The sequence below is a fragment of the Myxocyprinus asiaticus genome, chromosome 28 (genome assembly GCF_019703515.2).
Source record: "Myxocyprinus asiaticus isolate MX2 ecotype Aquarium Trade chromosome 28, UBuf_Myxa_2, whole genome shotgun sequence".
Lineage (NCBI taxonomy): Eukaryota > Metazoa > Chordata > Actinopteri > Cypriniformes > Catostomidae > Myxocyprinus > Myxocyprinus asiaticus.
In genome coordinates this window covers 37087752-37231930 of record NC_059371.1, presented here as the reverse complement: position 1 = coordinate 37231930, position 144179 = coordinate 37087752, and the positions used below count along the sequence as shown (strand labels likewise).

The window sequence follows — 144179 nt, the reverse complement described above, 5'->3', positions numbered from 1 at the left end:
ATTTGGCGGCAGTATTGCCTCCACTCGTCTCACACTTGATGCTTGTGTTCCTTCTTCAGAGGGGCCTTTCCTATTTGTAGCAGGTGGCTAGCCACAGTGTTTGTACAAACTGCAGGTCAGGCTTGGGTTTGCGGCTTCTGAGCAGCACCCAGTCAGAAAAGAAGGCACCAACACTTCCAGCTGAAATGATTGAAGTTGAGCTAAGCTGTGGTTTCTTCCCAGCGACTCCGTCTGGCAGCATCCAATGATTCTGTGAGATTGTCAGAAATGTCCAGGTTTCCAGATTCTTCATACTCCTACAGAAGAGCCTTATATTCTTCATCCAAGCATGGTGTGTAGACTGTTCAACAGCCTCGAGGTATTGCCACATTTGCTGCGCTGAAGATTGTTCCTTGAAAATGTTGGAATGCAGCATGAGGGAATGGTGACAATACTTACTCCAGAGTACTTCAGTACTACAATCTGCTTTTCGGAAGTTCCATTGTTTCTTGGGTGACCCGTGAATAATTGTAATCTGCAGCCCGACATGGATAAGTTGTGGTTTGTGCTGGCTGTGAGAGAAATATTCTAAGACAGACTGGCATGCTGGATGAGGGTGGTCACCTAGTGTGGTAACCCAGCAGAGGTCAGGGGAGTAGTCCTTCAAGAATCTGGCTGAGTGAAAGGTTCTGCATTCCTTGGCATCATGTAGCCTTGATAGGTCATTGTATATTGCCTAGTCTGACAATCTTTCCCTATAGTCATATTGTGTTGGATATGTGGGAGCATGTTCTCATCTCACTGTACACTTGGAGGCTTGTAGACACTGGCGATCTTGAAGGCTCCGACCTTGATGACTTCACAAAAAGCCAAAAGCTAAATAAGGAGTTTGGAAAGGTATCAGTGATGTCAGATCAAACACAATGTATGTTGTATGACCAAATTTGGCATGGGGTGTTGATGAGACTATAACATAACCTCCAAAGGTATACCAACTGGTTCTCTTTTCGTGTCTCTTGCAGCCAAATTACGGCAACTTTATGTGGATGGGCCAGGGTCGTCGATAAGGGGAACTTCTGAAGCTTTGTCATTTATTAAAAATAAGCAGTGAAACAGTTTTGTTTTAAATTATTATTCATATTTTCAAATCTTTTGTCCACCAAATCAAAGTCAGGTGGTGTAACCAACATGCAGGTAGTCGTTTTGTTGTCATGTGACAAAAAACATAAAACAAAGACTTTCCAAATTTTTATAAAAGGTATTTTATGATATTATTGATATTTATGACTTAAAAAATCACGATGTTGATATATATATACATATATATTATGAATTTGTTTGAAATGATCGATTACATGTATTCAAGGTGCAAGGAAAATATTTCAATACCTTTATGGTTACACCACATATTTTAATATATAATATACTGTATATATATACACACACCACATTTTTTGTCATTAAATATTTGTAATGGGTTAAAATGGGAAAGGAGGAGGTGGGAACCGGCTGAACAGTCAAAGTAATATTTAATTTAAACAAAAAGACACAAACACAAATGCACACATGGCAGCTGCACGTGGCTCTCTCTCTCCCGAACTGCCGCACCCGGCTGCCTTTATCCCTGTCCACGGTTGATTAGCCCGATTGGGGGCCGGGCGTGCGTAGTCACCGCCCTCCTCCTCGTCACAATATTATATATATAAATTTGCAGAAAATTCTATAAATGTCTTTCAAAAATGTATGAAACCAACATAGAAACAAATATCAAATTCCCACGAACATGTTGCATGTCTTTTAAACTGGATTTTTAAAAGATTTCTCATTTTTATTATCTCGGACAACCTTATTTCTCCACAACCTTTGCACCGTGTGATAACCATGCACAACACAGTTAGTTAGCATTGTCAAGCAGTGGCATAGCCACGGGTGTGCCAGAGTGTGCAACTGTGACCCAAAACGTAAGCTTGCACACCTAAATGAAATGACAGTGTAACAGGTAAAGGATGGGCAAGGACGAGGCGGGAACCGGCAGAACAGTCAACATAAACTTTAATGACAGAAATGAACTTAAAACACAATCCACAATCCTCCAATGGAAGATCAAGCAGATGTGCCCATGTCTGAGGCAGTCAATGACCAACGAGGACTTGCACATAGAGTTGCTTTCACATTGTAGCACTTCAACTAGATAAGATGCATTTCAATATGGAATGTATTCATTATGGCTTATTTTTGCTTTGATAATGTTTGTTCTGTACAAAATTCAAATAGTGTGATACAAAATTAAATGAGTGACTAAACCAAGGCTGATTTAAAATGTAGTTTGTGGTGATTAAAATACTCTCACTCATGAATATCCAAATGACAAAACATTTATTTTTTACATATCATATTGTTCACCATGTTTGGTAAACAAGTCTCCTTACTGTAACTTTTTGGATCATACCTCACTCTTACAACTTCATATCCAATTCAACCTGTAGAATTCTTATTTTCATTTCATGTTCTTCCTTCAGATATTTCATTTTATGTTCACGGTCATCTTGTTTGTTCAGATGTGGAGGGTACACACTCACTGTGCGCTGGCTCTTTCAACCTGTTCAGATTCTTTTTCTCTGGAAAAAGAACACAATTAGAAGCACAAATAAACTCGTATGGTCCTTAAAATGAAAGAAGAATAAAGACTGGTAAATATATTCCACTGTCTGTGTCAAAGGAAGTAACCAATTTACTTTCTTTGGTATATGTACCATTTGTGCTCAGTTCTTTACCTGAACTGTCAAAATGGTCATCGTCTGGTATACCATCCAGAGGTTGCTGGTGCTCTATTATTCCAGACAGCAAGTCATTCAATTCATCAGTCTTGTCTTTTTTTGGTGGTCCACCACCAGTAGTAAATTGCTTTCTTCAGATCGCTGCATTCTGTCTTTTTAAAGCCAGTTTAAGGTTCTTCCACAGAGTCTATAAAGGCAGATATCATTCAATATAAGTGATGTCAGCAATGTGCAATACTGATAATAATGAAGATACATCACCTGAATTTGGTGTACTGTTCTATCAGGAAGACTTGCAGACTTGAGTGAAATTCAAGATGACATTTATTTGATGAATATAAAACAGAACATGTAATGTCTCTCTTTGGTGTAAGCCCCGTCTGGCGGTCCGAAGAAGTTGTACTCGGAACCGTCATATCCTGCCGGAGATAGGAGGCAGGGGTGAGGAGCCTACCCCTGTGCAGGACGGGACTCGACTTGTGGTGGTGGGGTGGTGGAGGTTGCCGTGTTAGCACAACTGAAACAGCAATGTGATAGAATGTGAGCAGACTTATAAAGCAATGGCTTACATGTGATTGGCTAGGAGTTACCTAGCTAATGGTGCGATGATGTACAGCTGTTAGTCTTCCCACTAGAACTACACTGCGCTTACATTTCTTGTGGTTACATTTTCATTTGCATTGAATTCACTGCAAATTGCAGCCCAACCTCTCTTTTTATTTTGCTCAGTAGCAGTAATATGGTTTTTTACTTTCAATAACTGGATGTTTGAAAAAATTTCTTTTACTAGCATTTTTTCATACTCACTAAAGATTTTTTGAACATATTCTTTTTGCCTCTGCCATAGTTTTGTCTCAAGATTCACACCAGTAATGGTGTTTTCTATTCCATTCCATGTTTTATGAGCACCATTAGACCAACAGCATGTGCTCATACTTAACCTAATCAGGCTTAACCCAGGCGTTCTCATTTAGGCTTACTTACATTACTCCAGGACTCCGAACTAAGCCAAATGTAAGCCACGTTCATGAAAGCTACTTAAATGTCCTAGTTTAACTAGTACACATTAAGGCCAACTCTTGGCTTAATCTAGGCCCTGTCTGTGAAACCGGGCCAATGTGTTTTCTCAGATTACATGTCCACTCTCACAACAGATGCCGGGCGCACTTTTTAAATTAAGAAAGTTTATGCTACTGAGTTCGGATTTATGCCTTATTATTCATTATTGCATGTGTCCATACAAGCAAAAGAGCTTGAGTTGAAGCTGCTTCCTCAAGCCCCTCCACCATGGACAGCAAGCCAAAAAGTTTAACCTTAATAGCTTAAAGATTATATGGGCAAACGAACTTGTGAATGATGAATCATTCCAAAACAATTTTTATTGACTGATTATTAAGCCTCATATTTGGATATATTAACAAGGCTGCTTACTCTATTTATTTATTTATTTTAAGTCATTTAAACAACACTGAGCTTAAAAAAATTATAGCCAAAAAGAAATTGATGCAATGATTGTTAATGGTCATTTTATCATATTTCACTTAATTGTGCTTTAGTTCTTGCATACCCAAAGTCTTTTTTGTGACTACGCCACTGGTGTCAAGTAATTTGTTTGTCAATGCTCAATGCACAAAGTGTGTCACAGCACAATAACAAAGCGTATTTGGGATTTACTGTGCAGTTAGAGAGCGAGATTTTTTCTTTTTATGGAAAACAATGCAGATTCTAAGAAAATTCTCCTTGGTGTTCCACAGAAAGAAATAACAGCAAATGTGTTTAAAACGACATGAGGATGAGTAAATAATGACAATATTTTTTTATTTTTGGGAGAACTATTCCTTTAAGCAGTGACTAATTTGACAAACCTCTCTTTTGTCAAATTAAATCGCTCATTTCCATTGCGTGTCATTGACATGCATTGACTGAATCTCTAGGTTTGTGTAACATCACAGCTGTGACTGAACAGAGAAAGCCATCTCATTCGCTCGTGTTTATGTTTGTGTAATCACTGGTTCCTTTTGGAGGCGCGAGCCTGATGGACTGATAACGAGGGTTGTTAAAACCCCATCGTCAAATGACATAGCCAATCAAAATGCAATATGAGGGCACGGAATTTACGAGGGATCTCAATATCACTGTCTCAATTTTCTTCGCCCCCTCTCAAGGGAGATATATATTTATATATGTATGTGTGAGAGTCTTCTCATTTCATAAATAAGGGCCAGTATTTGTGTGAGGTGTCTGACCCTAATGTTATGAATATTCATGAGTGCACACAATCTGTCAGCCGTTGGCCCATCAGTATGGCATCTCTATCAGTGTGTGTGTCATATCGCCTGGCATGGCTTGGAGAGGCCGGATTTGTAATTATGTTGTTAGATGCCATGAGGTTTTGGATGCTTAGGGTCAGAAAGAGTGTGGAAAATGGTCATTTAAAACTAAATTATGACTGTTTTTGGTGCAAGAAAGTCGACCTCAGAGAAAAAAAATACAATGATAAAAAGTGTATATGATGACCCCTTAAACAAAATAACAAAAAAATGTGTGCTTTTTACTCCTTTGTGTCTGTCTCTCCCTATATGTTTCCACTTGCCACTCGACCACGCGACATGGTGCACATTCACAAAAACGCAGGCTGCCCATACCTCCAGACATAGACAAATTGCCACTGTACCTGAAAAAAATTGGCCTTGGGTTAAAGAGAATACATTTGTTAGAGCATATCGAGGGTTGTCCTCTCTAACCGCTCTATTGTCCATGTCCTTTACTGTCGTCCCTTCAGTCCTGCTGACAGTCACTTCACTGCAGCCAGCACATATTTCACATCTCTTCACGAGCTCAGGAAGGATTTCTCATTTCAGAGCTCATTACCTCGCCTGACAATTAATTAATAACAGTGGTCTACGGCTGTATTCGGTCCACGGGGAATCATGGTCACACAAGCCCACTCGTCTGTGGTTTACCTGGGACAAGTGTCTTGGTTTGTGAGCGGAGATTTTGGGTTGTTGATATCTTCAGGCCTAGATTGACTGAGATTCCCAAAGGGGAGATTTCCTATTAGTGACACGAAACTGGAATGATAAAAAACAAAATCATTGTATGTGTAAGAATTATACATATTAATTGTATGACAAACTTCCATTAAACTGAACTGAGTAATCTTTGACAAAATGTACATATTATGAATGAAGTATAATGCAAAGTATTTAACTGACAACTTTTATGCTTAACACATTTATGCTGAAATGGTGTTGTATTAGACAAGGTTTTTAAGTTAAATATTAAGTGGAGGTTTTAATGAGTAACACGTACCTCCCTAACCTAAAACTTTAACCTAAACCTAACCAACAATGTCCTAAAAGCAAATGAGAGGTGAACAAAACAGACATTCTTACCATTAACCAACACCTAAACCCAGTGTTGTCGTGGTGACTGAAGAGGTGGACATACTGTGAATTTATTTTTTGGGAGGAACAGAGTGAAATTTAAGCCATTAATTACTGAAAATCTTCCCCCCTTTCTACTTTTGTGGCACTTTTGTGAAGACAAAGCACTCAAGATTCACTTTATTTTCACATTCCCAATATTCCAAATGTTTTTGGCTATTGCTTTAAAAAAAAAAAAAAAAAATAGCAATGTTGAACAACATGATCACACAGAAAATTGACATTTTGCTTTGGAAAGTTCATATACAATCAAATCGACCCCATTCGATGTCATTCCCCATCAGACATTTTTGTGTCAATTCAAGTGTGAACACATTTCCCTCTAGTGCTACTGAGTAAGCAACGCCCAGGATGCAGGTTCTGGTCCCATGGGAACTAGAAGGTAATTACATTCATATAAACAATGGTAAAAGCGATTTAGATGTTGCATGTTTACTCTAAAAAAAAAAAAAAAACATTCTCCACTGGCGGTTAGGTTTAGGGTTGGGGTTTGGGTTTGGGTTAGGGGGTAAAATTAATAAAACATGCATTCCTGGGGGCCTGGGTAGCTCAGCGAGTATTGATGCTGACTACCACCCCTGGAGTCGTGTGTTCGAATCCAGTGTGTGCTGAATAACTCCAGCCAGGTCTCCTAAGCAACCAAATTGGCCCAGTTGCTAGGGAGGGTAGAGTCACATGGGGTAACCTCCTCGTGGTCATGATTAGTGGTTCTCGCTCACAATGGGGCACGTGGTAAGTTGTGCGTGGATCACTGAGAGTAGCATGAGCCTCCACATGCACGAGCTACATGAGATGAGAAATAATAAGTTAAAAATGAACATTAACAGTCTTTGATCTAGTCATTCCCCATCCACCCACCTCAAGAAAACTTTAATCAGAAAAGGTTAAATAATATTGCAGTAGTTCCTCACTAAATTAACAGGAGAAAATGTAATCACCCACGTTGATGATAAAATGTGCGGATTGACTGTCTCAGAAGCGGAGGCAACTGAGACCTGTCCTCCACCACCCGGATTGAGGTGAGTAACCACGCCACCACGAGGACCTACTAAGTAGTGGGAATTGGGCATTCTAAATTGGGAGAAAAGGGGATACGTTTAAAAAAATAAAAAATAAAACATGCATTCCTGTTGACTATTACATCATTTACAACTTAAAATACTGCTCCCTTTTGGCACCACTCAGTAGACATGTCACTCTGAAACTGAAGCATATGTGTTCATACATTCATCAACACTTCCAACTTTGGCCACTTGGGGCAGTGGTTTGAATTTGATTAGGCACAGACCGATTTAAGCAGCAGAATTTTTGACCGAATTTACAGTATGATCAGTTTGTGTTGAAAAGCACCACAGAGCCACAGAGCTCACATTTTTCAAAGGAATCAACATACAAATGACTTAATTATAGTTGTCTTTGCATATTAAGCTAGGATAGAGGTATTACACACTTAACCTTTTGAGAGGACTCAAGTGTATTTACTCAGTTGGTTAACAGCTCTTATGTACCCTTCTAAGATGAAGTACATTCATATAAAAAATTTGGACAAATCATATTTCACACTGCCTGTGTTTGTCTAACTGTGGTGAATGGTTTTGCATAGCCTACTAAGGGTAATGGATGTTTGCTAATGTGATTAAACACTTAGCAGATAAAACGGTGGATTCTTACAAGCAGGACCGGTTTAAATCACACTTCCTGTCTCAATTGGTTGTGTGTGTGTTGTAGCAGCGTGTTTCAATGATGGACGTAGGCCACGAAACATGTATGAGTTGGAGGCGAAGTGTTGCATAAGCTGATGGGGGTGTAAATATACATCGGCGTGACACACACAGTTCATGTAGCAGCGGCCATGGATCTGTTGGCAGTGATAATTAAAATTCCCAGAATGAGTTCTGCCGCTGTGACATAGGGGTAACACCTAGAATATCCCTCGCTCTCTCTATCAGTCTCTAGAGGAGCAGATATACAGTAGGGGAGGTAAAAGAAATGTTTCATCAGGGGCCCGAAAGCTGCAACCGAGCTAAAAAAACAGCCGCTGTTTATCGGCTGAAGCTGAGATACGGGTGGCACTGTAAAGTCTTGAAATGAGCCTGAAATGAATGAATCTTGTTCGATACGCATGAAACAGATTCAGTGGTGGAAGACCTGCTTTTAGGTTGATATCGCAGCAGGGATCAACAAGAGAAATGGCCTAGGCCACTGGGTCAGTGCTGCTTTCTCACTACCAAAGTCAGAAAGGACTTCAGAAAGACAGGCAGAAATGCCATCAAAAGTTACAAAAATGCTCCAGATATTTAAAGTGTAGAGTCAAACAATGCCCCTATTTTGAGTTCCTTTTATTTGGTATGTTTTCTCACTGCAAAAAAATTATTTTTCTACAGAGTATTTTTGTCTTGTTTTGCTAAAATGTCTAAGCATCCTTTTTTTTTTTAACAGAGTGGCATAATATATTAAGTCTTATTTTCAGAGAAACATAACCAAATTTGGTGTGGTTTATGCTTAAACCAAGAAAAAACTATTTGCCAATGGGGTAAGAAAAATACATTTGTTTACCCTTTGAATCAAGTTTTATTTGATCTTATCTTACAAATAGTTTTTTCTTGAAATAAGCATAAATGTTACTAAATTTTGTTCGATTTCTCTGAAAACAAGACTAAATATCTTAGGTCATTTTGCTTCTCAAGTACATTTATATTTTAAGAATGTTTAGATATTTTACTGGAAAACAAGACAAAATACTATTATAAATAGCAAAAATATCACGAAAAAGGATTTTCGCAGTGCTATTCTAGCAGAGCATTTATTTTGTAATAATCTTTTAAATTTGATGTTGATTTTTATTTTATTTATTTTTTTATGGTAAACTGTTTAATTATTGACATTAAATTATTTGTCATAAAAGGATGACATGCTGAGTGTTTAAATATGGTTAAAAAAGGGTTTTGTTTTCCTATTAAATTGTGCTTTTGGATTTAGCCATCATTGCTGTCATATTATAGCTGTATAATTTCCAGCAATTCTTGCTTAAAAAAACCTCAAAAACAAAAAACAATTATTGTAAATTGTTGTGACTTCTTTTATTTATTTACTTAATTATTTATTATTTATTTATTTATTTATTTATTTATGTAAAGAAAACAGTTAATGAAAAATATAAATGTATATATTGTAAATAGAAATAAAATGTAAACATTGGTGGGGCATGTCCAAATCTGCACAACTGGCATTTAACTGGGTGGTTAAACCCCAGTTTAACCCCCTCCCCCCCCCCCAAAAAAAATAAAAAAAAATAAAATAAAAAAATACAATATATATATATATATATTAGCCCTGCACAGAGAGCATTTTATCCCACTATTTTCAGTTTCATTCTTTTTTCTGTAAATTGTCACGACTGAAATAGTTCCCCGTATGCGCTCACTCCTTGCTCTCTTCATCTCTTCATATTAAAATCAATGTGGGTGATTAAATTTTCTCCTGCTAATTTAGTGAGGAACTACTGCAATATTATTTAACCTTTTCTGATTAAAGTTTTCTTGAGGTGGGTGGATGGGGAATGACTGGATCAAAGACTGTTAATCTTCATTTTTACTTATTATTTCTCATCTCACGTAGCTCGACTGTTTCTTGAATTTGGCTGTCACGCTATCACACACCTGATTTCACATAAAGAGGAGAGTATTTGACATGTCTGTGATTGACAGCTTGAACAAAGAGCCTTTACGACTGTAAATAATTATCAGAAGATTTTTTTTTTGTGTGATCTTTGTCACCCTCTGGGCTATATTTCATTGCTGATAACAGTACCAGATTTTCAGATATGTTCAACTAATTCACCTTGAAAATGAGTTTCATATTAGTGTTCTTTTAAATGCATTTTTACCAAATCAAACAATTTAGATGTTTACATTTTGTGAAGAAAATGTGAGTTGTGCTTGCACACCACTACGATGCTAGGGTCTTCTGGGTGGTTGTTTATTGGTTTCTAGATATTGCCTGGTTTCCTTTTTCAAGAAAGTCTTTCATCCACGAGGTGAAAACTGCATGCTAGTCTCACAGAATGAACATTACTATAACAAAATTTGAGCAAAACTGAGTTTTACGTGCCACATTCTACGATTTGCCACAGTTTCCTGGTGAAATGAACACTGGAGGCACTACAACAACTGTGCTTTTTATTCACTTTCATACAAATCACGACTACAATGGCCGATTATGACTTTATAAACACTTATTTTTTCGTACTATTACTCACAAACTGCTGTATTGTGGTATTGAAAAGTTTTTTACTCTAATGCATCATTTAAAAAAGGATAAATTTTTATGCTTGTGTCACAGACCCACCTACATTTACATACTTATTATCATAATCTAGTGTGGTAGCTCATCTGATATTGTTGGATTTTAAAATGAAGAGACCGTGGTTCAAGCCTAGCCAAGCACGCAAGCTGACACGAGTCAAAAGTGACATGGGGTGACATGAAATGATGTGGTTGCTTCAGAAAATTTGCTTTTCATGTCACATTTGCTTTTAGGACACTGTTGGTTAGGGTTAGGTGTTGGTTTAGGTTGAGGATGTCTGTTTTGTTTACCTCTCATTTGCTTTTAGGACACTTTTGTTTAGGTTTAGGATAAAGTCTTTGGTTTGGGAGGTACGTTTTACTCATTAAAACCTCCATCTAATATTTACCTTAAAAACCTCATCTGATTACGAGACCATTTAACTCGCTTTTGGCACCCATCGCTGGACATTTACTGGAACTGCAGCAAAACCTGTAATAAAGCACATTACTTCACATTACATTCATTTTGCCGAAATGTTGCCATGATCAAGTAATTTTCATTTGATCAAGCTGGAAAATTGTGAGTTCAAACTCTTAGAAAAGTAATAACACACCTCACACTGAAGTTCAATACTTATGCTGCATTCCATTCAACTCTGAAAGTCTGATTTTCCAACTACCTACTAGGAAAAGTGCAATGGAATGCCACTTGATGACGGAATTCCAACTGGGAGACTCGTTTGGAAATTTTCAACTCTGATTTCGCTGAGATGCCGGTGTGCTGTCACACAAACATGTCGGCACCACTGATATATAAAATAGTTATATAATTATCAGTGGTCAGCACCCAGGGATATACAAAGTAAGTGATAAACATTCACTTTTATTAAGAAATATCGATAAATGAGTCAAAGTTCGTACAGTACATGATATTAAAGCTTGTTAAACAAACGCCTGCACAAGCAGGTGTATAAAACATGGTATATTATACTCTCTTTTCAAAATCTTACACCTGTAGCACAAATGCTAGCGTTGCAGCATTGTTTATCAGTTGGGTTGCTAGGAGACGTCTCTGGTTACAGTAAAACACCTGCTAAGCTAACGGGAGCATTGCAGTTTTGTTTCCTTACACGTCATCTTCCGAGCATCTGCCAATGGAAGGCCTTTATGGTCGAAGAAGGACCATCAAGAAGGAATATCCCACATCCGAGTTGAATGGAACACAGCATTCGTGTAACAGCTGCGTTATACAACGGTATAAAGCTGTATAAAGCACCTAGATCACATCTGATTTTCCACAGCTCATGTTGTCTGGAGTTCTTTGTATACTGAATGTTCTTGGTCAGATATTTTATCAATGTTCTGTCTACAGAACGATCCAAAAACACTTTAAACTGCAGGACAGCCATTGAAGAGACTATAAGTCTATCCCTCACAGCCTCATTGTCATTCCCATTAAAAATCAAAGATGGCGCTAGCGTGAATAAGGTAATTCATTGAAAATTTTCAATTCAGCACAGAGTTTAACTTCTTTGCAGAAAAACAATTTATAGATATGCAAAACGATTCTTGATATCAGGGGTGTATGAGGGGTGTATGAACCTGAAATTAATGATAAAATAATAATATTCTTGGACAGATATTTTATCAATGTTCTGTATACAGAACGATCCAAAAACACTTTAAACTGCAGGACAGCCATTGAAGAGACTATAAGTCTATCCCTCACAGCCTCATTGTCATTCCCATTAAAAATCAAAGATGGCGCTAGCGTGAATAAGGTAATTCATTGAAAATGTTCAATTCAGCACAGAGTTTAACTTCTTTGCAGAAAAACAATTTATAGATATGCAAAACGATTCTACCACAGTTCCTTTTTTCTTGAACTTGATATCAGGGGTGTATGAACCTGAAATTAATGATAAAATAATAATATTCTTGCGTAGCCAAACTTTTGACTATCAGCATAACATCTGGTCTCTGTTACTATAGATTGTACTTTACTGTTACTGTGTATAGAGAGCGGTGGAATTGCAACTCTGTACATTTCGTAAATGGGTCATTCCTACAATTCGGTGACATTCCGGCTTTGAAACTTTTGAAAAATAAAACATACTTTGACAAGTTTCTTCATGTTTCATCATTACAGGGACATATTAAAGATTGTATTAGTCATACTGGTCAAACTAAATCACAAAAAAAAAAAAATTCAGATGTCCATCCATAACACTAAATTGTTAAATGGGCAGCATCAGGGTGGACAATAAGAGGGTGGACATTCAGTGGGTACTATATGGTCTGTGATTGATATCTAGGAAACATATTTGTAAACTAATATTTCTGTTAACATAAATACTGTATATTGAAATTTTAAATTCTATGAATTTCCCATATATCTTCCCATAACAGGGTGGACATGTTATGCTTGACACCACACAATAAAGGAAAACATAAATAAAACAACAGAGTTCTAAACTTAAATAACTCAAAGTAAATTTGTAGAATGGCTGATGTACACCTCCAGTGTGTGTGATGTAATTTCCTAACATACAGTATATCTTCAATGAAAGGTCATAGTATCATGACATAACAGGGAGCGCAATGAATCAATGGACACACAAAAAAACCTCCACAATCAGTGTTAAATTTACAAATTTACCACAAATGAATACATGTTAGTGAGACTGTAACACTAAACGCTGTATGTGGGGGGAAAATAGAAATCCTATGATTTAGCATTTATTTTTGTTAAAGATGTTTGACTTTTATTTAAAATGTGTCACGTCTAGATGTGTTTTTGTTAATGTTTTGTGTTCATGTCTTTAATTTTCAAGTTGATTTCCTGTTCCTGTCATGTCATGTGATTTCCTGTTCCCTCATGTGATCTTGTCATGTGTTTCCCCTGTTCATGTGTCTTGTTTTCATTGGTTTATTGTTTGATTTCTTTGTTATTAGTCTTGTCTTTTCATTGGTTATTGTTAATTTAGTATTGATATCTTGTTTATAGTTTAGTCTTGTGATTGGTTGTCTTGTTTACTTGTTCACCATGTCCTTGTATTTAAGCCCTCATGTTTGCCATTGTCTGATGTCAGGTATTGTGTTTGTAACGTTGTTCAAGCCTAGCCTAGCCTAGCCTATACGTATTTATGTCAAGTCAAGTATAGTTAAGTCAAGTTTATGTTCATTGTTCATATTTATGTTTTGTTTAGTTCATGTTTATAATTAGGGTTATTGGATTTCACGATTGTAAATAAAACCGCACTTGGGTTCATCACTCCATTGTCTTCGTCAGTGCCAGCAGCAACATTACAGAATACCTGACCACCAACCAAGAACCCAGCGGTCTGACTCCTGTGCCTACGTCAGGGAAATTGATCCCTGGAGGAATATGTGGGGGACTTCTGCTCTCTGGCCAGTGAGGTGGACTTTAATGAGGTCACTCTCAAAGACTGCTTCTGGTTTGGATTAAGTGAGGGAATTTCCTCCCTGATGCCTGGTAGTCGCAGTTCCCTCAGCCTCGCTCGGTATATCGACCTTGTCCTACAGATCATTGGTTGTACGTTTACTGTGGGGGAGGCGGATGCCGAGCCGGAGTCTCACGTTATGGTCAACAAGCCAACGCCCATGCCTGCCACGGCCAACGAGCTAGAAGCCTTGTCTGTCCCAGAACCAGTGTTGCCAGCCTCGTCCATCCCAGAGCCAGCGTTGTCAACTTCGGCCATCCGGAGGAGGAGAAGAAGAAAAGTTTCTGTTCCCAAGTCTCCACCCATGCCCACGACCACAGTGGTCGTTCCTGAGTCTCCGCCCACGACCGCAGTGGTCGTTCCCAGGTCTCTGCCCATGCCCACGACCGCAGTGGTCGTTCCCAAGTCTCTGCCCATGCCCACGACTGCAGTGGTCGTTCCCGAGTCTCCACCCATACCCACGACAACAGAGGTCATTCCTGAGTCTCTACCCATGTTCACGACCACAGAGGTTGTTCCCGAAAAACACGTTCAGTGTGAACATCCCTGTAATGAGGAGGAGGGAATGGTCAGTCCGTGATGGAGCAAGGCCGGCACTGAATCAGCTGATCAGCGGGAGAGTGAGATAAGGGGCGGCCGGTGATGCCGGTTGGAGAGAGAGAGACGCATGCGCCCGCGTTGCATGTGTGTCTGTTTGTTTTTGTTTGTTTTAAGTTCATTTATATCATTAAAGTTTATGTTGACTGTTCAGCCAGTTCCCGCCTCCTCCTTGCCCATCCTGAACCTGTTACAGTGGTGCCGAAAGTGCGACAGCGCGTCTGGGAGCCGGTGAGCAAGTTCTTCTCTCTCTCTCTCTCTCTCTCTCTCTATCTCTCCTCTATATCCCCATGCCTCCCCTTGTCTCTCCCCCCAGGTTCACAAGAGGCGAGGTGGACCACCGGCTGACAGAATAGCCGGAAAGGCAGTGTCTCACCCCCCAGAGATGGGGGGGGTTGGAGTTAGTCAGACCGGTGGCACCCTGGCCTGAATCGGGCGGAGGAGGAGTGTGACGAGGAGGAGGGCATGGCCAGGCCGTGATGGGAGCATGGCCAGCGCTGAATCAGCGGGAAAGGGAGATAAGGGGCGGCCAGAGACGCCAGTTGGAGAGAGAGACGCACGCAGCCGCGTTGCATGTGTGTCTGTTTGTTTTTGTTTGTTTTAAGTTCACTTATATCATTAAAGTTTCCTGCCTCCTTGCCCATCCTGAACCTGTTACAGTCCCCTATTAAACTTAAAATGAAAAACACTTTAATACAACAACCAGGAAGTAAAGGGAGAGAAAAGGCTTAACATGAAAATAATGTATTTCTCCTTGGATTAGTGTCATTGTTTTGGCAGTGAATAGTGTTTATCATAAGGGAAAAGTAAGTATCATGTTAAGAGTTTTAACTACACCTGTACTACTGTACTTTTATTTTGAATTAATGCAGCAATCCAGTTTTCTCTCTCTCTCTCTCTCTCTCTACCAGAATCAGCTCTGACATATGCAATAAAATGTAATGGCATTTCATAAATAGGTGCATTTACTGGTGTTTTAAAATCCCAATGGTGGGAAACAATTAACGTGCACTCGAATGCGCTATGATTTTGACAAAATGATCATGATTCTGACAGAAAACACACACTGATTGTCAATGACCGTCTGTGTAAAGCAACAGCCGATATCTCACGCAAAAGGTGTGTGTGTGTTTCAGGTCAAATTCCCTCGATTTGTGAAACATTCTCAGCAGCAGGGGCGGACTGGCCGAGCATTTTCCCGGTGGGCTGCTGGGTAATTTGGGCTGGCCCGTTGCTGCGCAAATACCAGCCTGTCCTACAGGCAATATAGGCGGTCACCCTGGGCTCCAACATGCCTGTGCAGACCCCATTACAGAGTGAATATACAAAAGACTTCAAACTTCTATTAGTTTGATTAAGAAAGTCAAACTAATAGAATAGCTTTTATATTGAAAACTGAAATGACTTTTATTTTTTAAACTACTTACACATTAAAACATATTTCTGCATGTACACATGTACTTCTATTTGACATACAAATCACAATAATGGTGACAACTAATGGCAACATATTAAGTATAAGATGAGCTCTGAATAATCACAAAATGACAAAATAACTGCAAGTTACAACAAATACAATAACAGCAGCATATATAAAATCTGCAAACAGTAAAGCTATGAGAAGTTCATAGTCATTTGCATAATTTATTCATACCACAGGGAGCTGAAGTGTGGCTTGCTGAATAATGCTCATGCCTGATAAAAATGCAGAAAATAAGTGAAAAATATTACTTTGCGGCTATTTGAGTCTTTGAGGCTTACTTTGTTTAAAGGATAGCAGAAACAGTGCTTGTCAAAGCATAGGGCTTTTCACTTTTTCTCAAGAATAATCTGAGGAAGGAATTAAAACACTCACACAGAGTAAAAACATGAGCAATTAATCTGCAAAATATCTGTAAAGTTCTACACTTTAAGAGATATGTTTATTTAGTTTTACATATATTTGTATTTGTTTATATTTATATATGTATATATTCTGGAAAGTGTTATTTGTCTGAGCTATAAAGTGCTATTTAGTGCTTTCTCTAAAAAATCTACTTATCACATTTACGGTGGTTTTATATGTTTTAAAGTTATGACCATTTTTGCACTGTGGGGCCCGTTGTCATGACTAGCAATCAATAGAAATGTCTTTTTTTCTTTTTTTTTTTTCAAACAATTTTTTTCAATTGAGTCAGAAAATGAAATCAATGAGCCGGTGTACTGTGTTGCGGGCCGGGTTTGATGGGCCGCTCTGGGACACTTTTTAGTCCCAGACCGCCCCTGCTCAGCAGTTTGGGTGTGTGAAGCTAAAATACGGTCAAATAAAATAAATAAAAATCCAGTAATTGCATAGCAGTCCACTATTGGCTTTTCTGGGGAAAAAACAGGGGAATTGTGTGCAAAATTTGTTATCTGAATTTCTACAAGGGCTGTCGATTTTATGCATTTATTTAGTGCGATTAATTACAGAAAAAATAATGCACAAACAAATATCTCAATTCATCATGCCCCGGACCGAAATAAGCAATATTCCTACTATCTGAGTAATTCAAGCTTGAAGTACCACCTTCACGTTTTCAGCAAATTAAAGTTTGATATGTTGCCTAAATTGTGCCAGCCAATCAAATTGGAGCTTGCCAGAATTACAGTAGCTGGAAAATGGACCAGACTTTATGCTGCTCAAAACTGGCTACAATACCAGGACAGACCAAACTCAAAGGGTAGAAAACATTGAAACACTGTTTTAAGCACATCCACCATTTCCTCAAAGTCTTCAGGATTTCAGGTGGCATTCACACATCAGTCTTGGTGACCATGACAGCTGTACTGTCACATGACCACACGAGGGTTACTGCAATATTTAAGAGAACTGCACATTAAATGTTTCATTATTAGTGTAGTGAAGGAGCGAAAGGAAATCTCTGCAGACTGATACAGGGACAAAGACTCTTCGGACAGAGAGAGAAGAGCAGCGTGGGAAATGCATTACAGAAGTATTGATCACTGTGACATGACTATCAGCTGTGGCTTCCATCAGAAAGGTCACTCAGCTTGAGGCAGTCTTCCAGATTCTGAGAGAAAAACAATTAAATAATAGGAAAGTATTAAGACCCAGAGCAATATAGTCATATTTGTTTGTCCTAAAGGAATAGTTCATACAAAAATGAAAACTTTGTCACCATTTACTTAACCTCATGTTGTTTCAAACGCACATTTTTTTTCTTCTTTCTTGAAAGACAAAATGAAATGCTTTGAAGAATTTTCACACTGTTCTTTTCTTATTCAGACTTGGTTGCACACAAACATTTATCGCAGACATTTTTAAGTAAAATGTCCACTGTGTGGCGCTAAAAACGAGTAAAAAGTTCTCCCAAACAGATGAGGCTTTTAAGGTTAATGTTCTATCAAGTTTAAACTCAACAAAACCTACCTTCCTACCCCAAACCTTAAATCTAAACCGATAGTGCCATAAAAAGCAAATGTTGCAAGAAAATGCAATTGCTGAAGCAACCACGTCAGTTTGTGATGCTTCTATGACACTTTTGACTCATGTGTCTATTTGCATGCTCTTCAAGACTTGTACCTCGGTCCTTTGCATCGCAAGTGCAACGCTCTATCAGTTGTCCTACAGTGCAATGACTTCTAAGTATCACCTTACAAGTCATGTGATATAGTAAAAGTGTTTAGATGTCAAAGATAGTTTCAGTAGTTCGTATGTTAATGTAATCTTGTGTTGAAGCAGTAAATGTATTTGGCTTGCTGTCCGTATACTGGAGGGCTTGGAGCTCGAGACTCGACTCGAGTCCAGATTACCCCCCAAAAAGGCATTAAGATGAAAGATCAGTACCCTGACTATGGCAGGAAGTATTTAGGACAACGAGCCAGCAACAATTCTATTTGGTAAATTGGCTTGGCGGATACTTCTGAATTGTTCTTCCTCCCAAAATCTATATAGAGGGAGCGCTATACATAAGGTGCATTCTTGTACGATGGCTGGTCGAGTGGGGCTACACTGCGATTCAAATGGGAGACCACCACTCATCATAGAAGTGGATGGGCTCACGGCATGCGAACGGGGAAGGTGAAAACAAGAGTTGGCTCATGCTGCATTTAAAAAGGATTGCTCACACTGTGATTCAAATGGGAGACAGTTCTAAAGAGAGAAAGGTTTAGCTCACGGCATTCGAACGGGTAAGCCCAGCATGCATTCGAACGGGGAAGGTGAGAACGAGCGTTGGTCGTGCTGCGTTCGAAAGGGAGGGCTCACACTGCAATTTGAAAGGGAAACTGCTCTAAAGAGAGAGAGAACTCATGGCATTCGATCAGGTAAGCCCAGCAAGCAAATCAAACGGAGGAGGTGAGAACGAGAATTAGCTTGCGCTGCATTCGAAAGGGAGGGCTCACACTGCGATTCGAACGGGAGATTGCTCTAAAGAGAGAGGGCTCACGGCATTCGAAGGGGTAAGCCCAGCATGCATTCGAACAGGGTCCACTCTTTCTGAAACGGAAAGCCCATCAATTGCCTCAGAGGGAAGAGCCCGTTATATAAGGACGAATGACTGGAGTAAAATTTTGCCAGGATGCCGGATTGGAGGAGGACTGATATAAGGTGCTTTTGGAGCCAGAATCTTGAAACTGCTTGGTTATTATCATCGGTGAATAAAAGATCAAGAAGGGACTTAATGTGGGAATGTCTGTAAGCGAGAAATGATGCAAGAGATTGGTAAGGTTGGATGGGGGTGGGCAAGTTGAAAATGTAAATCGAATGCCCCTTTTTAAATTGATCTGTTTTGCTTTGTTTAATGTAGAGTCTGATTGTTTCGTTATCTATAATTTGCAGGTCTGAGAAGGTGGGATGGATTTTGGGATCGAATTGTGTGTTGACAGTGATTTCTGAGCAATGTAGAGGCTAGGATAAATATAGTGTTGAGTTTGCGGGCTGTCTTTAATGAATAGTAACCAAGGCAGAAGGTTGTTAGGCATTTTGTTCAAATGTCGATGGTTAGAGGCATTCTGGTGTCTGGGCGTGCGGGTTGGGATTTTTTGATTCCTTTAATGAGCAGAGAAATTTGGGGGTTATTTATTGCTGGGGCTGACTTGCCGAATATTACATTTGTGGAAAAAATGGACGCCGCTCAGATAGCCTTTGATGGTACCTGGTTGAATGCATTTGAATTGGTTTAAGAATGAAATAAAAGATGAAATGGATAATAGAGAAAAATTTGGGAACTGCAGCTTATAGGTTTGGTGAAATTGTTTGAAGCTTTTCCAGGCTGTCCAGTAGGTTTGGAGAGTTCTCGGTGAGACTGCTTGAATTATGGAGTCGAGTGATGCAGTGAGAAGTTGTTTGAGGGGATGGTCTATAGGAATCTCAGCTCCGAACATGGAGGTACCGGGATAGGAGTCGAGTCTGCCTCTGGAACTAATGCTCTGAATTTCTGAAAAGCGGGAAAGTGAGTCAGCAATTTGGTTCTTTGATCGTGGTATGTGTCTAGCAGAAATAATGAATTGGTTACAGGCTGAAATCCAAATTAGACATCTTAGAAACGGCATGATTTCAGGGGCACAAGAACGGCCCTTGTTGATGCAATGAACTATGGCTTGATTATCACAATAGACTGTGATGCTTTCTGAAGTCCCACAGAAAGGCTGTGACCACGATAGGGTATAATTCGTGCAGGGCTGAGGAAGCTGCTGATTGTGGAAGGCTGGTGAGCTCTGGGGGCCAGGTGGAGGCGAACCAGCGACCTTGGTAGAATCCCCGAAGCCAACAGATGGGGCGGCATCGGTTAAAAGTTGAATGTCTTCGGGAATAAAAGGCAGTCCTCGTAAAAAAGGTAAGTCCGTTCCATTGTTTTAGGAATGTTAACCAGAGCTGAAGGTTGGCGCGGCAGTATATGTTTAGGGTTATTGTGTTGTTTAGCACAGCGACGGATGAAGCGAGGGAGAGGAGGTGCGAGATGAAGGGGCGGCCTTGGGGAATGATGCGCATGGCAAAATTGAGATGCCCGAGGAGGGAGAGGAGCTTTCGTTTGGAGCAGCTTTTGTTAGATAGGTGGTTGGACATGCTTATGATTATCCTGTCGATTTTCGCTTTTGTCAGGGAGGCTTGAAAGACGCTGTATCGAAAATGATACCTAGGAATTCGATAGATGAGGAGGGACCTGCTGTTTTCTCATGGGAAATTGGAATTCCTAAATCCGCAAAAAGTTTCTGGATGGTACGGAGGTGGGCAGTGGAAGGGGTATCGGGGGGCGAGATAAAGAGTAAATCATCTAGTAGGCGAATTAGGTGGGGAACGGTGTGGTTATTTGACAAGATCCAGCAGATAGCTTCAGACAATAAGTCAAAAATCTTGGGGCTGCTTTTGCAGCCGAAAGTAAGGCGGATGGAAAAATAATAATTCTCTCACCAGCAAACTCTTAAAAGATGCCATAAATCAGGAAGGATAGGCATTATTTTAAACGCTGAAGTAATGTCAACTTTAGCTAGCCAGGCTCCTTTTCCGATATTTTTTATCATTTGGATCACTTGGTCGACACTATGGTAGTGGAATTAAGCTGTTAATGCTTGAGTATTGGGATTCGTGCAGGGCCGAGAGATCAATGATGATGCATTTTTTGCCTGATAATGTTTTAGTAGCTACCCCAAGAGGGCTGATGCGGAAGGTTTTGAAAGGGGGAGCTTCGAATGGGTCGATCATAAAACCTGACTTTAACTCTTTATGGATTAGGTCATCCACCACTTCGGGTTCAACCAGCACAGATTGCAAATTATTGCAAATAACGCTAGTAGAGGGCAAGCTTTCTAGCCCGAGGTTGAAGCCAGATTTTAGGCCATTTAGAAGGTAGTTTTTAAATTGGTCAACAGAATGGTTCACAAGTACTTTAGCAAGAGAAGATATATTGACAGGAGTGCTGAGAAATTTAAGATTTTTATTTTTTAAAGGTTTCGATACAGGGCATATAGGGTGGGCATGCGCACCACCACAATGGGAACAGACATGTAAGAAATGACAGCGTTGCCTAAGGCAACCAAACTCATTGAAATTGTTGCTGACTTGTCTGCAGGTTGAAATTCTTACTACCCATCCCCTGGAATCTAGATTTGGTTGATCAAGAGGGGGGTTGTTGGAGGGGCATGGGACATAGCTGGTAGAGTTTTCGGATCTTTGGGCTGACCGGGTGGGAAAGTTGGAATTTGTGAGAGGACATAGTTCAGTTTGGTGATCTGATGATCTGCATACTGTGCAGGAAATGCTATGACAGCCCAGAAAAACTTTGTTATGGAGATCTATGTCGAGGGCTCCCCAGTATGGCGACTGGTTCCACTGTGCGACTCGAACAGCGCATTTTGCAGAGAACAGTTTATGATAAGTGCCGCCGAAAGAGAGGGAGAGCTCTGCGATGATCCCCATATAATCATTTAGTCTGCGTCGTCTGTGGGGGAAAGTGGAGCAAATAAATTCTGTATAATGGCTAAATGAAATACAGGCTCATTGGTGGGGTAGAGAGAGAGGAGGGAAGACAGGTCTGTATCTGCACCTGACAAAATCTGGGTCCAGAGATTATTGGACACTTGCGGAGGCTCAGAGGCTATGGCATTTGGAGGGATGGCTAGTGGCGTAGCTGTATGGAGGGTGAAAGTAGGAGGGCGGGCTGGTTGAGGCCAACCGGGAAGGAGTGGGGGCGGAGCCGGTGCTGAAGGCGGAGGCATCCTCATGCCTGAGGTGGCTCCGAAGGTAGGATAGAGTGAGGGGGAGGTGCTGGAAAAGGTAAACGTTGGGCTGGAGTGTTTGTCGTTAGCAGAGGCAGCCTCGCATTCGATTCCGCTCTGGAAGCCCAAGGGTAAGACAGGGGGAAAGAGCTGGGGAAGGCTGGTTGAGGAGAAGGATTTAGGGCCTCTGAGGTTTGTGATATGCCGAGCGGTGGTAGCGGGAAGGCCTCTGCACCAGGGTGCCCGGTGGTTGGGTGCGTAGTAAGCGGGGGCTGGAATGGGAGAGAAAGGAGAGGTGGTGGCTTGCTAGGCGCTTGGCCTAATGCTGACACCGTGCTGGCTGAAGGCCTTTTACGGGATGAAAGTTTGGTTAGGGAGAAATGGCCTGTATCTGGAAAACCAGACAGTTGTGAGTGGTTGGGGTGTTTGCGAGCTGGGGCGTCACGTCTAGAGAAACGGGTAGAAGGTAAGGATTGGGCTATAACATTTTCAGGGGTTTTAGAGGTAGAGGGAATGTCATGTTGGGAAGAGACGTATAAATCATATAGTTGGATTTTACTTAGTCTGCGTGAAAAGCGGATGTTGGAAGCAGTTGGCATAAGTTGAAGATCTGGGTGATCTGGATGGCAGAGGAGAGGGTTTATTCCTGCGTCTTGGTGTGCGGGTTGCTGAGCGAGAAGCTCTGCATCCTCAGCTTGGAGCAGCTGGATCGATGACGCCATTGGACGGAGGAGTGTCTTTGCCGGGATCGGATGGCTGTGATGGAGTATTAAGGGGGGAGTTGAAGAGTTCATCATTGTAGGGAAAGAGATCCAGTTCAGACATCTTGCTGGCTTGAGGGTGGGACCCAAATGTCAGGAGAATTGTCACAAGAAGCAAATAAGCAGCGGCTTATATACTCCTACTCGAGGGCTGTGATTTGTCAGATTAAAATGAACATGCTCCTCCCAAACCTCTGTTAATTAACTCCATATTGTGTGAGGAACAGAGCAAAAAGTACGTGTTTATGATCAGATATGCTGTCATTTTACTCATGATTTGTGTGAAAGGAAATAAAAGGCATTGTTTTTGTAGTGCCTCTAGTGGACATTTCACCAGGAAACTACCACAATACGTACAACACTATGTATTTTTGGATGAACTATCCTATTAATAGACAGTTGCATGTTTGCATGTTTTATAGTGGAAGTCTTTGACAGAAACTGTTTCATGTGAAATGAACACACACTCAGCTCTGGCACTCTGATCCTTTGAGTGAGTCAATGTTTTGACTCTAATTTCCTATGAGAGATAGTTTGTGTGAGAGGATTTTCACCTCGAAATTCCTCTGTGATCATAACGTTACGAATCAAATCAGACAGCGATGCCTCCACCTATTACTCTTCTCTCATTCACCGAAATCGTAATTCGTCTTGTCTTGCTGTAAATCTTTGTCCTAGGGTTTATGTAGTGCAGTTTAATTCCCCAAAACCCCATTGGGCGTGAAACCTCTTGTAAAACTGATGAATCTGCTTTTCATGACAGGACTGCTAAAGTCTGTTCGGAGCAGCAGCGGGGTGTGCCAGGACTGGCCCAGACGTGTGGGGTGTAAGTTCTCAAGGAGACATTCTGTATATTCTCACATATACACTATGAAATATTTATGTTTGAGAAAGAATTGATTATATGATTTTGATGCTTCAAATAGATCAAGAATTACAGTCAAGACATCTATGATGTTAAAAATGACTATTTCTATTGATATAAATACTGTATTCTTCAAACTTTCTGTTCATCAATTAATTCTCCAGTTGCAGCAATAACACCTCAGGCATTCTTGCAGTCAGTTTATTCTAGGGGCTCAGGTAAAGTTTCATCTCATGCTTTTTGCAGCACTTCTCTAACATGTAGGACACTTCTCGCAGATTTTCCAACTAGGCTTTTCTAACAACAGCTCAACACCTCAAGCATTGTTTCATCCATCAATGATACTCATTTCTAATCATTTACCACTCAATCTTTTAAGTTCCTTTGCATATTCTACACATTTATTCTTATTTGCCTGTTCCAGATGTGGCTTTTTCTAGGAAAGTCTTCCTCAAATGCCAACATCCCAGAGTCTTCTCTCCACTGTTGCAGATGGAACTGGTGTTTTGCATGTATGAGTCATTGAGGCTGCTAGTTTAGGACCAGTGAGGAGTCTGTTTCTCAAACTAGAGACTCTGATGTACTTGTTTTCTTGTTGTTGTGCATCTGGGCTGCCCACTATTATATCTGTCATTGTTAAATCTAGTTTTATTTATTTTTTCAAAAAAGCTGTGCATGGGGGGGGGGGGGGGGTAAAGATGCTGACTACCACCCCTCACGAGTTCTAATCCAGGGTGTGCTGAGTGACTCCAGCCAGGTCTCCTAAGCAACCAAATTGGCCCGGTTGCAAGGGAGGGTAGAGTCACATGGGGTAACCTCCTCGTGGTCTGTATAATGTGTGGTTCTTGCTCTCGGTGGGGCGTGTGGTGAGTTGTGCGTGGATGCCATGGAGAACAGCATGGGCCTTCGCACGTGCTACGTCTCCGCGGTAAACCGCTCAACAAGCCACGTGATAAGATGCACGGATTGACAGTCTCAGATGTGGAGGCAACAGAGATTTGTCCTCTGCCATCCAGATTGAGGCAAGTCACTACGCTACCACGAGGACCTAGAGCACATTGGGCATTCCAAATTGGGGAGAAAAGGGGAGGGGAAAAAAAGAAAGCTGTGCATGAAATAGCCTTCATCTCTCAAAATAACAATTGACTGATGAATTTCTAAATATATTTGTTCTTTTGGATTTTGGAGATTGGAGATTTTGATTCCACCAAACCCAAACCAACCCAAAATTTGTTGTGCATGGCTAATGCAAGAAATGCAAGTGTACTTAATACTTCAGCAATTGAAAAGGACACTTCTTTGCAATGTTGAAATATTACAGGAATATTCTGGTTTCAATACAAGTTAAGCTCAATCGAAAGCATTTGTGGCATAATGTTAATTACCACAAAAAAATAAATTCAACTCGTCCCTCCTTTTCTTTAAAAGAAGGTAAAATCTGGGTTAGACTGGCACTTACAATGGAAGTGAATGGGGCCAATGTTTGGAGGGTTTAAAGGCAGAAATGAAGTTTATAAATTTATAAAAGCACTTACATTAATTCTTCTGTTTTATTTGAGCTGTAAAGTTGCTTAAAATGTTGTTTACAGGGATTACAGAGTTTACAACATTACATTGCCATGGAAACGAAGTTGTAAAATTGGATATACTGTAACTTTACACAGTGAAGGTTGGTTAGCAATAACACGCATATTGTTTATGTCTTGTGGCTATACTTTTTTAAATATTGTGCATTTTAGCATTTATGTAATGGTCCCATTCACTTCCATTGTAAGTGCCTCAATGTAACCCAGGTAATTGTCGAGATTAATTTTTGTGGTAATCAACAAATGCTGTCGATTGAGTGTACTGAACCCAGAATATTAATTTAAAGGCCTTGTGTGTCTTTGTTTACATTACTTTTTTTTTTTTTAAGCCAACTTAATAAATCACTTATACCTGCCCATCACACAGAGCTATAGTATAGCTTCAGTAGACTTAAAACTTAGTGCATAAATCATACGGACTAGTTTTATTGCACTTTTATGATGTTTTTTTGTCCCTTTTGGAGCTTGGCAGCCATGGTCACTATCATACAACTGTCACTGAATGGACAAGAGCTGCGTGAAGAAACGTAAAAAAATCTTCTTTTGTGTTACACTGAAAACATAACAGCAGGTCTTGGTACAGCATGAAGGTTTGACAAAATATTAATGTTTGGGTGAACTATTCCTTTAATGCAGATGTATTCACACACAGACATATGAACATATTCTCATTCTCTCTCTCTCTCTCTCTCTCTCTCTCTCTCTCTCTCTCTCTCTCTCTCTCTGTGTGTGTGTGTGTTTCAGTGAAATCTGGTTGGTGCTCAGCAAATTTTGGTCCTATCTGGAGACAGACGGCTCAGTCAGCTCTCGGTTCGGTTTCGATTCCCCTTCACGTCAGCGAGCACACGGCTCTGACTCATACAGGCTGGGATGGCTCTGCAGATCTGCTGCAACACTACAGGCTCACGAACTGACGGTTTGCACTTCAGCACTCAGCTGTCACTGTGGTAGTGTGTAAATGCTTTTCTAATGAATTTATTTCCTGGATGGGTTCCATGAACCCAGTTCTTCTGCTCTGACGTCATCGAAACGAAAGAAAAAGGAAAACTACATAGCAGATGTGACTACACATAACACACACTTTCACCTGTAATCTCTGACTCACTGCACTTAATATTATTTCATTTTAATTATATAGTAATAATATTGCTAAGGCAGGCATCACTATTATTATTGCTCATACACTAGATTAGGAGTTTGTTCTAACCTGAAAATACCATGGTACATAACAATATAATCATTCAGTACTATGGTATTACCATCTGATACCATCACTGTATCATGGTACCACCACAATACTTTTTTATTATGTATCTAGGACTTTTCTAATTGACATACAACTATAACACTTCATTTTAGAACCCACAACAGCACTAAATGAGCACTAAACAAACCCCAGTAGATGAGGACGGAGTAGCCCTGTGTTTCCCCACTGTCACTTAATAAGCACATTAGAGACAAGAGTAGCCTGAGACAGAGCTAATTAATATCCAATTAATATGCACGCCAACACTTCAGCGGCTCTCATCGAATTAAAATACACACTTAAATGCTTCCACTGAAGGGTCTTTAAATCAGGACTTCACATTTCATTATAGAAACAGAGAGATGTAACACGTTATTATTGAAACCAAAGGACGGTTTACTTTTATTGTGTAGACTGACCACTACAAAAACAAAATAGAAAGTTATATGAGTATAAATAATAATGATTGTTTTTAGTGCTCAATTTTTATCTAGTCCTTTAATTGGAGGGGTATTTGGACACGTAAGCCACACATAAAAATTTAATTGCATTAGATAACAAAATGTCAAACTAAAATGCATTTATTTTAAACCAAACATATTTGGACAAACATAGGAGAATATGTCCAAATATTAGTGAAATAGTCCATTTTAAATTTACTTGAACATCTGTTTATCTATACTTTTTGGTATCGAATGATTAGGAGTATTTATATACAATAATCAACATTTCTCTTGACTCTCTGCCATCTTAGATTCATTTCACAGAGTTTGTCGCAATGCAATCGTTCAGTAACAATGCTTTTAATGCAATTAACCATGGTGTTACTACAGTAATATGGTGTTAATATAGTAATCATGTTTTAATTTTAACGTTACTACAAAATACCATGCTGATACTATGGTTACTGTAGAAAACCATGGTTAATTTTTGTAAGTTAGGGTTAGGGTTAGGTTTAGGGGTTGGTGTAGGGTGTCTGTGGGACTCTAAATAAACACAATAAACATGCTGCAGTGATGCCCATATACTGTATGTTAGTATTTAATCTTACACTAGTGCAAAGAAGATGCTTATGGTTGCTATTTAGACTTAGTGTTAATAGCATCTATCATTATTTGCACTTATTGCCTTATTTTGCATGTTTTAAGTATAACCAATTTTACAAAGTATTGTATTATTTCTAATGTTTAACTTCTGAAGGTGAAAAGACTGCTTTATGAGACTCATACTGCACATTGTAAACACATAATTCATTTAGCCCATTTCATTGGCAATATTTGGGTACTTGATCAAGACTCTTATCTGAACTTTTAAGTCTTTGGAAACCTTATGAGCCGGTCACATTACATTTCGTGCTCCATTCACTCCCATTCAAACACATGCATAGGCGGGAGACCAGCAGTCTCAAGTGAAGAAACTTCGCACTACACTGCACAGGAAAGTTCTAGCTTAAGGAGGTTTTAGGGCACGCCTACATTAAAATGTTTTTGTTTAAAAACGCATTTATTTCGTTACGCCTCTTATTCACAGTAGAACGGCGTTTTGAAAGTGCTCTCCATAACCACATACTGTATTTTGGAAACAGTTTATGTTAGGAAAATGAAAACTTTAGGATTAGTGTAGATGTGGACTAAAGCACATATCTTTGTTTTGCGCTATGTATAACTTATTAGTAAACCCGATACTAAGGTACCGATAACTGATTAAGTGGAGAAGTGTAATTTTGGTTAAAAATATCGGTCTAATTAATATCGGTCCAATTAGAACAACTGTCGATCTCTACTAAGTAGACACATCTTATTTGTTTTTGTTTTTTGAGCGGAACGAACATATTCACTATCTTGTATGGAACTTTGAAAAGAATAAAGGTAAACATCTAACTATCTTTTAAAGATACTATCTTTTTGCATGAAATGCAATTTTTTATTTTTTATTTTTTATCTTCCCTGAGGTCCACTGGTAATGTCAGTAAAGTTTTTTTTTTACACCAAAACTGTCATAGTTTAGCAATAAATGATCATTTTCCACCCTGCCTCTTGCCCTCTGAGAGAACGCTCGTTTTTGGCCTCAGCGTTCCTTTAAACTTCAGTGTAAACGACTACTGTTCTGATTGGCTAAAATTGTGCAGCCCCTCAAATTCAGCCATATTTGAAACTCAATCGGAATAGAATAAACAAGCTCTCCACAACATTATAAAACTAAATTTCAGGGTTTACACAACACACATCCAACATATATTAAAATGTTCACTCAAGCACATCAGCACCATACCTATCAAACAGTCATTACATAAGAAATATTCATGAATGAAACTGTTTACTCATGGTTTTGCTGTCAAGTTCAAGTGTTTTTAACTGCTCCATTCTTCAATAACAGTTCCTTTTCAACGCTTGAATTGTATTATGACAAGCAGTCTTCGCTGATATTCGCACATATACAGTCCATAGCACTATGAACAAGACACACACACACTGGTGCACTGAGTCGCAGATCGCCAGAAACATATCCAAACGGTCAAAGATGTCCAGCTTGTGCTTGTTTACATACACCAACAATTAAAAATAGCACAGATGGGTGCAAGAACAGCAGTACGCAGAGCAGCTGAATGAAGTCGAACGGAGTCTCCTTTTCTGAGTTGTAACTGACACCACGTCTTTTAAAAGCGGCGTGATAAACATGACAAAGGTAAAAGATGTCTGTGTAATGCATGTTCTATGCACAAAAAAACTTCAAAATAATCCAGATGGGTCCACTTTGGAGTTCAGGCATAGTTGATCACAGTAGACCTGTCTCTCTCTCTCTCTCTCTCTCTCTGTTTACGATACAAACTGAGCGCCAGTGGGCGGGGTCAAGGGTGCGATGACGCTTGTTGTGGGGCGCATAAATACAGCTGAGCAATGTTTCGTGATGTCACGAACACAGTTTTCAAAACGAGACGTTTCAAAAAGGTGGGAACAATAAATGCTCTTTTCATGCTGTGGAGGAAGTTTTGAGTTCTGAAATTTGCAGTATGTTTTTATAGTACAGTAACCTCTTATATGTCTAAATATCAAGGAAAATTATATTTTGTGACCCCTTTAAAGGAATATTTCGGGTTCAATACAAGTTAAGGTCAATCAACAGCATTTGTGGCAAAATGTTGATTACCACAGAAATTAATTTCGACTCGTCCCTCCTTTTCTTTAAAAAAAAGCAAATACCTAGGTTACAGTGAGGCACTTTCAATGGAAGTGTATGGGGCCAATCGGTAAACGACAAATTGAGATTCTAAGCCAATGAATGTAAGATAATGTTTTGTCTATCTGTGTGTGTGTGTGTGTGTGTGTGAGAGAGAGAGAGAGAGAGAGAGAGAGATGGAGGGTGTTCATGTGCTAATAATGACCAATGGGAGTTTGAGACCTGTAGAACCAGGCAAGATTCCCCCCGAGGCATCTGGACAGACTCTCCTGTCATCAGGGCTGTGATGGCGTTTTTCTCCCCTCCTCCTCTCGAGGGAGCGAGTGACAGGAGGGATGAGAGAAGCCAGCTAAAATGTGTGAAAAAAGAAAAAGTGTGATGGACTTGAGGCTGCCTCACTTCAGCAACAGATGGGCTCCTAATGAACAATCTTCCAGCCAACAAAGTGGAATGAGCAGAGCCTCATCGAGAGCCACACATGGAGACAGCAGGGCCCAACAGATGAGTCAGCAGGAAAGAAGAGGCGAGAACCAGAGGAGTGGGGAGATGAGATGTCACAACAGGTGAACACAGTAGTTGACCTAAGCCACCTGCCCACTGGGTGCATATCACCGTGGCAACCTGTTTTCACAGTAACCAAAGGGTGATGTGTCAAGTCAGTTACTTTGCTGGAGTAAAGTTTTAGGAAATACATCAAGAATGCTCAAGGAAATAGCTCACCCAAAAATGCTAATGATCTCATCATTTACTCACCCTTATTCCATTTCAAACTCGTATGACTTTCTTTCTTCTGCGGAACACAAATTAAGATATTTTGAAGAATGTGGTGATTTATTATTTTACTTTTTTCAAACAACTTGAAAGCTCCAAAAAGTACATAAAGGCATTCCATATGACTCAAGTCATTTAAAGCATGTCTTCTGAAGTGATACAATTGGTTTTGGGTGAGAGGCCAAATTTAAGTCCTTATGTACCATTAAGTTAAACTCCTTGCATATCATAGATTGAAATTAGTGCATGATGACAATTTTACTTATTACAGTGAAATATCATTTTATGAGCAGTATATACTGTATGACCAAAATAGTTTGCATTCTTGTGTTTACCTATTTCCTATTGGAACAGGAAGTTGGGATAGTAGGACACACTGGAGGGCTTGCCCTTATTTTGAATAGCCAACAGTCTTTTTTTTTGAGTCACAGCTATGAATCTTTATTACTATAGAGCGAATTACTATGTAAGCCATGAACTAAACCAGGGATTTTCAAAGTCTTGGACAGTAAGTAAATGTTTCTATTACTAATATGAAACTGTATTCTACATTACTTTTTATTAAAAATACAATGGGATTACTTAACAGTTTTTAGCCTCTATCTGTGATAAACTCGCAGCACATGGGTCAGTCTTCATCTCTATGTGAAACTGCTCTTGTCACGAACACGATGACACATCAAACCGATATCATGTTGAACTCATAATAATGGACATGTGTGAAAATGTTCCACATATTTTATTGATATAACACGTCTGCAGAAGCAGAATATGAATGATTAGTGGCAGAGCTGTGTTTCTTTATAATAGATTTGTGAAAGTCATAGAGCAGCGCAGTTTATTTGAGAGCCCACGTCCAGTTTTGAGTGAGAGTTGTCCACGTCCGAGCAGAGGGATTCGCGCTGGCGCAACCGGTACATGGATGCGCTCTCGCATGATATGCATGTTGTGCTCTCGACATTAATAATATTATGACGTCATAGAGCTACGGTCTAAGTTGGACTATGGTCCATTATGCCAATAATTTTCATTCATCTTCACAATAAATTGTTAGCGTTTTTATGTATCTTTTGATTTAACTTGGTGAAATTATCATCAGCCTCCGAGCCTCCCCTGACATGCTCTGGTGCCCCCCTTGGGAGGCGCGCCTCCCAGTTTGAAAACTGTGGAACTAAACCAACCTCTGAGATGAATCACAACATTTTGAATTGAAGCAAAAATGTATTTGGAAATTGGACAAAAAGTCAAAGGTTCAAGACTGTGTACTTAAAATCTTTAACAAGGGAATGAACTACAATCCCATGAAGCATTGCGAATGATGTAATCGGAATAAAAACAATGGAAAAATGTAAAAATATTTATTAAAGTTGATTATAAGAATAGAAACAATATATTTTAAACTTATTTCAAAATATTCAAATATAAATGTATAATTATTTTGAGAGTGAAGGGAGACGGACTCGATTGTGGTTGCAGTTTGTTTGATTGCTGCAGATTCTCTGATTGGTGGATTTTCCCCTTTAGGATCATGGGTAGTGTAGTCCTTCACTAGGAATAACGCTACTAAACAAGTTTTTTTTTTTTTTTTTTTTTTATGAATTTGATATAACGCAGACTGATGGCTTTTGGTAAACTTTTGTCTTGCAATCTTTGAGCTCACGGTAGGTCTGTCTTTAAAGCTTTGTAAGTTATAGTTACAAATTAATTCCCTTATGGAAAAAGAAATGAATGGGATTTTTACTTCCAGAACCAGACTGTTGTACTCAATTGCTAGTCTGAAGAAGTTGCTATTAGGTGGAGGGACACTGCATTCTAGAAAGCATTTTATTAGACAAAATGAGTGCAGTATAAGTCATCAATATTTATGGCTCATTTTTGCGTAAATCTTAAATGCATATATTCACTAAAAGCTATTTTGTCAACTTTAAGGAGTACATATATTTAGATGCCTTCATCACCACAAAACTCCAATTTTTATTTCATGCATTCTTTTACTCCAGGTTACTCCTGAGAGATGGTTCCCCTAATTAGCGAGCAGCAAGTTGCTTCGGATAAATTAATCTTCTAAATGACTACACACTTGATCATTTATTTATTTATTTATTGGTTTTATTCGCCATCTTATTCATTTTGTATCAGGTTGAACTGAGAAAAACTACAGAAACCAATGACCATCAAAATAAGCCTCCATTAATCACCCTTGAATGTTTTTTTAACATTGCAGTAAATTTAGAAGCATGATTTTAAATGCCTTTTGGTGTTATGTGGTGATGTAAGACCTTCTCGCTCCCGTAATCAGATTAATTTTCTTAAAACGAGGCTGTCTGATTTGATACCCTTTACTATATAGAGATGAGAATCTAGTATCTGCTCATTAGTGAAGAGGATAATGATAACCACTCATCCACCCATAAAGAGGCAGTTACTGAAAGAGTGTGAAGTGTGTGTGAAAGTGTTTATGTTTTAAATCTCTGTGTGTCTGCTATCTTTGACCTAAAGACACGCTGATGTAGTCCTTTAATCAGCTCTACCTTCACACATTTAATGACTAAATGAACTTCATGGTCTTTTATCATTTCTTCAGTGAAGATATTAAAACAGAGTTTAAATCATTGTGTTCCATTGAAGTTCATACCCAACATATGTAGAAATTACTAATGACCATTAAACATGTCACCTGTTTGTTTATGTGTACTTATTTGTGTTTGTGTACACTTGTTGGGTGAATCTCACAGGTCATATTTCACCCCAAAATAAAAAATAAAATAAATAAATAAATAAAAATAAAAGTAAGGGAGAAGAATCTTGCATAAAGACAATTTTAGGACCTGCATTAAATCCATAAAAATGTAGCTCTGTCCCCTGCAAATTTTCATTAAAGTATTGCAAAAATCTCTTTCTCATTATTATTATTATTATTATTATTATTTATTTATTTATTTTTTATTTTTATTTTTTTGGTTATTTGCTTTAATGTAATATATATAATATTTAAAACATTTGCTTTTCATATATATACAGTATATGAAAACTTCATGGTCTTTTCTAATTTCTGCAATGAACATATTAAAATGGAGTTTAAATCATAGAGTTAAGTTAATATACAGTACATATACACTGATCAGCCACAACATTAAAACCACCTGCCTAATATTGTGTAGGTCCCCCTCGTGCCGCCAAAACAGCGCCAACCCGCATCTCAGAATAGCATTCTGAGATTATATTCTTCTCACCACAATTGTACAGAGTGGTTATCTGAGTTACCATAGACTTTGTCAGTTCGAACCAGTCTGGCTGTTCTCTGTTGACCTCTCTCATCAACAAGTAATTTCCGTCCACAGAACTGCCACTCACTGGATGTTTTTTGTTTTCGGCACCATTCAGAGTAAATTCTAGAGACTGTTTTGTGTGAAAATCCCAGGAGATCAGCAGTTACAGAAATACTCAAACCAGCCCATCTGGCACCAACAATCATCCATGTGATTATCTAATCAGCAAATCATACAGATATGGGTCAGGAGCTTCAGTTAATTTTCACATCAACCATCAGAATGGGGAAAAGATGTGATCTCAGTGATTTGGACCGTGGCATGATTGTTGGTGCTAGACGGGCTGGTTGAGTATTTCTGTAACTGCTGATCTCCTGGGATTTTCACACAAAACAGTCTCTAGAATTTACTCTGAATGGTGCCAAAAACAAAAAACATCCAGTGAGGGGCAGTTCTGTGGATGGAAATGCCTTGATGATGAGAGAGATCAACAGAGAATGGCCAGACTGGTTCGAACTGACAAAGGCTATGGTAACTCAGATAACCACTCTGTACAATTGTGGTGAGAAGAATATCATCTCAGAATGCTATTCTGAGATGCGGGTTGGAGCTGTTTTGGCAGCACGAGGGGGACCTACACAGCATTAGGCAGGTGGTTTTAATGTTGTGGCTGATCGGTGTGTATATATACTGTATATATTATGTGTAAAACTTGCACTCAGGCCATAGTGATGTCCGATTTGTCAGTGAATTTTTCTTTTTTAATTAGTTCTTTTTAATGAAGTAGTATAAATGGTTTACAAATCACTCCTAAATGATACATTAGCAAATTGAGTCTAAATAAAAATGATTAAAAATAAATAAATTAAAAAATGCATCCAGGAACCACAAATGCCTGGAAAGATCATGGAAAAGTCATGGAAATTCATTGGACAAAAATGGTAGGAACTTGCTACTTAAATCTCGCAAACAAAACTCAGAATATAAAAGATTTGATGCCACAAACCTCACTTTAAAAAAATCTATTTATTAGTTCCTCCTAAAAATTGCTTACTGTAGCAGCATGGTACCTTGTAAACATGTAATGATCAGGCATATCGTACACACAATAAAGACTGGCTCTGATCTTGTGTGAGGAAGTATGTGTGAGAATAAGAAAAAACATAAACAAATAAGTGAATTTCAATGCAATTATATTTACAATATATACTGTGAACAAGACTTTACAATACAAAGTTTACTCTCAGTCTGTCACAAGGTAGACTAGGGGTGTGCAGTGAAGCCATTATCTGTATTTGTATCTGTATCTGTCTCTGTATTCGGAAAGAACTGGGTGTGGGCGTGGCTTGAACAGGAAGTGCGTCAAAACTAAATGAAATGCCTATTTTTAAATGTTACTCTTACATTTATAGTTTTTATTAATAAAATATGCCTTGTATACAAGGTTAGGAGGGTTACTTTTGAAATGTATCCCACTACAGATTACAGAATACATGCTGTAAAATGTAATTTGTAACATATTTCGTTAGATTACTCAAGGTCAGTAACGTATTCTAAATACTTTGGATTACTTCTTCAGCACTGGTAGATTTTCTTCACTTGTTTTGACTATAAAAACTCTGCCAGTACAGTAAGACAAAATACACATGTTAAAAATACATTCTCTGAAAAACCTAAATATCTTATGCAGTGTTGTTTCTAAAACAAGATAAATCAAATTGATCTTGTTTTAAGGATTTTTTTATATTTTTACAGGAAAAATAAAAATAAAAATTAGTATCAAGAATATGATTTTTGCCCTAATATCAAAGGTCTTACTAGAAAAAAGGAAATTATGATCCAACGTGAATTTTCTTGATAAAAAAAAATATGATCGTGCCTGGTAACATGTGCATGTAAAATGGCTAGAAATAGCATTTTAGCTTAGCGTAAAGCTAACAAGGTTTATTTCTATTTCTTCTGCTCCAAACTTACTTCAAACGTACTTCTCTGTCTGCTCGTATGAATGTAACACATCATAAGAAAGTATTTCACCGCTGTTCAAATGCACTTTGGATCGCATCATTTATATGTATAAATGTTTTCCATCTGAAAGGACTAAATATTAAATGAAACAAATGACAATAAAATGCAAAGTAATCTCTTCAGTAATCAAAATACTTTTTGAATGTAACTGTATTCTAATTACCAATGATTTAAATTGTAACTGTAGTGGAGTACAGTTACTTATATTTTGTATTTTAAATACGTAATCCCGTTACATGTATTTCGTTACTCCCCAACCCTGCTTGTATATGCCTTTTCATGATAATAGCCTAATAATAATTATTATTATTATAATTATTATGATGATGATGATGATGATGATGATGATTATTATACAACTACTATTTAAAAATATATATTTTATTCTTATTCTCTTTTTTTTTTTTTTTTCTTACCAGATGAAGCTGAATTTGTAGGCTACATTAACTGTGGAATATGTTGATAACTGTGATAACTGGCTTCTCCTGGTATTTCTGATATTAATATCTGCATGAAACAGAATTTTCGTTTGTCTGTGCATGTATAACAACATTATTCTGAAGGCAGGAGGTGTCAAGCAAAATGTGAAATGTGAAGTACACATTTTGCAGTGAATAATAAATACAAATTCAAACATTCAAAGAAATTAAAATGAAATCAATATAGCTTACAAACAGATGAAAGTCTCGTAAATTTATCAGGAATTTTTACTATAAGACACAATTATTTAGTTAAATAATAATAATAATAATAATGTTACATTTATATAGCACCTTATCAGAGGTAGCACAGTTTTAAGAAGACGGAGAAAAAAGACGGAGCATGTTTCAGTTTCTTCGTTTTACACAAGGAGGAATATTCCTAATTGATGAATACTCTTGAGCATTTAAACCTTTATGGAGCATTTTTTCTGGAATAAAGTCTTAACCAGATAATTTTCTTAATTTCTGATGTGGACATAAATGTGGTCAACTTTAAAAGACGGATAGACGGGCTCAGACATGAAATCATCACTTCAGGACAGGAATTTAACATCGCGCACAGGTTTAGGCTATAAATGAATACATTGGAATTACGTGTGAATTGTGTGATACATTAACATAAACAATTCAAGAAGTGGAAAGTGCATATGATGTCGTATCTTAGTTAGTTACACTTGATAAGCACCAGATGCTCACAATTAGCAGAGACCGCAAATGGAGTCGAGACTGCGCCCATCCGATCTGAAATCACAATGTGCTCATTTTCATTCATAAGGTTTACACTTTAGAAATATTGGCTGCACAGATTAATGAATAATTTGTAATTTTGTATATGCTTATTTAAAATATCACTTTATCCTTGTGCCTCTTGGAGAATCAGTCATAGGAATATTTTTTTTATTATTTGGATGAATCCTTTATTCGTTTTGAAGTCATTATTCATGCCTTTCCGAATATTATATCCGGCTTCAGGCACATCCCTAGGGTAGAGGCTCTGGCACTACATGCCAGTTTTGAGTGTCCCAATGTGAAGTCCCAATGTCCACTGTTGTTTATACAATCCAAAGTGTAATGATCCCATGTGCATTAGTCCCAACCGTGTTGTATAAGTCCCAGAAAGGTAAATACTTCCTATGTGTTAGAGTACTCCACAATCATAAGACCAAACGATGATCATCAACCAACAACCATAAAAAGGAGTTAAAATAGACAATGAAGGAAACATGTAAAACAATATATAAAACCCTAGTACAATAATATTTTTTTATTTATTTATTTATTTTATTTTTTACATAGTGCTTATTTTAAAGTACATGATCCAAATGTGGCTTTGCTACTGTACAAACATTATAAACATGAAATTTAAAAAATGCCAGCTAATCAGATAGGAGCCTGCTATTTTCAGAAAGAAATGCCAACCTAACTTTTTGCTTGTTGAATATTAAGATTCACTGAAAAATATATCACATTATAGAAGTTAAAGTGATAGTTCACCCAAAAAGGACAATTCTCTCATCATTTACTCACCCTCATGCCATCCCAGATGTGTATGACTTTCGTTCTTCTGCAGAACACACATGAGCTAGCACAATGCAAGTGAACGGTGACTAGAATTTCGAAGTGAAAGTGTAGATTTATAGTAAAAAAAAAAAAAACTTAAATATTGATCTGTTTCTCACCCACACCTATCATATTGCTTTAGAAGATATTGATTTAACCACTGGAGTCTTAGTTATGGATTACTTTTCTACTGCCTTTTGGGCCTTCAAAGTTCTGGTCACCATTCACTTGCATTGTGAGGACCAACAAAGTTGAAATTTTCTTTAAAACATTTTTGTGTTTTGCAGAAGAAAGAAAGTCCTAGATTTGGTAGGGCATGAGGGTGAGTAAATAATGAGAGAATTTTAGAAATTTTTGAGTGAACTATCCCTTTAAATGGGTTGTGAATTGTGTTTCATGTTGAGTTTAAACATGCTCTAAAAACAACCCTATTTTAAGAGATCAGTCGTATTTATGAGAACGCAACAGGAATACTTTTACTCTTTCATTTTTTACCCTCAGCCATCCATTGGAAGCTTATCCGGTGTGATATGTATTTGTGGCATGGGGGGGCGTGGTCATGAGTCTGTCTGTGGGAGAGGGAAAGCGGTTTAGGCTCGTCACCTGGGCTGTAATTACTCTAACACCTGTCTCTCATAATAGTGATGGCGGAGGGAGACCTGATAAGGCACACCAGAGCGTCAGAGTGGGAGAGAAAGTGACCAGAAGGCATGAGAGAGAGTGTCCAGTGATTTAGAGACTGTTCCACCGAATCTACGAGTTTTTATGTTAGTTGATGGTTACTGTCAAGTGTGTGTGTGTTTATCATTAAAAAAAACTGACCTTGAACATGTTTGGTTGTCTCCTGACTCCTCCATTGCCCACAAACTCAACTTTATCACAATGGTGCTGAAAACCCAGCTTTGGAGGAGAATGCCGTTATGGAGTCTTCACCGCTGGGCGAAGTCTTCAAGACCCTTGCAGGCATCCAGCAGAATCAGCATCAAGCCCTCATTGAGGTACACCTGGAGCAGGAACAGTGTTTCCAAGTCCTGCTCCAGGCACAAGCGGAGGACTGGCAGGTGCTCCGGAGCCTGATCTCTGGCTGGCACTGTGACCTCCCCGGAGCCCACCCCACCCGTGGCCCTAATGAAGATGGGGCCAGATGACAACCCAGAGGCTTTTCTTGACTTATTCGAGAAAACCGCAGAGGTATGGAAGTGGCCTCCAGATAAGTGGGCTAGCGTTACAGCAACTTCCTTCTGCCAGCCTCCTTAATTACAACGATTTGAAGAAGGCCATCCAGCAATGGGTTGGTCGTAGCCCAGAGCAGGGTCGACAGCTCTTCAGATCCCTGAGCTTCGGGAAGCACGGCCACCTGTTCGCTTTTGCCCAACAGCTCCGGGACGCCTGCCGGAAATGGTTGCTGGTGGAGGGAACCCACGGCACCGTGGAAGTTGTCGATCTGGTGGTGTTGGAGTAGTTTATCTCCCAACTTCCTCAAGGCATGTCCGGGTGGATCCAGTGCCACTGCCCGGCGTTGCTGGAGAAGGCCGTCCAGCTGGCAGAGGACTATATGGCGGCATTTCTAGGAGGCACCAAAGCAGTGTTTTCTTCTCACTCTTCTCTCTCTCCACCCCCTGTGTCTCATGTTTCCGTGTACCTCCAAGTCCCACCCAGTTACGGCTCCCCGGAAGTGGGGAGGAGCCCCGCCCAAACCCCATCCCCGGTCCAGGGGACCCCTCCCCTTGTCTGTCACCCCTACTCCCCCTGTCTCCCTCTGCTATCCCCCCCAGGTTGGCAAGACCGCTCCCATGAGTGTGGAAGCAAAGCCTGGGCCGGTCTGTTGGAGCTGTGGGGAAGCCGGGCATTGCCAGGATTGTTGTCCTGTGATGGAGGTGGGGACACTGATCCAGATCCCTGACACTCCACAGGCCGCCCCCGATCGGGCAGGGGTGTATTGAATACCGTAAGAGTAAAAGGGGATACACATCAAGCTTTGGTGTATTAGGGTTGTTCCCAAACCTCTATCCACAAACGCTTGGTGCAAGGTGGGGCATTGGGTAAGAATAAATAGGTGAAGGTGAGGTGTGTGCATGGTGACATTTACAAGTATCCGGTGGTTACCACTGAGATACGATTCAGGGGAAAAAGGCATAGAGTCGAGGCCGTGGTTAATTCCCACCTCACCCATCCACTAATTCTGGGAACCATTTGGCGTCGTTTTAAAAATGTATTGAGGTTAATGTGTGTGGATGGATCCTGCAAAGTGGTGTCGCGGTGTGTGACATGCGATGCTATGGCTGGAGAGGCGGTACCAGGGCCATCGACGTCTGCTCCGCATCATGATGATGCAGATGAGGGAATTCCTGTACTCAGGGGCTTCCCTGAGGGGGATTTCCCTCTGGAGCAGTAGCGTGATGAGTCCCTCAAGCATGCCTTTGACCAAGTGAAAGAAATTGATGGTCAGCAGCTCCAGCCTAATGTGGCACTCACATACCCATACTTTTCTATTATTAAAGAGTGGTTATATCGAGTGATGCAGGACACTCAGACCAAAGAAATTACAACTCAGCTATTAGTACCAAAGAGCCGCCGGGAAACACTCTTCCAGGTGGCTCACTATAACCCAATGGCTGGTCACTTAGGTCATGAAAAGACTTTGAACAGTATAATGGCCCATTTTTTTTAGCTGGGCATTCACGGCGATGTATGCAAATGGTGTGCGGTGTGCCGTGAATGCCATTTGGTGAATCCAACAGCCATCCCAAAAGCGCCATTGCACCCTCTGTCATTGATCAAGGTCCCCTTCGAGAGAATTGGCATGGACCTCATCGGGCCATTAGAGGGGAGTGCACGTGGCCATCGCTTTGTATTAATTTTGGTGGACTATGCAACACGATCTCCGGAAGCAGTGCCTCTACGCAACATCTCAGCACGTAGTGTTGCAGAGGCACTCTTCAAAACGATCTCCCAAGTGGGGATTCCAAAGGAAATGGGCACAACATTCATGTCACGTACACTACGCGAACTGTACGAATTATTAGGCATTAAATCAATTTGCACCAGCGTTCATCACCTGCAAACTGACGGGTTGTTAGAACAATTTAATAAGACCTTGACAAGCATGATTCGTAAATTTGTACACGAAGACGCTAAAAATTGGGATAAGTGGCTCGAACCCCTGTTGTTTGCAGTATGACAGTGGGGGTATGTGGCATTGGTCATGTATCTGTCTGCGGCAGAGGGAAAGCAGTTTAAGCTCATCACCTGGGCTGTAATTACTCTAACACCTGTCTCTCATTATAGTGATGGCAGAGGGAGACCTGATAAGGCATGCCAGAGCATCAGAGTGGAAGAGAGAGTGACCAGAAAACACGAGTGTCCAGTGATTTAGAGAGTGTTCCACCGAATCTATGAGTTTTTATGTTAGTTGATGGTTACCGTCGAGTGTGTGTTTGTCATAAAAAAAAAAACTGACCTTGAACCTATTTCGTTGTCTCCTGACTCTTGCCCACGAACTCAACTTTATCACAGTATTCCAGAGCGTTCTATTGCGAGTCTGTGAATGTGGCAGAAGCAGGGCCATAACCACAATATACTTTGAGGGTGACAAGTACCCCCCAATAATCAGATATGGCCAGATTGTCCCCCAGAATAATTGATATCCTTGTTGCTGTTCTGCTGCACTGCTCATCAATGTCAAAAGAAGCTAAGTGGGAACCTCGTGGAGCACCGCGCATCAGCAAGCAGTTCAGTTTAAGAGTGTTTGTGTCATGTGAGATATATCTAACTAAACATGCAATATTTGACCACTGTTTTATGATTGAAATGTTGTACCGACTGACATTAATTTCCAAGGGTGCAAACTATTCACCATTTTCACATAAAAAGAGATATTTTAAGCAGCTCTACTCCATAGAATAACAGTTTATAGTGAGCAGGAGCTGTCAAGCTTCATAAAGGACAAATACTATAAAGCACAATTAAAGGTTCAGTATAAAGACCTCATAACAGAAGTCCATATTACAAGTTCACAATATTCCAAGCTTTCTTGGGCTATACAACAGTTTGGTGTTGTATGGACTACTTTTGTGGCATTTTAATAATGTTTTTTTTTTTTTTTCCTCTTTGGACCTTCACAGCAGTGGTCAATATGAACTGTTTTTGTATGTAAATGAGCAGCGTTAGGATTCTTGAAGAAAAAAAGATTCTGCTGGGAGGAAAAAACGTCATAGTTACTTTCATAACCTCCGTTCCCTGATGGAGGGAAAGAGACGTTGTGTCGGTGTAGTGACACTAGGGGTCACTCTTGGGAGCCCCAAACACCTCTGATCTTTTTTTTTTAAAAGGCCAATGAGAATTGGCAAGTGGAATTTGCATGCCACTCCCCCAGACATACAGGTATAAAAGGAGCTGGTATGCAATCACTCATTCAGGTTTTGTGCTGAGGAGCTGAGATAAGGTCCCAGCCATTTCAGCAGGTAGTTCAGCATTGTGGCAAGAGGGACACAACATCTCATTCCCTCCATCAGGGAACGGAGGTTACGAAAGTAACCATGATGTTCCCTATCTATCACTCACTCGATGTTGTGTCGATGTAGTGACACTAGGGGTCCCTATACAAAATGCCACAACTAACTGAACGGTGTTACGTGAAGTGGCGGTGTGTGACGGGCAGACTGCTGTGTTCCTCTTAGCCAGCGCACCAGGTCGTCACGTAACCACCCCCAATGCTCTTTATGAGCGTCAAACAGTCCTTCAGGAACAAGTCGACTACCCAAGGAATAGGTGGACAGGCTAGCCCAGCCGAGGCCTCTTTTCCTTCTCTTTTCTCCCCAGAAAGAGTGGAATTTGTTAACTGACTGGGAGCCTTAAGTGTCTACGTCGGGGGGAGGGGGTGTCACTCCCAAGGGGAAGACATTGTGAGACCACACCCTGCCCCCCCCCCAAAAAAGGGAGCACACTTTAGCGCACTTACTGAGCCGGCAGCGAGTTTCTCCGCAAACTCGACTGCCACAGGGCTAAGGAAGAAAGTCATCCAGGGATCACAGTCTGTGAACACTACTGGGAGTCAAGAGCACACCTCTTCCCCTCAAGGCAGGGGAAAGGCGCTATGTGCAAGCGGTACACCCGGCCAGTTAACCCAGAACTTACCTGCTCGTGCCTGCCACTACTCGGGACGAGACCGGCTCAACCCGGATATTGTAGAACCTCTCAAAGGTGTTGGGTGCTGTCCAGCCCGCTGCTCTGCAGGTGTCTGCCAAAGAGGTGCCACTGGGGCCTGGGTAGCTCAGTGGTAAAATACGCTGGCTACCACCCCTGGAGTTCGCTAGTTCGAATCCAGGGCGTGCTGAGTGACTCCAGCCAGGTCTCCTAAGCAACCAAATTGGCCCGGTTGCTAGGGAGGGTAGAGTCACATGGGGTAACCTCCTCGTGGTCGCTATAATGTGGTTTGTTCTCGGTGGGGCGCATGGTGAATTGAGCGTGGTTGCCGCAGTAGATGGCGTGAAGCCTCCACACACGCTATGTCTCCGTGGCAATGCGCTCAACAAGCCACGTGATAAGATGCGTGGGTTGACTGTCTCAGACGTGGAGGCAACTGGGATTCGTCCTCCGCCACCCGGACTGAGGCGAATCACTATGCGACCACGAGGACTTAGAGCGCATTGGGAATTGGGCATTCCAAATTGGGAGAAAAAGGGGAAAAATCCCCCCCCCAAAAAAAAAAGAAAAAAGAGGTGCCACTGGCCAGGCACGTGATGGCATCAATGACCCAGTGGGCAATCCTCTGTTTGGAGACAGTGCTTCCTTTCCGCTGTCCACCAAATCAGACAAAGAGCTGCTTGGAGCATCTAAAGCTCTGTGTGTGATCCAAATAGATGCGTAAAGCTCGCACCGGACACAGCAACGCCAAGGCTGGGTCTGCCTCCTCCTGGGGCAGCGCTTGCAGGTTCACCACCTGATCCCTAAAAGGGGTCATGGGAACCTTGGGCACATAGCCCGGTCGGGGTCTCAGGATCACGTGAGAGTAACCCGGACCGAACTCCAGGCACGATTCGCTGACAGAGAACGCTTGTGAGATGGAAGTGAGTGCAGTCAGGAGGGCAGTCTTCAAAGAGAGTGCTTTAAGCTCTGCTGACTCCAAGGGCTCAAAGGGAGCTCCCCGTAGACCCTGAAGGACTACAGAGAGGTCCCATGGGGGGACGAGGCGTGGTCTAGAGAGGTTCAACCTCCTAGCGTCTCTCAGGAACCTGATGATCAAGTCATGCTTCCCCAGGTACTTACCATCTACCGCATCGTGATGGGCCGAAATAGCGGCTACATACAGATTCAAGGTGGAGGGGGACAGTCACCTCTCCAACCTTTCCTGAAGGAAGGAAAGCACCGATCCAACTGCGCATCTCTGGGGGTCTTCGCGTCGGGAAGAACACCACTTAGCGAACAGACGCCACTTCAAGGCATACAGGCGCCTCGTAGAGGGAGCCCTAGCCTGAGTGATCGTGTCTACCACCATGAGCGGTAGGCCACTTAAGTCCTCCGCGTCCTGTCCAAGGGACAGATGTGTAGATTCCAGAGGTCTGGTCATGGGTGCCAGATGGTGCCCCGTCCCTGAGAAAGAATGCTGTCGCAAGGAGCGTGAGATCCAAGAGCCATGTCTGGGTGGGCCAGTAGGGTGCTACTAGGATGACTTGCTCCCCGTCCTCCCTGACCTTGCACAGGGTCTGTGCAAGTAGGTTCACTGGGGGAAATGCATACTTGCATAGTCCAGGGGGCCAGCTGTGTGCCAACACGTTTATGAGTGAGATGCGTCTATAAGAGAGGTGCCTCGGTCAGGGCGTACCAAAGCGGGCAGTGGGAGGATTCCTGGGAAGCAAACAGGTCTACCTCTGCTCGACCGAATCGACTCCAAATCAGCTGGACCACCTGAGGATGGAGTCTCCACTCTCCCCTGAGAGTAACCTGATGTGACAGCGTGTCCGCTGCGGTGTTGCGGTCACCCGGGATGTGAGTGGCTTGTAGCAACTTGAGGCGCTGCCGACTCCAGAGGAGGAGACGGCGGGCGAGTTGTGACATGCAATGGGAGCACAGACCGCCTTGGCGGTTGATGTATGCTACCATCGCTGTGTTGTCCGTCCGGACCAACACGTGCTTGCCCTGGATCAATGGCCGAAACCTCCGCAGGGCGAGCAGTACTGCTAACAACTCTAGGCAGTTGATGTGCCAATGCAGCCGCGGGCCAATCCAGGAGCCGGTGGCTGTGTGCCCGTTGCATACGGTGCCTCAGCCCGTCTTGGAGGCATCTGTTGTAACCACGATGCGCCTGGAGACTTGCTCTAGGGGAATTCCTGCCTGTAGAAATGCCAGGTCGATCCAAAGGCTGAAGAGGCGGCAACAGACCGGCGTGATGATCACGCAATGGGGAGATACCCGGCGGAGGTGGTCCCATTGAGGTCCCCAAATCACCCCCATTGCTAACCGATGCGGTCTCAAACCCGTAGGTAGAAGGACCGGCGTGGGGAGCCACTGGGGTGGTTTGCTTTCTTACGAATGCAAGCCCCGACCGCAACGAGGACATGATCCACCCACGAACGATGTCTCCGCGTGGGCAGCGCCCAGACACGTAAGACAGCGATCGTGGCCGTCGGAAGCGGAGAGATAACGAACGCAACCAGGAATAACACACAAATGGAAAGGCATCTTTAAAAAGACGTGTCTTTAAAAAGACGTTCCGTGTGTGCCGCTCTTTTAGAAAGAAAACACACTCTATTAGAATATACTCTTTTAATACGTTCTGCCGAAGAGCCCTGGGGCATTCTTCTGCAAACCACAGATGCAGAGGGGGAGAACCCGCTGAAATGCAACGTAAAATCCAGCAGAGAAAGGTGAATGAACTCGGCGGATGAATTCAGCTCAATGAATAGAATCGCTCGACTCCGAAGAGAAAATCTGAATGAGTGGTTGCATACCAGCTCCTTTTATACCTGTATGTCTGGGGGAGTGGCATACAAATTCCACTTGCCAATTCTCATTGGCCTTTTAAAAAAAAAGATCAGAGGTGTTTGGGGCTCCCAGGAGTGACCCCTAGTGTCACTACATCGACACAACGTCGAGTGAGTGACAGATAGGGAACAATGAGGGACAACTTGAGGGCAGTAAATAATTTTGTGTATATTCTTTTTGCTAGCCAGCTGACACAGTCCACCTATGTCTCTTTACAGATGAAAATAAATTCAAATTATATTCATATTTTCTTTGAGGCAGCACAAAAAAGAAAGATGGTTGAAATAGGCAAATTGCTTGCAATGCAGACACAATGTTTGTCTTGTACTGTGTTAACTTTAAAAATACATCTTTTAAAACCAAAAAGTATACACTTTTGGGCCTCTCACATTTAAAGCCTTTATTCAGAAAATTCTTGCATTCAGCGCCTTTATTAAAGGACCAAAGAGGACCATTATATTTGTGACCTCCTTTGGTGCCCCCCAGAGATGTGTGCTCTCCCCACTACTCTTCTCCCTGTATACCAATGACTGCACCGCCAAGGACTCCTCTGTCAATCTCCTGAAGTTTGCAGATGACACTGCTGTCATCTGCCTCATCCAAGATGACAATAAATCTGTATACAGAAGGGAGGTTGAATGGCTGGCTCACTGATGCAGTCAAAACAACCTAGAGCTGAACATGCTCAAAACAGTGGAGATGATAATGGACTTTAAGAGAAACACACCAACATTGACACTGCTCACCATGCTGAACAGCAATGTGGCAGCAGTAGAGTCATTCAGGTTCCTGGTCTCTACCATCTCACAGGACCTGAAGTGGGAGACCCACATTGACTCCATTGTGAAAAACTGAGGAAGTTCAACCTGCCACAGGTGCTGCTGATACAGTTCTACTCAGCAGTCATCGAGTCTGTCCTCTGCACTTCAGTAACTGTCTGGTTTGGTTCAGCTACAAAATCGGACATCAGAAGACTACAAAGGACAGTTTGGACTGTTGAGGATTATTGGTTGCCCCCTGCCCTCCCTTCAAGAACTGTACACTTCCAGAGTAAGGAAAAGGGCTGGAAAAATCACTCTTGGCCCCACTCACCCAGCCCACTACCTTTTTGAACTGTTTCCTTCTGGCACCAGAACCGTCAGGCACAGGAACAGTTTTTTTCCCTCAGGCTATCCATCTCATGAACAGTTAAAACTGCCCCATTGAGCAACAATTATGTGCAATACACAGCTTAGTCTATTTATATTTATCCAACATATCCTACCTCTTCTGCCATTACATTCCCTTGCTTCTGTATATAACAGATTTGTATTTGTACATACTTATATATATATATATATACAGGTGCATCTCAATAAATTAGAATGTCGTGGAAAAGTTCATTTTTTTCAGTAATTCAACTCAAATTGTGAAACTCGTGTATTAAATAAATTCAATGCACACATACTGAAGTAGTTTAAGTCTTTGGTTCTTTTAATTGTGATGATTTTGCTCACATTTAACAAAAACCCACCAATTCACTATCTCAAAAAATTAGAATACATCATAAGACCAATAAAAAAAACATTTTTAGTGAATTGTTGGCCTTCTGGAAAGTATGTTCATTTACTGTATATGTACTCAATACTTGGTAGGGGCTCCTTTTGCTTTAATTACTGCCTCAATTCGGCGTGGCATGGAGGTGATCAGTTTGTGGCACTGCCGAGGTGGTATGGAAGCCCAGGTTTCTTTGACAGTGGCCTTCAGCTCATCTGCATTTTTTGGTCTCTTGTTTCTCATTTTCCTCTTGACAATACCCCATAGATTCTCTATGGGGTTCAGGTCTGGTGAATTTGCTGGCCAGTCAAGCACACCAACACCATGGTCATTTAACCAACTTTTGGTGCATTTGCCAGTGTGGGCAGGTGCCAAATCCTGCTGGAAAATGAAATCAGCATCTTTAAAAAGCTGGTCAGCAGAAGGAAGCATGATGTGCTCCAAAATTTCTTGGTAAACGGGTGCAGTGACTTTGGTTTTCAAAAAACACAATGGACCAACACCAGCAGATGACATTGCACCCCAAATCATCATAGACTGTGGAAACGTAACACTGGACTTCAAGCAACTTGGGCTATGAGCTTCTCCACCCTTCCTCCAGACTCTAGGACCTTGGTTTCCAGATGAAATACAAAACTTGCTCTCATCTGAAAAGAGGACTTTGGACCACTGGGCAACAGTCCAGTTCTTCTTCTCCTTAGCCCAGGTAAGACGCCTCTGACGTTGTCTGTGGTTCAGGAGTGGCTTAACAAGAGGAATACGACAACTGTAGCCAAATTTCTTGACATGTCTGTGTGTGGTGGCTCTTGATGCCTTGACCCCAGACTCAGTCCATTCCCAAGTTCACCCAAATTCTTGAATCGATTTTGCTTGACAATCCTCATAAGGCTGCGGTTCTCTCGGTTGGTTGTGCATCTTTTTCTTCCACACTTTTTCCTTCCACTCAACTTTCTGTTAACATGCTTGGATACAGCACTCTGTGAACAGCCAGCTTCTTTGGCAATGAATGTTTGTGGCTTACCCTCCTTGTGAAGGGTGTCAATGATTGTCTTCTGGACAACTGTCAGATCAGCAATCTTCCCCATGATTGTGTAGCCTAGTGAACCAAACTGAGAGACCATTTTGAAGGCTCAGGAAACCTTTGCAGGTGTTTTGAGTTGATTAGCTGATTGGCATGTCACCATATTCTAATTTTTTGAGATAGTGAATTGGTGGGTTTTTGTTAAATGTGAGCCAAAATCATCACAATTAAAAGAACCAAAGACTTAAACTACTTCAGTCTGTGTGCACTGAATTTATTTAATACACGAGTTTCACAATTTGAGTTGAATTACTGAAATAAATGAACTTTTCCACGACATTCTAATTTATTGAGATGCACCTGTATATATATATAGTCTTATTCTGTATTTCTATATATACTTATATATTCTATTCACTTTTTATTATATTTTTTTATTATTATCTATGTCTTGTTGTTGTATTGTTTGTGCACTGGAAGTTTTTGACACCAAGACAAATTCCTTGTATGTGTAAGCATACTTGGCAATAAAGCTCATTCTGATTCTAGAGCGTGGATGCTTGCTTAAGGTGAAGGATTTCCGCAGAATTCCCACTTACACACTGATGAACTGAGAGAGAATGAAGTGAAGAGAAGGGCAGCAAAATACTGATTGAAGACTGAGTGGATGTTACTGCTTCAGGTCAATTTCATTTCACCCGAAAGTAAAAAACCAACAAGCCAGCAGTCTTCCATAAGCCTCCAAATAACCAGCGGAAAAACACAAAACACAATGCTGCAGCTAGAGTGATTTCAACATTTTTACCCATCAAGACTTAAAATGTGTGTCTTATTTTTTGTCTCTGTTTAACCTGAATGGAATACAGAAATGCAATGGAGTTGTATTGTTTCTTGCTTATATATTTTTATTTTACGCATCTCAAATGAATAACAAATTTCCATTAAAACTGTGTTACATACTTTAAAACAAATAGGCCTCTATATATATTACCCTATACAGTGGCATGCAAAAGTGTGGGCACCCCAAACTGATTTTAACTTAATCAGTCCACAGGACTTGTTTCCAAAATGCATCAGTCTTGTTTATATGTTCATTTGCAAACATCTGACGCTGGATTTTGTGGCAAGGATGCAGGAAAGGTTTTCTTCTCATGACTCTTCCATGAAGGTCATTTTTGTGCAGGTGTCGCTGCACAGTAGAACAATGCACCACTACTCCAGAGTCTGCTAAATCTTCCTTAAGGTCTATTGCAATCAAACAGGGTTTTTAATTTGCCTTTTTAGCAATCCTACAAGGAGTTCTCTCTGAAAGTTTTCTTGGTCTTGCAGACCTCAACTTGACCTCCACCGTTCCTGTTAACTACCATTTCTTAATTACATTATGAACTGAGAAGACGGCTACCTGAAAACGCTTTGCTATCTTCTTATAGCTTTCTCCTGCTTTGTGGGCATCAATTATTAAAATTTTCAGAGTGCTAGGCAGCTGCTTAGAAGAGCCCATGGCTGCTGATTGTTGGGACAATGTTAGAGGAGTCAGAGTATTTGTATAGCTTTGAAATTTGCATCACCTGGCCTTTCAAATGATAATTGTGAACAAGCCATAGCCCTAACAAGCTAATTAAGGTCTGAGACCTTGGTAAAAGTTATGAGAGCTCAAATCTCTTGGGGTGCCCAAACTTTTGCATGGTGCTCCTTTCCTTTTTTTTCACTCTAAAATTGTACAAAACAAAAATAATACACTTATCATGCTTAAAATGTTGAAAAGAATGTTTCATCTTTAACTTTATGCCTTTTGGAGATCAACTCATCTTCTATTTAACTATTCACAGCAACAGAAATATTGGTCAGGGGTGCCCAAACTTTTGCATGCCACTGTAAGTTTTATTCATTTAATTTTGTTAAAGTTTGCTCAGTTCAGTCTGTTAGAAATTTGTTTTACAATTGAAATGTGTAAATCTAAAAAACAGACTGAAATATTTTTTTGAGTGTTGCTTGGATGAATCGTCTCAGAATATAGCCGGGCCACATTTAACCTCCAAATCTAGAAAGATATGATAATGTCTATTTTGCCTAACTAAAAACGGAGCTATTTCCCGCCAATTCTCATTACCATAATGCAATGTAAATACAGTATATTAAGACTTACACATTTCAATTTCAAGGTTGTCAAACCAGATATTGATTTAGCTCTTTTATGTTTACTGGACTTTTTATGAAGGAAATGTAAATTTTTTTTGTTTGTTTTTTTTTGCCCATTATTTTTGAAGACATCCTCACTATACAGCATATACAGGTGCATCTCAATAAATTAGAATGTCGTGGAAAAGTTCATTTATTTCAGTAATTCAACTCAAATTGTGAAACTCGTGTATTAAATAAATTCAGTGCACACAGACCAAAGTAGTTTAAGTCTTTGGTTCTTTTAATTGTGATGATTTTGGCTCACATTTAACAAAAACCCACCAATTCACTCTCAAAAAATTAGAATACATCATAAGACCAATAAAAAAAACATTTTTAGTGAATTGTTGGCCTTCTGGAAAGTATGTTCATGTACTGTATATGTACTCAATACTTGGTAGGGGCTCCTTTTGCTTTAATTACTGCCTCAATGCGGCATGGCATGGAGGTGATCAGTTTGTGGCACTGCTGAGGTGGTATGGAAGCCCAGGTTTCTTTGACAGTGGCCTTCAGCTCATCTGCATTTTTGGTCTCTTGTTTCTCATTTTCCTCTTGACAATACCCCATAGATTCTCTATGGGGTTCAGGTCTGGTGAGTTTGCTGACCAGTCAAGCACACCAACACCATGGTCATTTAACCAACTTTTGGTGCTTTTAGCAGTGTGGGCAGGTGCCAAATCCTGCTGGAAAATGAAATCAGCATCTTTAAAAAGCTGGTCAGCAGAAGGAAGCATGAAATGCTCCAAAATTTCTTGGTAAACGAGTGCAGTGACTTTGGTTTTCAAAAAACACAATGGACCAACACCAGCAGATGCATTGCACCCCAAATCATCACAGACTGTGGAAACTTAACACTGGACTTCAAGCAACTTGGGCTATGAGCTTCTCCACCCTTCCTCCAGACTCTAGGACCTTGGTTTCCAAATGAAATACAAAACTTGCTCTCATCTGAAAAGAGGACTTTGGACCACTGGGCAACAGTCCAGTTCTTCTCCTTAGCCCAGGTAAGACACCTCTGACGTTGTCTGTGGTTCAGGAGTGGCTTAACAAGAGGAATACGACAACTGTAGCCAAATTCCTTGACACGTCTGTGTGTGGTGGTTCTTGATGCCTTGACCCCAGCCTCAGTCCATTCCTTGTGAAGTTCACCCAAATTCTTGAATCGATTTTGCTTGACAATCCTCATAATGCTGCGGTTCATTCGGTTGGTTGTGCATCTTTTTCTTCCACACTTTTTCCTTCCACTCAACTTTCTCTTAACATGCTTGGATACAGCACTCTGTGCACAGCCAGCTTCTTTGGCAATGAATGTTTGTGGCTTACCCTCCTTGTGAAGGGTGTCAGTCATTGTCTTCTGGACAACTGTCAGATCAGCAGTCTTCCCCATGATTGTGTAGCCTTGTGAACCAAACTGACAGACCATTTTGAAGGCTCAGGAAACCTTTGCAGGTGTTTTGAGTTGATTAGCTGATTGGCATGTCACCATATTCTAATTTTTTGAGATAGTGAATTGGTGGGTTTTTGTTAAATGTGAGCCAAAATCATCACAATTAAAAGAACCAAAGACTTAAACTACTTCGGTCTGTGTGCATTGAATTTATTTAATACACGAGTTTCACAATTTGAGTTGAATTACTGAAATAAATGAACTTTTCCACGACATTCTAATTTGAGATGCACCTGTGTATATATATATATATATATATATATATATATATATATATATACATACAGGGTTGGGAGGGTTACTTTTGAAATGTATCCCACTACAAATTACAGAATAGATGCTGTAAATTATCATTTGTAACATATTTCGTTAGATTACTCAAGGTCAGTAATGTAATATAAATACTTTGGATTACTTCTTCAGCACTGGTAGATTTTTTCACTTGTTTTGACTATAAAAACTCTGCCAGTACAGTAAGACAAAATACATGTTAAAAATACATTCTCTGAAAAACCTAAATATCTTATGAAGTGTTGTTTCTAAATCAAGATAAATCAAATTGATCTTGTTTTAAGGATTTTTTGATATTTTTACAGGAAAACAATACAAAAATTATTATCAAGAATATGACTTTTGCCCTAATATCAAAGGTCTTACTAGAAAAAAATAAATTATGATCTAACGTGAATTTTCTTGATAAAAAAATATGATCGTGCCTGGTAACACGCATGTAAAATGGCTAGAAATAACATTTTAGCTTAGCGTAAAGCTGACAATTTACACAAGGTTTATTTTTGTTTCTTCTGCTCCAAACTTACTTCAAACTTACTTCTCTGTCTGCTCGTATGAATGTAACACATCATAAGAAAGTATTTCACTGCTGTTCAAATGCACTTTGGATTGCATCATTTATATGTATAAATGTTTTACATCTGAAAGGACTAAATATTAAATGAAACAAATGACAATAAAATACAAAGTAATCTCTTCAGTAATCAAAATACTTTTTGAATGTAACTGTATTCTAATTACCAATGATTTAAACTGTAACTGTAGTGGAATACAGTTACTTATATTTTGTATTTTAAATACGTAATCCCGTTACATGTATTCCATTACTCCCCAACCCTGTATAAAAAAATAAAATAAAAAATAAATAAATAAATTATATATATATATATATATATATATATATATATATATATATATATACACACATACACTGGCAGCCAAAAGTTTGGAATAATGTACAGATTTTGCTGTTTTGGACAGAAATTGTTACTTTAATTCATCAAAGTGGCATTCGACTGATCACAAAGTATAGTCAGGATATTACTGATGTAAAAAACAGCACCATCACTATTTGAAAAAAGTCATTTTTGATCAAATCTAGACAGGCCCCATTTCCAGCAGCCATCACTCCAACACCTTATCCTTGAGTAATCATGCTAAATTGATAATTTGGTGCTAGAAAATCACTTGCCATTATATCAAACACAGCTGGAAGCTATTTAGTTTGTTAAATGAAGCTTAACATTGTCTTTGTGTTTGTTTTTGAGTTGCCACAATATGCAATAGACTGGCATATCTTAAGGTCAATATTAGGTCCAAAAGGGCAAAAAAGAAACAGCTTTCTCTAGAAACTCGTCAGTCACTCATTGTTTTGAGGAATGACGGCTATACAATGCTTGAAATTGCCAATAAACTGAAGATTTCATACAAAGGTGTACACTACAGTCTTCAAAGACAAAGGACAACTGGCTCTAACAAGGACAGAAAGAGATGTGGAAGGCCAGATGTTCAACTAAACAAGAAGATAACAGAGTTATCAGAGTCTCTAGTTTGAGAAAGACACCTCACATGTCCTCAGCTGACAGCTTCATTGAATTCTACCCGCTCAACACCAGTTTCATGTACAACAGGAAAGAGAAGACTCGGGTGCAGGTCTTATGGGAAGAATTGCAAAGAAAAAGACACTTTTGAAACAGAAAAACCACATCTATGGCAAGTGCTACAGGAAGTGTGGGGTGAAATAACACCTGAGTATCTGGACAAACTGACAGCTAGAATGCCAAGGATCTGCAAAGCTGTCATTGCTGCACAGGATTGTTTTGATGAGAACTCTTTGAAGTAGTTTAAGAAGAATCTTTTTTTTTTTTTTTTTTTGTAATAGTAATTTTTCACGTTATTAATGTCCTGACTATACATTGTGATCAGTTGAATGCCACTTTGGTGAATAAAAGTACCAATTTCTTTCCATAAGAGCAAAATCTTTTCAGGAAAGTGCAATTACTGATGAGATGAACATGTTCTAATTAATTTAGGCCATTTCTCAAGCACTTTGATATTGAAATAAGAATAAAAGTTTCAGAAATGCATGGGCCTATATAAATAATGTATATTAATTTTTCTGCCTTTGATGCTTTGTGTTGAAGCCAGTCGACTGAAGCAAGGTGGATGCTTTGGTAATTATACAGCAGAAAACACTTTTTTATTCTTTGTGAAATCAAGGTGCTTTGAAATCTGAATGCTGTATGATGGCCTGCCTTGAGTATATGTCTGTTTCAGAAAAAGGACAGCGATCGATGGGGCTGTATTATGTGTATAACTTCACACATGCAGTCCATATACATCCCAAATAATTATCAACCAATGAACAAAACCAGGAGCTCTCTTGCACAACGTCTGCTCTGACGCTTCTATCATGAGAGAATGCTGGTAAGTGGGCATCGCCAACCTCTGGTGTTGCAGAACTCCGGTCTTCAATGGGCCACGTCCAATTTATGACTAGAGTTAAATTTCATGAAATTTCTCCACTTGGCTACAAATAGATTAACGTTGATTCGTGAAAGCTGTATACAATAACAGCTCTGATCATGTTTAATGTAATGACATTAGACTGAGACTTTTTGAATGTGTTTTAAGTTTTGTTGTCCTTTTGTTATACAAGTGGTACAAGTAATTAATAAGCAGCAAATAATCAAGAATTTGACAAGATACAAGATGAATGCATAATGATACAGTGGCTCAGAAAAGTATTTGGACACTTAAACCCTTGAATTAATTTAAATGAATAGATCACAAAATATCAAAACAACAAAAAAGTGGCATTTTCATGCAAATAATGCAAGACTGTTTTTTTGTTGTTGTTGCCATTTTTTAAATTACTTTTAATCAGCTAGTCTCCAGATGATTTTTAGTGGATGTAAAAACTCAGTTCCCCTCAAGTTCATCACATTTACATGGACACTTCCACTAACATTTCAGCACAAGAAAGGTTTTGTCCATTTTGACCATTGTTTTATAATTGAAAACCTAAACTTGTTTTTGTGAAATGTTTGCCTTATCTTGGTTTGATATTTTGGTATCTACTGCAATGACATTCATACATTTGGAAGCCTGACGTAAGTGTCCGCATACTATTTCGGTCCACTGTTTATCACAAAATGTCCTAGATTTCTATAGAGGACACACAGAACAAATTGAGGAACCAACTGAAGCTATTAAAAGTATAAACTACTTGGTTCTATTGCACTCGAATAGGAAATAAACATAAATACTGTACACATGAGGACAGTTAAGGATGAGTTCTCTCTTTGACTTTACTCGCTGTCCATCCACACTAAACAGATGAGTTTGTTAAGTCATCAGAGCTAAATATCACCACTACAGCTTGTTCCCAAAGACCTAATCCCCATCAGCCATTAATGTTATTTTTAGAGTCCTCTGGGTCATTGTGAAATGAGCAACATAAAGGATGTCTAATGGAGATGGGGGGGCGGCAGTGCTTAAACTGAATCTGCTTTAGTGTTGAGCTCACCTGAGGACTCTAAGAATTGAAGTGAATCATTACATGAGAGAAAAACAAGCACTCCGTTCGGCTGTGTTTACACTGCAATTTGGTGACTTTGGGGCTAAAGTTCTGCTGTTGCACTTGCTGAAATTCAAATCACTGTCCCCAGTGGCCGAAGCTGGAAGTGTTGTTGAACATATGGGCACATGTGAGCTCTAGTTTCCACATGAAATGTCCACAGAGTGGCGCCAAAAGCGAGCAGTAATTTTAGTTCTAAATGATGTAAAACAGTCAACAACAATGCATATTTTATTAACTCTACCCCAAACCCAAACCCCAAATCTAACCGTCAGTGGAGTAAAAATAAATTTTTCAGTGAAAATGCAACTTCCAAATCATGTACACTGTTTTTTTGTTTTGTTTTTTTTTTTTTTTTTTTTACAGATTTGAAACGACACGAGGGTGAGTAAACAATGACAGAATCTTTATTTATTTTTTTTGGGGTGGACTGTCCCTTTAAGGCTGAGAGTATCTTTAAAACGAAGTTTAAATGGAGTATACAGTATATATATATATATATATATATATATATATATATATATATATATATATATATATATATATATATATGTTAAACGGTTCGGCCTAAAATAGTTGCCAAAGTTTAATCCTGTTGTTAAGGGGTTTAAACTGAATGTTTGAGGAATGTACAGTCCTATCTTGCAAGCACTATTATAAATGAATGAAATTAATTTAGACTGCAGTTGAGGGCTTGTACGCACACACATAGCCTCACAAATGTGTGTATAGTGGCAAGAGGAAGAGAAAACAAGGACATAGAGGGGGGAATAAAACATCCACAGTAAGAGACAGAGAGAAAGAGAGAGAGAGAGAAAAACACACATGCACTGAGGTCATACCTGATTTTAAGTGTGCTGAGCTGAGAGTGCGCAGCAATTTTCATCAGGGAATTTTCATCTGAGATAAGCTGCCGCACAACTGTTTATTGCGTGGTGTCGCCGTGACGATCGCGAGGAAGAGAGGGATGCTCCTCTTCCTCCATGTTCGTATGAATCTGTGCTGATTAGCTCTGATTGGAGAGTCCCAAGCACCTATGAATACCGACACCTGAAATTATTTACACAATCTATCACATGCTGAAGTCAAACATACAACACAATCCACACTCTCACTTTTAGGCTGTTGCCTGGATGCTTGATATTACAGCAAAAAGCTAAATATATTTTATATAGTTACAAATGCCGTAGGTTAACGGAATAGTTTACACAAAAATTACAATTCTTGTCCTAATTTACTAAAACGTCATGTATTTTATCTGTGAAACACATAAAGAGCATATGTCCTGCATGAGGTTAACACAACATTTTGCATCCAACAGAAACATTTAGTAACCACAACTGTCAAGTTTCAAAAAGGGAAAAAGTACAATATTATAAAAGTATCCAATACAGAAATCTGATATATGAATGTATTGAAAATTATAGTTTGTATATTTGAGTATGTACATATTCAGAATTCTATGTTGCTTACATGAAAAGAATAGTATTTTGAAAAACATGTTACATGTTAAACTCAGCAAAAAAATAAATGTCCTCTCACTTTCAACTCCTTTTATTTTCAGCAAACTTAACATGTAAATATTTGTATGAACATAAAAAGATTCAACAACTAAGACATAAACTGAACAAGTTTCACAGACATGTGACTCACAGAAATGGAATAATGTCTGCATTAAGTACTGCAGTGCATTTCCTCCTCATGGACTGCACCAGATTTGCCAGTTCTTGCTGTGAGATGTTACCCCACTCTTCCGCCAAGGCACTCGCAAGTTCAAGGACATTTCTGGGGAAAATGGCCCTAGCCTTCACCCTCCGATCCAACAGGTCCCAGACGTGCTCAATGGGATTGAGATCCGAGCTCTTCGCTGGCCATGGCAGAACACAGACATTCCTGTCTTGCAGGAAATCATGCACAGAACGAGCAGTATGGCTGGTGGCATTGTCATATTGGAGACTCATGTCAGGATGAGCCTGCAGGAAGGGTACCACATGAGGAAGGAGGATGTCTTCCCTGTAATTGCTTGCAATGACAACAAGCTCAGTCCGATGATGCTGTGACACACCGCCCCAGACCATGACAGAACCTCCACCTCCAAATCGATCCCGCTCCAGAATACAGGCCTCGGTGTAACGCTCATTCCTTCGACGATAAATGCGAGTCCGACCATCACTCCTGGTGAGACAAAACCATGCCTCGTCAGTAAAGAGCACTTTTTGCCAGTCCTGTCTGGTCCAGCAAAGGCGGTTTTGTGCCCATAGGCGACGTTGTTGCCAGTGATGTCTGGTAAGGACCTGCCTTACAACAGGCCTACAAGCCCTCAGTCCAGCCTCTCTCAGCCTATTGCAGACAGTCTGAGCACTGATGGAGGGATTGTGCATTCCTGGTGTATCTCGGGCAATTGTTGTTGCCTTCCTGTACCTGTCCCGCAGGTGTGAAATTCAGATGTACCGATCCTGTGTATGTGATTTTACATGTGGTCTGCCACTGCGAGGACGATCAGCTGTCCTTCCTGTCTCCCTGTAGCGCTGTCTTAGGCGTCTCACAGTACGGACATCGCAATGTATTGCCCTGGCCACATCTGCAGTCCTCATGCCTCCATGCAGCATGCCTAAGGCACGTTCATGCAGATGAGCAGGGACCCTAGGCATCTTTCTTTTGGTGTTTTTCAGAGTCAGTAGAAAGGTCTCTTTAGTGTCATAAGTTTTTATAACTGTGACCTTAATTGCCTACCATCTGTAAGCTGTTAGTGTCTTAATGACCGTTCCACAGGTGCATGTTCATGAATTGTTTATGGTTCATTGAACACGCATGGAAAACATTGTTTAAACCCTTTACAATAAAGATCTGTGAAGTTATTTGGATTTTTACTAAATTCTTTTTAAAATACAGTGTCCTGAAAAAGGGACGTTTCTTTTTTTGCTGAGTTTACATGTACAAGTATGTGACTTTTTTATCACTTAAAACCATATATGAACATATACAATATTTCATATATGTGTTAAATTAGCTTGTCCATATGACTTGTGCACTATTTCCACGTATCATCTCACATGACTTGTGACTACGCAAACGTGAATGAGATTTGAGAGTTTTGGCAGGCTGGAGGATTTTTAAGTTAATAAATGTTCCTCACACAAATCAATTGAATGAGGAACTTGTAATATACCATCCTGGTCTCATGAAAAGTCGTAATAATAGTGCGAGATGGTGAAATCCAGAGTTGGCTTGAACAAAAACGCACCACTTTTACTCTCAAAGTGAAATATAAACAATGTTATCATGATTTTTCCTAAGTTTAACCCCTTACCCAAACTCTAAACCTAATTATGATTTTAATAGGATTTTTTAGTAGGATTTGTAGATTTTTAGAAGATTTTTTTTAATAGGATTAAAAAAAAAAAAAAAAAAGTAAAAAAAATGTGTACCATGAAAGAAACATCGAGGTTTGGAACGAGACGAAGAAAGCGTATGCAGGTTATTGACATATATATCAGTCATTTGTATTGCGTAAATAAATATGGAATGAGTAAACAAATTTGTTCACAGATATTTCCTTTCTTAAAATAGTTGTACAATATATACAATTTCAATATCTTGTACGAATTATTACGAGTTGTCATGAGACTATGTTGTAATATACAGTAAAGAAATAAAGTCATACAGGTTTGGAACAATGCACAGCTGAGTGAATGATGATAGAATGGTCATTTGTTTGGCAAATTCACCATTTAGATGTATCACAAATAAATATACAGTATATCAAAACGATCAGCACACTGGATTCATCTATGTTAATGTTTTTTTTTTTTTTTTTAGGTTTACACACTAAATATGCAGCATTGAATCTCTTAATGAATGCTTTAGATTTAGTTTTTAACACATTTGCCTTTCGAAGGTATTTACCTCTTCTGTTTTCTTTTATCTAGCTTCTTCACCAGTGTGGGACTACAGCTAACATCTTCTCCAAGGACCTGAATGATGAAATGTCTGGCCTAGATCTACAAAACACCCAGCTGTGCTCTCACCGGCTGGGACAAAAAGGTTATGAATGAAACATGATAAGACGAAACAGAACAACTGTCTGGAACATATTCTTTTACCAAACAAAAGATAAAATTTGGGGACTGGAAGGTGAAATTCTAGTAATTTCCAGAGCAGCTACAGTTCGTGGAGTTAAAAAGAATTTCATTTTTCATGTTAGCTCTTGGAATAGAAAACAACTCGATCTCAAATCCTATAATAAATGATTTAATCAATCAGTAGTTACAAAAAAATGTGCATAAACATGAGAAAATACCAATGGGAAACTGATTGAAATTTAAGTTATTCTAAAATCTTCCAAATCTTATCTAGAGGCAGATTGGGATGCGACATGTTTGAATGTTTTGAACTGGATGCAAGCATGAATGAGATTTAAGTGCTAATGTCAGTGGGAAAATTTTGTTAATGAAATAACTTAAATTGCAGTCCACTTCCTACAAAGCTACAGTATGCCTTTAGACGATTGAGAATATAGCGCTATAAGTCAATAGAGAATATCGAATAGACGAAATTGAATAGACTAATTGTTTGGTAGTTTTATATACACTGCCGACCAAAAGTTTGGAATAATGTACAGATTTTGCTGTTTCAGAAGGAAATAGGTACTTTAATTTGCATTCAACTGATCACAAAGTATAGTCAGGACATTACTAATGTAAAAAACAGCACCATCACTATTTGAAAAAAGTATTTTTTGATAAAATCTAGACAGGGCCCATTTCCAGCAGCCATCACTCCAACACCTTATCCTTGAGTAATCATGCTAAATTGATCATTTGGCACTAGAAAATCACTCGCCATTATATCAAACACTGCTGAAAGCTATTTGGTTCTTTAAATGAAGCTTAACATTGTCTTTGTGTTTGTTTTTGAGTTGCCACAGTATGCAATAGACTGGCATGTCTTAAGGTCAATATTAGGTCAAAAATGGCAAAAAAGAAACAGCTTTCTCTAGAAACTCATCAGTCAATCATTGTTTTGAGGAATGAAGGCTATACAGTGCTTGAAATTGCCAAAAAACTGAAGATTTCATACAAAGGTGTACACTACAGTCTTCAAAGACAAAGGACAACTGGCTCTAACAAGGACAGAAAGAGATGTGGAAGGCCAGATGTATACTTGTTTACTTAAACAAGAGGATATATATATATATATATAACACTGTATAGGTTTTTTGGTCATTTTTTAAGCTTAACAGTTAGGGCTGGGTAAAAATATAGATTTTCCGATGCATTTGATTGATTTTTTTATCTTTAAGCATCAACCGTCTACAGTACAAGTAAATCACTCGCATATATGACCAAATTTTGTGCTGTGTGACTAAAAATATCTGTGATTAGCCATTGGCTGGTAAATGTTTAAGTTTGGTAAAATGTAAAATTTGGTTTCACCCTATCCGTGTAATGTATATCCAAAGACGAGATCCACGCAATCCATTTGTCATTGCGTAGGACTCCACTCTTGTATCTGAAATACTTCTGGAAGATGCTCTCTGAACTGCTGCTATTCTAAAAGAGACAGTTCAGTTTTAGCACTTGTTCTAAATTTCAATGTAATACAAATTATGCATATAAACAACAAACTTGTAACAATATACTGTACAGTATATACTATATATACACTATACTGTACCTTTAAAACCAAATCTCAATCTATGTACTTGTACACATTTTCCATTCGAGCCAGTAGAAGATACTGGATATCAATCCTCAATATGAAGGTCAAGGCTGTTCCTCAACCAGAAAGCCCAATCATCTGAAAGCTGGTCAAACAAACTCACTTAGCCTGTTTTATTTTTGACTGAGTATGTGCACATCTGGAGAAATGCACATCGAATGGTGTAGCAGCACTTGAAATTAGCACTCTTTTGAGAGGATTAGAATGTTTTTTTTTAATAAACCATTCCGCTCAGATTATCCGCCTAGAATATCTCTCCATTTACTCTATGCATGCCTTAAAATGATTGCCCTGACAAGATGAGAAACCTTTAATCTACCCTTAGGTGGCTCAATGTATGATAGAAAGGGGTTTAAAATGCAGATGTTTCCAGCTACCAGATTACTGTGAGAATAATGTGCCATATTTCTGTTACAAGACCACTGTATGACTGTATTTGAGCTTTAAATTAAAACTAGCACGTGTTCTAGCTCAACATCACATGATAGTCATTCAATTTAAAGTAAAACTTTATGTCTTACAGTAGGCTATATGTCTTTATGACTGTCTTTTATCTTAGGTAATCAAATCAAACCAAACAAAGGCAAGACAGAAGGGGAATTTGTGAGAAAAAAAGCATCACTGTTCAACACCATATTCCCTTGCTGAAAGCTGGTTGGCTCGTGATGAGGTAATGTTAGTTGTAAACTTGTTGTGGCATGTTATTACCGTTGCTTACTGAATTTATATTGACAAGTTGTTGGAAGTCATTTATAATGTATTCATAAGCAATTATTGTGGTAAAAACGTAACTGTTTTAAAAATTAGACAAATATGTCCTCATCCCATCTCTTAATATATTGGATAAAATATGAAAATCTCAATTTTTAAAGTTGGTAATAGTTTTCCTTTATCACAAAAATATCACAGTTAAGTTATCATAAGGGTGAATTTTCAATAGTTTCCAAACTTTAGCTTAAGCGGATGATAGGATGCATTTTTTATTTAAAAATACATTTACAGGTTTTTTCCAATGTCCCCAACATCACTTTCCATCCTTTTAGTCTTTTGTAATATTCCTGTAACTCACAAAAGATAGATTCTTAAAGGAATGTTCTATGTATTAGCGTGATAAGTATCAGTGATTTATCAGCATTACAGCGCAAACCAGATTACAGGATTACCGGTTTACCGATGTGGTGTCATTATGACAACAATGTTGTTATGTTGGATAACTTTACACAAATAAGGTTATAAAGCAATTTTATAACATCAAAATAATGTCACCATGTATTATGTTTATGTCTTTTAGCTATACTTTTAAAACTATGCATATTTTAGCGTTTATGAACTGGAGACATTCACTTCTATTGTAAAAATCTATTTTTTTATTATTTATTTATTTTTTATTTTTTATATATAAATGAGGGAGTATAAATTATTTTATGTGGTAATCAACATTATACCTCTATTGCTGTTGACTGAGCTTAACTTGTATTGAAACTGGAACATTCCATTAAGGACATCTCCTCCATGAAGTGACATCATTTTTGGTGTGAAAACAACAGCACAAACATCAGAAATTATTAACAATTATTTGTTTGAATTATTGGATGTATAAAAAAAGGAGTGTTGATTCATGGTTATTTTCCCACTCAAATCTACAGGTGAATCTTAGAACATTGCCTCTTTCAGCCAAGCTTTAATAAATGGTCTTTTGATATTTATCATCAAACCTGCTACCAGGAAATCCATCATGTCTCGCTCAGACACGCCTCTCTCCACCGCGACAAAACCTGCTACCTTATTCAGCCCTGTGCACTGTGAGGTCACTGACTCCTGTCTTTTCATCTAGACACTCTTGTTGAAAGCTCTGATATGCACTTAATTGAGTCCAGTCCATCAGAGAAGGGGACAGACAGAGGCCAGCCAGCCCAAAGATGTGCAAAATATCACAGGAGGTAATTGACAAGTAACGACGGTGTGACCTCCTCCTCTGAGAAGCGAAAAGGCAGTGTGATGTATTTGAAAAGAAGAATTCTTGAGGTCAGTGATGGTGAACTCTTCAGCTAATGGTGGATTGTATCTAACATCAGTCACATGTTTTGGATGTGAAAGTGTTGATAGCTGAAAATGATAAAATACAGTCCTGCATGCTGATTGATCAATCCAGCCATGCTGAAACACACAATACACAATAAGAAGAGCTATGACATGAAACACCCAAGCGGCAGTAGCTATACTACTGCACAGCACCCATAAGCACAATTTCGAAAGAATACCTACAACAAATGTTCAGTGTCTTTACATATTGAAGATGAACACACTGGCAACAATTTTACTGTATCAATCCCAAATTCTTGGCCTAAATACAATTTCCAACATAGCCTTATGACTACTCCTATTCATTTGTACGAGATGGCAAAATCATAGGTTACCGTTCAACTAGGCTCGTACAAAAAGGTCCGACTTTTACTCCCATAGAGACCAATCAATCAACAAACAGAATTTCAAGTCAGTACAACACAGGCATAAACTTTTACCTAGCCTCCTATCCAACACCTTATTTTTAGAAAGAAAATATCTGTGAACAAACTTGGTTACTCATTCCATACAGTATTTTTTTACACAATACAAATGACTGATGTATATGTCAAAAACCTGTCAAACGCTTTTCAAGTCTCATACCAAACCCCAATGTTTGCTTTCTTCTGTGGTACACAAAATACATTTTCCTATTAAAATCACGGTTAGGTTTAGCGTTTAAAAGGTTAGACTTTATGGCTAGGTTTAGGTTTGAGTTATGGGTTAAACTTAGGAAAAAGTCTTAAAAACATTGTTCTTGGTTTGTTGGATATTTTTCTTTAGGGGAGTAAAAGTCATAGGTTTTTGTACGAGCCAACTCTTTTGATTTCACCATCTCATATTATTACAACTTCTCATAAGACTGGGCTGAAACATTCACTAATTGGAGTCCCTTTAAATGTGCAATGACCTTGTGGGTTTGAATCAGGAGTTGCCATTGAATCAGTCACAAATTTCAGGTGCTGGTCCTAAAAAATCAAGAACTCTGGATTTCAAAGAAAATTTAAAATTCAAGGATGCAGAAAAGGGGACAGTAAGAATCCTCCATTCATGCATCATTCATAAAAATCAGGCTCTTTCTTGGACTTGGAATGGGTTGTTTCTAAAACATACTATAAATCTCTTTCCTTTTCTTTTTTAAGTCCTTACTGAGAAATTCATTATCTCTAGGGAAGAAAAAGTGGTAAGCAGTTAGTGATCAGGTCATATTTGCCTTGTGAAGGTAAATCAGACTGGTATGGATGGCACTGAAAGGCTAAATAAAAACAATTTCTTAATTGGGATGGCTGCTTTGCTAAAATGGTCAATCCAACTGACAAGTGCCCAAAACCCCTCTAAAACCATCAAACTAGACCAGCCTAATCAGCTCTGTGGCCAACTAAGACCAGAAAACCTTCTTAGGCTGGTTTAAGATGTTTTCTTTTTTTTTTTTTTTTTTTTTTGCTGCAGGGTATACATAAATGAGGACCTACTTAGGTAGATTACATTCAATAAGAAGAGATTTTTCTATTGTATTGTAAAGGAAGCTGGTCAGACAGTACAAAGATGAATATCTCTCTCTCTCCAGCTGTAGGAGTCGTAAAGCACAGGTCAGCACACAGAGGATGTTTCCGCTCCGTCTCCTCGTCTCTTATCAGCGTGGGCTGAAGGATATCTCGAGACGTGATCAGAAAAGGGAACACGTGACTTTTGTGGTTTGCACGGATAGTTATTGATGGCATTTGGGGAGATAGCGGCATAATGGTTTATCTTGGTGGTTTTGAGGTCACGGACCACCGTTATTACCCTGCAAGCAATGGTGATTGTGTAGGAGAGACTGGGGCTAGACGTCTCACACTGAAAACCCTAATAAGTTAACTTTACTCAACTGAATGAGTAAACTCATTATCTCAATTAAATTAAGTAATGGTGTCTCCAAACATTGTGTTATCAAGTTTACTTAACTTGCCGTTCATATAGAATGAACTTTACTATGTAAGACAATTTAACTAGATGCAAGTAGACTTGCTCTTTAAATATTGTTGTTTCAACTTAATAATTCTAGTTGAATTGACTTAAATTTAGATCATACAATAACACAGCTTAAATTAAGAAGATAATAACCGATTCAAGGTCAGTCATTAATGTAATTCTCCACTGAAATGCATATAAACCTTTACTGCAGTTGCACATGCATAATGTGAACTGTAATAGACTTAGTCCAACTTGAGCAAAGAGAACACAGTTCACCCTAATGGTGTCATTACACGAAACAACTATTTGCAACAAAACAACATAAAAAATACTACAAAAGAGTTAAAACCTCTATAAATTCTCAATAACTATTTAAATGCCCCCTTTGACCAAGGAAACATAATTAAATAATTCAAACACATGGGATTTTGGGTATTCCTCATATCCTCAATTTTGTACTCAATCGTTTGAGTTATTAATGATTAAATACAAAGTAAATAGCATTCTGAGATTATATTCCTCTCACCACAATTGTACAGAGCGGTTATCTGAGTTACCATAGACTTTGTCAGTTCAAACCTGTCTGGCCATTCTCTGTTGACCTCTCTTATCAACAAGGCATTTCCATGCACAGAACTGCCGCTCACTGGATGTTTTTTGTTTTTAGCAGCATTCGGAGTAAATTCTAGAGACTGTTGTGTGTGAAAATCCCAGGAGATCAGCAGTTACAGAAATACTCAAACCAGCTCATCTGGCACCAACAATCATCCATGCGATTATCTAATCAACCAATCATGTGGCAGCAGTGCAGTGCATAAAATCATGATACTGGTCAGGAGCTTCAGTTAATGTTCACATCAACCATCAGAATGGGTAAAAAATGTGATCTCACTGATTTGAACCGTGGCATGATTGTTGGTGCCAGATGGGCTGGTCTGAGTATTTCTGTAACTGCTGATTTCCTGGGTAGGGTTGCACCAGCTGTGCGTAAGTTCTCACTTAAGTTGAGACGTAAAGTTCACACTAAGGGCTTAGTAACTACTAGTTAGTTTTTCTAAAAATCTTTGTGTTCAGCAGAAGAAAGTAAGTCATACATACACTGAAGTGCTCTGTAGTAGAGTTAAGTTGGATACAAGTGTCTGAAGTGCCAGGTGATCACCTAGGTTTGCTGACCTACTCCATACCATCGTTTGTGACTCCCTCTGCATCCTTGAAGCCTCAACCCACACCAAGGTACATGTGAACTCTCCTAACCAGCACCCTCTCATCCTATTTACCTCAACATGCCTTGATAGAACTCAATAAAAGATCTGTCAACTAAATGACAAAAAATATTTTATCAAATGATATGAGTCAACATTTATACTCATATTCATGTTGTTCCAAACCCAAATGACTGACTTTCTTCTGTGGGAGGAACTCAAAAGGTGACGTCAGGAATTATGATAGGGACTGACAGCCTCACTTTCATTTCAGCCTCATTAGCAGCATCTACATTTTACAATGTATTCTCATATTCCACAGAAGAAACAAAATAGTACGTTTAAAAAAAAACAAAAAAAAACACGAGGGTGAGTAAATGACAGAATTTTCATTTTTAAGTAAGTCAACCCAAGACAATGTTACGGTTTATTTACATTTTGTATTGCACTTTCATTTCAAGACATGACATTGTAACTTAAAAGAAATCTGGCACAACAGAAAAATAAAGAATCTCATATAACACATTTTAAAAGGTGTCCTATATTGGAGCTGGAACCACTGAGTTTTGGAGCAGGTGAGTCAAGTGCTCAAAGTTGATGGGCAGTGCACAGGGGAAACATCTGAAAAATATGGCAATAACCAATAACCAACTGTCAGAACATGAAGCTGTATTTATAAAGGAACCCCATAATAGTACCTCCTAAAACATTCACACAAAAGTGCTAAAATGCAAAATACTAATAAATATTACCTTACAACTGCTTTTATTAAATACATTTACATAATGTGAAACCAAATTATTGGCATAGCAGATATTGTATACTGTGTAATAAAGGGTATTAATTTATGGTTTGTGCTCCTAAGATCATCTAATATGATTCATGTTTTATAAAGACACTATCTGTACTATTGATCTTTTGTAGTGTCTAGTAGTGTGTCTGTCTGGATCTGCCATGTAAAATTAAGAGTAAAGGTTTTGACGACACATACATACATTTTCCATTATGTAGCTAGGAGTTTCAGTCAAGAAACTTGGTTAAAATTTAAATAGCAGACTCAAACAGTCAGCCAGGTTAGATATAAAGCTAATGATCAGGACACTCTACAAATGGGCAATTTTCAGCTGTCGACATTTAACAAGACAGTACAAGTTTATAACGGAGAGAAAATGATATGAACCTTAAGTCATAGTATTCCTTTGATGGTGTCCGTTTCTTTAAACGTTTGCGGCCTTGGCGCTTATCTGTGGCTGTGTCTCGTTTGGAAGGCTGCGTCCTCCTGAGGTCGCATTTGTCGGCCGCATACGTCATCGAGGCTGTCTCGTTTCAGAAAAGCGAGCAGGACACTCCGAATGCAACCTTCGAATGTGACCCTCTTTCACGGGAATTCAACGGAAATGAACATAATTTGTCTCAATAAAATTACGCCAATTTGCTCAAAATATGATGTTCAAACGCAAGTAATGTTAATTCCCAAGTTGAAGTACCTCAGTAGATGGGTGCAGAGTATATATGTATAATTATAGTAATATATGATTAAAATAAAAGTATTATAGACTAAAAGTACACCTGTAAAATCTATGTTCTTATCTCTCTATTTCATTATAACTCTCCTATTTACCTCATACATTCCCTTCCAAAAGGACTTTGTTCCCTTCTCACTCAAAGCGCTTGCGCTTGTTAAAGAGTGGCGTGCTGTCAAGGCAACCATGTTACGTTCTGTTTCCGTTTGTCCTCTGAAGGCCGTCTTGTTTAAACGAGACTTGTTTAAAGGAGGACGCTCGGTATACTGCAGCCTTCAAAGGACGCACCCTACCTAGTGCGCAGCCTTCAAAACAAGACACAGCCTGTATGTGCTCATGAGAGCGCTGTGACTCTGGTCCCACCTTGATAGTAAAACAAAGTGTGATTGGTTGACGATAGAACGTGCTACGATTGGGCCGTTATCTGACTGGCTTGAGTAGATGATGGGTGGAGTCCACCTATTTGTGGATTTGTGTGCAGGTCTTGACGCTAGATTTGTTTCAAAATTGACAAATGCGCGTAGCGATCCGCAAATGCACAGGAGACGATACACAACTAAATGCGTACGATTCACAAATGAATGCTGGACAGAGTTGCGTTTGTGAGTTAAAAAATATATATTTGTAAATAAATTTTTTTTAAATTTGCAAATCTCATTTTATTCATTTGTGAATTCACTTTATTTTTGTGAAACTCCTAACTTTTTATTTGTAAATCTCTTTCCATTTGTATGTTTATATGAAACAAAAATAACCCCATATTTGCCACTAGTTTGGAGCAGCGTCCTCACATTGCCTTGAACTGCCACACATCGCCTGAGAAAAGAATCCGAAAACCACACACACACACACACACACACACACACACACACAGAGTAAACACTAGGCAGACTCGCTGAGGCGACTGTCGTTACGATCTTGACCGTTGGCGCTGGTCGCGCTGACGCGCTCGTTTGAATTCTTCCCGCGTGCAAAAAAATTGGAGCTCTTGAAGAAATTTAAATGATGATGCGTTCGAGGTACAACGTTTGATCAGTTTGTGACGTGTGTGACGTGAAGGCTTCGACAGTAGTCAGCCGAGGGATATTATTTACTACTTCTAACGTCTTTTTTATGGAAGCGAATGACCGTCGAAAATGTCTTTACTGTGGAATACTTGGAGAGCCTCGTTGAATTTGAGAATGTTTTGAAGACGTATTAATTTAAGCGGCGTGTTTTACGTGTACACTCTGCTGAAGGATATTTATTACCCTTTAGGACTTTTTATTGACACCAAATAACCGTCGAAAATATCTTGTTTTAAGTGGAAATAGTTTGTGTGGAGAGCGTAATTGAATTTGGGAACGCAGCCTATTATTCTAAACGCAAGTTTGTTTTGTTGTTAACCTAAAAGTGTAATATAGAGCAACATTTTTAAGTTAATATACAGTTGTTTGGCGAGTCTCGCGCGATCGGTTCTTCAGCCTGTTTGCTGCGACATTTGACAACAATTGCTGATGGATATTTATTACGGTTATAGGAGTTTTATGGACGCAAATGATCGTCGCACAATCGTCATTATGCGGAAATACTTTACCGGAGAACATTATTGAATTTCGGAATGTTTTCAATAGAAAGAAACGTACTTATTTAAAGTATTTCGTTTAAATCATACATGCATGTATGATATGATTACAGATCATTTTAACGTATGGTTGTCATTTATTAGAACAGTAATCAAGGGCATAGACATTCCTTCCACAGCAGACAGACCATGCTGTATTATTGCCTGAGGAAACTGACATCCAAATTGGGGTAAACTGAACGGGACTTCAGCATTCGCCCGCTAGAGTAGAGTTGGTGATGCCGGAGGTCACTAGCGTCCTAAGGCATTATGTTTTTATGCAACACCACAGCTATCAAGGACTGGAGCTATTTTCTTTCTCACATCTTGCCTCTTGTCAATAAATCAGCTGGGTTTGTTCATCAGAGTATGGATCAGGTGGATGTGGTGACGAGCACCATGGTGACGGCTCTGGAGCCCGACCTGAGCGGGATGAGCGCCAGTCACCCGCCGCTCAACTCTAATCACACGTCCGGGATGGAGCATGTCTTCCAGTACTCGTACTCGGAGAATGACCTGCAGCACACGGACAACAGGACGCCGCCGAGGGACTCCATACCGCTGCCAAAGGCAGTGCTTTACCTGGTCATGGCCGCGCTGGTGGTGGTTGCAGTGGTGTACGCGATCGTGGGCCACCTGGTGAAGGATCTCGTTCACGAATGTGTGGGTTAGTGTTAAATAGACTCATGTTGTAGACTCTTGAGAAAGTATACCTCTTGTCTCCATTCATTCGTTCGTTCGTTCATTCATTCATTCATCCATTCACTCATTCATTCATTCATTCATGTTATTAGAGATTTAGATCTCATCTGTTTACCTATTCTAAATGTCTTATTAACCAATATTGTAACACCACAATGAAGACTATGGTCATTTTAATGTGGAAAAACAAATTGTATGAGTGTGTGTTGTTAAAGTGCTATTACTTTTGTTAGGTCCTTGATGGAGTACACCACTGTCTGCATCAGTACTGACATGAAGCAATGTTTCAACTCTGAAAAACACCTAGCCCATCCATCCATCCATCCATCCATCGTTCTTTTCTTTATTCATTTTATTTGAAAACATGGTGTAGCCTATTTAGATGTCACTACACTATATCAAGTGAAAATGTGCATTTGCTACTATTTAAGGAGCTGTTTCTACCTGATCTGACATGCACCGTAAACCCGAATAAGTTAATAAATTCCAAATTTAAGTAAGTGGAACTGTCAGGTTTTGATTTTGTACTACTTATGCATGCTAATTGCTCTTAACTTGAACAATTGAGTAAACTAACTCATACATTTTGATGGCACATAACTTTAAAACATTTTTCCAACACTAATCAGTTATTTCCATCACTTTATTCACCCAAGTTAAGCCTGACTAGTGACTTGCTTAATAATGGATAAAGCAGTAAGTAAGATATACATTTGCTATCGGCCCTCAACCTAAGCTCATGCTCCACTCTTCACCGTAATGGAAACCCCCAAAACGCCAACATAACTGAAACTCTTCTAAATGGCAACATAACAAAACATTAAACACAAACAAGTTAACCCCTTTGCATTCATGTTGCAAAAACACATAAAGTAACATTTCATTTTAACATTTACTTTCCCTATCGAGTCCCATGCAAAGCATGCTGGGAACAAGAAATCCCCTGCCCAATTTGAGTTTACCAAAAAAAAAAAAAAAAAAATGTCCATTAAACTCAAAACAGTAAAACAGTTCAGGTTACTTAAAAGGTGTCAGTTTCAAACTCAAAAGAAAGGGAAAGTTCTAAATATTCATCAAGATTAATTTATTTGAACTCATTTCAATAATTATTTTTTTTCCCAACTCAATACAGTTAATTACTTTAAGCACTGGGGTTTACAGTGTGTAAGAATTACTTTTGTTGTTGTAACTTAAAGGAATAGTTCACCCAAAAATGAAAATTCTCCATTGCATATATATATATATATAACTTTCTTTCTTCTGCAGAAAACAAATGAAGATTTTTGAAGAATATCTCAGCTCTGTAGGTCCATACAATGTGAATGGATTGTACTTTGAAGCGCCAAAAAGCACATAAAGGCAGCATAAAAGTAATCCATACGGTGGTTAAAGAAGATCCATGTCTTCTGAAGCGATCTAATTGATTCTGGGTGAGAACAGACCAAATATATATATATATATATATATATATATATATATATATATATATTTTTTTTTTTTTTTTTTTTTACTCTACATCTTGCCATTGCAGCCTCTAGGCACAATCATGATTTCATGATCATGAGCTTGATTGTGTTTCCTAGTGCTTGTCGCATGTGCAGAGCACTAGATGGTGTTAGGAAGTGCAATCGAGCTTGAAATCGCCAAGGAGACTGCTGATATCAATATTTATAGTGAGAAAGGAATTATATTTTGGTCTGTTCTCACCTATAATTGGATTCAATTGAATCGATTTAGAAGACATGGATTAAAACACTGGAGTCTTATGGATTACTTTTATGATGCATTTCTGTGCTTTTTGGAGCTTGTATGTTAATGTAGTAGTGCAAAGCACAATTAGCAATTTTCCTGAGAAAGAGGTCATTGCGCTAATACGTTTCAGAACATGTCTAATCTTGGCGCAAATACTAAACTCAGTTCCTGCATTTGCAGTTCAGGGACTCCACCAGCAGGTGATATTAAAGAGCTATCGATCACTTTTAATACTAGACATGATTCGTGTATCAGTCAATCAATATGATTAATAATAATAATAATAAGTTTATTTTGTATAGCACCTTTCCAAAGTTCAAGGATGCTGTACAGACATAAAACATTAAACAGATATATATTACAAAACAATGAACAATAGGAGAGAAGTTTAGCATATTTCAAGCGGGTGAGAGAGGCTGATAGAGAACATTCAACACATACTGTCCGGAGCAGCGCAGGCAACAAATAGAGCAGGGGATGCATTGCATACTGTACAGCCCATTTACACTACCAAATTATAATGATTGAGCTGTCTTGATTTATATCTATGTTGCCAGGAAATGAAATATACAATAGGACGCTGATGATGCAATAATCGGAGAAAAACCTCAGAATGAAATTGCAATTGCACTTGATTTTAGGGCTTGAAAGCAAAAGTGTGAAGCTTTAATTTGATAAAAGCACTTAGATTAATTCTGTTCAAACTTGGGTAGGGTTAAGAATCGATTTTATCACATAAAAATAATCTTAACATTGCTATAATTTTGAAAAGGTTTATGGATTGGCCCCATTCCCTTCCATTGTTAGAGCTTCACTTTTTGTTTTGTTTTTTTTTTTAAATAAAAGGAGGGACAATTCAAATTGAGTTTTGTGGTAATCAACATTATGCCAAAAATGCTGTCAGTTGAACTTGTATTGAACTCTTAATATTCCTTTAAAATGACAGAATCAGCCTGACTGCATTAAGTTACCTCAACCAAAGTAATCTTAAAGGGTCAGATCACGAAGTTACTTTGAAGTAACTGCACATTGTCACTTTTTACAGTGTGTATTCTTTATATAAAGCGCAATATCGAAAATGTCAGACAAACCAAAGTACAGTACCAAAGTAAAAGCATGTCATCTCTGCTGTTTGTCTTTCGCAAATATCAGGGCTGAGCATCCGGAAAGGGTCAAGAAAACAGAATTACATAAAAATTTTCCACAGCCCCTCACTTCTGTTTTTCAAAGACCTTGATGTTTACCTGAAGCGATGTAGCAGGCAGGACACGCACACACACACACACACACACACACACAGAAGAAGCAAAGAGTGCAGCACTCAACAGTACCTAAGAGATTTCTCCAAAAGCCCTGGTTACACCAAGCACTCTTGCTCCCTGCTTGTACTGTAGATGGTGTTCTGTGCATTTGGGGAAGTCATGGGAGGTGTAAATGTGAAGATCATCTTCCTAGTGAGATTCCCTCGGTACCATTTCTTTCACCATAGCCGAACAGAAAGCAAGCTCTCTCTCTCTCTCTCTCTCTCTCAACTCTCTCTCTCTCTCTCTCTCTCTCTCTCGTTCTCTCTCTGTCTCTCTTTATCCTAGTAAAAGATCATTGTGACTCTACTAGTAAAACATGTTCTTTAGTGTCCGTTACATCTTTGGCAAACATCACTATACCATCTCTAACATCCTCATAATTTTTTCAAGTTTTTCAAAACTGTTACTTTTATAAGTGATGGGACTTATAAATGACTTATGGGACTCATGGCAGGCTATAAAACAGGCAGGAAATTTTTTTATGAAATGATTCTCATGAAAACATTTCACCCCAGAATAAAATGGAAAAGAAATCTTACAGTAAAAATACTGTAATACAATGATTTTACATTACTGATAAAAAATAAATAAATAAAAATAACAACTTAAATGCAGTACAACAAATGTTACCATGATGAGGGCCTATGAATACTATGCAATTTAAAAAATATATAACATTATGTTTTTGCATTATAGGAATGAGAATGGGGGAAATTTGCTTGTAATTAAAATAGTCATAATGCAAAAAATTCTAATGGTCCTAAAAATATGCTTAATTTTATCTAAGTATAAATTCTTATTCTTTTCATTTTAATTTTTATCAAAACTAAAAATTTACCTTAGGTTATGTGAGATTCATCCAGCTTTCTTAAAGAATGATTCAAATAATTACTTTCTTATCAGCTTAACATTAAACCTTTTCAACATCTTTAAACCAAACCTGTTAATTAAGTCATGGACTATTATAACTCGATATTTGTCTTTGAATAATAATGTGTAGAATGTGTGAATAATTATTGCATTGGGTGACTCTGTAAGTCAAAATGTCTTACTTGTCATATGTTGTCGTAGAATGATGTGACATTTTTTGCAAAATGATATTAAGTGGTTCATTACACATATCGTGGAAGTTCTGTGGTGAAATTTCAACTGAGTGACACTAAAAGCGAGTTGCATTTCCACCCAAACAGAAGAGGCTTTATCGAGTTTAAATCAACAAAACTGACCTCCATACACTAAACCTTGAACCTAAACCTCACCAATAGTGTAATAAATTAGATGTGAGATGAAAAGTTCAGTTGCTGAAGAAATCACATCATTTTGTAGTTATGTAATGCAAACTTTAAAAGGTATTGCCTTATAAATCAGTCCTTATAACACTAGTAAAAGTGTTTAGATGTCATAAAACAGCATTGTGTGAAGAACAGGAAGCTGTGCAGAGAGCTGTTTCCATCGCTTTGCAATTGCCCAAGAGAGAGACAGATTACATCGACACTTGTTTGCTCTTCCTTGCATTCCCGAATGTCATCCTCGAATTTTGCAACCTGAATTTCTCAACCCATATTTAACAACCTGAATATTGAGACATGAAATCCACCACTTGAATAATTCAAATTTGAATTTCACAACCCAAATTTCTATGAGGTGAATTCACACAAAATATTTTCAAATATTTAAAATGAACAGCAACATTTTTCAATAACATCAAATTACACTCGGTCTTTTTTCAAGATCATGAATTCTAAAGGCTTTTTCAAATTCAAGATCCGGTGATATTAATCTGACGCCATAGTCACTGTCCAGACAGATTCGTAACTGAATAATGCCGTGGTTCTCAACCTTTGTAACTCAAAGGTCCACCATTGTCCAAGACAATATTCAAGGGTCCCCCAATACAGGCAGTAATATTTTATCTTGCATTTCTACGGCAGTGACAGCAGAGGTGCTAGTGTTGAAACGTCCCCGATAAATAACTTTTCATCATCTTGCGGCCTCTTTAAAAGTTTGCTGTAACCTGAGTTTAGTGCCAGCAGACTTTTCCTCACCTTTGAGCACATATTGGCATAAAATGAGGTGCTTTGGATTTAGCATGTCCGCATAGTAACAATCAACCTTTGTCTTTCACCAGAGTGGGTGTTTGGGCCACGTTCAGACAATCGGAGGAGCAAGAGTGAGGTAAACTGCATCAGCATGAATGAAATGAACGAACTGTCTCGTCCAGTGGACACACACTGCATCACTTACAATCACTCCGTCTCCACGAGCACTATTAAGCCAGAAGAACTGGTGGTGACCATCGATGAAACCTCGCAGATACCTCGTGAAGGTCACAGTGGAACCTAAACTTAAGAAAAATAGCCACTATTTTAATTCAACCCTTTATGATGAGGAGAAAAGTGGGTTTAATTCAGTTTGATCGGCATCTGTAACACTGAGAGCCGTCACAATGAAGTCACATGACCTTAGGTGGAGGACTTAACCAGGGATGAGTAAAGGTGAAGAATCTGGGAGACTTTAAAAAGAATGGAATCATTTACAAATGAAGTAAATGACACTCTTAAAACTCTTAATCAGAGTGCTATGTGAGACTATATTTTAAAAATGGATGTGAACCATAGAAAGACAAGACATTTCTTTATTAATCATGGCTGTCTTATTACACAATATTTTTCTTGTTTTGTGGAGACATGCACTGTGAATCTAGAATAGTATTCTGCTGTTGTTGTTTATATACTTTCCCTTCTATGTTTTTATTTGTAATAATTTCAAGAATGTAATTTTTTACCCAAACATTTTCCTCAATTTTTGCAGTGTTTGCAATTAGTCACAACTGCTTTCAGGTTTTCTGCAATTGACTATGCGACTTGACAGAAAGGATTATATATATATATATATATATATACACACACACACACACACACACAAATAGTTCATCCACACTGGCAAACAAACAAACAGCAACAGTGCTTTGTTTTTATCTGAAGCAGTGTTACCAAAATCTGTGTGTTTTATTTCAGAGATAAACACTACACAAACACTACTTACTGATAAAAAAAATCTTTAAATAATATTAATAAAAACACCAGTTAAAGGAATAGTTCACCCCAAAATGAAAATTCTCTCATCATTTACTCACCCTCATACCATCCCAGATGTATATGACTTTCTGTCACGATGAAGATTCACAACACAAATGAAGAGTGCAAGTGAATGAGTACCAAAATTTTGAAGCTCCAAAAGCATATAAAGGCATAAAAGTGATCCATACGACTCCAGTTGTAAAATCCATGACTTCAGAAGAGATGTGATAGGTGTGGGTAAGAAACAGATCAATATTTAAGTCTTTTTTACTATCAACCTCCACTTTCATATTCTTCTTTTGTTTTTGGTGATTCAAATTCTTTGCGCATATCGCCACCAACTGGGCAGGGAGGAGAATTTATAGTAAAAAAGGATTTAAATATTGATCTGTTTTTCACCCACACCTATCATATTGCTTCTGAAGACATTGATTAAACCACTGGAGTCTTATGAATACTTTTATGCTGCCTTTATGTGCTTTTTTGAGCTACAAAATTTTGGTCACCATTTACTTGCATACTATGGGAGAGCTGAACTATTTTTCTAAAAATCTTCATTATGTTCAGCAGAAGAAAGAAAGTCATACACATTTGGGATGGCATGAGGCTGAGTAAATGATGAGAGAATTTTCATTTTTGGTGAACTATGCCTTTAAATAGACTTATAAATGATATTTGATAATTTAGTGTATGTTATGTGTTGACATAAAAATACAAAGTTTCCTCTGTTTACTTCACAACTAAGGGCTATAAGTTCAGGTCTTGTGGTTTAGTAGTTTTTTTTGTCTCAGTTGTCAAAACAGAGCTTTTTGAAATGAGCATCACATTTTTAAACACTCAGAAAATCTGAATGGACAGAATAGATTTGCAAATTCAAAATGGACTAAAAGGGACCGTTTTGAAAATTGGAAGAATACTCTTCTCAGCTGTTATAAACAGACATAAAAGGGCAAAAAATAGTTACATTTATATATATTTATGTTAATATAAGCATAAATGTAAGCGACTTAAAGTGCATTCAAGACACATTTTGTGTGGTTCCTGGGAACTGATCTCATGACTTGGGTGTTGACAGCACCTTGCTGTTCAGATTGAGTAAAAAGTATTTCAGAATGATGGAATGCTGAGACTTGATGTAGTTTGTGCTCTGTTAACTTCCCCTGATCTCTGTCTTTAATTTTTAACAATAAAGATTAAAAAATATATATGAATATATATTGGCAATTGACCCAGTTATTCCTAATATACTACAAATTTTCTTTTTTTAAACCTATGTTGCCAAAGTGTAATTGTTATGTCAGAACTCACATATACAATACATAATGCAAAAAAAAAAAACAAAAAAACATTGTAATCCATGTTTGGACAGGTTAAGTTATTCACCATCATGTAACAATAACAGAATAAAAAAATAAAATAAAAATAAAAAACTTGCAGAAAAACACAATGAATAGCCTGTTTTTCCTGTTATTCCTTTCATGTTCTGCATACACAAACTCTACAAAAAGTCACCTTAATAAATGTCTGCCAATGTCAAATATATATATATATAGATAGATAGATAGATAGATGATATATATACGTGTATATAGATAGATAGATAGATAGATAGATAGATAGATAGATAGATAGATGATATATATACGTATATATATATATATATTATCACTGGGAATATTATATAAGATTTATAGAAATAACATATAAAATATCTGTATTAGTTATAAATTGCTTTTTTATTTAAGAATTCAATTTAAAAGCATTTTTGCAGAGTGATGGTCTCTGAACTATTCGACTGTTGCTATTATTTACAAGTTAGTTTACACAGATGTCTCAAAACCGAGTGAGCTACCTACCTAGACAACTCTTTTGGACATCATACCTAGACAACTCTTTTGGGCATCATAGGCGCGTTTGGACCGTTCCAAGAGCCTCTATTTTGCTCATAAATGCAGCTGACTTCTTAGTGGGCGGGGCCAAAGGTGGGCTAGGTATGACGTTACAACAAAAACAACGTTACGCAGTTCCGTACAGAGTGAAACGCTTGCAATTTTTAGCAGTCCATTTTAATGTTAACATATTTTTACCTTCTTATTTCTTTGATAAAGAAATTGCATTCACGTAAGTATACATATCCCAACTTATTTCTCTAAAACGTATACGATCTTGTGACAATGACTGACTACTTGATGGTGCTTCTGTTGTTGTTCTGTGAACTCGGCCAGGGGGTGAAGTCTGAACTTGCACTTCTTTTTCTGACATTGCTGCTGTGTGTTCTACTGTCTTTTAGGGCTGTTTAGAACGCAGGTGTCTCGAGACGCTCGTTTTTAAAAGTTGACGTTCTGTTTTACTTGTCACGACGTTAGTCTCATTTTTATTGGATCTTCCATTCGATGAAAGTGAAGGGTTACTGAGACCGTCATTCCAATCAACATCTTTAGTGTTTCACGGAAGAAAGAAAGTGGGTTTGGAACAATGTGATGGCAGAATTTTCATTTTTAGGTTAACTATTCCTTTAAAAACATCTAAAAAAATTAAAACCACTTAAAAAAAACAAAAAAAACAACAACTGACAGCAACAGTTGCCTGATGACAATAATGTAATCACTGAATCTAGGCCACTGCCACCCCATCCATATCAGGTACATTAGATGTGGTGTCATAAAAATTAATGACTGACAACAGTATGCATTTACAAGATAAAAAGTGTAATATAATGTCTTGCACAAATAATTGTTTTTCAGGTCTGGGTTCCTCTGTGAGACCTGTATGATAATTTAGAGTATTTTCCCTCTGACATTTAACATACCCATGTCCTAGTTTTAAATGCAGTGTTTGAAAATGCAGGATTATTATTCATGACTAGCCTGTTATACACTCACTTATGCTCGAGATATGGGACAAAAAATGTCCTGGAATTCTTCCTGCCGTCTGTTTTGAAAATAGCAACATTTCCATATTGAAATTAATCAGAGATGATCACTAGAATGATTTTAGCATAAATAGATATTTCTCTTAATTTTAATAAAAATGATGAACACAATTCAATACTTCATACATTCTTTCAGTACATTCTTTCCTCCACGGAACAAAGCGAAGATGTTTTGAAGTATGGATGAAGTGTTTTTGTCCATTCAATGTAAATCAATGGGGTCCAAAACTTTCAAACTCCAAAAAGAACGTAAAGGCAGCATACAGATAATCCATAAAATCTGAGTAATTTAATCCATGTCTTCTGAAGAAATACGATCAATTTCAGGTGAGTAACAAACCAAACATTTAGTCTTTAATCACTATAAATCTTAAAGGGGTAGTTCACCCAAAAATGAAAATTCTCTCATCATTTACTCACCCTCATGCCATCCCAGATGCCTATGAAATTCTTTCTTCAGCAAAACACAAACAAAGATTTTTAGAGGAATATCTAAGCTCTGTAGGTCCTTATAATGCAAGTAAATGGTGATCAGACCTTTGTAGCTCCAAAAATCACAAAGGAAATATAAAAGTAATCCATGAGACTTTTTAGATCCATGTCTTCAGGAGCAATGTAATAGGTGTGGGTGAGAAACAGAACAATATTTAAGTCCTTTTTACTCTAAATCTCCATTTTTAGATGTGAAAGTGAAACTAAACAGGCACCACATGTCACTTTCATATTTAAAAGTGAAAGTGGAGATTTAGAGTAAAAAGGACTTAAATATTTATCTGTTTTTCATCCACACCTATTATATCGCTTCTGAAGATATGGGTTTAACAACTGGAGTCTCATGGATTACATCTATGTTTCCTTTATGTGATTTTTGGAGCTACAAAGGTCTGATCACCATTCACTTGCATTGTATGGACCTACAGAGCTGAAATATTCCTCTAAAAATCTTTGTTTGTGTTCTGCAGAAGAAAGTAAGTCATACACATATGGGATGGCATGAGGGTGAGTAAATGATGAGAGAATTTAAAATTTTGCATGAACTATCCCTTTAACACCTGGAACACAGTGCAGATTTTAAGATGGTGATTCTTTGACACTGCATGCGGTTGTCAGGTACTCATTCCTGGTATGTGTGTGTGTGTGTGTGTGTGTGTGTGTGTGTGTGTGTGTATATATATATATATATATATATATATATATATATATATATATATATATATTTATATTTACATCAATAAGACATTGCATTTTCACTTTCTAGTTTTTATCATCAACCTTTTGGTGGCTGCTATACATCCCAAAGTATCCCAAACACTCAACCCATCAAGATTTATAGTAAATAAGTGTTAAAGTTTGCTCTGTTTCACACCCAAAGTGATTGTACCACTTCAGAAGACATGGATTAAACCACTCAAGTCATATGGGTAACTTTTATGCTGCCTTTATGTCCTTTTTTGAGCTTGAAAGTTTTGGACCCTATTGACATTGAACAAAAATGCCTCAAACATTCTTCAAGATATCTTGAAATAAAATTCATACAAGTTTGGGATGGCATGGGGGTGAGTAAATTATGAGGGAATTATCCTTTTTAGATTAACTATCCCTTTAAAAATACTACTTTTTGTCATCACTGTCAGAAATTTATGAAAACATTTAAAACATCAGGCAATATCAAAGTCATTCTTCATCCTAACGCCCTAGACAAATTGTTTTTAATTTTTATTATTTTTATTTTAGGTAATCCATTTTGTATTTCCTGCATCACAACAATGATTTGTCAGCATTCATTATCCAAATTGTAAAGAAATTGTATGGGATTTTTAGATAGTTTACCTCTTTGTAAGTGCGTCCTTAGTCGCTAGTGACATCAGAAAAACTAAATAGCTTTTGCATTTAATGTGTGATATACAAAGTATGTTTAATTGTCAAAATGGAGCTGACAGCATTTTAAATGTTCTTTATAGATCTTTTGACCTTCTCACCTCAACAGTAGATTTTAAGGAGTAATGCTGCAAATGTAAAGTTCTTCACATGTGTAACAGTTTTGTAATGGCTTCTTTTGTATCAGCAAGAATGACTTCAGTATTGCAAGCGTTATCTCACCTGATTGGCCAGTGGATGGATGTACAAGGAATTTTGATATTTCTGAGTGTGCTGCTTTTGGTGAAACATCTGTGTGATGTTTGTTCAAAGAACATGCCGCCTGGTCCCTTCCCTCTGCCTTTCATTGGAAACATTTTGAATTTAGGCTTTAAAGATCCACTGGGTTCCTTCCAAAGGGTAAGTGTTTGTGTTTGGACTTACACTAACTTTCAGGTGATCGTGCTAATGCAAGTATGTTAAACGATTCTGTGTGCATTTATAACGTGAATATGCTGTTTGTCAGATTGCTGAGCGGTATGGAGGGGTGTGCACAATATATTTTGGAGACAAACCTTTAATACTGCTCACTGGATACAAGACTTTCAAAGAGGCATTTGTGGAGCAGGCGGACGTCTTCACTGACCGGCCGTACTTCCCTTTAAATGACAAGCTTAGTAAAGGGAAAGGTACAAACACATCGGGCTATACCGCACCCATCACACCATCCTGTTAGATTTCGAACTGCAGATACTACTGACAAAGTCTTAGATTTTTTATCTTATAGGGATGAATTCATCATTTACCTAAGAGTTTTACCGTTGTCTACTTCAACCTGTCTGTTTAGGTCTGATCATGTCTAATGGACACATGTGGCGTCAACAAAGGCGTTTTGCTGTGTCGACACTGAAGTATTTTGGTGTGGGGAAGAAAATTCTAGAAAACTCCATTCTGCAGGAGTGTCGCTTTCTCTGTGACACTGTGCACACTGAACACGGTCAGTGAGCATCATTTTAGTGCCAAACAACAAATTTCTCTTTACAAGCAGGATTTGCTGTCAATATATTACAAAAAAAAAAAAAAAAAAAATTGCTAATTGATTGAAATGCATCATTTTTTATCAGACATGTATGCAATACATTCTGTCCTCTACAGGCCACAAATTGAATGTACAATGTCTTTTTAAAGATCAAAATTGTTTACAGCCACATGAAGGCTGATCTTTTCTCTCTTTTTTTTAAAATAAATTAACATATTCTAGAAAGGATAAAGTGCTGTTACCTGATGTTTAAAATCTTGTGCAGGTTGTTTTTAATGTTCTCAAATCTCACAACTCTTTTTTTTTTTTTTTGTTGTTGTTTTCTAGGTCTGCCCTTTAATCCTCACCATCTTTTGACCAATGCAGTGGCTAATATAATCAGTGGCTTGGTGTTTGGCCACAGGTTTGAGTATGGTGACCATAAATTCCATTTGATGCAGCATTATATTGATGACATCTTACAGCTTCCTCTCTCTAACTGTGGTCGGGTATGAAGCCAGCACACTATTACAATAACAAGCTTTATTGTAAATGAATGCATCTGTCAAGTTCAAACTAAGGTTGCTGCTTTAAAACGAAGAATTTAAAATGATTGTTGCTTTTTAATTGTAGAAAAATTAATTTATTTATCAATTACCCATTGTGTCAGTTTAGCTGATTCAGATTTTGCGCTGAAATTAAATTTACATTTGAACATCACACACACAACTAGTAAATAACAAATTAAAATACTATAAATGTAAATAAAAAAAGAATGTTCAGTAGTTATTGACCTAAACTTGGTGGACTGACAATTCGGCTAAAGACTATAATTTATGGCATGATTTTTAATATCGTTATTCATTATAATTCCACAATTAGCTTGATTATTATCAAAAAAAAAATTACAGCATCATTTGCTGTAAAGCTGCTTTGAAATTATGTGTGTTGTGAAAAGCGCTATACAAATATTTGACAATAGAGATAGGCCGATAATCGGTTTGACCGATATTTATTTATATTTACCGATACGCTCACTTTTCTACTTAATTGGTTATCGGTTCTTTAGTTTTAATATATCAGAAAGCTGAAATAAAAATAATTATAACAAATTGCATATCGGTTATCGGACACTTAAAATAATCTGTATCGGTATCTGCTATAAATAAAGCAATATCGTCATTCTCTAATTGACAGGTGCTAAATTAAAGCATCAGTTTTTAATTCTGGGTATTGTAGTGTTTATTGTATTGAGAACGTTGCAAGATGTTTCAAGAAACTAAAGGTTTTTGTTTTTCTTATTTATTTTTTTTCTTTGTCTCTACAGTTATATAATCAGTTTCCCAAACTGATGTCCTTGCTTCCAGGACAGCACCAGACTGCATTTGCCAGCATGTCTAAACTTCAGCCCTTTATGCATGAGGAAATCAACAAACACAAGGAGGAGAGAGACCCCTCCAATCCCAGAGACTACATTGACTGTTATCTGGATGAAATTGAGAAGGTAGTCTTAGGATGTTCTCATAAGTGTTTTTTTTTTTTTGAGGGCTCAATTAACAGTCATGACAGGCCTTTATAGATTTTGCAACCTTCTTTATAAATAATCATGTTTTCACATGTAAGACTCAATGAAAACAACTAGAAAACAACTGCAAGTCACAAAGATCCTTGGCGTGGACTTCTCAATAGAATCCGTTGAGCTGTTAGCACCACCTCGTGGTTTAGACAGGCATGGAAATAGTTCCAGAAGAAAAAGTTGAAAAAGTTCTCAACCAAATATTCCCTTTATACACAAATAACACATATATCTGCCCATCAGCATATATGAAATCTAAAAAAAACTACATTTATGATAGGAGACTTACTGTCTTAATGTAAAAAAAAACAAAAAAACAAATACAAATCATAAAAAAAATGATCTCATGATGATCTCAACAATACAGATTTCATTTTTAAATACATTCCATGTGACAATACTGTGGAGGGCCAAATTATTCAAAATTAAATCATGAAAGAAATATTGAAATAGTGAAATAAATCACTAAATATGTAATGAAATCGATAAAAGCTATAAAATTATCAAATCACTCATTAAATCACTAAATATATCAGTAAATGTCCCTTGTATTTCATTTTAACACTAGATAAAGTTTTCATTTAACCCTGTAAAGCCTGACATATGAAAGAATTGTCAGAAAATTCTAGTTTTTGACATGAAACTGTTTTTAGTACCATTAGACAAACTATAATAAAATTGCATGTTTAAAAAAAAAATATATATATATATATATATATATCATATTTACGATGCCGTTTTAGTGCCATGGGGAAAAAAAGAAATCAATTTAAGATTTTGAGAATAAAGTCATAATATTTTGAGAATAAAGTCAAAATTACGAGATTGAAGATTTTGAGAATAAAATACAAATTTCGAGAATATAATCGTAGCAGTACGAGATAAAAGTCATAATATTTCGGGAATAAAGTCAAAATTACGAGAATAAAGTCGTGGCATTATGAGATTAAAGTCGGAATATTTTGAAAATAAAGCCAAAATTACAAGAAACAGCGCATCAATATCACAACGATAGACCGCCAAACAGCTTGCAAGGGCAATGCAAGAAATGGATGTGGATGATTTAGTTAAATCATACTTTAGTTTTCATCTTATGGCACATCAGCACAGAGTTATTATTGGGATCCGGACACTGCAGCGGTTATGTAGGAATTGAATTTATTCAGGAGAAAGAACCAGACAGACGTTTGCGCAATCCCGCTCGGCGTGGGTGTTGCTTGGGCTGGGTTTCCTGATGCTCTAAGTTAAACATTAGTAGCACTTCAATTGTGCTTACTACAGCACATTTCCCAAAAGCATCGTTATCTAAGTAGCACGTAAAAACGTTCGTAAATTAAGTCCATAAATTACTACACGTATTGTTCTCGCATCTTTCACAGTTTATCAGATACATAGGGACATTTAATAAATGATATTAATATATTTTCATAATTGAAAAGCCATCGTACACTGTTTCAGAGGATAAAGAAGTATTGAAAAAAATCACATTGAAATCAATAGGCAGTCTCCGCAGTCTGTGCATGCGACGTGATAGGTCTAAACTAGGTCTAAAGATAGATCTAAATTTACATGACACATAATACAGTATAACATTTTATTGGCCTTCTTTGATGAGCATAATTGTAATGGCAACAGAAAGATATTTTCATATTGAACAGATTTGCTTAGAAGACATATGTGAGTATTGTGACACTGAAGTTTAAAACTTAAATCAATCTGCCAAAAATAAATAATTAAAATATGATTAACAAAGGAGATTAGAGTGAGAGTGTGCACCAAGTGATTCACTTTCTCGCTCTCTCTCTTCCTCCTCCTCTTCTTCAATCCTAGTCTGTTTACATGGCAGTCACAAATTGCATGCTGCATAATGGCAGTAAGTCAGCAAGTGCTGTGCCTAGAACTGTATCTGCATGGTTAGATGATCTGTTTATATTTAGATAGGTCTATAGTTCAGTAGCCTACTGATATCCATCATTTTAATCCTGTTTTTTTGCATCTGTTCAGGTCCCTGCCAAAGAAACAAAACTTTAGGCTATGTGATCGCGTGCATTCATGTTAAATGCATTTTTGCATTACTTTCATTATTCTCTATGAAGTTGAGAATTAATACATTTGAAACCCCGTCTTACTAAAGCTATCATAATTTCTGTAATTAAATTCTGTAATAGTTAATACATTTCTGCACCTCGACAAGGTCCATGTTTGTCAGTATGTCCACAATAATGACTTTAGTAAGACGGGGTTTCAAAGGTATTCATTCTCAGCTTCATAGAGATTAATGAAAGTGACGCAAAAAATGCACGTAACATGAAGGTACACGATGTGCATCATTAGGAGCTCTCACATAGCCTAAAGTTTTGTTTCTTTGGCTGGGATCTGAACAGATGTACAAAGAACAGGATTAAAATGACAGACATCAGTAGGCTGAACTATAGACACAAAGACATGCGCTTGAAGATACACACTTTATTATATTTTGAAGAACAGATAACGGAAAAGCCGTCGATTTGTTCAGAGGAGTGCAGCGGGTGCCTGTCTTGTGGAAAACACGCATGTAAAGCGGTAGGTTCACTTTATATAGCACATGTGTATACAGCCTAAAGGAGTTCACCTTGAAACTAAAATGTATTTATAATTTAATTATTATTATTGTGGTTACATTTATAATTGTCTTAAGATCTTAATTTTATTAGTAATTTTCCACCTTTTGGAGATGGATACTTGCGTGTCGGCAAAGGGTGCTTATGTTCGTTTTTTGACCACTTCATTATTCTTATAGCTTTTATCATTTTGTTTGACGTGTACTTGAATTTAGAAATATCTTTGGTTTAAGTTTTTCGTGTTTCAGTACATAAAGAAATGTTTTAAAGCAAATGTAATAAAGGAAGAATTTTAAAGAAGATGATTAAATAGGATATCGCAATCTTTTTTTACATTTTTTATAAAATACCACAGATTAGTGGTCGACCGATATATCGCAGAGACTGATAAATCATCCGATATTCAGGATTTTTTAATTATCGGCATCGGGCGAGAAATGTTCCCGTTTGGCCGATTTGTTTCTTAAGGGTGCTGAGAATCGGCTGCTTGCATGTGAAGCGACTGAGACATCTAAACGACTCGTTTCGTTTTGTTGTTACGTGCCATCGTGTTACTACAATAATATACCGGTGTGCAACACAGTGTCATTTAAACGGTCCGCATGAGTTGCAGCAGACGCGTTTGAGCTCATAATTTTAAAGTGCAAAATTTTAACTGTCTTGTCTAATGATAAAAAGGCAAATATCAATAAAACTAATATCATAGACCATCTGTAAATATGCACATATCTCATTTAAACAGATGTAATAAACAAACCTCACACAACTTGAGCAGATCCAGCATCCTGTGGAGCGCTCATTAATTTACCTCTAAAGCACGTATTCTATTAGCCTCTCCTGAGCAGTTCCCTGTCATTTTTAACTTTCTTTTCTAATGATAAAAGGCAAATATCAATAAAACTTCTATTATATACCATTTGCAAATATTCAGATATCTCGTTTAAACAGATGTAATTCACGAAAATCCAGTGTTTTCTTCCTGAGCGCTCATCTGATATCTGCCTCTGAAGCGCGTATACTATCAGCCAGAATCAAAAACTTCAGGATCAGGATCAAAAGCTCCTCTGATTCACAAATCATGACGGTCACACCGTGACAATCCAAGCAGGCGATCCAGGCCGTTTAAACTGTAAGGAGACTGCTGCTCGTGCTGGATCCGCATGAGAGCGTGAGTGCAACTTCAAAGTAAAAGCACTAAACGTTACATTAGCCTTCTTTGATAAGCATAATTGTAATGGCAGTAGAAAGATATGTTCTTATTAAACAGATTATTTAAAAAGACATACGTGAGTTATGTGACCCTGCAGTTTAAAAATTTAATTAATAGGCCTAAAAGAATTATTAAAATATGGTTAACAAAGGAGATGTTAACCACTGCAGTGTCCGGATCCCAGGTAATAACTCTGTGCTGATGTGCCAAAAGATGAAAACGGATTTCATTGTTGCTAAATCCTAAACTAAAGTATGATTGAACTAAATCATCCGCATCCATTTCTTGCATTGATGAAGCTGCTGACACTGCATTCTATCGTTGTGATATTGATGCGCTGTTTCTCGTAATTTTGGCTTTATTCTCAAAATATTCCGACTTTAATCTCATAATGCCACGACTTTATTCTCATAATTTTGACTTTATTTTCAAAATATTATGACTTTTATCTCGTAATGCTACGACTTTATTCTCGAAATTTGTATTTTATTCTCAAAATCTTCAATCTCGTAATTTTTACTTTATTCTCAAAATCTTAAATTGATTTCTTTTTTCCCATGGCACTAAAACAGCGTCGTAAATATGATACATACATTTTTTTTTTGTTTTTTTTTTTACGTGCAGTTTTATTATAGTTTGTCTAATGGTACTAAAAACAGTTTCATGTCAAAAACTAGAATTTTCTGACAATTCTTTCATATGTCAGGCTTTACAGGGTTAATGAAAACTTTAACTAGTGTTAAAATGAAATACAAGTGACATTTACTGATATATTTAGTGATTTATTCTCGTAATTTTGACTTTATTATCAAAATATTCCGACTTTAATCACGTAATGCTACATCTTTATTCTTGTATTTTTTGCATTTACTCTCAAAATATTACAACTTTTATCTCATAATGCTACGACTTTATTCTCGAAATTTTGACTTCATTCTCAAAATATTACGACTTTAATCTGGTAATTTTGAATTTATTTTCAAAATATTATGACTTTATTCTCGAAATCTTAGATTTATTTTGTTTATTTGGCCCTAATCCTCTTCCATACAGAATTTTCAAAGCTCTGTGATTTTCATTTTGTATTATTTTTTTTATAGTGGGCATGAATGGAATGGAATGGTGATTGAGAGATACCTCAAAAGCCTGTTGTATCATATTTGATGATTTCAGCAGGCTTTTTCAATAAAATATTATATATTTTTTGCTATTAATATAAGTTGCTTATGTTCAGCAAATACCCATTTTAAAATATCAGTATCAATATAATTACTGTTACTTTTACTTTATTAAAATAAGCTTTCATTTATCCCAACATAAGGGTCACTTTTCGTGCAAGTCCACTGCCATTTTAAATAGATCGAAATACATTGACACATTATTTTCACTAATAACCACTATATGGTGCCATAAACATGTGAAACTTATGCTGCCTTCATGTGCTATCGGAATTATCCTACTTCCCACTTCTGAAGTGGTAATTACGAGTACGTCTTGTTCACGTGCGTTGTTGTCGGAAAGAACAGGAAACATGGATGACGTCGGGTTCATTCATACATATTTTTTGAGGAACTTTTATTTTGACAGCATAATACATTACTCAGTTATCCTGCTGAAGATAATGGAATTCTGGTCAAATACAAGCTGTTTTCACGGTGTAAAAATGTATAAAATGCATCAAATGTTTGCTGATATACATAAATGAACATGACCGAAAATGCAAGTGTTAACAATTATCTGTATTTAGAAAAATGAACAAACCTGTCATTCACTTCAGAAACTGTACTCTCCTCCGCAATGTTGAAAGTTTACGGCTCCTCCCATCTCGGAAACTCGGGTATCAAAATTATCTCAGAGTTTCCCACTTGAGGGGTCATTCATGTGCAACTTCCGAGTGGCAAACTCGTAATTACGAAAATTCCAATAGCATGTGAAGGCAGTATTACATACATAGTTTGTTTGGCTTCACAGCTTGAACAGAAAATTAAACAGGAGCCATCAAACGTTGTGTATCGTATTTGATTCACACAGCGTTATAGGGATAAGCTCGAGCTTCATGTCTTTTCATTTTCATTTTCAGTCCTTTTAAATTAGGATGTCCTCTTCCGTAATGACCTTCTCTCACAAAATCAATGTCATATTGTGCATTTTCTAGTCAAACATACTTCTGAACTCTAAGAAAACTTTACTGTCATTTACAGCATTTATTTCAGCCAATATTTCCCCTACATTTTCTAAATGGGTTAAAATTAATTCATTGTCAATGTTTTGGTAGGCAACTTCATCTGTAAGAGTTAACAAGAATCTCTTATTTTACCAAGCTTAGCTGTAGTTCCAGTGTGAAAAAATGTACCTAAACTCACTAACCTGAAAGTTAAAAACAAAGCTTCTGCTTAAATGAAAAATCAACCCAAATATATGGCTAAAATGAAAATGGATGCAAACCGGTGCTACAGTGAAATGCAAGGAATATTTATTGATTTAATTTGTGATTTCATTATTCATTCATTTATTTTATAGTTTTTAAGGGTTTCATTGTGTATTTATTGATTTAAATAAATATTTATTTTTAATAATTTCATTTTGACTCATTTGGCCCCCCCCCATACCTTGATCGGTATCGGCTCCGATACCGACGTTTTTAAACGGATCGGGTATTGGTCTGACAAACCCGATCCAAATCCGACACTGTGTATTAGTCATGTTCGTTTCTGTCAAGCTCAAAAAACGACATAAAAGAACCATAAAAACACAATTAAAGTAGTTCATATGACTCGTGCATTTTATTCAAAGCCACTTGAAGACGTGCAATAGCTCTGTGAATCACAAAAGGCTGTGTTTAGTAAGTAAATATATAAAATGCACGCGCAGCACCAGCGTGTCAGTGAATGGCGCTGCTCTGTTTACACACACACACACACACTCGCAGCTGTTTTTAGCGCTACTCACGAACAACATCTCAGATGTAGATGCTCAGTAGTTCGGTTCACTTATAATATGCATTTAGAATGGCACTGGAGGTGCATTTTTACCAGAATTTGAATAAGAAGCGAATTAAACTACTGTGAACTTGTCTACAAACAGATACATACAGGACTTCCTGGAGAGTTCAGAATGTCAAAATAAAAGCGTGAGGGTTTAAAAGTTAAAGGTGTCACGGAGAGACTCACGAAGGCAGAGATATGAACTCAGTAGCAGGGTTTATTGAACAGATGATTGAAACAGTGATGTAAACATTGTGAGTAAATCCAGTTGAGCAGAGTGGCAAACAGCAGGTGATTAATATCCAGATAGGGTATAGACACGATAATCAGATAACTCACAACAGTCTTATGATACTTGCAGGCAATAATGAAGACACAGGTAGGTTTGACATAGTAGAATGGTCTGGGGTCTCAGAGATACTATCGATGAGAACAGACAAAGAGTGTGTGTGAAAGTGGGGTGTATATGCAGTCCTTGATTAGCCACTAATGATATGCAGGTGTGTGTAATCAGAACTCAGGAGAGAGTGAGTGCTGTGACAGCAGTGAGGAAGAAAGAGAGAGAGAGAGAGAGAGACCGGTGGATCCGTGACAAAAGGTGCACGATTGAGATATATTACTATATATTACTATTATAATATATTATTATTATTATTATTATTATCATCATTTGTTTACAATTTATAATAATATTTAAGTTGAATGGGTTCCAAAAAATAACTGTGTGAATGAAAAGTGGACTGATGTCTTACAACTAAATTGAACAAAATACAGATCTGAATCCTTTAAAGTTCAGATACAAGTTTAAAAAAAAAAAAAAAAAAAAAAAACGGCTTCTTTTCTACTGATCACTTATACTGGAATTACTGTTAATTTTGCTGCTACATTATCCAGTATACTAGTTAACACTAAAGTGTTTCTTAATAAGCTATACATTTATATTGAAATAATGTGTAGTTAGAGGTTTGTGTTTCTTTACATATTAAAGAGTACACCCAATTAGTTCCACACAATAATGTAAAGATATTCTAAACTGATTATGCAAAAATCCAACACTGGTATCGGATCGGGATCGGTATCAGCCGATACTGACATTTCCGATATCGGAATCGGATCGGAAGAGAAAAAGTGGTATCGGTGCATCCCTACATACAATACAGTTTTCATTTGCTTTAATTCAAAATACAGTTCATCTGACAATAAGAATTCCACTACATTTAATGCAAAACACAACACATCTCTAAAATTCGAATGTGTGTTCAGTGTTCTAATTCTTGTCTCTTCATCCAAGTGAATTCTCTTCCTTATTGTCCTCAGTGTAAGGACAATGCAGCAGAGTTCACAGAGGAAAACCTCATACACTGTGTGGTGGATCTGTTTTCAGCAGGCACAGAAACCACCTCTAATACACTCAGATGGGCATTACTCTACATGGCCAAGTATCCAGAAGTACAGGGTATGATGTCAATGCTCACTTCCTGTTGCTTGTCCTCAGTAAAAACTGCTGTAACCTGATGGCTATGCATGTTCTTCTGTCTATATTGTTTTAAACTCAGAGAAAGTCCAGTCTGAGATTGATCAGGTGATCGGACAGACGCGTCAACCCTTGATGGATGACCGAACAAACCTGCCGTACACCTACGCCGTGATCCATGAGATTCAGAGGTTTGCAAACATTGCTACTTTTACGCCTCCACGAGTGGCCAACAAGGACACCACAGTGGCAGGATGTCTCATTCCAAAGGTCAGTACATCGCTGCATACAGTACATGCATACATTATGTACCATTAAGCATTTGTGGGACAATGTCAAGGTGAACAGTTATGTACAGAAAGTCTTAAACTATACAGCATAACCTTAAAAAATTAATGGGTGTACAACTTACTGAGCTGTCTGTATGATCAGTGTTTATTAACAAAACTTCCAGGGAGTGATAGTGATGCCAATGCTGAAGACAATCCAGCTGGACAAGAATGAATACAGAACTCCTTATGAATTCAACCCTGCACATTTTCTGGATGAAAATAGCAAATTTTTGAAGAAAGAAAATTTCATACCATTTTCAATTGGTAGGTCATGATGGCAACTGCATGCATGTTATATATAGAGTTATATATACTAATCTAGTCCCTAATTTACAGGTAAGAGGATGTGTCCAGGTGAGCAACTCGCTCGTATGGAGCTCTTTCTCTTTTTCACCTCTCTCATGCAGCATTTTACCTTCCTGCCGCTTGAGGGACAGACGCTGAGTCTGAAAGGAACTGTTAGTGTCACCTCTGGGCCTGAACCCTTTCAGATATGTGCTGTACCTCGATAGGGTAGAATTTTAATCAGCTAAGTCAGTGTTTATCCAAAACAACATAAAATGAGTTCATGGTATACACTCACTGAGTACTTTATTAGGAACACAATTCTACAGTAATACTGGGTAGGGCCAGTATTTTTACCATAATTTTGCTCTCAAAACAGCCAAAATTATTTGTGAGATTCCACAAGATGTTGGAAACATTCCTTTGAGGTTATGGTCCATGTTGACATGTTTGCATCACAATTTCTGTAGATTTGTCAGCAGCACATTCATGCTGCGAATCTCCCATTCTACCACATCCCAAAGGTGTTATATTGCATTCAGATCCGGTGATTGGGAAGACCACTGAAGAACAGTGAACTCATTGTCATGTTCATGAAACCAGTTTGAGATGACTTTTGCTTTGTGACATGGTGCATTTTCATGCCGTAAGTAGCCATTGGAAGATGGGTACATTGTGGCCATGAAGGGATGCACATGGTCAGCAACAATACTCAAATAGGCTGTGGCATTCAAGCAATGATTGATTGGTATTAATGGGCCCAAAGTGTACCAAGAAAGCATTCCCCACACCATTACACCACCGCCACCAGCCTGGACTGTAGACACAAGGCAGGTTGGGTCCATGGATTCATGCTGTTGGTGCCAAATTCTGACCCCATCTGTTTGCCTCAGCAGAAATCGAGATTCATCAGACCATGCTATGTTTTTCCAGTCTTCAACTGTCCAGTATTGGTGAGCCTGTGCCCACTGCAGCCTCAGCTTTCTGTTCTTGGCTGACAGGTGTGGAACCCAACATGGCCTTTGCTGTTGTAGCCCATTTGTCTCAAGGTTCAATGTGTTGTGCATTCTGAGATGCTATTCTGCTCACTTTGATTGTACAGAGGGGTTATCTGAGTTACCGTAGACTTTGTCAGTTCGAACCAGGCTGTCCATTCTCTGTTGACCTCTCTCATCAACAAGGCATTTCCGTCCACAGAACTGCCACTCACTGGATGTTTTTTGTTTTTTGCACCATTCTGAGTAAATTCTAGAGACTGTTGTGTGTGAAAATCCCAGGAGATCAGCAGTTACAGAAATACTCAAACCAGCCCATCTGGCACTAACAATCATGCCACGGTCCAAATCACTGAGATCACATTTTTTCCCCATTCTGATTGTTGATGTGAACATTAACTGAAGCTCCTGACCTGTATCTGCATGATTTTATGCACTGCTGCCACACGATTGGCTAATAAGATAATCACATGAATAAGTAGGTGTACATGTGTTCCTAATAAAGTGGTCGGTGAGTGTACATTTAATCAGTATATGTGTTCCCAGGACAGTGTTGGGTGGATTACTTAAAAAAAAAAAATGTATGTGGTACTGATTACAAATTACACAACTGCAGTGGTAATCAGTAATGTAATCTTTAAGATTGCACTTTATAGGAAATCTAATCTGATTACTTTAGGGTTACCTATATAGCACTACTAATTTACACTCCTTTCGTTAGACATCAGCCATTTGTTCTGTTAATTACACACATTTGAAAAATTAATCTAATTACAATTACTTGATTTTTGTAATCTTGTTATGTAATCCAGATTAAATAGTACATACATGGTTCATTACTACCCAACAATGTCTCTGGGAATCGAACACACAACTTTGGTGTTTTTAGCTCTACTATGCTCTACCAAGTGAGCAAATTGAAAAAAATCATCTCGAAACACTCTTAACAAAAAGTTGTCAAAGAATTTATCGAACCATTTGGTGTATACAGGCCAATAAATATTTCAGTCTTGGCCTACAGTGACTAATTGTTCTCACTGGAGCAAAAAAGGGAAAGCAGATCTATTGAAAATACTAAACCAATATACTTAAAATCTAAATATTACAAATGCACTGATCAGCCACAACATTAAAACCACCTGCCTAATATTGTGTAGGTCCCCCTCGTACCGTCAAAACAGCACCAATCCGCATCTCAGAATAGCATTCTACGGTACAAGGGGGACCTACACAATATTAGGCAGGTGATTTTAATGTTGTGGCTGATCAGTGTATTTGTAATATTTTGATTTTAAGCATTCTGAGATGCTATTCATCTCACCACAATTGTACAGAGCAGTTATCTGAGTTACCGTAGACTTTGTCAGTTCAAACCAGTCTGGCCATTCTCTGTTGATCTCTCTCATCAACAAGGCATTTCCATCCGCAGAACTGCAGCTCACTGGATGTTTTTTGTTTTTGGCACCATTCTGAGTAAATTCTAGAGAATGTTGTGCCTGAAAATCCCAGGAGATCAGCAGTTACAGAAATACTCAAACCAGCCCGTCTGGCACCAACAAACATCCAGCGAGCGTCAGTTCTGCGGATGGAAACCCCTTGTTGATGAGAGAGGTCAACAGAGAATGGCCAGACTCGTTCGAACTGACAAAGTCTACGGTAACTCAGATAACTGACCTGTACAATTGTGGTGAGAAGAATAGCATCTCAAAATGCTATTCTGAGATGCGGGTTGGCGCTGTTTTGGTGGCACGAGGGGGAGCTACACAATATTAGGCAGGTGGTTTTAATGATGTGGCTGATCGGTGTATGTTTGAGATGAGAATGTAATTATATTACGTAAAGTCCAAGTGAAATTCAACACAGTCATCAAAAAGTGATATGATAGCTTTGCTATGAAATTTTCAAATTGATTCAGATTCTAACGGATGGTGTTCGCTCAACATGATTTTTACTGCTTGCTCAATTAACTTAATTAAAATAGCTTAATGCAGCAAAATTCTTAAGCATTTGGTCTGAACTTAATTTCATCATGTACAATCCATTTACTTTTATTTAATCCAATTGTGTTGTGACTATGTGATTTATATTTGTTGCATCAATGTATCACTGAAACTGAGAAGGACTAATAATTAATTAATAATCTGTTTTGTTGGGATTTAGGGTTTCTTACATGTTAAATATTTTTTCCATCTTAGAGAAGAGTGGAACTAATGGTTGGATAGAGGATGGGTAAATGACTAACGAAATATCAGTGTTTATTGATTTTCTCATAAAGCAAATATTGAGGGATTATCCCAAGTCAGCCATAATTGATTGTGATGATCTGTAAACTATCTGCAGCACCATACTTGTCATACAGTACAGATATAATATGCTAATGTGTTTGTTGCTAGCTAGCACCAAGCTGCAAGGTACAATGGAGTTATTTAAACAGATTGAATTTAAGATCGACTAACTCAATTCATTTATGTTATAGCTACACAAAGTATTTGAACAGAGCCTACATTTTAATTTCATATTAAACTAAATTCAATCGTGTGGAACCAATGTCCACAATTGACCCTTCGCTAAGCTCCATCCCCCTTGGTTACGGTTGCTCGCTCTCTAACAAGCTCTGCAGATCTCACAGAGAAATGGCGGCAGGGCAACAGTTGCTAAGACAGGGTTGGTCAGAAACTATATTAAGGGCAGGGCTTAGTGAAGGGTCAATTGAATTAAGTTAAACCAACAAGTTTTTCTTCTTCTGTGTGTATCTTGTGAATACAATATCCAAAGTTCATAAAAGTTGGTACACATTGGCATCAGGACAATGTGAAGACATGTTCCAAATTTCATCGTTTTCTGTTGCTGCAACTCAGAAATTCTCAAACTGCACAACTGTGTGATTTTCTTTTTTTCTTTTATTTACCAAAAGATAAAAGTGAAATAAGTGTTTTGGTTCATTTTATAATGCCCCCAGCTGTCAATAAGAATGTTCTTTCTGCCCTGCTTAACACATTTTTTTCCATATATAATTCCATTTTACACATTTCCAGAGATTTCCACATAAAATCAGTGTTGAAAATGTAAAAAAAAAAAAGTGATTAGATTTGATTTTGCTTACTGTATGGTTCACAAATGTTCAATTTCAGTTTTCAACTTAATAAAGACCATACTATGCCTCTTGTAACAATACATAAAATATAAGATTATACACCATTTATATTCAATAACTACTGGATATTTTACATTTGCACCTGTAGTCATCTGTCGTTTTTGCGGCCGTTTACACAACAACTTTTTCAACTAAAAACGGAAAAAGTTTTATGCCTTTTGGCTGTTCATTTACACGACAACGGCATTTTGCCTGAAACGCAAACTTTTTAAAACGGGTTTCAAAGTGCAAGTTTTTGAAAACAATGCCGTTATCGTCTCCGTGTAAACATACAAAAACGATGACGTCATGTGCATGCGTATTACGTGTTCAGTCTATAGGCATGAACTTCGAGAACTTTGTCCTTACCTCCAGGGCGAACAGACCAACATGAGATCACCAGTTTCAGTCCTTAAAAAGGTGGTGTGTTTATAGTACTTGGTCACTTGTAGTAATAAAGCAACCTCATCGTCCGTCCAGACAAAATAGCTTGATGCTTTCGCCATCTTCATTGTTTGTATTCACCGCTCTGTGGAAGAAAGCGCATAGTGTTTCTTTACAAAGTGGCATCGTCAACTACTGGCCTGGCATGCATAATACAGCGTTTTTAGTCGTTTTCGTGGATCTGTGTGAACGGAGATTGTTTTGATAATGTTGTCGTCTGTATGCGAAACTTTTCAAAAACGCAAAGGGAAAAACTTTTCCGTTTTTAGTACGTTGTTGTCGTGTAAAGGTACCCTTTGTTTCAACATCAGCCACAACATTAAAACCACCTGCCTAATATTGTGTAGGCCCCCCTCGTGCCACCAAAACAGTGCCAACCCGCATCTCAGAAAAGCATTCGGATATTATATTCTTCTCACCACAGTTGTACAGAGCGGTTATCTGAGTAACTGTAGACTTTGTCAGTTCGAACAATTCTGGCCATTCTCTGTTGACCTCTCTCATCAACAAGGCATTTTCATCCACAGAACTGCCGCTCATTGATGTTTTTTTGTTTTTGGCACCATTCGGAGTAAATTCTAGAGACTGTTGTGCATGAAAATTCCAGGAGATCAGCAGTTACAGAAATACTCAAACTAGCCCATCTGGCACCAACAATCATGCCACGGTCCAAATCACTGAGATCAAATTTTTGTGAACATTAACTGAAGCTCCAGACCCATATCTACATGGTTTTATGCACTGCATTGCTGCCACACGATTGGCTGATTAGACAATCGCATGGATGATGGTTGGTGCCAGACGGGCTGGTTTGAGTATTTCTGTAACTGCTGATCTCCTGGGATTTTCACAAACAGCAGTCTCTAGAATTTACTCAAAAAACATCCAGTGAGCGGCAGTTCTGTGGACGGAAATGCCTTGTTAATGAGAGAGGTCAACAGAGAATGGCCAGACTGGTTCGAACTGACAAAGTCTACGGTAACTCAGATAACTGCACTATACAATTGTGGTGAGAAGAATAGCATCTCAGAATGCTATTATGAGATGCGGGTTGGCGCTGTTTTGGTGGCACAAGGGGGAGCTACCTAAAGATTGTTGCAGACCAGTACACTCCTTCATGGCAACGGTATTCCCTGATGGCAGTGGCCTCTTTCAGCAGGATAATGTGCCCTGCCACACTGCAAAAATTGTTCAGGAATGGTTTAAGGAACATGACAAAGAGTTCAAGGTGCTGACTTGGCCTCCAAATTCCCCAGATCTCAGTCCGATTGAGCATCTATGGAATGTGCTGGAACAACAAGTCTGATGCATGGAGGCCCTTAACTTACTGGACTTAAAGGATCTGCTGCTTACGTGATGTTTGGCAGGTGGTTTTAATGTTGTGGCTGATCGGTGTATGTGTGTGTGTGTATATATATATATATATTACAGTGCATCCGGAAAGTATTCACAGCGCTTCACTTTTTCCACATTTTGTTATGTTACAGCCTTATTCCAAAATGGATTAAATTCATTATTTTCCTAAAAATTTTACAAACAATACCCCATAATGACAACGTGAAAGAAGTTCGTTTGAAATCTTTGCAAATTTATTAAAAATAAAAAAACGAAAAAAAATCACATGTACATAAGTATTCACAGCCTTTGCCATGACACTCAAAATTGAGCTCAGGTGCATCCTGTTTCCACTTATCATCCTTGAGATGTTTCTACAACTTGATTGGCGTCCACTTGTGGTAAATTCAGTTGATTGGACTTGATTTGGAAAGGCACACACCTGTCTATATAAGGTCCCACAGTTAACAGTGCATGTCAGAGCACAAACCAAGCCATGAAGTCCAAGGAATTGTCTGTAGACCTCCGAGACAGGATTGTATCGAGGCACAGATCTGGGGAAGGGTACAGAAATATTTCTGCAGCATTGAAGGTCCCAATGAGCACAGTGGCCTCCATCATCCGTAAATGGAAGAAGTTTGGAACCACCAGGACTCTTCCTAGAGCTGACCGCCTGGCCAAACTGAGCGATTGGGGGAGAAGGGCCTTAGTCAGTGAGGTGACCAAGAACCCGATGGTCACACTGACAGAGCTCCAGCATTTCTCTGTGGAGAGAGGAGAACCTTCCAGAAGAACAACCATCTCTGCAGCACTCCACCAATCAGGCCTGTATGGTAGAGTGGCCAGACAGAAGCCACTCCTCAGTAAAAGGCACATGACAGCGCGCCTGGCGTTTGCCAGAAGGCACCTGAAGGACTCCCAGACCATGAGAAACAAAGATTGAACTCTTTGGCCTGAATGGCAAGCGTCATATCTGGAGGAAACCAGGCACCGCTCATCACCTGCCAATACCATCCCTACAGTGAAGCATGGTGGTGGCAGCATCATGCTGTGGGGATGTTTTTCAGCAGTAGGAACTGGGAGACTAGTCAGGATCGAGGGAATGATGAATGCAGCAATGTACAGAGACATCCTTGATGAAAACCTGCTCCAGAGCGCTCTGGACCTCAGACCGGGGCGAAGGTTCATCTTCCAACAGGACAACGACCCTAAGCACACAGCCAAGATAACAAAGGAGTGGCTACAGGACAACTCTGTGAATGTCCTTGAGTGGCCCAGCCAGAGCCCAGACTTGAACCCAATTGAACATCTCTGGAGAGATCTGAAAATGGCTGTGCACTGACGCTCCCAATCCAACCTGATGGAGCTTGAGAGGTCCTGCAAAGAAGAATGGGAGAAACAGCCCAAAAATAGGTGTGCCAAGCTTATAGCATCATACTCAAAAAGACTTGAGGCTGTAATTGGTGCCAAAGGTGCTTCAACAAAGTATTGAGCAAAGACTGTGAATACTTATGTACATGTGTTTTTTTTTTTTTTTTTAACGTTTTTTTATTTTTAATACATTTGCAAAGATTTCAAACAAACTTCTCTCACGTTGTCATTATGGGGTATTGTTTGTAGAATTTTGAGGAAAATAATGAATTTAATCCATTTTGGAATAAGGCTGTAACATAACAAAATGTGGAAAAAGTGAAGCACTGTGATACTTTCCGGATGCATTGTATATATAAGTTTGTATAAATTTCTAATCTGTCTATTTAGCATTATTTATTTAATATATAATCATAAAAGAGATAGAGAATATAAATTACTTTTCATGTATGAATTTTATTGTGTATCGAATATATAATTATTTCTAAATACTTTCATAGAAAACAATATTTACACTTACATTTATTCATTTGGCAGACGCTTTTATCCAAAGCGACTTACAAGAGAGATATAAACGTGTGTGTGTGTATACACACATTATTTATATATATATATATATATATATATATATATATATATATATATATATATATATGAGAGAGAGAGAGAGAGAGACAGATATATACATATATAAGTTTGTATACATTTCTAATCTGTCTATCCATCCATCATCTGTCTATCTATACTGGTCCCTTTCTATTTTCTTATATTGCTCTATACTTTCAAAGATTAGAAGTTATGTCAGTTATGTTATACAATACTGTACGTCATTGCAAAATTCGCTCTTGTGTCGGTCATGCATCATCATGTAACAATAACAGAAAAGTTGTTTCAAAAGCTGTAGAATAAGACATGCCCTGACATTTCCTTAATCTTACACAAGCTCCATAAAAGGTCACCCAAGTAAACGAGAAGTTCTTCGCAACTTGTTATTAATTAAAAATGACATCTATAAGAAGATGGACATCAAATAATGTAGAATGAATAAAAAAGGAAAGACAATTCTCTAAATGCTCTTATACATGTTTTAAGAAAATAATATTAATGATTGTATGGATATTATTTGATGAAGTGAAATGTTTTATGCAACATGCAGCATAAAACCAAAAGAATTGCATGATCTCTGAACTACTTCACTGATGTAACATCTACTGGTTCGATGTTCATTCTCAAGACCTTTCAGTGTTTGATTGGAGGGCCTTCAGAAGAGCTGTTACCAAACAAAACCTGATTGGAGAAGTTCACTGCCACTCCTTGAGCAAACTCTCATTGTGTAAATGCATAACAGTATTAAAGTGGAGCTCACATGGCTCACAAGAAGCGAGCGTGGAATTTTCAAGCTCAGTGCATTGAGAAGCCGAATAAAGATGCCTGGATCTCCACTGTAATAGAGAGTAAGTTTTCTCTCTTTTTTTAAATCTCAAATTAGAGTCTACATTATTCTTCAGGCTGTGAAAAACTTTGGCACAAGGCAACATGAAACATACTGTATGTTTATGTGTGAAAGAGAGTGTGTGGTTACATGCTTGTTCTGTGAGAATATAGTTCCCAACTAGTTGACCAACACATTGTTGGTGCCAGACGGACTGGTTTGAGAATTTCTGTAACTGCTGATCTCCTGGGATTTTTACACACAACAGTCTCTAGAATTTATTCAGAATAGTCCCAAAAACAAAAAACATCCAGTGAGGGGCAGTTCTGTGGACGAAAATGCCTTGTTGATTAGAGAAGTCAACTTAGAATGGCCAGACTGGTTTGAACTGACAAAGTCTACGGTAACTCAGATAACCGCTCTGTACAATTGTGGTGAGCATTCTGAGATGCGGTTGGCGCTGTTTTGGTGGCACAAGCGGGACCTACACAATATTAGGCAGGTGGTTTTAATGTTGTGGCTAATCGGTGTATGAGCTTATTGACAGGCACCAAGAATGAGCAGACTGTTTGGTTTGTCTCTGATTGTGAAGGAAAATTCTATTTTAAAAGTAACTATAGTACTTTTAAAATGTTCCTTAAAGTTCATGAATTTATTTAGATATTTGCTGTTGATATGTGATGTTACATTGCAATGGGTTCAAAACTGGTTTCAAACACTGATTTCTTTACAAAAACTTTTGAGCCCATAACCATCAGTTTCAAACCATTCCACAGCAAGATGAGCAAATGGATGTGATTTAGCTCAAACAGGAAACATTGCCATGATTTTGTGGTAGCCATTCAATCAAAGATCACAAGTGCGAGAGATCGCAATTAGCCCCCTCAAAATTAAAGATAGATGAGCTTCTAACTGAACTGACCATCCTGCTTCTCCCCAAAAAATCTGTCTGATTTCTGTCCCACATAGTGCTACAGTATAGGATCTTGCCTTGTAACTTATTGCAAAAAAAAAAAACCCTTAAAATACTGTTAAGTTTGGCAGGCATTTAGGTCATTACCTCTGCATATCTCTCATGTGATGCACAAACACTTGAAAATGAAAATTCATAACCAGCAGCAGGACTGCATACAAGGTCAAGGGTGTAATTTCATTTCTTGGTGCTAATGGCTTTTTCAGATATGGACTTGACATGTGAGACCTGAATATCAATTAGCTGTATCTTCCACTGTCCTAGTTTTGCATACAGTATCTGAAAAATTCACACTTAAAGGGATAGTTTACCCAAACATTACGATTCTGTCATTGTTTATTCACACTCATATAATTCCAAACCCATAATACTTTCTTTCTTTTGGTAGAAAGATGGTAGATGAGGAATATTAGGGACTGACAGCCTCAGTCACCATTCACTTTTATTTATGTTTTGGTTTCTTTTGTATCCGCAAGAATGGCTTCAGTGTTGCAGGCTTTATCACACCTGATGGACCAGTGGATGGATGTACAAGTGTAAAAAGGGATCATTCTCTATCCGTTCCGGAGTGGAACTTCAATAAATTGCCCTTGAAGGTCTCTGCGTTGTTCTGTCTTTTCTGAGCGCTGAAGTAAAGCAATTATTGTTAATTCACACATTTGATTCCGTTATTCACTTTATCTGACTCCAATTTTATATTAATCTGACTCCAATTTTAAGTTGACCTCTAATTTATATTTAAGCTCTAATTAATTTCTGATCATTCTTTTAATTTAACATTTTTAGGTTATTGATTACTCTAAATCCCCTTCTATTCATTGTCCTTTTGATCTTTGGAGACTTACGCTGGCCGTTATTAAATTACGTAAACCTCCCGAAAATGGATAGCCAGTTCCGTTCTTAGTCAGTGGTTGTAGGGTTAACTAATATCGTCTGGTTTGGTTTGTCTCATAACCAGACGATATTGCCGCTTAGTCACGTACATACAACTTGCTAAGACGGGCGGTGAGCAGTGACTGAGAGTCTTTAAATGGTTTCCTCCTATATTAAAGCTCCAGTAATGATTTCAGAGGAATTCAGAATAAATCAAATAATAACAATTTATTTGTCAGGTAGGATATAAAACATTGATGCAGAAATTCAAATCAAAGCCAATTTCACATGATCAGAATAAACAAGCATTACTAAAAATAAAAGACAAGTCAAAGAAACATAACTGACAAAACTACATGCAGCGGTACAGCATGGGAGATCTGCTTACAGATCCCCCGAGCTTCCTGCCAGCTTTCCTTAAATATCTAGACAGAATAAACATTGTGTACCAAATGGTATTATCCTTTGAACAATGAGAATTTGGGGGTGAATGGGTTCTTGACTTCCTGGGGTTTAACCTTGTTAACATACAGGAGATAATTTCAATTGTAGGTCAAGGAGGGGGATAGACCTCCAGAATTATGCAGTATTTGGCAAAGACCTTATAACTTTGTTACCATTAGTTTTATCAACATGGGAAAGAGGCCATTATACCAGTCGCACAGAGACCTCTTAAATGATATCAAACACATACGGTTGCATTCTTTGTTTTCATGGTATTTGTTATATTTTACATATAAATCTTGTGTCTTTGTGTTGGTCCAGAGCTGCTGAAGGGGAGAAGGGGGAGAGAGAAGAGGGGGCAGCAAGGTGATTTGCAATTTATCACACTGTGGTGATATTCAGGTGAAGATATGTATTCATCAACCTGTTACACGTCCAGCATGATCGTACAGGCCTACGGAATCCAGTTCTGTCGATAGTTACATATATTTCTTCACTATAAACCACAGATATCCCTTAATAATAACTTTTATAAACATTATTAGATTATATAATGCTTAACAGATTATTTAAACCGCAGCGCTGCCCATTATTGCCATTGAAAGCTGTTGCTTTGAAGAACCCAGAAACGCTGTTGCCTGCGTTGTGATGTCACATTTCATCAATAGAAAACACTTTCACCATCCAATCAGTTCCAAAAGAATAAAATCAAGTCCCTGCCTACTTTCTCTCTCTCTCTCTCTCTCTCTCTCTCTCTCTCTCTCATTAAAAATAGTTTTTCCCATAAAAAAATATGTCACGTTATAGAAGCTGCTTTTCATGGCCAAGTATCCAGAAGTGCAAGGTGTGATGTCAATACTCATTTCCTATTGCTTGTTCTCGGTAAAAATGAGGTTGGATTTAGTGGTCGACTGATTACCGAAAACTAAGGTGGTGGAAAAGGCTGATAGCCGATTATTTGGCTGATAAAACCCATAGAATATATAGAATGTAAAAACATCTTTGTCTTTTCTTACTATGCCAAGCACCGATTTAGATGCTAAAGAGCCCAAAATTAATAAAATCCCAGATGCAGTTTAATGTTCAACCAAAATCCCAATAATAACCAGAAAAATGAAGATTTTGTGAATAACATGAGACTATGAAACCTATAATCAACCCCGAAACACACCAGGGACTCTAATTTTGCAATGATAGAGACTTAGCTCCATAACAATGTTTTTTTTTTATTTTTTCTTTTATATTTACCAAATTAAGCTTTTTATAGCCCATATAAATTCACCAGATAAGGGGTTTTGTATATATCTATTTTCACCAGATCAGGTTTAATGAGGAAACAGGTTTATTATTATTCATAACATACACTGTATTGCCAAAAGTATTCGCTCATCTGCCTTTAGACGCATATGAACTTAAGTGACATCCCATTCTTAATCCATAGGGTTTAATATGACGTTGGCCCACCCTTTGCAGCTATAACAGCTTCAACTCTTCTGGGAAGGCTTTCCACAAGGTTTAGGAGTGTGTTTATGGGAATTTTTGACCATTCTTCCAGAAGCGCATTTGTGAGGTCAGACACTGATGTTGGACGAGAAGGCCTGGCTTGCAGTCTTCGCTCTAATTCATCCCAAAGGTGCTCTATCGGGTTGAGGTCAGGACTCTGTGCAGGCCAGTCAAATTCTTCCACACCAAACTCGCTCATCCATGTCATTATGGACCTTGCTTTGTGCACTGGTGCGCAGTCATGTTGGAACAGGAAGGGGCCATCCCCAAACTGTTCCTACAAAGTTGGGAGCATGGAATTGTCCAAAATCTCTTGGTATGCTGAAGCATTCAGAGTTCCTTTCACTGGAACTAAGGGGCCAAGCCCAGCTCCTGAAAAACAACCCCACACCATAATCCCCCCTCCACCAAATTTCACAGTTGGCACAGTGCAGTCAGAAAAGTACTGTTCTCCTGGCAACCGCCAAACCCAGACTCGTCCATCAGATTGCCAGATGGAGAAGCGTGATTCGTCACTCCAGAGAACGCGTCTCCACTGCTCTAGAGTCCAGTGGCGGCGTGCTTTACACCACTGCATCTGACGCTTTGCATTGCACTTGGTGATGTATGGCTTGGATGCAGCTGCTAGGCCATGGAAACCCATTCCATGAAGCTCTCTACGCACTGTTCTTGAGTTAATCTGAAGGCCACATGAACTTTGGAGGTCTGTAGCGATTGACTCTGCAGAAAGTTGGCGACCTCTGCGCACTATGCGCCTCAGCATCCGCTGACCCCGCTCTGTCATTTTACGTGGCCTTACGAGTTGCTGTCATTCCCAATCGCTTCCACTTTGTTATAATACCACTGACAGTTGACTGTGGAATATTTAGTAGCGAGGAAATTTCACGACTGGACTTGTTGCACAGGTGGCATCCTATCACAGTACCATGCTGGAATTCACTGAGCTCCTGAGAGTGGCCCATTCTTTCACAAATGTTTGTAGAAGCAGTCTGCATGCCTAGGTGCTTCACTTTATACACCTGTGGCCATGGAAGTGATTGGAACACCTGAATTCAATTATTTGGATGGGTGAGCGAATACTTTTGGCAATATAGTGTATGAAGTTAGAGATACAATGAACGGGGCACATTTCCATTTAGTCACATTTTTCTTTGCATGCCTTCGATTCAATTTAGAATACTTGATTTACCTTTTCAAAATATGCATTGAAGCAGTAGTGTAGTCTAGGACATACGCAGGCATAAGGCATATGCCCACCTATCTTTATTAAGATTTTGTGTATGCCCACCTAAAATAACTGGTGACACGTATGGCCGCCAGAACAACAAGTAGGCTTTTGACCCAGAACTTTCACCTATGCGATGCCGCAGCACTGTTGATTGAATTGTGTTTCCCTATCTGTCACTCACTCGACATTGTGTCGACGTAGTGACACTAGGGGTCTTGGGAGCCCGAGACACCTCTGGTCTTTGATAAAAGGCCAATGAAAATTGGCGAGTGGTATTTGCATGCCACTCCCCCGGACATACGGGCATAAAAGGAGCTTGTATGCAACCACTCATTCAGATTTTCTCTTCGGAGCTGAACGGTCATGCTCACTGAGCTGAATACTACTGTTCATTCACCTCTGCTGGATCTGACGGCGCATTTCAGTGGCTTCTCCCCCCTCTGCACTGGTGCACTGTAGAGAATGCCCCTGGGCGCTTCGGCAGAAGTAAAAAGAATATATTTCTCTAAAAGAGTATATTTCTCTAAAAGAGTGGCATACACGGAACGTCTTTTTAAAGACGCGTCTTTCTAAAGATGCTTTTCCGATTTTGTGTTATTCCTGGTTGCGCTCATTATCTCTCACCTTCTGACGGTCACGATCACTGTCTTTCATGTCTGGGCACTGCTCACGTGGAGACAGCGTTCGTGGATGGTCATGTTCTCATTGCAAGGATATGTCCATGGCAACGTTGCGGTCGCGGCTCGCCTTCGTAAGAAAGCAAGCCACCCAAGAGGCTCCCCGCTTCGGTCCTTTTACCCACGAGTATGAGGCCAGCGTGGCTAGCACTGGGGGCGATTTGGGGACCCCAATGGGACCGCCTCCGCCGGGTATCCCCCCGCGGACCTCCCATTCCCCAGCATGCTCGTCTGCCCCGATCGGGCTTCTGGATGAGTCCACCGACTTGTCTCATGGCGAGTTCGACCTCTTATTCGGAGCCCGCGAAAGTGATGAGTGCAGCATCAGAGAGCGGGCTCGTCTAGTCGGAAGCCTCAGCTGGGCTCCTCCTTTCGGGGATGATTGCCCAGTCACAGGCTTTCCCGGGCAGCCGCGAGCGTCAGCTAGAGTGGAACCCTCTGCTCTCCCTGAACCCTTGTGGCTCAGTGATTGGTTCCTGGGCTCACGGCGCCACTCAAAGCCACGCCCTGCCCCCGTTCCTTTCTTCCTGGAAGTGCATGAAGAGCTGACAAGGTCGCTGGAGGCACTTTTTACTGCCCGGTCCAGATCTTTTCAGCTTCCCCGCCCTCACTACCCTCGATGGTGGGGCGGCCAAGGGCTATTCGGCAATCCCCCGGTGGATAAAGGTGCTTGTGGTGCACCTATGCCCGCAGAGCGCCGCCACCTGGCGTGGGTGCCCAAAGCCCCCGTCCAAGGCCTGTAGGTTTACGTCATCTCTGATGGCCAAGGCCTATGGTGCCGCTGGACAAGCCGCCTCCGCCCTGCATGTCATGGCTCTCCTGCAAGTCCGCCAAGGCGCTAAAGGATCTGCACGAGGGTAGTTCCACCCCAGGATTGATGCAGGAACTGCGCTCGGCGACCGACCTCGCTCTCTGAGCGACGGAGGTCACGGCGAGGTCTCTCGGGCGGATGATGGCCACACTAGTGGTCCAGGAGTGCTACCTTTGGCTCAACCTGGTCGAGATGGGCGAGGCAGACAAGACACGGTTCCTTGCTGCCCCCATTTCCCAGGTGGGCCTATTTGGCGACACCGAGAACTTTGCCCAGCAGTTCTCGATGGTGGAGCAGTAGACAGATGCTAGCCGGCATATCCTGCCCCGGCGCGGCTCAAGATCCCGCACCCCGTCTACTCATCGCCAAGGGCGTCCCCCTGCGGTGACTGCACCGGCTCCGCCACAGCCTGCCCCTTCATCCTGGCCCTGGTGTGGAGCCCACCGCAGGAAGCAGATGCCACCCGTCTCGCGGCCGCCCAGAACCCTTGAAAGGCTTCAAAGCGCCCTTGAGACGGGCGACCCAGGGACAACGAAACCCGCTGCTCTGGAGCTGGTAAGCAGATCTCTCCATCTTTTTGTTACATTTTGCATTTAATTGCGCTGCATGCCCAAGTGGCTGCAGTACTCAAGAGCTCAGCAAGAGTGGTTTCCTTGTCCCTGGATCACGTATCCAGTGTGCACGGCTGTCATCATGACCACCGTCCACCACTCTATTTGGCAGGTTTGGCGCTCCAGCGGTGGTTTCCCGCCCCTGAGCGCCCAGCTGTGGCACAAATCCGCCCCCGATGTGAGAGTCTCCACAGGTCACGAGGACAGGCCTCTTCCTTCCCCGTCCCAGGCTATTCCGGGGGTGGTCACAAGGAGCCAGGTAAGTGCTTCGATATCCTTAGACTCAGCACGGCCACGACGTGGTGTGGCACCTCGAGCTCCGCCCCGCCGAGAGGCCCCACCTGCCGGTACGTCCAATGACGTTGTCCCTTTGGTCCCCCTTGCGTGGAACTTGGACGCATGGCTTGTGTGACCTCTCATTTCTACGGGCAGGTGTTCCTCTAGAACTGGTCTCCAGGTGCGTCATGGTCACGACAGACGCCTCCAAAACGGGCTGGGGTGCTGTTTGCAACGGGCACGCAGCCGCCGGCCTCTGGACGGGTCCGCGACTGCATTGGCACATCAACTGCCTCGAGTTGTTGGCAATTCTGCTCGCCCTGTGGAGGTTTCGGCCGTTGATCCAGGGCAAGCACATGTTAGTTCAGACAGACAACATGACAGTGGTAGCATATGTCAACCGCCAAGGTGGTCTGCGCTCTCATATGTCACAACTCGCCCACCGTCTCCTCCTCTGGAGTCAGCAGCACTTCAAGTCGCTGCAAGCCACTCACATCCAAGGCAACCTCAACATTACAGCGGACACGCTGTCACGACAGGTTACCCTCAGGGGAGAGTGGAGGCTCCACCCTCAGGTGGTCCAGCTGATTTGGAGTCAGTTCGACAGGCACAGGTGCACCTGTTTGCCTCCCAAGAATCCTCCCCACTGCCCGCTCTGGTACGCCCTGACCGAGGCCCCCCTCGGCATAGACGCGCTGGCACACAGCTGGCCCCCTGGCATGTGCAAATATGCGTTTCCCCCAGTGAGCCTGCTTGCACAGACCCTGTGCAAGGTCAGGGAGCACGAGGAGCAGGTCGTCCTGGTAGCACCCTACTGGCCGACCCAGACATGGTGCTCGGACCTCACGCTCCTCGCGACAGCTCCCCCCTGGCGAAATCCCCTGAGGAAGGACCTTCTTTCTCAGGGACGTGGCACCATCTGGCACCCGCACACAGACCTCTGGAATCTCCATGTCTGGCCCCTGGATGGGACGTGGAAGACCTAAGCGGTCTACCACCTGCAGTGGTAGACACGATCACTCAGGCCAGGGCCCCCTCTACAAGGTGCCTGTATGCCTTTTAAGTGGCGTCTGTTTGCTAAGTGGTGTTCTTCCCATCGGGAAGACCCCCAGAGATGTGCAGTCGGATCAGTGCTTTCCTTCCTGCAGGAGAGGTTGGAAGGGAGGCTGTCCCCTTCCACCTTGAAGGTGTGCGTTGCCGCCATAGCAGCACACCACGATGCAGTTGACGGTAAGTCCTTAGGGAAGCACGACCTGATCATCAGGTTACTAAGAGGTGCCAGGAGGCTGAATCCCTCCAGACCGTGACTTGTTCCCTCATCAGACCTCTCTGTAGTTCTTCAGGGTTTACAGAGAGCCCCCTTTGAGCCTTTGCAGTCAGCCGAGCTTAAGGCACTCTCCTTGTAGACTGCCCTCCTGACTGCCCTTACTTCCATCAAGAGGGTAGGTGACCTGCAAGCGTTATCTGTCAGCGAATCGTGCCTGGAGTTCAGTCCAGGTTACTCTCATGTGATCCTGAGACCCTGACCAGGCTATGTGCCCAAGGTTCCCACCAACCCTTTAGGGACCAGGTGGTGAACTTGCAAGCGCTGCCCCAGGAGGAGGCAGACCCAGCCCTGTCGTCGCTGTGTCCGGTGCGCGCTTTACGCATCTATTTGGATCGCACGCAGAGCTTTAGAATCTCTGAGCAGTTCTTTGTCTGCTTTGGTGCACAGCGGAAAGGAAGCACTGTCTCCAAGCAGAGGATCGGCCACTAGCTCACTGACGCCATAACTATGGCATATGTTGCCTAGGACATGCCGCCCCCGGTAGGGCTACAAGCCCATTCTACCAGGGGTGTAGCGGCTCCCTGGGCCCTGGCCTAACAGACATTTGCAAAGCAGTGGGCTGGGCAACACCCAACACCTGTGCAAGGTTCTACAACCTCCGGGTGGAACCGGTTTCGTCCCAGGTAGTGGCACGCAACACAAGCGGATAAGCCCAGGATAGCTGGCTGGGTGTATCGCTTGCACATAGCGCTTTCCACCTCCCTTGGAGCTGAAGACATGCGCCATTAATTCCCAGTAGTGTTCACAAACTTTGTTCCCTGGTTGACTTCCTCCGAGCCCTGTGGCAGTCGAGTTTTCAGAGAGACTCGCTGCCGGCCCAGTACACGCGCTAACTAAGAGCCCTGTTCTGGGGTAGGTGCTCCGCAGGGTTCCCTGTAAGGCTAACTCCATGCGATTATATATCTTCCGCTAATTCGTTTCCCTGTTGGCAAACTGCATCTTCCTTGGGTAGAGCCCCTCTACCCCAGTCTCCATGTTTGTAGTAACTCCTCCCCCATTGGGCAGGATCTACCTTGAAGACTCCCCACATGGTTGGAAAGAGAGTGTATTTTTCCACTTGAATACCCCCCCCCCCTTTGGGTGAGGTGTGGTCTCCGCGGTGTCTTCCCCTTGGAAGGGACACCCACGACTAGACCTGGCGGCCCAGTCAGATAATCCTGGTTCTTTTTTAGGGAGTGGAAAAAGAGAAGGGGAAAAGAGGCCACGACTGGGTTAAGCCTGTCTCTATCTTTGGGTAGTCGACTTGTCCCCAAAAAGGGCCGTTCGACACTCATAACTATGTTGGGGGAGGTTACGTGTCGACCTGGTGTGCTGGCTATGAGGCACACAGCAGTCTGCCCACCACACACCGCCAGTTCACGTAACACAGTTCAGCCAGTTGTGGCGTTTCGTATAGGGACCCCTAGTGTCACTACATCGATACAACGTCGAGTGAGTGACAGATAGGGAACATCATGGTTACTTGTGTAACCTCCGTTCCCTGATGGAGGGAACGAGACATTGTGTCCCTCCTGCCACAATGCTGAACTACCCGCTGAAATGGCCAGACCTTGAGTCGCCGGACTCGGCGACTCAAGATGGCGCCGAGTATGGCTGCTGCGTTGCAAGCTCCGACGCGTATTGTATACTGTACAGTGTATGTTATTATTTGTATATTGTTGAGTGTAATTATGTGTACATCAGTTGTTTAAATTGTGTTGTGTTAATTTGATGTTATTGTAAATTGGTACTGTCTCATCACTGTCACGACTGCTATGTTGATCGGAACTGCACCCAAGAATTTCACACACCATTGCACTTGTGTATATGTCTGTGTGACAATAAAGTGATTTGATTTGATTTGATTTTGATTTGATTATATCGGCTCCTCAGCATAAAACCTGAATGAGTGGTTGCATACCAGCTCCTTTTATACCCGTATGTCCGGGGGATGCAAATACCACTCGCCAATTTTCATTGGCCTTTTATCAAAGACCAGAGGTGTCTCGGGCTCCCAAAAGTGACCCCTAGTGTCGCTACATCGACACAACGTCTCGTTCCCTCCATCAGGGAACAGAGGTTACACAAGTAACCATGACGTTTTTATTTTAGTGTACAGAGATTCTCTCTAAACATGCAAGGAGCTGTGTGAGTGCAACTGATGGCAGTGGCAAGACAGACAGTCTGACTAAGTTGATCCACCAATCAGAACGTAAATTTCAGATGCGATTGGATATTTGCTAACCAATAATATTTCCGTTTCAGTAAGAGAGCATCTAATGCTGATGCACAAGCATCCCTGAAGTAACCATAATTTGCGCTGTAAATTTATTTCCCTGCTAAACATAAATATATACATTTAAATTTAATGTATGCAATTAAATTTTGTGAAAATACTGCATGTTTTTGCACAAGTGGTAGTTTTTGATGCTCTTTGCAGATGCTGGACAACTGTGTATTTGTTTACCTTATTTATTTTAATTTTTTGCCTTTTTCTGCTGTCGGTGGTGCCTTGTTCTTGTGATATCAAATCATTTCAATTTATATTTCTAAGTAGGAAAACAATTTCACTGTACACCGAAAATCACATTATAGTACACAAATAAAACAAATAACCATGAATTCTTATGTAGGCTATGTATGTTAATACTAGATAACGTGTTAACGTGAACATTACTACACTCATATTAGCTATACAATGCTTAACAGTTTATTTATGCATTTGTTTATTAATTAGAGTAATTATAAAGTATTAACCATTTCTATAGTAGTCTAATGAAAGGAACATTATGACACCTATTAAGTTAAATACATATTTAAGATCAAGTTACCATACCGTTGTTCTTAGCAGTGTACTGTACACCATGCCAGCAAGAAACTTACCCTGATATACATTTTCATGTTCATGTGGGACTATAATTACAACAGCCAATATTTCAAATGTTTTTTTTTTATAGAAAACATATATTTCTTACACATATTACATATGTACTGTATATAAGTGTAAGTGGACACTACTACACAACTGCACTGAAAGATAAAAATGTGGATTAACATTGCAGAGTGACTATTTGCACCCAGGTGTAAATAGCATCTGCCACACAGTGCAATCATTTTCACCCCGATAGTCTGGTGAAACCACAGGAATATACAACAAACTAAACAATAGATGTCACAGCAGTGGCGTGGGGTGTAATGACTGTGAGAATGTGTTCTGTAGTCTTAGTGACCTCGGTTTGAATCCGCGTTTTGTCACACTCTTTTTCCCATCCGATTTCCTGTTTCCACTCTTGATATTTCCTTTAATACTACTAAATACAATAGATAAAAATGAATATACCTGTACATGTTGATTTCATCGCAGTGATTTGGTCATGGTGAATGTCAGGGAGTGCAGAGAAGGGTTTGATCCGGAGGCGTGGTTTGTCGATCACACTCTTCACTGCCGCAGCTCGGCATCGCTTGTGTGTAGGTTGCATCACTGTATTAATATAGTAATATTGTAGTAACCATGTTTTTTAGCAGAAACCAGAGTTTTCATGCAATTAACCATGGTGTTACTACAGTAATATGTTGTTAATGTAGTAACCATGGTTAATTTTGAGGTTACTGTAAATTAACAAAAAAATACCATGGTGAAACTGGTTACTGTGGTAAAACCAAGGTTATATTTTCTAAGTTAAAGTTAGGGTTAGGTTTAGGGGTAGGGGTTAATGTAGTGTGTCTGTGGGACTCTAAAAAACACAATAAACACACTGCAGTACTGTATATACTGTATATAAGTATTTAAATATGGGTCAAATAGTATCTGGCACTATTTGGACCAGGGTGCAATTACTGTCTACCATTATTTGCATAAGGGTTGGGGTGCAAATAATATTTGCCACTATTTGCACTGGGGTGTAAATAGCATATACCATTATTTGCACCAGGGTGCAAATGGCATCTGCCTTAATATTGTCAATGATGAAAGATGTAGATACAGAAAATCACCATGTGATTTCACCTCTAGAGGCCGCTGTTACACTGTAAACTATGCCGTTCTGACTGTAGAATCATCCAGCTCCAGCCATAGAGGAACATGAATGAATAATAGTAATAAAAACAGCTATAAGCACCGATTAATACGTAAAGCCAATATATCGGGATACCTCTTTCTAAAAAGAGGTAGTTCACCCAAAAATTTAAATTCTGTCATTATTTACTCACTCTCACATTGTTCCGAACCCCTTTGATTTCTTTCTTCTGTGGAACACAAAAGGAGATTTTAGGCAGAATGTTCAATAACCAATCACTTTTATTATATGTAAAAAAATGTGGTATTCCACTGAAGAAATCAAGTCATGCTGGTTTGGAACAACATAAGGGTGAATAAATGATGATTGAATGTTAATTTTTTGGGTTAACTATGCCTTTAACTGATTTACTTCAGAGAAAGTCCAGTCTGAAATTGATCTGGTGATAGGACAGACACGACAACCATCCTTGGACGACAGGATGCACATGCCGTACACCTATGCTGTGATCCATGCGATTCAGAGGTTTGCAAACATCGTGCCCTTTACACCTCCAAGAGTGGCCAACAAGGACACCACAGTGGCAGGATGTCTCATTCCCAAGGTCAATTACATTGTTATGTACATATGTATTGCTATTCAATTGCCATTTAGTTTGTGTTCATTGTCAGAACATCCCTGTGTTTGTGTTGTGACAGGGTGTAATGGTGATGCCCATGTTAAAGCCAATCCTGCAGGACAAGATTGAGTACATCACTCCACATGAATTCAACCCTGCATACTTTCTGGATGAAAATGGCAAATTTTTGAATAAGGATAATTTCATCCCTTTTTCGATAGGTACAGTATGTCATCACAAAGGATATCTAATATTGCCCATTTACTGTAATGTATATTAGAGGTCTGCACAACCAAGAAGCCTGAACTCAAGTCATAAAAGATATCCTCGATGTGTGTTAAACCTAAAAAATGTGGTCTTTGTTGGCAGAATACAGACACACTGTAGGTATGCATCAAATTCAGTGTTTGTGTAACATCCTGCCTACAGAGAAGCTTAAATGTGGTCAGTTTTTGAAGGCAGAAGATGTATCCATCTCTGCCAATGCAACATGATCGCATGGGAAATCGTTGTGTTAGTTTCTGAATTTTTCCACCAAGACTTAGACCCAAATGTTCCGAATTCCAAATATGCTGCCAATGTTCATGCCCTGAAAACTGACCACTGTTTTGGTCTCAGTACTTTTACCGTTAGGTTTAGAGTTTATGTTAGGACTATATTCATAATTTTTACTCAAATGTTGCAGAAAATCGGACATGCTGTATCTTTCACATCACATCCTGGAACTGTAGTTCCAGCTTCGGCCATTAATGGGCAAGAAAGACATTTATAAAAGTATAGACCGATTGTAACAGACAAAACCTGCAAACTCTTGTCGCCAATTTAACTGTGAGATCAGACTGGCCAGAGACTGTTTAGCTCGAGACGGAGCACTTGTATTAAAATGAATGGGAGAAACTGGAACGCCCATTATGGCTGTAGTAGAAAAGGAAGTCGTAAAAGAGTAAATCTGCTTTAAGATACAGAGATTGCCTCGAGAATGCGGATGTGCATTATTACAAAAATATATATTTTTATTGTGATCTGAGCTAAAGAAGTACAATTTATGATACCGTTGAATACTTTTAAATACTCCTCCTAGGTGATTCATGAGACTGTCACCACATGTAGACAACATTATGCCAAGACATCGAAGATGCTAAATTGCGAACATATTTTTAAATATCAAACGGTGTTGCCATGGCGATGCACTTAATTAATGGCAAAAAATAAGGAAACAGGAAGTGTCTTATATCTTCTGCATGCACTGTGTGATTTACATCAAAATTGAGTTGTATGTTTTTTTGGGGGGGCTATTCACATGGATGTGGCTATTTTGGGCCATGGTCATAGTGCTACCAACTGGCAGCAGATAGTGTGGCACTTACAACAGACTTTGAAATAGTCCTCATATATTTACCCAAATTATTTAGAATAATGGCAAATGGCAAATGCATGTGCCTTGCATTATTTTCCGAAAGCCACAAGGTGGAAATGGACCCATGGTGCTTGGGCCCATCATCCCTGCTTGCAGCTATATTTGTTTTTAGTATTTTTCAGAGTCGTCTTGTGTTATGCAATGAAAGTGAATGGTGACTGAGATTAACGTTTTGCCTCACACCTTCTTTTGTGTTCCAGGGACAAAAAGAAAGTCATATGGGTTTGGGTGATTAAATTATATATTGTAATGAGGTAAGAATTTTTTTTCTTTAAGACATTGGAATTGGATTGAAATGAATGAAAGATGTTTACTAGAAACCACTCGCCGAATTAAACATGCAACAGAATGAAATAATGTAATAAAGCATCATACTATTATTTTAAATGTTGACATGGAATAATGCCTACTGTTTTACAAACTTAAAAATAGTACGCCGCAAACAGTGTCAACTGCACAGCATTCAACAAGTAGTAAGCTAGTGTTCCAACCAAACATATTATTTACACCTTTGCCCCCAGAAGAGCCTGGATTTTTGTTGCCTGTATTTAACAAGGTGCTTGAAATATTCCTTAGAAATTCTTGTCCATTTTGTCTTGATAGCATCACACTGTTGCTCCACATTTGTTTGGCCACACATTCATGTTGCAATTACATGAATACTTATGTACATGTGATTTTTTTTTTTTTTTAATTTTTTTTTTTAATACATTTGCAAATATTTCAAACAAACTTCTTTCACATTGTCATTATGGGGTATTGTTTGTAGAATTTTGAGGAAAATAATGCATTAAATCCATTTTGGAATAAGGCTGTAACAAAACAAAATGTGGAAAAAGTGTAGCGTTGTGAATACTTTCCGGATGCACTGCATGTAGTTCTACTACAACATCCAAAGGTGGTCGGTCTACTTTACTGAGATCTTGTGACTTCAGAGTCCACTGGAGGACACTGAACTCATTGTTATGTCTGTGGAACCAGCTTGAGATTACATTTGCTTTGCAACATGGTGTATTACATAGCCATAAGAAAATGAAGGGACTGTGGCCTTAAAGTGATGCACATAGCCAGCAATAAGGCTGTGACATTGTTCAGTTGGCATTAAGAAAGCAAATTTGTGCTAAGAAAATATTTCCCACACTACTGCATCTCCAGCCTGAACCGTTGACAAAAGGCATAATGGAGCCATTGATTTGGATTGTTTACACCAAATTCTGACCCAACCAACCAATATGCATTTCACAGCAGAAACTGAGATTCGCCAGAACACGCAATGTTTTTCCAATCTTCTAGTATTAGAGGAACCTAGTATGGTCCTTTGCTGCTGTATCCCACCCAACAAGGCCCTGGATGGAGTCCCTGAAGCCCCCTGCCAAATTTTAGGGTATTAGCCATGTTTTCACCATCTCCACCATTCACTGTTTACAACTGAGTAGGAGGAATGCTAAACAGAAGCTTCGTTGGTTTTAGTTTAGATCTGTATTTGTCTCTATTTGTTTACTCACAATGGTGCGTTTGTGTGCTTATCCTGTATGTCTCAACAGAGAGAAAAATGTGAGATTACGTCCGTAACATGCCAATGCGAATATGTCACACGAGAGACTGTGTGAACTCAGCCCTCTTGTGAATGTGCATACTGCTGCTGGCCAGAAGCTATGGTTTAGAGTTAAAAAGTTCTTAAGTATTGACCTTGTTTCGCACCAAAAGCGAGCGTTTCACTTAAGACATTTAACCACTGGAGTCGTACGGATGACGTTCATGATGTCTGTATGTGATAATTGGAGCTTTAAAGGTCTAATCACCATCCACTAACATTTTAAGGCCCTACTGAGCTGAGATATTTTTCTATTTTTCTTCAAATGTGTTCTGCTGAAGATAGAAAGTCATATACATCTTGGATGGCATGAGGGTGAGTAAATGATGAGAGAATTTTTATTTTTTTTTTTTTTTTTTTATCATGGTGGTGACCTTCCATTCATTGACTTCTAATGTCAACACTGAGATAATAATATTTTCTTTCCAACAGACCCTAAATAAAACCCTCACACAAAACTTTCTGCTATTTCACATTTACATTTAGACATGATTTTATATGTTTATTTTTTTTGTTTGTTTTCCTCTTGGCTTGTCACTACAATGTAGGTGACTTCAGGTTTAACTAACCTTGTAGTAGTCTTAGCATCAATGGCACACTGCAAATTGCATACAAAACTGGAAAAACTTCCTGAAATCAACAGTTTTATTCTTATTGGCTGGCTTTATGTAATTTACTGGAGTAAGGGCATTCAGGATTTGTTATCAGTCCACCTGGATACAAAGTCTTGTTTACAAGGTTCTGCATTGATACAATGAGCGCTTTGGATGACTAAATAATCACTGAATTTACACAGGATAAAGGGGCTAATTCACGAAACAATTGCCCCACTTTTGCATGTAGTATTTTAGCACAAAAAAAAAAAGCTGTGCCTTATTCACTAACCACCTGTAATATAGCTGGATTACACTAGACGTCTTTTAATATTTGAACAGATTTTTAAAATACTAGCAGGCCGAACACATTAAGGTGCGTTCTTGAAATGAAGTAAAAATTTAACTCCACCTGAGTGCTTGTTCGCCATTTCTGTTTCTTGAGCTTCATGACCCAGCACTGGTTCAGCCTGACTAAAAATCAGGATGAAAATCGGTATTAAAATTGTGTTGTAATCCAGGCTTTAAGTGAAGCAATCAGCGCTGCATCTTGAGTATTTCAATTAAGTCACTGTGATTCCTTTCCATGCAAGCACGCCTCCTTTCTATGTAAAGGTACATTTGTGCCATTGCCTGATCTACATAATTCCTTCAATCTGGCACTAAACCAGCGCAGGCAGCGCTTGCAAATAAACTGCACTTTTACCGGCCGGCACTCTGTCCTTCTGCAATGTCTCTGACACAAACACTTATACATATTTCACACCACATTCACCGAGCCTCTCTGTGCTGGATATGCGGTTTATCATACCTCACTGGTATCCCTGTCTAAGACCGAACAGCCTGTGAGGAACAAATAAACTTAGTCTCAATACACACATACACACATCTGTAACTCATAGTGCAAATGAGAAACTCATCTCATGTGCCGAATCAGAAAATCTCCTCTATTCACCAAGTTCAAATAATATTAGGAATCAGAATATAAGTAAAATGTTTAGAAGATGTGTTATGTTCCACAAATGTTGCAGTTACAAAAAATTTTGAACCACAAGTTTTTACTAATATTGTTCCCTTTATCCCTCAAAGAAACTAGGACAGCACAGTGTCAGGATATCTCAATCCAAAGGTCAGAGATGCAATGAACTTACATTACATTGTTACTTATATATATTATGACCTACATACATATACCTGTCACAATTACATAATCCCTGATATGATAACGAATATAACGTGCATTGTCAAAGCAACATGCTTCCCTGTTCACAGATCATATATGCCTATTTTTAATATTACGTAATATTCTGGGTTTAATGCAAATTTTGCTCAATCGACTGCATTTGTGGCATAATGTTGATCACCACAATGTAGTTTTGACTTGTCCCTCCTTTTCTTAATTTAAAAAAAAAAAGGGGCAAAAATCTGGGTGACAGTGAGGCACTTACAATGGAAGTGAATGGAGCCAATCTGTAAACATTAAAATAGTCACTGTTTCAAAAGTATAGCCACAAGAAGTAAACATATTAGGAGTTGACCTGATTTTACTGTGATAAAATTGCTTACTAACCTTTTCTGTGTAAAGTTATCCAATATTACAACTTTGTTGTAATGACGATTTAACACCGGAAACCCTGTCATCCCATAAAATGACAATTTAAACAACTTTACAGCTCAAATAATACACAAGTTTTGATAGAATTCATGTAAGTGCTTTTATAAGATTATAAGCATCACATTTCTGCCTTTAAACCCTCCAAAAATGGTCCCTGTTCACTTCTATTGTAAGTGCCTCACTTTAACATTTATTTTTTTTTATTGATTTTATTGATTTTTCTTTAGAAAAGAAGGGACGAGCTGAAATGAATCTTATGCCACAAATGCAGTCGATTGAGCTTAACTTGGATTGAACCCGGAAGATTTCTTTAAAGTGGGCTTTAGCAGTGTGAATGGAAAGTGGACGGAGATCTAATCGCATCTATAGTGTACCGAATAGAGGTCTGAGGGTGTTTTCACTTTGTCTTCTTTAAACGAACCAAACTCAGATCCCTTTAAGGGGAACAAAATGTAAACAGTGATAAAGGACCCAGTTACAGACTCTTTATATTCTGTCTCTGGCCCTGACAGTGGACTCAGTGTGTCCTTTTTCAGTGAGTCTGTGTGTCATCGTTACCTTTGTACCGTAAGCTGTAAAGACATGAAATGTGTTCAGAATGCACGTTATAAGCAGTCTATAGTGCAGACCTAGAGCATGCCATACTTGAACCACTTTCCAAAATGGTCCCAGTTTAGTTTGCTTGTTCAAATATTGCCAAAATCCACATGAACAGCTCTCAGACCCCTGAAACTAACTTAATAAAAATAAAAATAAATAAATAAAATAAAAAACCTGGGTCAACTTTCATAGTTCAGGACAGTGTGAATGCAAAGTGAACATTTTCATACTTATAATTTTTATTATCTATTTTTTATTGATTTAATTTTAACTTAAACTAGTCTGACTTTAGTTCTTGCGAAGAGGCTTCAAGCAATTTCAAAGTCAAACATAATGCCACTGAAATTGCAAAACTTTGGCTTTAAAACAAATTTTGAAACAAAATTCGACCCTGTGACAATACCATAAAATCATACAATCATACGTTTTCTATTTTTTTGCTTTCGTTTTGCACTGTTGCCAAAGTGTAACCGTTAGTTGGCGTACAAAATTCAATGCAAACACAATGCACAATCATGAAACAATAATGGAAAATCTGTTACAATTTTTTTTCCTTCCTGTTATTCCTGACATGTTTTGCTCACACCAAATCCTCAAAAGACCACCTAAATAAACATGGCACAATATCAGATACTGTATTTCTTGTAACAACTCCAACTTTTTCAAGTGATCATTATATATTTTAAAGAATTTTTTTTTTTTTAAATTATCTTAAAGCAAACAGTCAAACAAATAAATAAGTAAATACAGAAATAAATACCTCATTACAAGAATATGTAATTTATATAGGAGTGGTGGTGGATTAGTGGACTAAAGCACTGAACAGGTAAGAAGAAGGTTGTTGGTTCAATCCCCATAGCCACCACCATTGTGTCCTTGAGCAAGGCACTTAACTCCAGGTTGCTCCAGGGGGATTGTCCCTGTAATAAGGGCACTGTAAGTCGCATCTGCCAACTGCATAAATGTAAATATAGCCTATTATTGGATGTGATGATGTGTACAATGGAATACAGTAACGAATGAACGTTACACTTATATAGTGCTTTTTCTGACACTACACTCAAAGCATTCTCCTCAACCACAACCAGTGTGCAGCATTCACCTGGATGATGCAACAGCAGTCATAGTGCACCAGTACGCTCAAAACACACCAGCTATTGGTGAAGAGGCAAGAGTAGAGTTATAGAGCCAATTAGTGGATGGGGATTATAAGGAGGACATGATTGAGATGGGCCAATGGGGGGAATTTAGCCAGGACACCAGGGTTACACCCCTACTTTTTACAACAAGTGCTCTAGGATTTTTAATGACCACAGCAAGTCAGGACCTCAGTTTAACATCTCATCCAAAGGACAGTGCCTTTTTACAGTATAGTGTCCCCATCACTATACTGGGGCATTAGGACCCACACATACCACAGGGTGAGCACCCTCTGCTGGCCTCCCTAATACCTCTTCCAGCAGCAACCTTAATTTCCCAGTAGGTCTCCCATCCAAGTACTGACAAGGCTCAACCCTGCTTAGATTCAGTGGGCAACCAGTCTTGAGCTACAGGTTGATATGCCTATTACTGAAATAACTGAGTGATCTCTGAACTAATTCGCTGATGCAACATCTTCTGGGTCGCTATTCAAGATTTGATTAGAGCATTTGTTGCTAAGCTGTTATCAAATAGACTCATTTTGAGTAAATTGATGCTAGCAGTTGATAACCAAATGTGTAAATATGTTACATAACAAAACTCTATGGATCTCATTGGTTCTTGAGGAATGAGGTCACTAATTTCATTGTTAGGATTACTGTATTTTAAAGCCCAGGGAATTCAGAGACAAACCAAGACATCTCGCTATCTCAGCACTGAGTAAGTATTCTCTTTTTTTCTGCTCATGTGTTATTAGATGTGCACATCTTATGCAGGTTGCATTTGCCAGACTGTGTAGAAGCATTAAACAAATTGGCAATTATATATTGACAGTTGAACAATAAATAAACTTAAATCCCTTAAACTTGATTGTAGTTTCTTGCTGTTGAGAAGAAACTTAAATAGTATTTTAAAAAAAAATTATAGTAGTAGAACATTGTGCCATTTGGCAAATTGTTTACTTTAAAAAAACAAAAAAAACAAGAGAAGTTGTACTAAACTTCAGCAAATGTTGTATAGGATATAACTTTAAGTATCACTGAGATTCACATCAATTTGTTCTGCCATTACCCTTGGGGATGACAAGTGGTGGTTGCTTTAAGACTCGAAGCATGCATTCCCCTAAAATGTCATCAAAAATGAGGCATCAATCATATATATTTTTTATCCCTTGGTGCATTTCAATATTGTAGCAAATATAGACAGTAAAATAGCAAACAGCACTATTGCACTTGATTCAACTCACAAAGTCTACTTACACTTAAGCCTAATTTAGTCTAATTCAGTATGTCTGTAGGCGTCAGTGGACAGATTGTACAGTAAAGCATAGTGAACACTTGATTTTAATGGAGCAAAGATCGATTTGGACAACAGGCTCTAAAGGACTTGCAGTCATGTATTTTTGTCCTGCACAGAATGAGAAAGCTCTCACATGGACTCTCCCATGTATAATATTGTGCATGCATTTTTCATGACCGCATATTAATTGGGAGACTACATGGAATATTTACACAATTCAAATTCGTATGTCACTACAGGACCATTTAAAATGAACTAGTAAAGGCAAAATGTCTATTAAAATTTGTGAACTAAATAATGAACAGTTACAGCACCTAAAAATATGCACTTTCCCTTATTCACACAGATACATTTTAATCTAAAATCTCTACGTCTGTCTCTATCATGAGTGTTTGGACTTGGACAACTTTTTATCTGATTAGAAAGTAATAAAAGTCACTGTCAAAGTGGTCAAGTCATTTTGCATTAGAGATAACGTAATTGGTTTATCTATAACTCACTGTAATTTAGCAATTTACTAAGTTAACACATCACTTATTATAATTTGTTTATTGCTTTATTTTTATTACTTTGAATAGCAAGTTAATATATTACTTATTATAATTACTTTATATGGGTAAATTCTGGTATTCATCAGTCAACCACTGCAGAGCAGACACAAAAGTGCATCTATAAAATAACATGAATTATATCGTAATCTTCAAAAGAAAATTACTTAGATTTACAAAAATAACCTAATTGTATGACAAATACTATTTACACTACCAAAAGTGTGGACATGTTTGACTGAATTTATGTTTCTCATGATCTTAACAGCCTTCTGATCTTAAAGGGATAGTTCCCCCCAAAATTAAAATTCTCTCATCATTTACTCATCCTCATGCCATCCCAGGTGTGTATGACTTTCTTTCTTCTGCAGAACACAAATTAAGATTTTTAGAAGAATACCTCAGCTCTGTTGGTCCTCACAATGCAGGTGAATGGTGATCAGAGCTTTGAAGGTCCAAAAATGACATAAAGGTGGCATAAAAGTAATCCATATCTTCTGAATCCATATCTTCTAAAGCAATATGATAGGTTTGGGTGAGAACCAGATCAATATTTAAGTCCTTTTTTTTTTTTTTTTTTGCTATCAATCAGCACATTTGACCAGCTCCAACCAGTAGGTGGCTGAATGTGAAAGTCACTTCCACACCAGAACGTGGAAGTGAAAGTGAAAGTGTAGATGTACAGTTAAAAAAAGGACTTAAATACTTATCTGTTTCTCAACCACACAAATCAGATCACTTCAGAAGATATTTATTTAACCACTGGAGTCTTATGGATTACTTTTATACTGCCTTTTGGGAGTCCTGGTCACCATTCAATTGCATTGTAAGGACCAACAGAGCTGATATTTTCTTTTAAAAATCAATATTTGTGTTCTGCAGAAGAAAGAAAATTATACACATCTGGGATGGCGTGAAGGTGAGTAAATGATGAGAGAATTTTCATTTTTAGGTGAACTATCCCTTTAAAGGTGCACTCAGTAACTTTTTGTTTGTGTTATCTTGGACTTATAGTGACACCTGGTGGTGTGGATGCAGCATCATTCAAAATCAATAGTTTTCAGTTACAGATGCTATTGTAGAAATTCACTATTCACAATTAGCCATGATTAATTTAATCCAAGAGTGAACATGTCCAATAACAAGACGGTGACTGAGATTAAGCGAGTAGTGTTTAGCTGGTCATGTGATTCTAAATGCCCCTGCCCCATGTAGAATAAAACAGACCATGGCCATTGTTAGAACAGAATTTGTTCTATTTGTTGTTGAAAATGTTATATATTTTTTAAATGGAAGTTGGTTGAGAGAATGCCTAAACTAGAGTGAGCAGAGCTGTAATCTTGGCAAAGGGTCTCTCTCTCTCTCTCTCTCTCTCTCTCTCTCTCTCTCTCTCTCATGCATACACACACACACACACACACACACACACACACACTGGGACTTATTCATGAAACAAGAGCAGAACCAATTTATGTGTAAATCATTCGTGAAACAATTCTTATGTAAATTGTTGCATTGAATGTGACATTGGGCCTCATTCATGAAAATATCGTAACTACACGAAAAAATTGGTAGTAATGTACGTGTAAAATGGAGCTTCCTGAAAACTTTCTGCCAGATTCACAAATGCTTCGTATTACTCAAGTTGTACTAACAAATCTGTGGATATTAGTGAATTCGAAACATTCATAAATAGAGCGCGTGTGAGCGTTCATTCACAATTATTATAATCCATGCCCATGAAAATGTTATATAAGGAAGGATTCAGACTCGCTAGTAAATGAGGAAAGGAAGCTTTTAACACATATGCGAACAGTAATTCAATTTTTTTTTTTTTTTTATTCACATCGTAAAATATTGATTTAGCAAACACTCGCATCTAAAAAGAAAGTTAGGAACTTGCAGTCATCTTTGCTTTTATCAGAGGTTATTTAGTGAATTAACCAGTCCAAGAGCTCAATAAAAATGGTTTAACATTAAGCTTTAGTGTAAATCATGTTCAGTTTATGCCGACAGGACATCCACCACCTTCTCTGGTTGCACTACATACTCTCACGGCGAAATCGTAAGAATTCATACAACTTTTCTAAATTTGGCTAATTCGTATGATATCGTATGACTGCACTGGTATGAATTCGTACGACTCACTACAACCAATGATGTCGCTGGACTCCATCTAATATGCGACAATTATTGCTTCTGTCACACACAACAGCTTCCTATCATGTTTACACACCTCACTACAGCAAATGACGTCGCTGGACATTGTTCCATCTAATATGCGACAATTACTTGCTTCTGTCACACACAACAGCTTCATATCATGTCACACACTCTACTGATCGGTTAGGTTTAGATAAGGGGTTTGGGGAAGGGTATAATATTAATAAGCATGTCCTTAACGCCTCGTGTGCGAAACTCACGCTTACTTCCGCATTAGACATCCGGGCATTTGCACGATGAAATCGTACAAATTTATACGAATGAACTCGTACGAAATCATACGAAATAGCCAACTCATAAAATATGTACACATTTTCATGAGACTGGGTTGCTGGTTCCGTTGAGTGCATCGACCACATCATTGGAGAAACTTCTCAAGTAAATCCAAGACTGAATATTCTTCCCTTGCAACAGGTACAATCTTAAAAGAAATTGACAGAATGACTGAAGAAGGTCTTTGACCGAAACGCTGAAATATATTACGGATTTAAAAGCTATTCGACAGTATGCAGGCTTTTTCTTTTTTCCCCATTGTATTGTTTACGCACCTACCAGCGATGCGTTCATTTATGTTTTTACCACTAAACATTCGTCAACTGAATGTAATTTACCGATGAAATCTAAATAACAGAGCTTATATCAAATAAGAAAAAAAAATGTCCAGCCATTCACATTAGAGGGCAAATCCATGTCAAGACCTTCTGATGGAAATGAGCAGAGTTGGGGAAAAAACTATATTGTGAAAAAATTAATGCAAGCAGCAAAGAAACATTTGTAAATAAAACCCTTTTTTTTTTTTTTTTTTTTTTTTAAGGTTAATTTCACTCATTAAATTATTCATTATGTTTTCATTACTTATTAATTTAACTTCTATCAAAATGTAGTTCTGGCAGTTTGTCTGAAAGAACACAACACGTTCAGATGTCTTACACGATTTACACGTGTTCGGGAGCACTAGGAGCTGGTTGCACCAGCTGTGCGTAATTTCTCACGTAAGTTGGGACGTAAAGTTCACACTAAGGGCTTAGTAACTACTAGTTAGTTTGTAACTAAATCAGCGCTTAATTTGGTTGCACCACCTGTTCTTAAGTGAAGACTTAACTAGTAGGTCGTAAAGTGATGCGTAGTCGCATAATATGACGTTTACTTGTATTTATCCAATAAGCAGCCTTCAAATTTGTGCACAGAAGTGTTAAAAAGCCGTGGATTTCAGTTTTATCTAGTTATAGTTGAAATAAATAATGGATGATAAATAAATACTAATACAACAGGCTGGAAAAACAGACATTTATTCATTTTAATATCCTATATATATTTTGAATGTGTAGTAGATACTAAGCCCTTAGTGTGAATTTTACGTCTCAACTTAAGTGAGACCTTATGCACAGCTGGTGCAACCCTGCCCAGGTGTAAATTTTGTTCGTACCAACTAACGTTTTGAAAATACGAAAACTTTCATGAATCAGAAAATGTACGTCAGACCGGCTTTAAGAATTATTTACACAAAAAATCATTCTGCTCATGTTTCAAGAATGAGGCCCATTGAATGTGATGTGATTTAACCAGAAATTTGTTCTGCCCTTTTTTCCCATGAATGAACTTCAATGAAGTCCATTGCTTTGAAATAATAATCCTTTGTAAAATTATATTTCAAATAATGCAATGTCAAATGAATTTAAATGGCATTTGTTCCTTTGTTTGCAAGGATATATTTGTTGTCCTGTATTACCACCCGGCTCATAAAGGCCGCAACATAAAAAGGCAGAGACAAAAATCAAAGTACGAAGTCATTTATTAAGATAACAAGAATAATCTAGGGGTTATGTATGTGTGATGTGGCGCTCCATGTGCACGTCTTTGTGAGTGAGCGCGTGTGTGTGTGTGTGCAGGTTTAAGTGGTTTACAAGGACTTTTTTGTAGGTTATAAATTGGTAATTACAAGGGTATTATGCTATAAATGTGGTTTATGAGGACATTTCTAGTTTCCCCATAATTCAAATCGCTTAAAGTTTTTTGTGAGGGTTCGGTTTAGGGGTAGGGTTAGGGGATAGAATCTATAGTTTGTACAGTATAAAAATCATTATGTCTATGGAGAGTCCTCATAATGATAGCTGCACCAACATGAGAGAGAGAGTGTGAGTGTGTGTGTGTGTGTGTGTGTGTGTGTGTGTGTGTGTGTGTGTGTGTGTGTGTGTGTGTGTGTGTGTCGAGAGAGAGAGCAAGAGTTTGCTGGGTACCAAGCTAAATAGCCCACACCACCACAAAGGTGTATGCAATAAGCAGTTATCCCCAGTCACCGATTCCAACTCTAGCACTGCCACTGCTAAAGCAAAAGGAAGCAAGGAGGTCGTAACATCCTGTTACACACATTTACATACTGGACCTCCAGGGACTAAAACATTGTTTATTGTTACAAACTTTTAACATAGAATGATAGATGAGATGAGACTTAACACAAAATAGCACCTTTGGAAATTGAGCATTAGACATTTCAGTGCTGCTCTAGATGATTTGTTCAAAAACAGACCCTATTAACTGTATCTGAATTCAACATGTGATATCAATTTGAACCCTCTCATTACAATTTGGGAATTCTGTGGTCTTATGGCCATGCTCTTTGAAAATCCTAGAATCTGAAATCAAAAGTGTTCCGCTATGACCACCAGTGTGGTCTATGCACTAAAAGCACTGCTTTCAACTTGTCATAAGACATAAACTCGGTTTTGTTGGTGTGATGAAATTCTGCAGCAGTCAATAAATCAGAGAAAAACACACTGACCTTATTCTCACTTGCAACATTGTTGGACAGCCATCACTGTTCAGAACGCTCAAGGTAGGATTCAACTTCTTTGAATGTTTCTCTATAACAGTGGTTTTCAAAACTGGGGTCTTGGTACCCCCAGGGGGCCTCAAGGGGGGTTGTGGGGATCTACAGAAAAAAATTAGAAAAGATTAAAAGTGTTATTTCTGTAAAAAAAAAAAAAAAGTAAACATTTACCAACCTTTACAACCTTATTCTCTTCATCTGAATTGCATGTCCTATATATTTTGCACTATAAACGGTGCAACAGTACATCCTATGCCTAGGAAATTTTGTTTATTTTACAGTGCCGCCAAAAAGGATTTGAACAGTCACGCTTACAAATGTCTGATTGCGTTAACAGTTTGTTTAGGTTTAAAATGAAACACTAATTTTACTGTTCAAAATAAAGGCAAACAGTATTGTGACACTTTGGTGTTTGTCAAAATTTATGGAAGTATTCATAGTTAATGTGATGGACTAGGTACTTTGCTACAACACCTACAGTTTGTGCTATGTGCCTTATTTGATATATATTGTTATCAAAAGCACTGACATTGGTGTAATTGTCTTTTATATATATGAAAGAATGGCATCAGTGTTGCAAGCGTTAACACACCTGATGGACCAATGGATGGATGTACAAGGAATCCTGATATTTCTGTGTGTGCTGCTTTTGGTGAAACACCTAAGTGATGTTCGTTCAAGAAACCTGCCACCTGGCCCCTTCCCTCTGCCTTTCATTGGAAATTTTTTGAATATCGGCTTTAATGATCCAATGGATTTCTTTCCAAAAGTATGTGTACAGTATGTTTTTCTTGCATAAATATGTCTGATTCTTCGCTGCAATTGCAACGTGACAATTGTGTAAGTTTTTCTGTAAGTTTATCTCATGTTTGTCAGATTGCTGAGTGGTATGGAAATGTGAGCACTCTGTTCCTTGGAGAAAAACCCTGTATACTTCTCACTGGATACGAGTCTTTCAAAGAGGCATTTGTTGAACAGGCGGACATCTTCACAGACAGACCATACTTCCATGTGAATGACAGGATCTGTAAAGGGAAAGGTACACACACAATCAGCAACACAGTATTTAGCACTGCCCAATAAATGCCACCAACCATAAATGGCTCGCCAGTTCACAAGAACACATGACTGATCAGGAAATATTTTGCAATCCTGCTTGAATAGAGGGCATCAGTGTAAAAACAATGAATAAGTGTTTGTTATGAGAATGAATTGCAAGATTTGAAGATACTACTTGAAAAAAAACATTTGGTTACTATGTTGCAAAGCGAAACTGGAATTCTATGTAGTGAATACAGACAAGTTGAGTGATATGAACAGTGCAATGTATATCAGCAAACAGCAAACCTGCAGCCTGTGAGAAAGACCCTCAAAGGCACAACATCAAACAATGGACTGTTTAATTCTAAGAGAGAGAATTAAACAGTCAGGGAGAGCGTGGAAGATGGTCAGAAAGACTAAATTAAAACTATTTTGGCACAAAAAAAAACAAAAAAAACTTTGACTAACATAAGTGGACCACAGGGGAAAATATGTGATATTTAGGTTGTTTAATGATGGAAATGCAACTCATCAAAAGCTCTCTATCAGAAATTTATTCTTCAATTAAATTCATAAGAACACAGCAATAATTTGTTATATTATTGTCCTTTTGTGATAATGGAATGTGCTCTTTTTGTTCTTTGTATGTAGGTCTGATCTTCTCCGGTGGGCACATGTGGCGTCAGCAGAGGCGTTTTGCTCTGTCAACACTGAAGTATTTTGGTGTCGGCAAGAAAACTTTAGAAAACTCCATCCTGCAAGAGTGTCACATTGTCTGTGATGCTCTGCATACTGAACGAGGTCCATTTCCTAATCACATATTTAAGAGCTACAGATACTCTGAGTGGCCAAAAGTATGTGGACACCCCCTTCTAATTAACCAGTTTAGCTATTTCAGTTACACCTATTTCTGAACTGTGCATAAAATCAAGCTAACAACCATACTTTCCCAGAAGAGCAGAAGCTGTTATAGCTGCAAGGGAGGACCAACTTCCTATTAATGCCAATGGTTTTGAAATTAAATGTTCAATCAGCACACATGATTTAGACCAGTGGTCAGCAACCTATGGCACCTATGGAGGGGTAATCACTGGCACGCCAGCAACGGCGAGAGTGGAGTAGACTATTTTATTTATATAAATTCCGCATCTGCATTCCAATCTACATCTTGATGTAATCCTTCCTCATGATCACGCAGAGTGTTTTCATGAGCTGAGTTAATCACGTGAGTAAACGACTGCTGTTTCAGTCAGTCAGTGTGGATGACAGCCTACATTCTGGGTTTCATTTGTTTGTTTTTGCTTTCAGAACACGTGATGTAATAAGGAAAACATTATAATTAATCCTTGAGATTTCCAACCCAGCATACAGTTACACCATGCTTAAACCATGATCTATTCAAAATATAAATTAAACCTGGAAATAAAGTTTTAGGATTTTGCAGGTGCGATTCACCGAAAGGAGCTAAAAAGTTGATCAGCTTGTGGATGCGGGAATGGCTTGCACATGCAGCGCGAGTCTCGTCATACTTTAATAGTGTTTAGTCTCCCATTCAGCTCATGAAAACACGCTGCGTGATCATGAGGAAGGATTACATCAAGATGTAGATTGGGATGCAGCTGTGAAAAACTTCATATAAATAAAATAGCCTGCTCCTCTCTCGCTGTTGCTTGCGTGCTAGTGATTACATGATTACAATTACATAATATAAGAAATGTTTATGATTCCACACAATTTCGTGATCAGTAATCAAATAAGCAAATTTGTGACATTAACTGTTTTAACTCAATTTGTACAAAAGGACAGGTTTTCTTTCATTATAGCACTTCCACAAGATGCTCTGTGAAAATTCACATGCAGGTTTTGCAAAAAAATTTCACTCAAAGTGTTACGATGCTAATATTATTTGTAATGAAAAATAAATGATTAAAATCGAAAAATGCAAAATAGAAAAAATTTCACAAGTGGACTCAAACTTTGGAAAATCACATACATGCACATGTTTATTTTTGGAGGGCAGAGCCATTGACCAGGAAAATAATAAATGGCACTCCATGTCAAAAATGTTGCCGACCACTGATTTAGACTGATCTCACAGTGGAATCGGAAACAGCAGGTTGTCTTTTCTTTAGATAAATTGGTCTGTGCTTACTGAAACTGAAAATACTGCCCCCAGTGGCCAAAGCGGTAAGTGATGCTGGGCATATGGTTATGTGTAAGCTCTATTTTCCAGGTGTAATGTCCACGGAGGGGCGCAACTGTGAGTTGTGAAGCGAGTTGTTTTTAGCTGTACAGTCTGTGATACAGTGGAGAGGAATGCATATTTTATAAACTGTACACCCAAACCTCAACCTAACCATTAGTGGAGTAAAAATGTAATGTTAGAGGGAAAATTGCAGCCTCTGAATCTCACTCTGTTTATGCTAACACGATTACTTCCTGGTTTTGGAGCTGATGCAAAAATGTCTGATAGAAGATGCCGCTTGTCAGTGAGTCGGCATAATGTGGCCGATCCTAGGGTACCTGAACTCTCGGAAACAACATACTGACTTCCTGTGTGATCATGTTCATTGTTATTATTCAAGTGTCCACATATTTTTGGCCATGTAGCGTGAGTATATACTGCCCTCTATAGAAAGTGGAAAGTTCAGTTTACAACAATACCTGGTGACTTTTTTCTCTTATTTCAAAGGTTTGCCATTCAACCCTCATCATGTCTTGACCTATGCGGTCGGTAATGTAATTTGCAGTCTGGTTTTTGGCTACAAGTTTGATTACGACAACCATCATTTTCATCAGCTGTTGCAGTATTCGGATGACATCTTCAAGCTGCCTGTCAATAACTGGGGTCGGGTACGACACCAAATTAAGATTTTCTGTAATTTTCAAAGGCTCCTTTTGCTTTAAAGTCAACTTGAAATCTATTTTACTTCCATAATCAGATGTATTTCAGAGTAAAACGGGATATTCAATGAAAAAAATTAGAAGGGGAGCAGGGCTTGATTATATATCCATTGGGAATTCATTGGATTATGAAAAGTGTGTATTACATTCTAGAATGGAGCCATGTTGTTGAAGGGGTGGATCTGAAATGTAAGAGGGATTCGTGATGTCAGCCTAAAAGTAAAATTATTTCAGAGTTATCAAATTTTTATGACAAAATTTTGTTCTTTTAGAATAACCAGCACCAATTATTAATTAGTTCACAATAAGTCCAGGAAGATGTATAATGAAAGTAAATTTTTAATTCATGCTGTCTTTGATCGATTGAGAATTACATTACAGACAGATAGATAGATAGATAGATAGATCAAATCTATGCCATAAAAATTCATAATAATTTTATGAATTCAAATATATGAAACTACTAATTTTGAAATTTAATTGGGTAAATTTTAGAGTACACAAAATTGCTCTAGAAATTTTACTGCAAAGAGTTTTAGTAATGTAACATTGTGATAACCATTCTTTTTTTCTTTGTCTCTACAGTTGTATAACGAGTTTCCCACTCTGATGTCCTTGCTGCCGGGACAACACCAGACTGCATTCGCCAACCTTTCCAAGTTGAAGTTCTTTTTTCAGGAGGAAATCAGGAAACACAAGGAGGACAGAAACCCATCCAATCCCAGAGACTACATTGACTGCTATCTGGATGAAATTGAGAAGGTAACCTTTTTTGGCAGGTACAGGGCAATAAAGCACCATAAAAGTAGTCCATAACACTTGTGTGCTGTACTGGCCCAACTAAAGCCATATGGTAGCATTGTGTGAGGAACAGATTGAAATTTAAGTCATTGTACACTGATAAAATTGTAATCTTCCCCTCTGCCGAAGCTTGTTTTATGGCAAAAACTGTGCAAAAAAGGATTATAGCATATGGGTTTGGAATGACATCAGGGTAAATATTAATTTTTTTCTATTATTCCCAGAGCAAGGACAGTGCTGCCGAGTTCACAGAAGAAAACCTCATACACTGTGTATTGGATCTGTTTGGAGCAGGCACAGAAAGCACTGCTAAAACTCTCAGCTGGGCATTACTTTACATGGCCAAATATCCAGAAGTGCAAGGTGGGGTTGTGCCTACACAAGATGCTGCATAATTTCTGTTTCTGTGTCTACTTGCAAGGAAAATCTGTATGTTTTTGTCCATAATCTGCATGTCACCACAGAGAAAGTCCAATCTGAAATTGATCAGGTGATTGGACAGACACGGCAGCCCTCGATGGAAGACAGAACTAGTGTGCCATATACCTACGCTGTGATCCATGAGATTCAGAGGTTTGCAAATGTTCTTGCCTTCATTCCTCCAAGAATAGCCAGCAAAGACACCACAGTGGCAGGATGTGTCATTCCTAAGGTGAGAGACTCTGTTTTTTCTTAAAGTTTTTTTTACAAAATAAATACAATTACTTTATTCAGCACAAATTAAAGGTAGTACAAAAAATATTACAATTATGTAATATCTTTGTAATATATATAATTATTCTTGTTTTGTATTTTTTTTTTTTTTTTTTTTTTTTTGTCTTTTTCACTTAAGAATTATGGGGGAAATATCAACATGCAAATTTTAATGGTCCTAAAACAGGCTTCATTTGTTAAATGTTTTATATATATATATATATATATATTCCTGAACAAATCAAATTAAGTAATTCGGAAAGGCTGCATTGCACAAGTGCACTAGCATTCTTTATATAAAAATAGAATGAATACAGTGGCGGCCAAAGTTTGGAATAATGTACAGGAAATTGGTACTTTAATTCACCAAAGTGGTATTCAACTGATCACAAAGTATAGTCAGGACATTACTGATGTAAAAAAAACAGCACCATCACTATTTGAAAAAAGTCATTTTTGATCAAATCTAGACAGGCCCCATTTCCAGCAGCCATCACTCCAACACCTTATCCTTGAGTAATCATGCTAAATTGCTAATTTGGTACTAGAAAATCACTTGCCATTATATCAAACACAGTCTGAAAGCTATTTGTTTCGTTAAATGAAGCTTAACATTGTGTTTGTTTTTGAGTTGTCACAGTATGCAATAGACTGGCATATCTTAAGGTCAATATTAGGTCCAAAATGGCAAAAAAGAAACAGCTTTCTCTAGAAACTCATCAGTCAATCATTGTTTTGAGGAATGACGGCAATACAACGCTTGAAATTGCCCAAAAAACTGAAGCTTTCATACAAAGGTGTACACTACAGTCTTCAAAGACAAAGGACAGAAAGAGATGTGGAAGACCAGATGTTCAACTAAACAAGAGGATAAATACATCAGAGTCTCTAGTTTGAGAAATAGACGCCTCACATGTCCTCAGCTGACAGCTTCATTGAATTCTACCCGCTCAACACCAGTTTCATGTACAACAGTAAAGAGAAGTCTCAGGGGTGCAGGCCTTATGAGAAGAATTGCAAAGAAAAAAACACTTTTAAAACAGAAAACAAACAGAAAAGGTTAGAGTGGGCAAAGAAACACAGACATTGGACAACAGATAATTGGAAAAGAGTGTTATGGATCTTAACCCCATTGAGCTTTTGTGGGATCAGCTAGACTGTAAGGTGCTTGCCCGACAAGTGTGGGGTGAAATGTCACCTGAGTATCTGGACAAACTGACAGCTAGAATGCCAAAAATCTGCAAAGCTGTCATTGCTGCACGTGGAGGATTTTTTGTTGAGAACTCTTTGAAGTAGTTTAAGAAGTTCTGAATTATTTTTTTTTTTTTTTTTTTTTCAAATTGTAATAGTAATTTTTCACGTTATTAATGTCCTGACTATACATTGTGATCAGCTGAATGCCACTTTGGTGAATAAAAGTACCAATTTCTTTCCATAAGAGCAAAATCTGTACATTATTCCAAACTTTTGGCCGCCAGTGTATATATAGTATTCTTGGAGCTAAATTGTGTAAAAATGTAAAAAATATTTTTTTTAAACATTATTATAATATTATACATATTATGTGGCAATGCATCATTTTGTTGACAGGGTGTAATGGTGCTACCAATGCTCAAGCCAATCCTAGAAGACAAGAAAGTGTACAGCACTCCATATGAATTCAACCCTGAACATTTTCTGGACGAAAACGGAAAATTTGTGAAGAGAGAAAATTTCATCCCTTTTTCAATAGGTAGGTCATAAGGATTATCACTGTAAGAATACTAGAACCCTAGAGTTGGGGTACTCGAGTTTGGACTTGGACTTGAGTCCAAATCACGAGTCCAATTATAATGGACTTGGACTTGTTACGGACTCGGATGCATTTTTACTCGGACTTGACTCGGACTCGAGCCTTTGGGACAGTCCATGACATTTGTGATGCAATGAAAAAAATAAATAAATAACAAAACAGAAATTAATGAACACATCTCTGTCTGCATGCAGCTGTATTAGCCCCTGAAGTCATAGATGTAGCCAGAGTTGTTTCATTGTGTTTAAGCAAGCACACACACATACGCACGTGTACAGTCACACTCATCAGTCAACTAATACACTTGAATGTTACCACAGAGACTACTGTAAAACAATCAACTACCGAGGTGGCTGGCATGACGAGAACATAAAGGTGGGTATGTATCCAATGTAATAGAAACTAAACCAGGCAGTTTCACATGAAATGGGACCTGACAACTGGTAAAATTGCGTGTGGCGTTTGTGCAGCCAAGACGGTGCTCGTATTGTGGTTTTATCGTGGTGAAAAACTTAAAATCAAGAACTTCATTGAGTCAAGTCACCCTCATCATGTCTCTCACAGTTACTACACAATTACTAAAAACAGAATATTGAAATAAAAATACATAAATATAGTATTCATATTGGATATGAAGTCTTTTTAGGTGTAATGTACAGTGCATCCAGAAAGTATTCACAACGCTTCACTTTTTCCACATTTTGTTATGTTACAGCCTTATTCCAAAATGATTTAAATTCATTATTTTCCTCAAAATTCTACAAACAATACCCCATAATGACAAAGTGAAAGACGTTTGTTTGAAATCTTTGCAAATTTATTAAAAATAAAAAACGAAAAAAAATCAATGTACATAAGTATTCACAGCGTTTGCTCAATACTTTGTTGAAGCACCTTTGGCACCAATTACAGCTTCAAGTCTTATTGATTATGATGCTACAAGCTTGGCACACCTATTTTTGGGCAGTTTCTCCCATTCTTCTTTGCAGGACCTCTCAAGCTCCAACAGGCTGGATGGGGAGCATCAGTGCACAGCCATTTTCAGATCTCTCCAGAGATGTTCAATCGGGTTCAAGTCTGGGCTCTGGCTGGGCCACTCAAGGACATTCACAGAGTTGTCCCGTAGCCAATCCTTTGTTATCTTGGCTGTGTGTTTAGGGTCGTTGTCCTGTTGGAAGATGAACCTTTGCCTCAGTCTGAGGTCCAGAGCGCCCTGGAACATGTTTTCATCAAGGATGTCTCTGTACATTGCTGCATTCATCTTTCTCTCGATCCTGACTAGTTTCCCAGTTCCTGCCGCTGAAAAACATCCCCACAGCATGATGCTGCCACCACCATGCTTCACTTGAAGGATGGTATTGGCCAGGTGATGAGCGGTGCCTGGTTTCCTCCAGACATGACGCTTGCCATTCAGGCCAAAGAGTTCAATCTTTGTTTCATCAGACTTTCTCATAGTCTGAGAGTCCTCCAGGCGGGCTGTCATGTGCCTTTTACTGAGGAGTGGCTTCTGTCTGGCCACTCTACCATACAGGCCTGATTGGTGGAGTGCTGCAGAGATGGTTGTTCTTCTGGAAGGTTCTCCTCTATCCACAGAGAAACACTGGAGCTCTGTCAGAGTAACCATCGGGTTCTTGGTCACCTCCCTGACTAAGGCCCTTCTCCCCTGATCGCTCAGTTTGGCCGGGCAGCCAGCTCTAGGAAGAGTCCTGGTGGTTCCAAACTTCTTCCATTTACGGATGATGGAGGCCACTGTGCTCATTGGGACCTTCAATGCTGCAGAAATTTTTCTGTACCCTTCCCCAGATCTGTGCCTCGATACAATCCTGTCTCGGAGGTCTACAGACAATTCCTTGGACTTCATGGCTTAGTTTGTGCTCTGACATGCACTGTTAACTGCGGGACCTTATATAGACAGGTGTGTGCCTTTCCAAATCATGTCCAATCAACTGAATTTACCACAGGTGGACGCCAATCAAGTTGTAGAAACATCTCAAGGATGATCAGTGGAAACAGGATGCACCTGAGCTCAATTTTGAGTGTCATGGCAAAGGCTGTGAATACTTATGTACATGTGATTTTTTTTTATTTTTAATTTTTAATAAATTTGCAAAGATTTCAAACAAACTTCTTTCACATTGTCATTATGGGGTATTGTTTGTAGAATTTTGAGGAAAATAATGAATTTAATCCATTTTGGAATAAGGCTGTAACATAACAAAATGTGGAAAAAGTGAAGCGCTGTGAATACTTTCCAGATGCACTGTATCTACACATGTAGACTTCTGTAGTCTCTTGTGGCCCACGCAGTGTTGTCAGCTTGAACTAGTCCATAATAGCTTGATGAATTAACTGTGTAACTTGTTAAATAGTCTGGGAAAAAGCATTATTGCTAAAGCAGACAGCAACTCTAAACAGATCAACAGCAACTATTTATTATTGATTGACTATTTTCAAAGCATTGACGAGCTGCTTAAAATACATTCTTTTACAGCATTTGTCCACCATTCACAACATTCAACCATGCACAATAAATATTAGGATATTTTGGGCAGTGAAATGTTTTTTTATAATTTAATTACAGACTATAAAATAAAGGTATTATTCGATGACAGAGTTTGTGTATGAAGCTAAACTTCATGTTACGAGATTAATTAGTTGGTTATGACTTTTTATTTTAAATGTTTATTATATTTTTATTGTAACCACCAGGTAACTTATTACTTTTTAGCCTATATCTCTGACAATTTTGAAGGACAATTCTGTTAAATTTATGACTCAGAATTATTATTCTCCATGTTTTTGCGGTTAAAGTAGAGCTCAATTAAATTTTCTTTGGATAAGATTTCAGACTGATTGCAGACCAACGCGGCTGCCACTCAATTAAATATAATTATTTTTTATTTTTTATCTGCTGCGAGACGCACACGGACACATCAGGGATTTAGGTACACGGCGCAGCATGCAGAACTGCCCTGCATTTTGCAGTTTCCCACAAATTAACTAGAAAATCATATCCGTGATGACATGGCCCTAATATTATCAGTGGACTTTTCCAGTGTTTTTGGATGTAGCATTTGCAGTCAAATCATGACACATAACATCTCAGCGAGTGCTAATTACTACTGCGATGACTCATTTGTATGTACTGTATTTTCCCAAATCAGTCGGCAGATAGAGAAAAAAGATTCAGAAAGAAATCTCAGTGTAGACTATTATTTCTTTAGACAGGGATCATTTTAAATAAAACTAAATTAAATTGACAAATTGAAAATGAAGAAGAAATAAAAATTAAATCAAAATTCAAAACATATAAAAACCTTGGTTGTAATGAAACGCAGATTTCACTTTCTTTAGTCTATGTTTGAGTGGAGGAGAAAAAGCAACAAATAATTGAAATGTCAACAGAACGCAATACGAATTGTGTTGAAGGACAGTTTTGTCTTCATACACCTAAAGCATATGCTTTCATTCTGAAACCACTTTGAAGTCTGTTCAGCAGGACACTAATCATAAAATGTATATATGAAATGCAACAGAGGTGTTTTTGTTACATTTATATTGACAAATTGTTTTTCTTAGTTGTGTAGTTTTAAATAAGCTTAAAATATTGATGTTGAGTTTACGGTTACAATTTGAATATAGACTCATGAACAGATTCATTCGGACTCGGACTTGGCCTGTTATGGGCTCGGTCTTGAGTCCAACTTGGCCACTTCTGGATTGTTTAAAGATTTGGACTTGACTCGGACTCAACTAAGGTGGACTCAAACCCAACACTAGTATATTCCCTGTAGTGTATCCATGCATGTATATTATTATAGCTTACATTGCTTATCAGTGCTGATCCAGAGCTTGTGATTTGCAGGTAAGAGGATGTGTCCAGGTGAGCAGCTCGCTCGTATGGAGCTCTTCCTCCTCTTCATCTCTCTGATGCAGCATTTTACCTTCCTGCCGCCTGAGGGACAGACGCTGAGTCTTAAAAGGACAGTTGCCATCGCGTCTGCTCCAGAACCTTTCCAGATACGTGCTGTGCCTCGATAGAGTGACATCAGTCAAATCACAGCACACTGCCAGAGCACAAATAAACTGAATAACATATGTGCATGTCATATTTTTTTTTTTTTTTTTTGTAACATAAAGCACTGTGTATGAAACTATCAATGAAAATGACATTAGGTTTCAGATCACACCAAGTAGTTATCTACAGGATGCCAATAACAATAAAATAGGCAAAGCTCAAAGTATGCAACATGAATTAAAAAAAAAAAAAAGTTGTAAGGACTCCAACATAAATATATTTGTTGTACAAGAATTTTTTTTTTTTTTTTTTTTGCAATTAGCAATGTTTTACACCACACTATAAGTAAATAAAACTAATGAAAATAAAAGTTTTGCTCCCAAAGTGTATAACTATGAAAAAATATATATGTATTGAATATTGACTGAGCAACACAATTTGTGTGCATAGAAACAGAAAAAGTTATGATTGGTGGTTGTTATATGTCTACCACTGTTTTAGTGGTAGAAAAACCTGTGGCCAAACATAAACCCACATATAATATTAAACACTGCATTGGTCAAAAGACAGTGAGGATTGAAAGGTAGACCTGGGAAAAGTGAGAGAAACAAGAGCAGTGCTTAATTTGTAAATTACGAGGTCCTGGAACATAGCAGGGTGATTAGGGGAGGGAGAAGTAACGGAACATTTGAGCAATCACATTAGCGGACCAACTCAAGTGATTAACAGCTTGCATCAGTTGCTTTTATTACAGCGTGCACATGATAAACAAACCAAAAACAGAATAAACAATGTAATCAACACAAGCAATGCCACAGTAAATTAAGATAACTCTTACCTTTCCTTTTAGTTGTTTAAAATAAAACAGACATTGCTTTCCCCTCTGTCGCTCTATTTCGTGCTTTGCTTCCTGTGTCCTTTTGCAGTCCTGTGTCCTTTTGAAATCCATGACCTCACGTATGGAATGGGGTTAAACTGAAATAGTGGGGGTCCAACAAGGCAGAGAAATAGAAGCGACGGAGGTGTGGAGAGATGCTCAGTTGGCATTGCAAATTAAGTTCATTTTAGAAAAACCCTTCTCACACTCTGCACTTGAAATCGGAACAGTGTTGACTGCAATCAAAAGGTGTTTTAATCCCACTGGGATGAGCTCACCGCCGTTCTCTCAATATTCCCTCAAAGCCCGAATGGCAGATCAAGAGCTGTCAATGTCAAACTGCTGACAAAGTGACTCGGCTTCTTTATCACCATAAGTTGCTCTGGCATCCTGAGGCCTGTATTCAGGAAAAAGCACTTTTAGCTCTTCGATAAGTTTGCTGTAACCGTCCGGTACCCTTCTCCCCCTCCATACGATAGCATGCGATTCTCCAGGCTTCTCAACAGACTCCCCCAAAAACTTTGTGATCCATACCTTTGTCTACTCTTCGTCTGGATGCAGAGGAACACCTTGGAAGATGCTGTCATTTACTGCACCATCAGCACTCGGATGCTTCACTGTGTGTGTATCACTCCGCTTGTGTTCGTGCGGTTCTAAACTAAAGTGTAAGAGCAGTGCAGATGTGATAAGAGCTACGGTTTGTCTTTTTTTTACATGTATTTTTTTGACATTATATATGTTAGCCAGCAGGTGGGGGCAAAATATATTTTTTGTGTGTAATATGAGCCAGTTAGGTGACGTGAAGTGAATCCGTGTCAGCCAGTGTTTACATACAGCACTATATGATTGCTTGTATTATTACTACTAAAGCTAGGAAATAGCTTTAAATGGCTTTAAACTAACAACTTCAGCATTACGGCTCATCACAGCTGAGAGACAAAACAGACTGATTAATTACACAAACTGAAGGCGCTTACCTCTTATCGGACTTTCCACATTGGAGTGGACACACTGTTTAAAATGGAGGACACTGCGGTTTCTATAGTGATCGACTCTTGCGCACTGGCTACCGCAAAATAGGGAGAAATACCCCCGCTTGGACTGCTACTATATCTCTCTCTCTCTCTCTCTCTCTCTCTCTCTCTCTCTCTCTCTCTCTCTCTCTTTCTCTCTCACTCTCTCACTCACACTCACACACAAACACACACACACACATCCATCCATCCATCCTTTTTTATCCAATAACTTGTTAGAAACAGCACAAGCCGTGATACTGTTTCTGAAGTGACATTTTTGAATTACTAACAAAGGCTTGGACGCATCATTTGGTTTGAACCAGCAACGGCAGATTCTGATCCGCCACGTAATAAAGTAGTTCCATGCACAAATGCGTTTTTTTGAACCGTACTCAGATTTTCCTAATTTTTTTAAATTTACTTGTTCATTGAACTGTTGTATATAAGCAATATCACACTCGCAGTCGTGCTATATGGCCCTAAATCAGCACAGTTGTGATTACCTACGGCACTCGGCCTGCGGCCAAATCACAGCAGTGCTGATGTAGGGCCATATCGCACGACTGCGAGTGTGATATTGCTTAATTGTTTTTTGTAACAAGTCTTCTTTTGCCTTTTCGAGAATGCTTAGTGCTGCAGTGTGTGCCTTCATCTGAGAATGTTCAAAAACTTTTTTTCTGAGTGCCCTCTGTTGTTTTTTAAGATTTGTGGCAGAAGACGTTACAGAGTATGTCACCCACTCTTTGGCCAGTTTCATCCCCACCGATTTTTCGGGACCCAGGCTTCCAACCTTTTTGCAAACAGCGCAGCCCAGATGCGACCCCTCCATGACAAGCCAAGGATATGATGTCTTTTTTGTTTTAAAATCTGCTTCGGTCCATATTGCCCCCGTTCTTTGACCTTCTCCAGTGTTTGTCTGCTCACCTCCATATGCTTCTTCCCCCAACCCGCCAGAGCTTTCTGCAGTTGTCGACTTGCTCTGTTCCTCGCAGGTTGTTTCTTGCCCTGTCTTAACACCATAGCCAATGAACTTGCACCTTTGCTATCAGTGGTATCTATTATTACGCTGGCCTGTTTGGTTTCAGACGTTGGGCCATGTCTAAAATAATCCAGTAAATTAAGATGTCTTTTCGCCATGGTTCCGCATCTCCAATTATAAACTATGAAACTTTTACAGAAGAGAAGTTGTTTATTACCACGGAAATAGGAATAGTTATAGGTAAATTGAATCAATCACCTCCAAAACATGGCATGGACCACACACTGTATATAGCTCATTTCTTACTTTTATTATTATTATTTTACATTTAAAAGTTATATAGCAAGTTATTGACAACATAATCATTATTATACTTGATTTTTCATGAAACATATGTAGGCTACAGGTCAGCATGAATGTCTTTCAGTTCCGCATGAGATGAGAGATCCCCAAAAACAGGTGCCGGATCTAAATTCGGAGGTACCGGATCCGGATCCGACTTGTTCCGGCACAAATTAAGCCCTGGTCTTCTGCATTTACACACTGTCGCCAAGTAACTGACTTATCAGAAAATGTATGACAGGGCTGATTAATTATGCAGGAAACATAATACTGTATCTGGGATTATTAGAAGAAATTGATTGGAATATCTGGTAAAATACAACAGAACTGGTGATATTAGCGAGCCTGAAATCCTATATTACACTCTTGATTAAAAAATATGGACAATCCGTTCACATTTTATCTGTCCCTCTGCAAAATATGTTCTGAAAATGTGGGGGGCAAATCACAATACGTGTTTGTCTAGCTACTTTTCTCATTTTCTTAACCGAAAAAAATTATAATAATCTTTTTCATGGCTAAATAAACACTCGACAGGATAAAATGCTTGAGAAAAGCATGCATCAGTCCAAACGCAACAGCCAGCATTATCTGCAGTTCATCTGAAGTGAAG

At 38.7% G+C, this 144179-nt stretch overlaps 3 protein-coding genes across 4 annotated transcripts; all 3 read left to right on the top strand.

Annotated features, from left to right (window-relative positions):
- Positions 1–69928: 69928 nt before the first annotated feature.
- On the top strand, positions 69929–76195 carry LOC127418534 (uncharacterized). The gene is made up of 2 exons (XM_051659114.1): positions 69929–70761; positions 75981–76195. Exons 1-2 carry the CDS (start codon positions 70365–70367, stop codon positions 76193–76195), a joined length of 612 nt encoding a protein of 203 aa, XP_051515074.1. The 5' UTR covers positions 69929–70364.
- Positions 76196–78936: 2741 nt separating this feature from the next.
- LOC127418750 (uncharacterized) lies at positions 78937–140706 on the top strand. Its single transcript, XM_051659523.1, has 20 exons — positions 78937–79053; positions 81930–82141; positions 82248–82410; positions 82569–82718; positions 83088–83248; positions 84067–84243; positions 92427–92565; positions 92666–92853; positions 93038–93179; positions 93252–93269; positions 122860–122926; positions 129665–129872; positions 129980–130142; positions 130796–130945; positions 132837–132997; positions 133634–133810; positions 134074–134212; positions 134314–134501; positions 136133–136274; positions 140200–140706. Exons 1-20 carry the CDS (start codon positions 79002–79004, stop codon positions 140373–140375), a joined length of 2973 nt encoding a protein of 990 aa, XP_051515483.1. The 5' UTR covers positions 78937–79001; the 3' UTR covers positions 140376–140706.
- Positions 100793–116914, top strand: LOC127418839 (cytochrome P450 2A4-like). 2 transcript variants are annotated; one of them, XM_051659695.1, is made up of 4 exons: positions 100793–101932; positions 104522–104566; positions 115045–115232; positions 115327–116914. In XM_051659695.1, exons 1-4 carry the CDS (start codon positions 101845–101847, stop codon positions 115525–115527), a joined length of 522 nt encoding a protein of 173 aa, XP_051515655.1. In that variant the 5' UTR covers positions 100793–101844; the 3' UTR covers positions 115528–116914. The 2 variants fall into 2 exon arrangements, with proteins under 2 accessions (XP_051515655.1, XP_051515656.1); XM_051659696.1 differs by lacking the exon at positions 104522–104566.
- Positions 140707–144179: the final 3473 nt, after the last annotated feature.

What these genes read in the sequence shown, in the direction of transcription:
- LOC127418750 (XM_051659523.1), top strand. Translation starts at nt 79,002, where the DNA reads ATGTTAACATATTTTTACCTTCTTATTTCTTTGATAAAGAAATTGCAT. An exon ending in CAAGCTTAGTAAAGGGAAAG is followed by an intron (nt 82,411 to 82,568) that starts GTACAAACACAT and finishes CTGTCTGTTTAG; the next exon opens with GTCTGATCATGTCTAATGGA. An exon ending in CACTGTGCACACTGAACACG is followed by an intron (nt 82,719 to 83,087) that starts GTCAGTGAGCAT and finishes GTTGTTTTCTAG; the next exon opens with GTCTGCCCTTTAATCCTCAC.
- LOC127418534 (XM_051659114.1), top strand. Translation starts at nt 70,365, where the DNA reads ATGTTTTTATGCAACACCACAGCTATCAAGGACTGGAGCTATTTTCTT. An exon ending in TCTCGTTCACGAATGTGTGG is followed by an intron (nt 70,762 to 75,980) that starts GTTAGTGTTAAA and finishes GTCTTTCACCAG; the next exon opens with AGTGGGTGTTTGGGCCACGT.
- LOC127418839 (XM_051659695.1), top strand. Translation starts at nt 101,845, where the DNA reads ATGGCTCACAAGAAGCGAGCGTGGAATTTTCAAGCTCAGTGCATTGAG. An exon ending in GATCTCCACTGTAATAGAGA is followed by an intron (nt 101,933 to 104,521) that starts GTAAGTTTTCTC and finishes GTGTTGGTCCAG; the next exon opens with AGCTGCTGAAGGGGAGAAGG. An exon ending in CAGGATGTCTCATTCCCAAG is followed by an intron (nt 115,233 to 115,326) that starts GTCAATTACATT and finishes GTGTTGTGACAG; the next exon opens with GGTGTAATGGTGATGCCCAT.